The sequence below is a fragment of the Lipophrys pholis genome (assembly GCF_963383615.2).
Source record: "Lipophrys pholis genome assembly, chromosome: 21".
NCBI lineage: Eukaryota > Metazoa > Chordata > Actinopteri > Blenniiformes > Blenniidae > Lipophrys > Lipophrys pholis.
The window spans coordinates 16,096,350-16,240,528 of NC_137649.1; the positions used below are offsets into that span (position 1 = coordinate 16,096,350).

Genomic DNA, 144,179 nt, shown 5'->3' on the forward strand with positions numbered 1-144,179 from the left:
TTCCAGTGGGCAGGAATCACGGCTCGGATCATAGATTGAAATCATAATGGCTGAGGTTGGAGATTTGTAATCGTTGATATGAGTGTGGGTGGAGATTAGTTTTCAACCCTCACAGAGACAATCCATACACCGCCAATTCAGGACGGCTGGGATAAAAATACAGGAGCAGAAAACAGCCAATTCTGAAGAGATAACGAAGTGGTGTCGGGGAAATGTGTCGGAGGAGGATAACAGGGAGAGCCACAGATCTGTGAACCAGGTGCACCGTGTTTGTTACCTGACATCCACTCCATGACCCCCATCTGCCCTGGTACCCACCACTGGATCAGCCAATAACACAAAAACAAACCTCACAAACTACCTGAAATCACCTCTTCTTCTTTTTTTTTTTTTTTTTCATAATTATTGTTTCTTTCCATAGCTGCTAGTGCTACTTAAAACTGTATGAATCATACTTCTGGCCAGTTGGGAACAGTTAATGGGTTGCTGAAATGTGTTTATGTCCACTTGAGACTCAAGATATTCATATTCCATCAGCAGAGAAAAGAAAAGCACCAAAATTACACAAAATATGCCCATAATTTCAGGTAATTGGCACACAATATGGAATGGTATGTGTGTAATAACAAAGAGGGGTATAGAATAATATACACAACATATAAACAATTCAAGACAGCAGATCAAATCTATTTATAAACTTTTGTGAAAAAGCTGTGTTGCCTTCAATATGAGAGTGAACGAAAGAATAAAGCTGGCCCCATCTGTACTGATCCTGATGAATTCAGATCTCTGACAGCAGCGTGGGCAGTAAACACGGGTAAAAACCCACACGAGGTGTCATGACACCCGTCACACCGTGCGACTCCGGCTCATTTAGCTGATTTACAAACCCGATGGTCTGCGCGCTGACTCAGCCTTTTCCTCATTGTTGTGATCTTCTGCGTCTGGATGAGCTCAGCACACGATCCCTCTACCTCTCAGCTCTCGTTCCTAATATCCCAGCATAATCTGGACTTGCATTTAAAGCCAGCGCTGTCATTAACCAACGGCCGTCCATTTATTGGCCTCCACACATTGTCCAGGCTTTTAGCTCGACAATGCCGGACCCGAATCTGAGCAACCAAGTCCCGAAACCTCCTCACAAAGCTCCACCGTCCAAAAAGTGCCCGAAAACACATTTATGTGCCGAATCCTTTCAGTTTGAGTTGAAAAGATGTCAAAGACTAGTGAGTACCAAACACAGACTGATTGTTCCTCATCCAGCTGTGAATATCTAATGATGCGGGAAAGCACTTGTGATCAGTGAGTAGGTGTTGGGAGCCAGGAGCCGGGTTCCGTAATGACTCGAGATGTTTCAGCTGGATGATTGGTTTTGTTTCGCGCGTGTGGCTTTTGATTAACGACGAGTTACCTCTGAATATGAGACCCTCGTCTTATTGGAAACAGTGGGTATTAAAAGGTTAATCAGGCTTCCCTCTGGTGACTCCAGGTTTATCACATATTCACCCCCCCCCCCCGTAAGACTTTACTGCCCCATAACTCACCTCATTAACACTGAGGAGTTACATGTTTCATGCAGCACACACACGCACACACACACACACACACACACACACACACACACACACACACATGCACGCAACTGGGAAATGGGATTGAGGAAAGTCCCATTTCCCAGTTTAGAATTCTAGTGCTGCTGTCAGAAAACCGAAAAAACAAAAGTGACTTCATCAAAAAACGAGAAATGAAGTGATAATCATGGCTCGGTAGTTTTGTAGTTGAGAGTCACCCAGAAAAACAATCCAAATGTGTTGCCTGTCCGTACGAATGTCCCTGTACCCCCACTGTTAATCATCAGAGCTTATGGTTCTCTGCGCGCATGTGTGTGTGGTTTCATAACAAAAACCAGCAACAACACCACCAACTGCTAACTACATCTTTCTGAGCGTTTTTGCTGTTTCCGTGTAAATGGACATTGTTTTCAAAACGTTATCGTGCAAATGCAAAACTTTACAGAAACCAAAACGCTAAAACGATGCGTTTTCACTTGAAACGTTGACGCGTAAACGGGGCCTGAGTTTTGGGTGATTTAGTCATTTTGATTCTTTTTCGCATTTACCTTTTCAACTGTTTTAGTTCTTTTGACTTTTAGCTATGTTGACTGTTTTTTGTGTGTTTTTTTTGTTTGTTTCGTTTTTAGCTCTTCATGCTGGTTGTACTTTGTAGTGGCATTTTACAATTCGAATGGTACTGGTGGGAATCTGTGGCTTCTTTGTGTGTCCACAAAAAATAAAATGGAATTATTCCCAAATCAGTTGAGTCCCCCTCCAATACGGCAGTACATTTTGTTATCGGAATTAGTGGCCCCAAAAGTAAGACTCATTAATGCAGTATTGTTCAGGTCTTCCTCATGACGGAGGACACACGACTGGTTTCAGGTCTTCTGTCTCCACATTTCCCGGAAGATCCGATTCCGGTGAAGTCGAGTGGAAACACGCACAAAGACTTCAGCCGCGTCTTTTCTTGCACAGAGAATACATTAACATGTTAAAAAGCTAAGTTAAGGCAGAGCTGTGCCGTAATGTGATTTATTATAAAGTACCTTGTGGCCTGTGGGAATAAAACAACGCACTCTATAAAGAGGAAATGACGATGATGTCATTTTGCATACAAAGCGGAGCTGCACACAGTGGAGAGGAATAAAGGCTGGAGGATTTTATTCGAACTGGAGATAAATGCTGATAATATCCAAACTGCTGCTGCTGCTGATTAGAGGATGGAAAAGTTCAGAGCTTTTCTGTGTTTTTGATTTAGGACTTCTTGATGTGCAGATATAATCTGAAACAGATGTGTTTATATTTGCGGGTTTTTTTTTTTCATGTTTTTCACAGAGATCTAAAGTCCAGACACAGACAGGATCAAGGAAACCATTTTCTTTTTTTTTCTTTTTTTTTAATCCTATGAGGCCGCTCGTTTCACAGCCAGCAGCAAAACAAAAAAACAAGAAAAATGAAGAGTTACAAACAGGTGAGCTCACATTTCTCTCTTCAAAAGTCTGAAAGCAGCAGGAATAAAAGTGATTTTCTAACCTGTTAGTTTTGCTTCATATCACAAAGCAACATGAACTCCTTTACCAGTGGATCTCAGTGCACCTGAGAAAATTCCTTTCAGCGGCTTTTTTAATTTTTTTTATTTCTTGTATTTTGGGCTGGAAACTGTCAGTCAGATCTGGCAACCCTGCGGGATCTCCCCCGGCAATCTCCGGGAGTCACGACTTCACTTCATCTCAATAAATTGAAATTGAATATGGGTGTGACACTGTGAGCCATGAAGCCGCTCGCTCGTCTCCGCTCGCTCTCAAACACTCGTCGGGGGGGGGGTGTTTGTGCGCTCCTTATTGCCCCGGCCCCACTTTAGCCGCCTATAAATTAGCTCACAATTTCAGTTATCTTTAGCGTTTCATATCATTTGCATAATCTATCTGACAAGGGGCTGATATATGATGTACTGTACAAGGATAAAGTTGCGATTACACACACACACACCCACACACACCGAGAAACCTTCCCTCTACTTGGAAGCACACACTCCAAAAGAGCTGCATTCAAAAATAGATCTCCATAATACGTAAGCATAAACAACTTTGACCCTCTTAATGAATGAGGACATGAAAGCAGGAAGGGAAATGCACCATAACGAAGGAGCCGCTGTGCCTCTACCTTCAGACGCACCCCCTCCGCCTTTGCGGAAATGAATGCTTTCACCCAGTCCTCTCCAAAACAAATATGTTGTCTTGTGCTTCCATTAGACTTAAACAAGACCCTGAAAATGTTTCCAAGAGAAATGTTTTTCTGCTCCCCACCTTTGAATCAGCAATCAGAGCATTCATAAAAGGAGCGCCGCTCTCATGCATTTGGGTTTGTTACCTGAGTACATTTTCTTGTTTTCGGTCCAAAAACGCACACAAGAGCGGAAATCTCTGGAGTGATGCTCCACTGGTTTACTGCCTCTCAAGGAGCTGAATGGAAAGTATTAAAAGCTGTGGAAAGGCCGGAAAGGGGAGAGTTATCTCTTTTTTCCTTTGATCTCATGTTCTTTTTATGCCTGACTTTTATTTACACTGTCCTGAGTAAAATTTATTCCACAACGGAATAAAAAATAAGTCACAAATATGCGTTGAGACACTTTTGGAGGACTGTTGAATTAATGTTTGGCGATATACCTCCACAGTCGCACTGCTTTGATTCCAGCATTTTGGCACTTTTTGTATAGAGTTTGCATGTTCTTTCCATCGGGACCCAGAGTCATGATGCTGGCCAACCACAGGGGTGTCAAACATCTAGTTTTAATCAGTCAAAGGATCCAGTCCAGCCTGGTTGATGAGGTTCTGAATGAGGATTGCATTCTTTTGGTGAAATGAGTGACGGTGACAACAATGAGGATCATCGGAAAAAAAAAAGGTCCTCCATTCTCTATGAATGGAGGACCTTTTATTTTTCCTATGATCCTCTATGAATGGTGCAGAATTGATTTGAATGTAGCTTTTGGGTGATCAACTAAGAACATTCCTATGGGTGATGTCATGCCTTAAAATCAGTATTCCGATGAAGATTTTCTTGTTTGCTTGGGAATTTGAAGTCGTTCAGGCTATGTAAATAATTCTTTCACTAAATGTAAATATTGTCATCATCTTCTCTCGCCTGTTTGTTCATAAACTAATGGAACCATTCAGAGTCGTCATTATTCAAATGATTCCGCCTTCAGTGTACTGAACTGAGAGAAGATGCATGAACTGTTCTCTGTGCTTGTTTATTCAAACATCTGTGCTCAAACATTTCCCCACAAAGAAAACTGGAAGTGGCTGCTTTTAGTTTGCCATCGACATAATTTCATTCATCAGTGAGAATCAGGCGATTTTAAGTATTTTGAACCATTTTAATGCCGCGTAAAGGCAAAGCCGTCTGTTTGAACCACGTGGATTCAATCCAGCCGCCCCGTATCAGTACAAAAGCTAAAGAAAGAGGCTTTTTGTGTCCGTAGCTAACGACTACGAGCAAAATAGATGCGGGCGAGATCCAGCTGGCGTGTACGTTGTGTGGAGTGAATTAATAAAGCCAACGCTGGCGCAAATTAGCACTGGCAGCCATGATGAAGGGCTTTAACGGGGGGCCAACAGTGTCAGGAATGTGAGTGGAGGAGAAGAAAAGCTGGATCCTGGTCTCCACCAAAGCTCTGACTCACTCCATCTCGTCCATTAGTTGTCTGCGCGCTGCTGAAAAGCACAAAGGAGTCTGCGAGCGCACAGATAACCCAGGGGTCTCTCTCTTGTCTCTCGTTCTACCTCACGGTTTTCCCCTCTTTAGCATTCACTCTCCTGTCCTTGTTGCTCTGTTCTCGCCTCCACACTCTCCTCCTCGCGTCACTCACCTCCCGGCGTTTCTCCTCCACCGTTTGCACACAGCTGAGACCTTTTATCTCGCCTGACATATTGCGGCTGCTTCCAGCGTCCCCTCGCTGGTTTGTAGATCTTAACTGGCTTTCATTAAGGCCGAGCCGGGGCCAACGGCCACCAAAGACGGATGGCGCCGAGAAGCGGTCACTTGGTCGGCGGGAACGTTGATTAAAATTCCTGTTCTACCTTTTCCATCTCATGGACCATTAATGGCACTTGATTAATTCTTTATATCCTGAGACTCGTGAGTGTTTTATCACCTCACGCTCTGTAATCGTTTGTGGAAACTGCGTTGATGTGAGATAATGAACCAGTAAAGTGCACTTCAGTGTGCGAACAGAGAGGAGAAAGACAAAGCAGGCCCGGAGATGCTGATTCAGAACGAGAGTTTCTTCGATCCGGTTCTGCTCTGTTGAACAGATAAATGCAGGAGGGCCTACTGTGTTAATCAACACTTTGTTTAGAGTAAGAAATAATCTGACCTGGCACCGGCGCTCAAGAGGGGCATTGATCAAATGCTGTACACCAAAAATCTTACAGAGAGCTCAAAGTCATGCTTGGTTCTGTCCTTCGGTGAATCAAAGACTAAAGTGTTAGGCCGCCGCCTGTAAGGTAAAGACTCTTTCAGGTCAACGAGCTTAAAAGATTTCTGGTGTGGAGCGCACGGTTGTTTGTCTTGTTGATAAGACCAGACAAATCCCAAAAGCATAACAAAGATACTAAACCCGAAGCACCCTGATCAGGATCAGTGCACAATCTTCAGATCAAGTCTTTCTTCATCTACTGTGGAAGACACTGAAACATACGTCACAGTTCATTTCCAGCCATACGGTAAGGTTTTATTTTATTAAAGGCACGTGAAACTTTCTGTCATGGTTTCTCACAAAGTCAACAAGATCCATCTTTTGGTGTGTTCAGTGAGAAATTATGAACCCAGTGGACTTGATGAATCCAATACAAGAGCTTTGTTGTTCGGTATAAGTTGCCTGTTTTGCCTCTGCCTTCAGCGTGTTAACTCGCAAAGATAACTAGTGAGTAACAAGTGACTTTCACACCGAAACGTAGCCGCGGCAATATAAATAGAACAAAAGACTGCACTGTCCATTCATGCTCTGCAATTTATTTCACTTCATTATATCAATATTATATTAAAACTGCTGGTAATAGCAGAGAAGTGTGAAGGAAAAAAAAAATCAAAAACTGCAAAATCACCAAACTGCTCTGCTATGGTGTATTACATTTAAAAAAAGAATTAATAAATAAAACAAGTAAAACAAATGACACACGAGTTGAAGCCAGGTCCAACAAGAGAAAGAAAGAAAAATCCCAGAGCACCATTTGGCATGTTTCACAGTCACGATGACCCGGGTTGTCATGTCATTACATTAGTGCCATCGTGATAATCTTCTGAATCCAATCGCTTTCTCACCAGCCTGTAAATATCCATGTATAAAATCCCTGCAGAGAAATCTCAGACTCTGCATCTTACCAGTTACTGGTTTCTAAGTCCACTCACTCCTTGTGCTGGTGTGCTTTTTTTTTATTTTTTTTTATGAAAAACATTTGAATCAGTTCAACATTTCCTGCATGCAGAATTCGTTATGCTGTGTTAAGATGGGCATGCGGGTCAAAATGGCTAAAGTGGGGAGACAAATTCAAATCACTGAAATCAAGATTCAGATCACTGTGCTGCAGGATTAACAGACTTGAAGTGTTTGTCTTTGTTTCAGCTTTTAGAGTTTTCTGGCTGCTTTCAGAGCGCTGCTGCGGAGAAAAGGTTTGGGAACTGTCGCACTAATGGAAACACTTGGTACATCCAAGCTTCAGTGTCTTGTCCAATGACAGCTCAACGCATAAGCAGGGGATCGAACCGCCAACCCATTCAGCTCACTGAGGTGCTGCCGCCACGTCACAGATCCTCACAGCACAAGTGTCAACACAAGCGTTTTAAAAACCTTGTGGCGCTGCGATTCATCTCATTGCTCGGCCCTCCGAAGCAGTTTGTTTTGAAGCCCCTCTGAGAAAATTAATCGACCACACTTGCATTGGAAGATCTTCAATTATCAAGACTATTTCCTTTATTTCTGAGAACAACACGTTTCCATTTACCTGTTTTTGTCTTCGGGTGAAGGCATTAATTGTAAAGATGGTAATCTCCAATCGTGAGCCTGTTAAATGATCACCAACTGCGTATGGTGACGTGCCATTAAGATCTTTTCGTAAATTGGAGACATATTGCAACTGAAGGTCAATTGCTTATTTGCTCTCGTAAACAGACTAAAATAAAACCTGAATTTAACCAGCAAAAGAGGCAAAATGTTTACGCTGAATATCGTGATACAACACGAGTTATTGTGCTTTGTATATAAGCAAAGCTGTAGATCTATGTTTATAACAAGCACATTTTATTTCAATACAGAGTAAATAAGCACCATGTCCATACTTTTATTGATTTAAACTGTAATATCAACCACAAAATTCACTTCTTTCTACCCCTTTTCAGGCACGCTAATCATGTGTCCGTATGTGTTGGTATACTTAAACACAGATTAGGTATTTTGTATAGATATATTTTCATAAGTTATGATCTAATTATTCATCATCATCAAATGGTGTATATACTTTTGGATATGTATGTGTGTGTGCAGGTGTGTACGTGTATATGGATTATGTGTGTTATTTTACAAAATGTTTGAAATGTGGCCTGTGCCTGAAATAATTTAAAAAAACCAAAAAAAAAACACCAAAACATCCAAAAGCACATAGTTTTGTGGAAAAGAAACCATCTTCTACTAAAACATGTTTAAAATGTCTCTCCTTCTAGAGGGCAGTGTTATGTTCTGTCTTGTTTTTTTTTTTTTTAATGGTTTTTATAGCATTCAAATAATCTTAGTGAAACTTTTTGATCTTTATCATAAAAAACAATCATCTTTTGTGGATCAATATTCAACGTACAAACGTTTCACCTTGTATTTTCTTTTGTTTTAATAGCGGGAAAGCTGCCCTGCCCATTGTGCTGCAGTCCCACATGTGATTGCCACTCGTTCTAATCCCTGACACTCTTGTGCCGGCTTCACTGTCATTTTCTGCTGTGGTGAACATTACTATCAAGTCCTTGCAACATTAAATGCGAGTTCAGCTCCCTGCTTCGTGACTGCTGTCCATCTCCCTCCCTCCCACTCACTGTGGACACTGGGATTATCCTTTGATCCATGCATGGCTGTCCTTAAAACATAATTTAGACATCCCGGCGCTCCTCATGTGTTGACACAAGTAATAACTTCATAGTGGTTGCCTGTCTACACTTAAAATGGCTTCTTTTCTTCTTTTTTTTTTTTTTGACGTCGAAATCAAAAGTGGTACTGCAGATTTGTATTCATTTGCTCTCAGAGAACCCAAAGTTACAGATTATGATTTGATTTGCCTGAACAACAAAAGCAAATAGATGGAAAGAAAGCTGTTTACTGTGGTAGAAAATGAAAAAATAAGGATACAAATCTAAATGTAAAGAGCCAAAAGTAGAAAATGTTTGGTATGATGATTAGTGTCTTATCAAAACTGATGCTGCCCTTCGATCATTTAATCATTCCCGAGGACTGGGTCAACTCCAGGACCCCCCCCCCATAAGGATCACACAATGCCCCTAAAATCAACACCAAATATGGCCGATGTTGTCCTGCAACAATACTGATAACAAGTTACTCTTCCCAAAAACCTTTGAGGATTTACACACACACACACACACACACACACACACACACACACACACACACACACACACACACACACACACACACACACACACACACACACACACACACACACACACACACACACACACACACACACACACACACACACACACACACACACACACACGGGATCACGGGCAGTGTAAATCCAGCCTGTGCAGCCACAGATAACCAGCGAAGCGGCTCGGTGGGAGTTGGTGAGACCAGCAGCTGCGTGAGAAGGCGCGCTGACGCCCGTGGCCTCCCCTCCTGAAATATCTAATCTGAGAGAATGCACCTAATCCAATTTAGGCATTTCTGTCACAGCTGCATCAGATTCGGTATTTGCTCTTATTACCTGGCTCGCTGCTGCACTCACGTCTCGTTATTGCCGGATTGACAGGATATGAGGGGCATCAAGGAGAGGAGGTCAAGACTAAAGTGTGTATGTGTGTGTGTGTGTGTGTGGGGGGGGGGGGGGGGGGGGGGGGGCACCACGACGCTCCACATGCAGCTACATAAAAGCTTATAGTGATGCCATCACATGCAACAGAGATTGTTCCTATCCTTCAACTATTCCTTAGTCCTCGTGTCCGTTGAATATCTCCTGGAGGGATCACTCCTCCCGTTAGATGTGCTTTTATCGTATGTTTCCATTAATTCTTTTAGGAAATCTTATCTCACGTGGACTGCAGAGCACACAAATGGATGGAAAGCAGATAAGCTGGAACACTCATTTCCTTCTTTATATTCTCCACCGACTCCACTAAACACTCATCAAATATTAAGTGGAATTATGAAACTTTCACAATCTCATCCTATCAGATCATTCGAGCGTATCATCGCCGCTGTTTTCATCAATCGTGCCAGCAGGACACAGTCTAATTGGGAGCATATACGTATGCACCTGAGGGTAGGTACTTGATTGGGTGACTTCTCTGCAATCATCCCCAGCATCAGATATGTGTTCGATGGCAGAGAACTCGCACCAATAATCATCTTATCTGGCCCCTGTGAAGCTGAGTTAATAGCCCCTCCCCCCTCCCTTGCCTCCCTGCTAAAACAATATCACCCCAAGTGCAGAGCAAAGCGCAGTGCAGACGCCTGTTTGGCTAATAAACTGTCACAAAGCCCCGAGCTGATGCAGAAACTGGATGCGTGGGAGTCTGTGAGACGGCGAATTCGGACACTTTGTTCCCACGTCTTTCCCGCCGATGTCGCACAAGAGGGAAGCGGAGTTCATTCAAGTGTAAATGTGGAGGAATAAAAATAAATGAATGAATTAAAAGAATCGAGGGCACATTCCAAAAAGTTAATTGAAAATCTCGAAAGGGAACACATGAGCTGAATCAGCTCCAGAAGATTGGAAAATAAAAGGCTTTTTACACAAACGGGGACCATTACATTCTTAATGGCGCGTTCAGCCCAACTGAACGCGCCGCAGCTCAGACTGTGGCTGAAACTCTGCAGACTGTTAGGCTGCTGACGTGGTGTCATCATTGATCCAGTCGCTGTTAAGCTGCGCTGACACCTGAGCGAATCCATTGGACACGGAGCCGGCGGGAAAGCAATCTAGCACGGCGAGACAAGCGCCTTACTTTCATGGCGGCGATGACGGCGGGGAGAAAGTGTCCAACTGCAGAACACTTGAGCGTGGAGGGAAGGGAACGGGGGTTGGCGAGAGCAACAGATGAAGGTACATTCACTTATTCACCCCCCCCCCCCCCCCCGCAGCAGCACACCCTCAGATCACGAAACACTTTGAGAAACATGTGGAGTGGGGCCTTTCAAAATCCCATAAAACAGGGTAATCAGATTTCAGCTTTTAGAGCTGATTACAAAGAGGCCGCTTGCCATGCACTTGAAGGGAAGCCAAATATTTCTTCAACGAGGAATAAATAAATTCAAAGGGAAATTGCGATAGAGCTTAGCATCAGCGTAAGGTCGGAGTAGATTAAACCCGTTTTAGATTCAGAACAAATACGCAATCAGATGTACAAATGCGATTGCTTCGCATACTTTAACTGCTCTGACGTTGAGAATCCCAGGTGCAAAAAACACAGATGTTTATGGAGCACTTTCAGACAATCCTGTTATCTATTCTATAAAATTTTAGATGAGGCAAACAATAGACTTAAAACTACTCAATTTAGGGATATAAACAGTTGATATTAGTCTGATGTTTACTTGTAGAATGGAGCCCATGCTCCGTCCTGCAAACAGTCCACTCTTCATAAAGCATTTCCCCAGCGTGGAGTCATTTATCTGGGAATGGCACATTAACCACCCATTTTCTCCGCGCGTAGCCTCTTCACCGATAATGGGAAAAGATTATGCACATTCATTACCATTATCATTAAAATCATCATTATCGTGCGCTTTAGCATAATAACAGCATTCAGCTGATTCACTTCTGCAGCTTCGAGCCTTTGCGACAGGTTGACACAAGAGAAAGTCCAAACAGAATTATTTATTCTAAACCAAAAAAATAAATAAAAAATGCTAAAAATAAAAATAATTAAGTAGCTTTTAGAGGTCCAAGGATAAGCAGGGACCCTTTCTGGTGACATTTTCCCCAAAATTTTAAAACAATCATGAGTTGAAGAAATGTTTCAGAAGTAGTTTCCTTTTTCATATTAACGCCTTTATGTGATCAGTAATCTGAAAGTGACGCGGCTTCCAGAGTGCACTTGCAATCCAAGCATCCTCGTCGGCGCTGCAGCTGCTCCAGATTAAAGTCAGGTAGCCCAATAACAAAGTGCAGCAGAGTGACTAACTGCTTTCTCAGCACGTTAGGGGACTTTCTCTCCTGTTAATTAAGTAGTAATCAGGTGTGATGTCTGCACTGCTGACGGTGACTATGGCGCCTTTAGAGCCGCGGGGACACAAACAGAGTAATGGAAAAAGAAATAAAAGACCGTTCCAGGTGAGAACAGGTTATTTGCGGAATTAACCCCCAGGGTCAAAACCCCCCCCAAAAAATCACACAATCGGAGAGAGAAATTAACTCAAAAAATAAAAATCACAAGGAGGAGAAAAGAAAAGACAGGGAAATTAAAGAGGGGGAACATTCCTGTTGGATCTTTCGGCAAATGGCCTGTGCATACAGGAGACGGCAAGTCCTTTCTTAATTAACTCTGGTCTCAATTTTAAACAAAAGTCTCTTCTTATCTTTTTCCACTAAAGGCAAACAGTGCAATCTCTCCACACAGGTAAGCGCACACACAGGGGGAAAAAGTCACACTTCCTTACCTGTGTGTGTGATGTGAAGAGACCTCTCAGGAGTCCGTCCTCTTCTTTGGCAACAGGAGAGTTTGGTGGCTCGGCTCGTATCCTTAGGCTAAGGGTTTCAACAACTGAATGCACGCCTCCTCTGAGGCTCCTTATAATGGCACACCCCTTCCCTCCTGGCTCAACCCACCCCCCCACCACCGCCACCACCAGCCACCCACCCACCCACCCACCCGTCACCCTCCTCCTCCTCCTCCTCCTCCTCCTCCTCCCCTGAAACATCACCGTTCACATCATAGAGGAGAGCTTAGAAAGAGAGAGAGAGAGAGGGGTGGATTCCCCGATTCTGTTACGCACAAACCCCCCCCCAACCCCCCCCGGGCACACGCACACACACACACACACACACAGACACACACACACACAGACACACACACACACACACACACACACACACACACACACACACACACACACACACACACACACACACACACACACACACACACACCAACCGTTGGGCCCTGCGCTGACGTAGGAGCTATTGCCTACGCCACCGATTTCGTCCTCGTCGAGCCAGCTAATGGGGCTCTAAAAATACGCATCATCCAACATGAGATTGATCCCGAACTCGGGTGTCTAAGGTGTCCGTAAAAAAAACCAACCCACAACCTCGATGGCAACCCTGCCGGCCAAGGTCAGGGAGACAACGACACGCCGATTCAGTTGTTTGCTCCTGAAATGCAACATTGAGCACAAAGTGAGGAAAAAAAAACCCCGCAGTGTTACGCAGAAGATCAGTAATTAGTTCGGTATTCTATGTGGGGAAGACGGGGGAAGGGATAAGCTTTTTGTTGTTGGCAGCGGTGGCACACCTGAGGAGGAGACTGCGTTTTTCTGTGCGATTGAAACAATGTGGAGCAGAGCAGTCAATGGATGAGGCAGGCAGTCAGTCGGGGGTCCGCAGACGGGTTAGTATGAGTCATGCAGGAGATTTGAGAAAGGAGAGAGCGGCCCGTCCCTATGTCCTCCAGGGGCTTTTCTCTGCAGGATACACCTCCAAAAGTATAGGGTGATGGTGGTCACGTCAGCACAGGGAACAGTGGAGCAAGAAAAGAGGTAAAGAAACAACGGAGAAAATGAAAAGAGGCTGATGAGAAACCGCAATGAAAGGTGAAGCGCGCTGCCATCGGTTCGAGATTGCAAGTGAGAATGTTAGTTTCCAGTAAGTACCAGATGTTTGTACTAATCAAAAACCAAAACACTGCACAAGGACTGGTAATGGGCACCATTTTACAGCTCTGGGAAGTTATCACAAGGGCAAATATTGAGTCTTCTGTTACATCGGTCACTAGGTAAACAGCAGAAGTAGAACCAGGTCAGACATTTCTGCTTTCACCGCACTGTTTTTGCTTTACTTTTCTAATACACGGAGCTTGTAATTGTAACCATGTTTAACATGTGAGTTTAGCACGATAATGAAGGCAGTAAACACAATCACAGCCATGGCGAATGAGGATGTTTCACACATTTGATCATTAACTGGACAATTTACAGTGTTGACTCAATGATAGTGAGGGTAGTACAGTTTGCCATGAGTTACAATAAATGTCAACATCAGTATCGGGTGACAAGATCTTTTTTTTTCTTTTGGACAATCTATCAAATTGTCATCATCCAATAAGGGTAAACTGAGGAAAGCGTTATCTGAGGACATTAATTAAATCTCCCTGGGAGCACCTTTGCAAAAATGTTGAACGTTCAGCAGCTACAAGCACATATTGTTGTGTAAACTACAAAAATGTGACAAAGGTTTTTCGTTTTCACTTTGAAACGTCGTGTGAACTTAGTGTCATCAATTCCACCAGCATCGAATGCAGGATTGTGGACTGAGGGATGTAACTCAAGTACTGAAGAGAAACCGTGCGTACGCGAGGAGAACAAGCAAGAGTGCTAACCACTTTATGGTCCTGACAAGAAGCAAGAAATATTTTTAGGTTAAACTTTAGTACCGTGATGAAGAAAAGTCTGAGGCTCATTAAAGTCCTCGATGGTGGCACAGCTGCTTTGGTCTGCATCCTTAAACTTAGAAGAAACGAAATGCCGAATATGGATAGAAGGCGTCATTCAGTCCTGCATAATTGAGCCTTTGAGGTTTGTCTTTTGGGAAACACAGGGAGGTGTGCCGGGTTGTTGACAACCTGTTGGAATATTCTTGCCTTCTGGGAATGGGAAACATCAACTTTGCCATGATGCTCGGAAATAAAATGCGATGTATGTCAAACCCCATGGATTTGTCTTCTGGAGACCATCGTGAGCATCTGGACCAAAATCATGACTGCAAAGATTTAATCATAGGGGGCTTCTCCCGGAGGGCTGAGGAGTTGTCCTCCGGGAACCATGAACGTGGAGACCAACTATTGATCGTATTGTGTTTGTTCAAATGGTCCATTCAAGGACCAAAACGCTGATGATGTCTCAAGGAACATTCAGTCTGTTGGGATGATTCATTCCTTGGAGGACATCGTCGCATCAAATCGGGCAGATTTCTATCTGAGATATTTACCTTGAATTTCAACGTTTCAGGTTTGACAAGAAGAAAAGTTGATTGGTGTTATGAGGAACTTGATTGTCTGGACTAAAGTGTGAGATTTGTTCCCTCAGGAATATGAACATCGGTCTTAAATCTTTGTGAAAATCTGTTCAACAGCTGTTGAGAGAGTTCAATGAAAAGGTCAAGAATCAGTGTGGCGCTAGAGAAAATGTCCAAATTCTGAAAGATTTTACTCCTGGCATCAACTTAGTGCAAAGTTTTATCGTAGTTTTTGGGATATTTGAACAAATAAAGGGATGTAGAAGTACATGAAAATCCAAGGACCACCACGGTTATGAGGATTGATTGCCTCCAGAACATGAATATCTGTATTAGATGTAGATTGGTTTTCACCTTTGAGGATCAGGGACGCCTCAAACAACTTTCCCTGTGTTGAAATGCTCCTTCAGATAAAGGAAAAGTAGCAGTCATTCTTGAGAGAACATGATGTTTGAGCAAATATGGTATTGATAGAAATCTGGTGGACAATTCACAAGATACTTCATGACAAATTGAAAATGTTGAAAAGTCTGAGCCTGGTTAAACTGTGAAAGACTTGAAATGTCTCGAGGGGAATCAAGGCGGCTCGTTATTTAATTGTCGACTTTTGTAACCACAGTGTGGTCTTTGAATTGTGAATGAAAGACTGTGATAAAGGCCAAGTTTTTTCTTTTCTTTTTTTTTTTTAAAGTACGACGGAAAACGACTATCAACACCCTAATTAACGTCTCCGGTAATAACAAAAGGACGATGATAAACCTACTTTTCAATTCTGGAGTGCAACACTTCCAGTTCAGCTCAGCTGTTTGCCGCGGCTCCCTGCGGAAGTGTGAATGTCGGCCCTGAACCTGTGTGAGGCCTGATAGTGATGGATGAATTGGGACCGTAGACAGAGCCCCTCGGTGAGGCTGAGATAAGGAGCCCAGAAGAACAAGCAGCCGTTGCGAGGCCTGTCTGTCATTGATATCGCTGCTATCCACCGCCTGTCCAGTGTACATAAACGCCTCCCCTGGTGGCCGAAAGGCAGCGATTACCTTGATGACGGAGAAGGTCACGCTTAACTCGCCGCCGCGTCTCATTAAAACCGTGCACGCTCAGTTTTCATGTTGATGTTTGTTTGTTTGTTTGTTCTGAACACGAAGCCAATAGCATCAATTAAGTAAAACCTATGTAGGAGCGTTTCAGCACCGAATAGAGACAAAATGATGTTCTGGGTCATGGGTGAGTTCGTTTTTGGGTTTTTTAAATCCCCTGATCTTAAAATCAAACCTTGTATCAAGAAGACACATTATTTCCTTGAAATAATGCTTGCAGATGAATATACATAAACATCCTGTCTGCACTGGAATGGAGCCAAACTGGTTCTGAATAATTTGTGCTTTCAATAGTCAAGCACAAACAAGGATTAGAGGCAAAAATAACCCGCGGAGGAATTACGCACATGGTTCGTTCAAAAGACAAACAGCCATGACACAATATCAAAGCTATAAATGGTTTCAATATGAAGTCGAGGTTTTTTTTCATTCTGATGAAAACATGTATTGATCTGCATCAATGGAGACACTGAAGGCCGGTTCCCCTCAACACTTTATCATATATGTATTATGAGTTCTCGCAGCTCCTGCAATCTTTTCTGAATCTCTTGATGCTCTTTCAGCTTTGACTTTGTGACAGATCATCTCCTGGAAAGCGATTTTCTTCGCAGTGACTCTCCGATACGTTCAAATAAGTTCCTCGTCCATCCTGTCCGACCCCATGGCTAAGCAATTCTTGGGAGATCACACACAAACCGAAAGTGGATTCTATTTCTGTAAGCATGTATAACAGGATCGCGGTAAATCACGCCCTGTGCTGAATAAAACGTCTTTAAAGGAAATAAATAACTTTTTTTTTCCTCTGGATGTTTTATCCGATCTGTTCTAAAAATTGGGGGAAACAAATTTATGACTGATATAAAGACAAAGCTATTGTTTGCATTATCTGTCCCAAAAGACTTCTGTATATAAAACCTTGTTCCGATAATAAGACATCAGCATTTGGCAATACTTTCCCCACGTCTCAAAATGGCTAAATCTGCATATAAAGTACATCACTTTTTGATTTATTGGCTGTGACACCCACTTATAGTTTCACTTCATGCATTAATGCCGAGATTTAGTAGGTTTTTGTTCCTGCCTCCGGTGGCTTTACGGGATGTAAAAACTGTGTCTGATGAGTGGGAGGGGGGGAAATTAAAAAAAAAAAAAAAAAGGAGTTTGCCCAACTTTCACAGTGAAATGCGAGCAAAACTGACCAGCGCTCGCTTTGCATTCCCATCCCCTCTCCGTCTTACCCAGCCGCTGGAGTGTTTTACCGTCCTCCTCTGATCCATGAAAGCCAACGATGTGTAACAGGGGTGGGGAGGAAGTGGTGCTGGTGGTGCTGGTGGTGGTAGTGGGGGGGGTTGCGGTCTCTGTGGTGGTTTATGGCGGTGCACAGTTGTCATCTGTCAAGACAAAAGTGATTGTTATTAACGGCGGGTTGCAGAATGAATTTCATTTCTCTCCCCCAAAAAAGCAGCCTTTGATTTTGCTCGACAGAAGAATTACAGCCCGGCTCGGAATATCTGCAGTGTCAACCGGCAGGATCACTCAGGGAAACTTGTGTTCTGGAGTTTAGGATCTCAGCGAGACCCACTCAAGTCTATTTTTTTTTTTTTTACATTGCAGCTGTCATACACTTTTGTTTCTATGATCTCAAGCAATTCAATCATTATAAAGTTGTAGTTGGTGCTTGAGTTTACAATTAGACGGATGTTACATTAATTTGTCCTGTAGAAAACGTTTTCAATCTGGACCCATTGCATTCACGCAGGTACATGAGGATAGTTTTGAGGGGTATGTATGAAATGTGTATTCAGAACAAACACCAGCACAATATATATTCATCGTGTCTATTTCACATGAAAAATTGAAAGAAAATGACCTTGATGTGAAATAATTGTTATTTTTTGACCTATTTGGATCAAACATATCAAAATCTTCTCTCTCTATAAAAAGTGCTTGTTCATAAATGTGGCATTTTCAAAGATATAACACACATATAACACGTACTTGCATTTGAAATGAATTGGTGACACTGGATTGGTGAGAATGTGTATGATATATATCAAGTCCCAAACAACTGTTTGGATTAAAGACGCATTCATTTTACTTCCTCTTCTTTATCATTTTCCTGAAAGATTCCTGGCAGGAAGCTCATGTTGCCTCTCTCACCCGGTGATGGGAAACAAAGCGCGAGGCGACGAGGGTTGTTTACTGATGTTTACGCTTTGTGTTCGAGAGGAAGCTCAGGATAGACCTCCCGAATAAATGCGAAGGTCCTGACCTCAATCAGGGAAATAATTACTGTTGCCCCTCCTGTTGGTGGACTCTTTAATTAGCAACGCAAAGCCCCCGCGAACACCATTAGGCTAAGAAGAGAGGTGATTAAACTGTAATTCCTGTTGGAGTGATTAACATATTTTTTGGTTGTTGGTGAAGCTTTATTGAATTTATTAGAGAATTCAGTCCTAATTTGTCCATGTGCCGCCCCCCCCAGTTCCTTAAGCAGAAGGGACTCTACCTTGTACATCCAAAAATCTGTCAAAGAAAGTGAGATATGATAATAGAATAAAGGGCATTTGCTTCAAGATAAAAACAAGTGAAGTGTGACTGACTCCATCTTCCCCGAGTAATGAAGAGTTCTCATGATTGGCATCGCTGACAAAAGCTATGGATCACACGCACACACGCACACACGCACACACGCACACACGCACACGCACACACACACACACACACACACACACACACACACACACACACACACACACACACACACACACACACACACACATACACACACACACACACACACACACACTTCAGAGCTGCTTTTTCTTTCCCAGTGAATCACCGTGTTTTCTATTATATTCCTTCCGAAGAAAAAACACACGCAGAGACCCCCCCCCAACACACACACACACACACACACACACACACACACACACACACACACACACACACACACACACACACACACACACACACACACTTATCCGTCATCACTTGGTTTACTGTTCCTCCACCAAAAAGCAGACGATACTAATGCAACACCCACTCGTTGTGTGTGTGTGTGTGTGTGTGTGCCTTTGTGTATCTTTCATGGAGAATAAATGGAAGTGCATCAGAAAAGTAAAGTTTGGTGTTTTCTTTCTTTCCACATTCTATTTTTTTGGGAGTGGCGGGGGGGGGGGGGGGGAGGTTAAATATTTGTCTTTGCGAGTCTTTGCATTTGTAGCATCTTTATCCTGTTTTTAAAGAAAACGTTCACAAGAAGTGAAAAGTAAGGAGTTGTTTCATGTGATGAATAGAAAGTAGAAAAACCATCAAGTCCTTACCCTGATCATCCATAACATTATGACCGCTGACAGATTAAGTGAAAAACACTGTGGATAGGATAAATTAGGCAGTAAGTGAACATTCTGTCCACAAAGTCGATATGATAGAAGTAGGAAAAATAGACAAGTGTAAAAATTTGACTTGATCTGAACTGTAATGAAGCTCAAAGCTTGATCAGGGAAATCGGTGCATCCCGTCGCTGCAGTCCGTAAGACGTTACGCGTTTTAGCTACTGTCAGTTTAATCATCGCCACTCATCAATCCAGTGATCTTTCTGTCCATGTCCTTTAAAATTCAACGTCGCTTTTCAGTCTAACCTTTCACAAAGCCCATTTTACATCCTCGACCTAATCACTTCATTCATGATTCCACCAGTGACCTCATGAATAAATCCAACAATTATTCTCAATTTTCCTCCTCCATTGCCACAGAAAAAAAGAATCCCATGACACGAATTGGTTTATCCACGTCTTTATGTACCACGGTAAGCTTGAAATCTTAAGTTATCTAGAATGACAGCGTAGATCATGGGTAGGTAAATTGCAAAAGTGCCAAGTCTTCAACCTGCTGGTGCGCGTGATGCTCGAAGGACCCTGTCGTCAAGGGCGGGCTCATCACCATGTGTCAATGTTTGCGCTGAGCTTGTTGTAAATCTCACAGTTCAAATTCAAAAGCAATGCAGGACTTGTTTGCTTTTCTCAACAGCAACGAATCAGAGACACGACAAACCTCACAGCAGCGTTAAACATGAAAAAGTACTGCATTCCCCAGATGACTACTTTGCACCTGAAATTGATCAAAATGCTTCATGAAGAGGAAAATAAATGTATTGTGACTGAGACACATTGATTCTTCCAAGTCCAGATATTTGCTGTGTCCAAACTGAAAGGAAGGTTTGTCAGATGCACAAAGACACACTGAGTGTTTGGATTGTACCAATAAATATCTCGATTCGGTACTTTACGATTATTCTTTTTGTGTAATTATTGAATTGATGCATTGAAGTCTGAGGTGAGATCCCTCTTTTGCTTCACAAATAACAATAGGAAATGCGTCTATTGTATATTGATCACAAGTCTTTCCCTGCAACTTGACGTGACCTGTGAATATTAGACTATTGAAACGTTCTGAGTGGATTTGATTGAAGAAACAAACAGTTAAAGGGAGTTATTACCATGCTTGGGGATCTGCTCACTCTTTATTGAAGAACGAACTCCCAGCAAGGAGAACTTCTGAACTTCCTGTTCTTGATCAGCGTAGGTGGAGGCCAGACCGAGCCGAACTTCTCCTCCATCTGAAAGTCCTTCATGACCCGGGACGTGTTCGGCGGCCTGAAGCGCAACGCCCAGGTCATCTTCTCCCTGGCCGTGGTCTTGTTGGGCCATCGTGGAGAGAATCACCTTTCTGGGAGAAGTGGAGCACAGCAGGAGAGACGGGTTAGGAACGTCACAGGCGGCGATAACCTGATGCTTCCTTCTCCCGCCGATGGGCTGGAGAGGTCGAGTGTGCGGTCAGGCAGAGTGATGACGCACCACGCTGGATCCAGTTTGACTAAATTAACGGGCACATATTAAAAATGTCACATACTATACATCATATATTCATCAGCCATGAGAGGTACAATCATCGCTCTAAATGGCAAATGATGATTTGTGTAATGCACGTGTTGATTTAAATTATGGGACATCCGATGTTTCTAATTTAAAGTGACAGTATGTGATTCAGCCTTTCATTCTCCTAAAGTACTGTGCAGAAATGTCTTCACAATAATCCAGCTATTTTGTGTATTAATAACAGTTTTAGTCAATACTCGACAACCTTAAGGAGCCCATCTGTAGATTTGTTTTAATAGTTTATCAGGTGATGCCTTTCGACAAACGTGTTTAACCAAATACCACATAAATTGTTAATTCTTCATGTTTTCATTGATAATTATGTTGATCAGTTAAACATTCATAGGGCTGGTGGAAAGAATAAGTGAGTTCTTCCATTTGATAACTGCTTGAACTCTCGATTCTCTTGAAGTTCTTTCTCAGTATCTTTGTTGGATTCATGTCTGGACGGATCCACATTTTTTAAAGCATTTCTGATTAACTTGGGAACGAGTTCTCCTCTCAATAATGACAATCTGTCCAGGCAGCGAAGCAGCCCCACTGCCCCATGATGCTCCCTCCACCGTGGTTTATTGGTGGGATGATGGTTTTATGTTGGTGTGTGGTATTGTGGCGCTGAATGAGGAAGAAATGAGGTCTGTTCAGATCACATTTTAAAACCAGGAAATTTGAAAGGTGTCTTTCTTCATAATACAGGTCTGCTCGGCTTAGGGACATAAGAAATGTCTCCATGTCTGCAGAAGATGGTGTAGGACATGTTGGACACTTAATTATGTGACATTAATCTCATCGTTTTGAGGATTTTTTTGTTTCATACTTCTGCCTTGTTTCCACCAGCTGTAGAAATTTATACTTTTCTTTTGAGTTAGTCAATCACGCTTGTTTTGCAAAATGATTGCATTTTTATTTTTAAGGTTAAAACATCTGCCTTTTTTAATTTGAAGGCCATGAATGCCCGGTGCATGGAAACATCATTCATCAGTCTTTTCTGATGATGACACATTTTACATCAAGCTCAAACTGTTTCAGTGGTTCATTGTTGTCATAATAAAGAAAAAGAGTCAGAATTCAGTTTGTTGCGTTTGAGACAGCAAAAGATGAAAAATCATAACGTCATGGCCAATTAGTGTATATCTTGAGTTACTTTGATATTGAAGCTTCACATTATCTGTCAAATTGTGCAAGAAAAAAGTTTTTATTTATGTTCCAGACAGTGTTTTGTGGCAGGTTGTTGAAAATAGGGCAAAGCCTTGTTTACACATGTGAAATCTGATTTCACATTTTGTCCTGGTAAAAATGACAGACAATGTGATTTGCATCTTGTATAGAAAAAAAAAAGAAGTTCTTTTGTATAGTAATTCCAGAATAAAAAATGAATGAGGGAACGCCATCCATATATCTTACTATTTGAGCCGTTTTATAGAAGTGTAACACACACATTAGAAGCAGAACATGTCCAAAACTCTTTCTATAATGAGAAAAGTTCTGTGGGTCCTTTTTTTTGCCTTGTCAGGAGCCCATGTGGCTGCTGGACGATGACAAATGTCTTAATGTGTAGGAGTGCAGGGCCGCCGTCACACAGTAATGAAACGGCTGTAATACAAACGTCTCATCTTATTCCCAGAGACTGAATGCCTGCGCTCCAGGATATGAACCATTATCCTCCAGTTATCCTCCGTTACTGATACTTCATTTGGCTGAGAGTGGTCAGTGGTGCAACGAGAGGGGGGGGCAAAAAATGGAGGAATGGAATTTAGACACCTCCTCCAGAATCCACTTTGTGGGTGAGAAAGTGGGAGAGAGGATGAAACAATCCATTATTTCACTTCAGCCTCTCTCAAGATGCACAGAGCTGTGTGTGTGTGTGCGTGTGTGTGTGTAAAGAAGATATGATGGAAATCAAACCACTCAAATCTTCTGTTGCATTTCAAAAACCTTCAAGGAGTTTGATGCTTTTTCAGAATAGAGCTGATTTTTTTTTATTTTGCATTCATCACTCTCCCAAAGTTTTCACAATTAATCATGTCGCGGCAGCGTCAGGTGATGACGAACGACCAATTCAAGCTCCTGCAGCCCAAAGTTTGATCTTCTCAGATCTTTGGGGGTTTTTTTGGCTGTTAATCAGAATAATGAAGTACTTTTTTTTTTTTTTATCTTCTTGTGTTTAAAGATGTAGAGTGAACTCAACTTGACACTTTTCTGGCTTTCTGGGGTCTGATCAGGCTGATTACGCTTCATCAGCAAGATTAGATTGAGTTTAATTTGCTTAAAACTGTAAAAGTTTGCAGTGAAATAGAGTCAAACAATTGAGTTCAGAGTTTGTATTTTCTTGGATATTTCCTAATAGGATTTTTTTTTTATGAAATCCTAAAGAGTAGTGTCTCTGTCTGCTGCCTTTCTGTTTGAAAAACAGCTGTTATTCTTCTTCTTGTGGTTTTTACTGTATTCTGAGTTCCAAAGAGGCACTGCAGCTGTTCGGATGAGTTTAAGAGTCTTTTTAGTTTGTCTGTTTATGAACAGTTTTCAAGCTGCAGCGCTCTAGTGATACTGTATGTTACAAAATACTTTTGATCCCTGGTTGAATCTCATATATGATCAGTCCTGTTTTTAATTCTGAAGGCTGATCAGAATTAAAAGCATCTGTACAAGCAGCTCGTCGTTGTCACATTTATAATAGTATGACTTCGTGTATTTCAATAGTTTATGGTCCTGTGTGAGAACGCAGACCTGCAGCAGGGCATCCCCATGAAGCTGAAGCGAACGCCCCCCCCGCTGTTCGCGCCTCCCGGCCCCGCCATCCACACGCTGCTCTCAGAAATGCTGGCCCTCAAACACCAGATGCCCACCCCCATCCCCTCCGGCCCCCCCACGGAGAAGCTGGAGGCCGGAGTGTGCCTGGCTCTGGAAGAGGACCCCCCCACTGACAAGAGAGCCCACTTAACGGACTGACGGCTGCAGAACAACTGCATTTCTCCCCGTGCGAGTAAACAAAAGCCATTTTACCCGCGGGGCCAGAGGCACGCATGGTTAAAAAGGGAGGAAGGTGCTACTTTTGTCACTGGAAAGTGTGGAGCGCCTCATGCAGAGAGATGAGGAGTGAAGTCGAAGCGCTTCATTTGAGCCTGGATCCTTCTGGAAGCTGCTCCACAGACCTTGAACCCCCTCCGACTGAATGTATATCCCGATCCAGAGGGGGGCTGCGGCGTTTCCTGTTGCTCCGGCCTCCGAACGCTCGACATAGAAAGTCAATTTGAGGCTGAAACGAGATGCAGGGCAGTGATGCTGCTGGTGGTCGAATGGACCTGTTGGCAGCACATTAATGCAGCATATAGCAAACAAACGTTTCTCAGGGCCCGAACATCGCTTTCACAACAAAAGTGAAATTGGAAAACTTTCATTGCGTTTTGGGTTTTCCTTACGTGACAACAGTGCTCGGAGTCTAGAGTTAAGGGTCACCCACAATCAATCAAATCATGAAAAAACACAACACAGAGTTATTTTTTTTACTGACGACTTATGCGTTCACATTAAATTATGATCATACTGAACATGTGACAGTACTTTTATTTTCTTATGTTCAATTTCCTTGTCACATTTAAAGTGTTGTGTTTATTAATAACTATGTTATATGACAGTATTACTCAGAGACATAAAGCATCTGGCAACAAGTTTAGATAAAACTGTTTCAAGAAATCTGGTGAGAAACGCATTTATATGAAATTTGCAAGAAGCTCAGTGCATTAAAAATGTGTCCCAGCAGTTTTAACCTATAGCAGCTTAACTAGATAATGGTCCAGGTTGGACTGAACCAGCCCCCAACTGTTAGCGATATTAAATAAGAACTTCTTAAGCTTAACCAGGATTGTTTCCATCTCTAACTGAACTTGAAACTGGTTGAACAAAATGAACAAAACTTGTGTGTTTTGCCCAGAAAACACATCAACATTGCAAGATGTGAAATCAAACCACCAACATTGAGACTGGAAGTCGAGCTGCTCTCCCAGCTGAGCCACAGCCGCCATGGTCACATAGATCGCTTGTAAGTGTAAAAGTAGAGTTCGGTTTGAGGAGTGGAGTCAAACTGGATGTGAGCCATGTGCGGTAGGTGAAGGCAAGCGCCGGCAAGGCTCTGCCGTGACTAACGATCGCTAATGTATCGGCGCCTCGTGAACAGGAAATTAAAGCCAGGCATTAGTGTTGTTGCTGATCATATCCACGCTGCATCCACAGCCTTTATTACTGACCATCACTCTTAGTCACACACTCCGACGCGTCTAAAAGAGCGGGAAGTGTTATGCCGTGGATTGTGAACACACACCTTTCTTTTCTTACGTGATCTCAATGACGGAAGTGTCGCCTCTTTAATTACCGTTACTCGTGTAAAGAGACCCGTGGGGGGAGAAAAAAAGAGCATAATTCAGTTTATGAGCAATTCTTTGGGGAAATAAAAGAATGTTGTCTTGACAAACCAGATTTGGCTTAATATTTACACAGAAAATTAAAACAAGTCAGTATGTAGGCTGTGTCACCAGAAAAAACAAACAAAACTGGCATATAATCAGTCCACTGAAGCAATGAGGCTTTTCGGGTTTGGCAAACAGAAAAGTTGCTGCATAATACAATTTTCTTGGAATTCTAAGAGATTCTGAACCGCTCATTCACGTCTCACCCCGTCAAACCTGACTTTTTACACATTTGGCATTCAACAAGTACTCTGGATCCTTGCTGACATTCAGTGGAGCTGAAAGGCTTCAAGATTGTTTCGTAAAGAGCATTACTATAATATCCCACCAAATACACCCTGCAAACATCCACTCCTTGTTAGCTGATGCTTTTGAGAATCCTATTCTTTTCACGCTAAACTTCTTTTTCCCTCCGTATCCTGCTGCACAGAGGCAAAACAACACTGGAGGGAAATTAGAAGGTACACACTAGATTCTGTTAACTCCAATATGCCAGAGGCGCGCATCCCCCATTACTCCAAAATTGAAATGGCATTAGGGCGGGATCAATTTACAGAAAGCTGCGGACGGCATGAAGGATCACCCAAGTTTCAACCTGTCTTTTTAAAAGCTTCCGAGAGGCTGCAATTTCCGAAGCTTCCGGACACGTTTGATGCCTCGGAAAAGAAAAAAATAAACGCGATAAATTTCTCAAACATGATCAACCTGAGTCAAGAAGCGAAATCGACCTTTTTAGTCAGGAAGGAGGCTCATCGTAATGTAATGTTGAATAAACTGTTTATTACTGCGTTAATACACAAATTTAAAATGGAAACTATCAAATATGTAGTTATTTTCTTGAAACTGGTTCACAATTAGTTAAAGGACTCAGTCATTGCGAGGGGTTCTTTTTAGTGGGACCGCACCGTGATGCAGTGGTTAGAACTGCTCCTTCATAGCGAGAAAATCCTTGTTTGCGCCTTTCTGTGTTGACGTTGCTCAACTTCCCCGCGCATAGTTTTCGTTTTCCCGTTTTTCCTCACACAGTCCGAAAACCGGAACGTGAGGTTCGTAGCACCACTTTATGTAATATTGTAATACATTTTCCAACTCATGTAATAACGCCACATTTTGTAATAAGTAATTTCAGATTGCAACAGTTCTCGCCCAACTGAATCTTTGTTTCCCCCCCTTATTTAACATAGAACCACGTATACAGATAAAGGACAACATTTATTACATAATGCACCAAATTATTACTTTGTGGAACACCCACATTTTGTAATAACTGTTGCAATATGTAATAAGTTACTACAAAATGTAACATTGTTAAATGATGAGAAAATGTATTACATTAGCTGCAACATCTGTGAGCACAAACAGATGTTGTTGATATGAAGAATCTATTGATAAGTAAGTATGTAAGAAATTGCAGGATTGGATATTTGTGATTTGCAATTGATCGTCAAAGTGATTCATTTCCGGTTGGCGACAAACAATTCATTGAATCAACAAATACTTTTAAAGACAGGCGCTGTAACCTTCAGCTCAGCTCAGCTCATCACTTCTGCTCTTGTTGCAGTGAAGATTAAAGCAAACTCTGCTACAGAAAGAAATCCGCTCAGCAAAGATTCAGGAGCAGGAGGAGGAGGAGGAGGAGGGGGAGGAGGAGGAGAGGGAGAAAAGGGGGGGAGTCCTTTCAGATTTCACAGCTGATAGCAGGAGTGAGCAGGCGTGGAGAGAAAACCCGAATATGGCCCATTCATTCCTCACTGCGTCAAGACTGCAACACCAACATATACAGCACATCGCAGTCACGACACCAGTGTGTGTGTGTGTGTGTGTGTGTGTGTGTGTGTGTGTGTGTGTGTGTGTGTGTGTGTGTGTGTGTAGGGGGGGAGAAGCTTCCAGGAAATGACGCAGGGGCCGTTCGGCTCCATCGGCATGAGACTGCAGGTCAGCGACAGAGTCCTCGATGACAAACTCTTCTTCCAGTAACAGAGCCACAGTGCAGCTTCCAGTCACTGCAGGACGGTCGGCCACCTGAGAAGAGACCAAATTAAAAAAAAGACTCAATGAGCCAAAGCAGCTCTCGGGGGGGGGGGGTCCCTGCGAGGGCGGGACCCCCTGACACGAGGCGACATTTTCTTTGGATACACAGCCCGATACTCCGACACACCGAAGACAGTAACTCCAAAAATGCTTCGGTATTTTAGCAAAAAAATCCTCAACATTCACCAGCATACATGAAAACAAAAGAATGCGTGACAGAGAGACAACAAACAGGATTAACTGGAGGAGCTTTAAAAAAAAAAAACAATTTATGTAACACTAATAGTCAATTTCCTGCCCTATAAATCAAAATCGTGCAATTATCCGATGGCTGCCCGGCGAGGAAGCTTCCCCACTGTTCATTCATCCGCCGCCAGCCGTTAACCGACGCTCCGCTCCTAATGGCTTCTCTCTTTAACCGCAGCACAAACATGATTAGATCTAACCGTGATGCTAAGCCGGCCTTTCACGCCCGACCAACACTCGACGCCTGTTTGCACCCGACAGATTACCTGGACGTCCTGGTTCCTCCTCACCGCGCCGAGGTTCCACTTCAAAAAGAGGAAGAGTCTATTAGTGAATCTTTGGTGCGTTAAGGAAGACGTGAAGGCTGACATGTCGGCCGTCTGTAAAGATGGTCGACAATGCAGCAAACGTGAAGCTCCAACTCTTATCTGCCCAAGTTGCTCCGCGAAAATGTCTTTAGTTTCACAAAGTCAAACAGTTAGTACTGCAAATGAGTACAATCTCCAAAATAAAGGAAATTTTAATGAAAACTTCTGGTGCAGTACAAAGAAAACGTCTCCTATAGATGTTGCATTATGCACGTTTTTACAAACATAGCTTTGAGGCTACTTTTCTAGCAACGAGGCAGCCATGTTTCATGGCCGTATCATCGATATCTCAGCTCAGGTCTCAGTGCTGCATCCGCTATTCTTAGAAACTTTAAAAAATGACATTTATCATCCCTTTTACTTAGTTCATAGTACAATGTTTCTTTTAAAAACCATCAGGTAGAAGGAATAGTGGGACCCGTGAGGGGTCAAACCACCATCACTGGGGCTCAGGTGATTATTGGTTCGATCCTCTTCTCAATCTGAATGTCATCATGTAAAGTATCTTTTCCCGTGTTTTTCTTGCAACTTGTCAGACGTCTTCACACTCACGTCCAGTAAAGGGTCTCAAACAAAAGTGGATGTTTGTGATTAAAACTTTTAATCTGCCGCTCGTCTCGTCTCATCTACATAAATCTGGAGATGGTCGATAAAAGAAAAACAGAGGAACCAAACTCTGATCTCAAACAAACAAACAAAAAAAAAAAGCTGTTTGACAGCAAACAGGCGTAGGTAACATGTCCTGGATGGTGTTGATAAATAATTTGTGTGTGAATCTGGATTCACTGTCCACAAATAATAAAAAGCTTCAGTCCATGTCAGAACCATACAGGCTCTTCACCATATACGGCCCCTCCAACTCGTAGCCCATCTTCCTGTAGTAGTTCCTGGTTCCTACACCTGCACAGCAAACAGACACAAGACGGGACTTCAGCACACGCGCTTGTAAACAAATGAAGCTGTGACGTTTATTTGGCTGAAACAACACTGAATAGAAAACAACAACAACCCCTGAGCAAACATGAAAATCGATGACGCTGCATTGTGCTGCTCTGAGGGGCCCACCTGAGATAACGGCCAGTTTTCCAGACCCGTGTTCATCTCTGGCGATTCGCTCCGCCTCCTCCATCAGCATCATGCCGAATCCCTGCGCGGCAGAGACGACAGAAAGACGTTTACTCTCTCACATTTGTTCCAGTTCTACTCTCGGCGTTGAAGTTGCATGACAGACGCCGTAGCCACCTGGTGCTGGAACTTGCTGGGGTCTCGGCTGCTCACGGGGACCACGCTGCCGTACACGTGCAGCTCGCGCACGATGGACACGCCCCCTTTCAGCTCCGGTCGGAAGGACTGCGGAGAGCAGCGACGCAGCCGCAGGAGGCCAATCAGGATGTCCTGCTCCGGATCCTCGTAGGACAGGAACGTCTCCCAGCCGCCGTTGGCCACGTAGTCCCTCCTGATCAGCTCCACCTGAACACGGGCGCGACAATCAACACTGACCACCTGATAAACAAGACTCCACGCGCTGCGAAACACAAAGATTACCTGGTAAGGCCGCACTTTGTGGTGGATCTCCTGGATGCCGACCTCTCGAGTTCTCACATCGCGACACTGCGCACACACACATTCATCCAAATCAGACAAAAGCTAATTCAATCTCTAAATGTTGTTTCAGGGTTTAGTAATTAGGGCTGTCAAACGATTCAAATCTTTTCGTTAATTGCATGATTTTTGTGAACTGATCCCAATAAATTCTATTTTGCTGAACCTAGAATCTGATCTATTTTCTCTTGTGACGTCGACGTATATTGTACATTTTAATATTGCAATAACAATATTTTTTTTCCAATATATTGCGTTGCCCAAACAACCAGCTCAAACGGTTTACTGATATCTGATGATCCACATGAACCGAGAAGGAAATGGAGGAACGCGACACGTTCGGCCGACAGGAGAGTAGCATTGCATGATTTCATCGTTTTGAGTCGCTGTCTCTCTTTGCAAAGTACAGACACGGAATGACTTTATTTTTGATTTGAGTAAAAAGAAAAAAAAGAAAAAACTTGGGAGAAATGTGTGGCGAGACGGTAAACTTTGAGCAGAAGTCGCCGATCTCATTGAGTTGGTCTCATTGGCGGTGCTGCTGCGGAGTGAGACTTATCTCACCGAGTGTGCTGCAGCATTAAATCACATCCAAGCATGATGGGAAATGACTTGCCGGTTTCCAAACGATTGAAAATGGCAGCGTGTCCGGCTGGCCGGCAGATACACCCCCCCCCTTCTCCGTAAGCTGGAACCGTCCAAGCAGAGTTTTCTGTGAGCTATTAAAGAGCACTTGCTGTTACCACGGTAACCAAAAGCCTGAAAATATTAAGGGTAACAACTTTACAGGCTTTCAGTTTCAAGGATGCACAATTATCTCTTAAAAAGTAAAGACGTGGAAATGGGCAGTCGAGAGTTTGTGTTTATGAAGACGTCTTTACAGCGAACCTCGTCACAAGGTAACTTCCAGGGAGGAAATCACAGACGGTCAGTCTGAACTTTGCGCGACAGCAGCACAAGGCGATCGTGGAAATGCGATTCACGAGGATGTTTCGATGAATCTGTGATTTAAGTACAACTTTCATAATTTTTCTTGTTAATGCCTTCTGTTTGGAGGCGCTCTACGGCTACAAGCTTTGTAGGCCTTCTCTTGTGCGCCGTGACTACTTCTAAACCTAAATGAATGTAACACACCTGATCTCGCAGTGTTCTGCACTTCAAGACAGCAGTGCAGCTGGTTAAAAGAAGCACATCTTTCTTACTTACGACAAATAGAAACACCGAATACAAGTGGTTTTGTTAGTTGTATTTGTCAAAGAGGCTTTTATTCCCACTTTCTTGTACGTCATAGAAACTTTTAAAAGAAGGCTCAAAAGATAAGGGGACTCACTATTTTTATAATTCAACAACAGTGTCATATTTTTTCTTTTTTTTTTCTATTAGAAGGAGGGACACCGGCGTTTTTCTGATTACTCTTCAGTGACGCTGAGCTGCGTCGTGCCTTCAGCTGCATCTTCTCACACTGACTCACCCTCCATGTAATCCTACGCTCCGACAGTCCTCAACTACACCTGAGAGCTTTCCTAATCAGTCATTGTACCTTCTCGCAGCCATACAGGCAAATTATTCTGAGCGTCAGCGTTTGGCTGTTGGCAGGTCTGCCGTTACCTTTCTTCTGGGCCGCATCCCAGCTGGAAAAAGTCCATTAGCTTTCCAACTCTAAATAAGCTGACGGAGTCTTTTAGGCTAATATGAAAGGCCTCCGAGTCTCACCTCAGTGCCCATGTCCTTCATCCGGGCCAGGGCCAGCTCCCTCAGGTTCCCGTGTTCCACTCCAGAGCTCACCAGTGGCATGGGGATGTCCCTGGTGGGAGGAGGGAGACAGGAAGGTAGCTTTACATACGGATTAGAGAAGATCACAGGAAGTTGAAAACTTAAAACAGAAGGTCTGCAGATGAAACTTTCGCTTCTAGAATACTCACAGAAACTCTGTTCCTGTTCAGTAATTCTTCTATCGTTTCAGTTTGTCTCATTCTCTACTGACTTTTTCCTTCACTCTCCTCTGAATTAACCAAGACCATCATGGTCCTACCCAGCAGCGGCTTTCAGATGACCCAACAGAAATACATTTTATGGACAAACTTTTGAATTAAAGTGCTTCGAGTTCTGGACCACAGAAAGCGCCACAAGGCGAGTTCACCAAGAGCAGAAATCTCACTTTTAGCACAAGTTTTGGAGAAGCAGAGGCTCAAACCAGCATGTATCTACATGCAGAAGTACAATCTGGCGGCATGAAGCTCGTTAACCCGTAAAAATACATAAATTTATAGGCCTTCGCTCACCTCTGTACCCGGTACACTCGCGTCCACGGCGGCACCAGTGCCAGGATCCGGGCCACCAGGTCCACCAGGGAGCTGGGCGAGTAGCTCTTGTAGCGACCCGTCTTCCACAGCTCGTACAGCCCCGTTCCTCGGATCACCAGTGTCGGGTAAAGCTTCAAACCGTCGGGCCTGAAGGCCGGGTTCTCGAAGAACTCCTGCAACCAGCACAGAGATGCCCGTCACACGTTAAGCTGCTCAAGGGGAACGTAAATGTCAAAGTTGAATGACAGTGAACCATTTCACAAAGTCACAGCCGCCATCGCAGTTTGTTTCCGATTCGTCTTGGGAGATTGAATTTCTGACAGAAAGTGAGGTGATTGTAGCGCGACATGACATTATCTCCTTCACCCCAAGTTGCTATATAATAACCCTGGTAAAGCCTAAGAAATGTGGATCTACACAAACACCCACTGGGTGTATTTCATTCATATTTCTCTTCTCTGGGGAGCAATAGAAAGGAGTCGATAAAAACATGTCTATTTTCAAAAGTATTAACTCCTTAACCTAAAACTCGTACAACCATTGATCTTTTGCAAAGCAGAGGACAAGCCAACAAAGTTAAGTTATTCAGTAGAAGGAAACAAATGATGCTGTCTGGCTTTGTGCGCTGAGGGGAATCCGTGTGATTTCCAGTCATTCTCCTCCCCTCCGCGCCGACGACTGCGATCAGTACCGTGAAGATCTGAAATCCAGGAGCGTTTGCACAAATAGGCCACATTACCGCTATCTCATCATCGCTCTCTCTCTCGTCACAGCTCATAATCACACGAGGACATGTCCCACATAGTGCTGCAGTAAACCTACAGGGAGGGAGGGGGAAGCCAATCTGACACCGGAGCTTTGATAGCGAGAGAAAACAGTGCAGAGACGATTTTGTGGAATCAGCACCTGCAACCACTTTGGATCACTGCTCTGTTGGTTGGTGAAGGGGAACCCTGTTAAGGATTGCCTCCTCTGGGAATGGGAGCGTCTGTACACGAGAGATAAGTACGAGAGGATCTCGGGCCGGGAGGAAGTTGAAATCGAATTTTATTATCAGGGCAACCATGATGGACACGTGGGGGAGGGCGAGGTTCTCCTGCCGCCGCCGCCGCCCCCGATGGGCCCCAAACTGCTCTGCAGTCCAGGCAGACGGCGGGGACTCACTGGGATCATGACAAAGTGGAAAAGACACAGATAATCACTAACAAGGCAGTGTGTTTGATTAAAAGGGATTAAAGCAAAAAAGGAAAATGCTTCCTTGAGATGGCAAACGTCCCTGAAGAGCTCTGAGCTCAGGCCTGAAAGGGAATCCTTATTAGCAATTTTCATGGATGGTGCTTCCTATTCAACATTCCTCTGCTGAAATCACAGCAACGTTTTGCATCACACTAGCAACAAATTGGATATTGTGTTCCTGGTTCATACCCAGTATCTTTTCCTGTGTAATCCTTTTAAGGGTCACTGATATCTGAAGCTGCAATGACCAAATATGGAGGCACGGTCCAACATCTGACTTGGCACAAAGAAAATAAATGTCCACCAAGAGCTTCATCTTTCCAATTAAATCATTTTTTTTCCTTCTTTTTAAACTCTAACATATGGAATAGTAAAAGTTCCTCTAAACAAAGGTTCTTCTTAAAAGTCATCTTTTAGGTGTATAAAAAAACATTTCACTATCACAGATTATTCTTGTTTTTAGAAAACATTTGTCTGTTTTTCACCTCCTTTCAATTATCTGCTGTCCAGAGTCATAAGTTTAGGAAAAACAATATGCAACATCTTTATGTGTATGGCCTCATTAACACGACCACGTTTCAAGAGAGATCGCATCATTTTTGTGTTTCTACAGCAACATTTTGAAACTGATGTCCGTTCACATGGTGACAGCAGAAACGCCGGGTGACTCAACTATAAAACTACCAAGTCCCAGGAGAATATGGACTGGGAGTCATTGTCCATCTACTGAGCATGTGCAGAAGTTTACTACAGCTGTGGTCCGTTAAAATGTTGCACTGTAAACGGGGCTTAAAAGTCATCCTTTCTTACGGTATGAATCAGAATGAGCGGAAAAACATACTCAGTGATGACTGTAGTCTTAATTCACAACTCTACATTGCACATTATATACATCAATATGCCTCTTCAAGCACTATAGCGGTTTGATTTTCCATGACTGTTAACTGTGTGACTTTATACGTTTAAATATGACATAATTAAAATATGTACTAGTATGATAAGAGAGCAAACCGAGCTTTCTATTCTCAGGTTTCAACCTACACTATGATCTCTACTCCATTTCTGATTTTACCGTTCTCCTCCCGATATCTCTCACTTACAATACTTGGCTTTCTTCTTTCAAAATGGACTATTTCTGGATGCTGCCTGCGTAAGAGCTGTAGCTATAAATTTGACAAACTCTACAAAAAGAAAAGGAAAAAAACAAAAAAAAACACTTGATGCTTAGTTGGACTCCTGGAGTGAAAATATTTAAGAAGCCGCATTTTCTCTCAACCCACTCCCCCACTTTTTCAAGAAATGTGTCATGGAAGATTAGATAGAGCAAAGGGGAGTCTCACAGTAGTTGTATAATCTAAGTGTCAGTGTGAGAAGAGAGGAGGGGAGCGAGGCGGAGAAGGAGACGGCGTGACTGAAAGAGGACAGAGCAGGGAGATGAAGTGTCGAGAGGAAAAGTTACGACTGGGCAGAAGAGTGAGAGACAATGGGAAGGAGAGAAATGTACAAGGAAGCGAAGGCGAGAGCCGGAGGGAGAAAATATTGGGACAGCATGCTGGCAAGAAAAAGAGACGGAGAGAGAACATTTGTCTGGGGAGAGTACAAGTGACGGAGGAAATGCTGCACTTATTTAAAGATAGTGGCTGAGGGTACCACTCTGGCAATGCTTCTTCTGTGATTTGCCCTCATGGTGTCGGCCTGCTGCTGCCCTCCGTATTGCCGACGCAGTCGGAGGCACGAGCGGCTCACTAAGCACCAACACATATCCGTGGGAAGACACGTGATTTGATAACAAGAAAGCCTCCAGATCAGGAAAGTATATTAACTTGCATATCATAAATCAACAACGAGTCTGTTGATGTGAATTTCTTTAAAGAATCTAGCCACAAAATTCAGAAATGACCGCACCGACTGGTGGGCTGGCATGACAACGACATCGTTTTCGGCTTTTCATTGCTGCGTAAACACAAACGAAAACGCAATAAAAGGGTGCGTTTTCTCTTGAAATGTTGACGTGTAAATGGGGCCATAGCTTTACTGTCTAGGATCCAGTGTTGAGTAGAAGTCTGCTTCTCACTCATAGCATCGTAAAGTTTAAGGACAGAGGGAGCCACACCTTCCAAAGGGAAACCAACTTCAAGAAGAAACTGGGCGAATAAAGTCAGGTAAATTAAGAACAAAACAGAATTTAATTACGCTCGATTTTTGGAGCGGAAAGCCGTCATTTATTCAAACTTTGACCAAGTCCATCCTGATTGCCTTAATCACCTTTGACAAATGTCAACATCTGGTGTCAGGAACCTCAAACCTGCTCAAATAACCTGATTTAGGGAAGTAATTCCTCATCAAGCTCTGCAGAGACCTCATCAGGACTTAACAGTTTCTATCAGGTGTGCTGGAGGACGGAAACATGCAGGGCGGTGCAGAATTTGATGAGTCCACTTTGGAGAAAACTTAGATAAGAAAGATATTTAAAAAAAAAAGAAAAAAAAGAAAGTGGAACAAATGTGTTTGAAAGTATCAATTTCACCAGGGATATGTTTACTAGGGGACCAACCACAACTGAATGATCCATCAAAAAAAAGCCAGAATAACACTCAGATTGTGAAAAAGTAGATCCTCCCCAGACAATAAAACGATAATCTAAACAGTGTCATATGAACAAATGCTGGCACGGATAAATGATGACATGGAGACATTCAGGCGAACGATACCCTGTTTTCACAAACTATATGTCTGGGATACTGTGAAGATTTATTTAGCAAATAAATGGCTTTCCAAACGAAGAATTTATGCAATAAAATAAAACACACAGAGCACAAATGATGGTCAAACAAAAAGATGTATTCACAGCTAATCCCCGTTAAAAGTCCACTTACATTGACCTTTGAGCGGAATTAAGGCAACCGTAGAAAGTACATTTTTCTATGTTGTCTTTTCTCAATTTGTCGCTCATTACAAAAGGGAACACTGAGGTTTCTAACCTTTCCACCTCCGACTGAGTCCCATTGTTTTGTAATGCAAAACCCAGCGAGTCAACGTGCCGCATGTAATCAGACCCCGGAGAAAGAAAGCCAAGTCAGATTCATTAACGGGCAAGAGAGAGAGAGAGAGAGAGAGAGAAAGTGATATTATTGTTTAGAGCAGGTATTTGTTAAAGATCGTCATCTCCACCAATTAGCAGCCCACCCCCCCACACTCATTTGATTTTTATCAGTAAAAATAAACCAAATGAGCTGAAATTGCACACAGCTACAGACCGAGCGCTCATTTACATCCAACAGTCAGGCGGCGTGTTGGGAACAAGCACCTTCACATTAAGTCTGTCTCCAATCAGCGCTGTGGAGTGAGCCTGCTGTTGAGCGACATCTGACAGGATTTTCTATGGAGTCACATCACAGCTGGGACCGCGGGCGGCTGCCGCAGCTTTTCCGGAGCTATTTTAAGGCGCAAACATGTGAGTCTTACTTGTTACTACACTACTGTGAGAAAAGTAGTGATGACGCACGTTGATGCTCAAGCAAAAGAGGACGGTATGATTACTAATGTCACAAACAATGAACTCTAATGCCTGAATAACAGATGTTTATCACCACTACTATCCACCTACTTTAAGTTTTATTCGTTTAATTGTTCGGGTGACGCATATTTAGTCAACATGGAACCATCTAGTTTATTGAACCAACATTCTTTATTGAAAGTGCACTGCAAGATAGAACACAACTCTTCGCTTTGAGCTCTTCCCAGTGGGTGGCCACTATAAGGAAGCAAGTCAAAAAGTTGGTTTTCAAAGTTTTAGAAGTGGAAAAACACAGCAAACATAAGCGAGAACAACTTTGTGAGGGGTTAAAGGGACGTCCAGTCATCACAGGGAGCTGAAACCTAACATAAAGAGACAGACCACACCATGGGTCTCGCTGTGGAGACATACACGAGTAGATGGACAATGACAACAATGGATCCTAGCTCATACTCTCCTGAGACTTGGTAGCTTTACTGTCGAGAGTCACCCGTGATATCACTGCAACTTGGTCGTCTGTCCATACGGATACACATGTTCTCACCATTGTTAATGTTAACTCACAACCTGGCATGCCAACTACATTGTTTACAGCATTTCCGCCATTTCCATGGAAATTTACATCATTTTCAAAACGTTACTGTGTAAACGGGGACTAAATGGGACAGCTGGTTCCATCTGTGTTGCTTAATTTGAGAAGAAATAGCAACAGAGTGCATTTTGTGGAAAAAGAAAACAGTTTGAAGTGCTGAACAATGTTTCACGAAGAACCTTTGAGTCCTGTATAAACGATGTACTGGACCACAAATGCCTTCTCAATTCCTACCCAAATTGATGAGGAGTCCAACGTGTTTCTTTCCCTTATCTCTATCCAGTCCAACATTCTTAATTGTTGGGATGCGTTGAGCCAACACATCCTGACAAATAAGGGTATTATTTGATGAAGTGTAGGAGACACTCAGAAAGCCTGAGAGGTCATGTCTGAGGCTTTGTAGGGGTACAATCTCATCTTTTTTTGATTACAACATTCTTATTTCTAATCACTGCACTACCTTGATTCTTGTTTCAAGTACAGGTTTTATCACCAACTGCTATTTGTCTCTATGATCCGATCATGTTCTCCAGGCTCTTTACTCAACATGGACCATTGAAGGATGGATAGATGGAGACAGAGAAGTTGCAAAAAGGAAGGCAAGGTAAGATATAGCTTTGGACACTGAACTGTAAGGTCTGCAGAGAGGGCCGATATTTGTCTATCAATCAAGGCAGTATGTCCGGAATCTCCCTGCGTGTTATCGCCGCGAAGCGGCGAGGAGAGAGACTATTTCAGCTTTAAAAGGCGATAAAAACCTGCTCCAGGTCAGACGTGTGAAGGGAGGCTCACAAGACTGGTTTCTACTTCACAAGTGTGACGTTTCAATGTCTGTAGACATGGAAGAGCCAAAGTGACTCCTGCCTGTGGACGTGGAATGTCTCGGAACAATAAGTCACGGCTGCACGGACAGAAGATCTGATGAATGGATGGAAGCATGATTGGCTGGAATCGATGAATGGTTAAGATCACTGATTTATTGGACGGATGGCCAGATTGATTGATAATTCAATTAACAGATTGGATGGTGGGACGGATAGTTGAACGATTGAAGGAATATATGATTGTGTGGATGGACTGATGGATCACGAGTTGATTGGACTGCAGTGATGGAAAACTTGGACCCTCGTGTGGTTTGTTCAGATTTCCTCTCTATTACCAGAGAGCCCAAATGGAATCGAGCTCTTCGACCTCCAAGATTTGTATCTGCATACATCAATCAACATGTATTCATTAGACATTATGACTTTGAAATGAAATTAGTACTACAACAATTATAGAACTCAAAAACTTGTAGACATTTTCTCACCTGGCTTCTTCTTTTTTGGATTAATCCAAATTGATACCAAGTTCAAATGTGCTTGAAATGCCTCGAAACCCAAAGTGTATTCACTTTTGAAAATTGGCTTGAGAATGTGGCCGTGCTGCCTTTGCCTGATCTATTAGATGTATGCTTGGATGATTGCAAGGATTGACGGACGGCTGAAAAAAAAATAAAAAAAGAAGGGTTTAATGCTTACAATAAACTGCTCCACGTCCCTCTCCATGCCCACGTTCGGCAGGTCCGGCATCATGTGGGCGACCACTTTGAAGCCGGCGTCTTTGGCCAGGTGGAACGACTCGCACACCGCTCGCACCGTGTGACCCCTGGAGAGAAACAACGGGGAGGGTCAGGGAGCCCTCGCTGCCGTCAGACACTCTCTACGTCCCTTATCCACCGAACCTGTTGGTATCGCGGGCCACGTCCTCGTAAACGCTCTGCACTCCGATCTCCAGCCGCGTGCAGCCGTAGCCCAGCATGTCGCTGAGGTGTCGCTTCAGGCAGTAGTCGGGCCGCGTCTCGATGGTGATACCGACACATTTGGTATTGCTGCGCTCCGAATACCTGCAGGAGGAAACCACCGCCGTCAACTTCTGATACCGTTTCTGCTCATTAGACATTTGTACCATACAGGAAGATATTGTTTCTGCGCTCACATGCTAATGTCTTTTTAATTTTACTATTTCGTCTCATATAGACTAAATGTTTGAAGGGTCTGTGTGAATGAGGCATATTACTAGGATCATTTAGCAACATCAATTTACATGCTGCGAGTGTGCATGCTTCATTATCCACACAGAGACAATACTAACCTCACATTAAGGACACACTAATGCAATCCTCCAAAAAAAAAAAAAAAAAAAAAAAAAGATGATTGCAAAGAAATGCTTGGAATGCATAAAAGAAATGTTAAATGAGACATTAACAAGTGTTTGTTTTTTTACGTCAAAACAAGTTGAATACAAAATGATCCGTTTCAATCAGAAATCCTGACTGTGAGGAGACAGTTTAAAGGTTATTTTAGCTTTCTGCTGATCAAAAAGGCAGAATACATATTTTTACAACAACAACAGATCAAATGATTGTATGTAACGTGGATATCTCTTTTCGCGCCCCTCTTCCGCCTTTCAGGGTATTTTAGTATAATAGTACACACATGAAATATCCGTAATAAAACTGAACCAAATATAAAAAAATAAAGCTACAAATATGCCACTTAGTTTACCAGTTTGAAATAAAATGGATAGTTTCACTTGAGTTACAAATAAACAGGTTGTTGTTGCTGTCGGTCACAAAGAGTGGAAAGGAATTTAAAGCACCGTAAAATGTGTTTAGATCTTCAAATTCAGGAATAAAGCTGTGTCACTACGAGCTCTGATGGATCTGCCGAGGTGTGTATATATTATCCATTCGGTTATGTGAACTTCAAGTGAAAAGGCATCGTTTTTGCGTTTTAGTTTTAGAAAGTAGCTAAAGGTTAGTACTCATACTTGTTCTTAAAAAAAAAAACAATGAAAAAGAGACGACAGTTTAGGAAAGCACATCACGAATATGTAAATCACCTCAAACACGTCATAGCAGGCACAAAACAATAAAGCGAGGCTGCTGTCAAATTACAAGCATGTATTAAGTGTGAAACTTGAGTTTTCCTGAAAGAGGCACATTTTGAAATGACATTTGCTGCCACAACAGTTTGACGAGTAAAAAGTGACGGGCTGCAGGATGGAGCAATAATAGAGAAATAAAGACACTACTGAATTGTGAAGCACAAAAAAAGCTGAGTCGTGGATCTCCAACATTAAAGGGACAGAAGTTTCAAATTAAACTTTTGAAACTAATCGTCTAATGTAGATTTGTTCCATGCCGTTCCATCCAGTCGAACAAACGGCAATAAACCAAAACCACATGTATATAATCATAAGACAGACACATTATATAGTATTAGACACGAAAGACGCCTTAACCCAGGAAATAAACCCGTGAAAACTAAACTACTGCACCGACTAGAAACACAAGAGAAGAAAACCAACAGGTAACTCAGTGAGGTCACGCAACACGATCACTCCCCAGATCTTTTCTACCCACTTGTTAGAGAAGAGCAAGTTGTGCAAAAAGTACTGAAACACTGAAGAGTTGGCCACATTAAGTTGAACAGTAAACCTCTTTGCTTTTTGGGTGAAATATGAACCTAAAATGTACAAACATCCCTACCTTTCTGTGAGCAGCGTATTCTCAATCTAGTCCAGAAACAAAGAAAATATCAAAGCAACTGAATCAGTTCAGTCTTGGAAGATCTTTTCTTCTCCTTATAAAAGGAGGCCGATCAGTCAAGAGATCTAGTTGAAGCGATGAAGCCACTTCTCGGACCTACGAGCAAGTCCATTTTCTTTACATTTTCACACTCGTGTGCTTCGTTTTCCACTGCCAATTCATTTTCAGCCTCTGATCGACATCAAAAAAAGAAAAAAGAAAAGCAAATAGACATATTTGATCTCAGCTCGGTGGCCAGCTGTCATTTTCTCCCCTCCAGCTGCTCCAGTGACCATCAACTCCTCCATCCTCCTCGTGACTCCGTATCTGCCAGCAATAAACGTCCATCTTTTACAGTCTGATGCCTGATTTACACCAATTACAACAGTTGACGCTCGAGAGAAGACGATCAGATTGTGCGAGATGAATCAATAAAAAGTCTATTATCTCAGGCGATTATCTCGCAGGTATCGAATCGGGCGACGGGGAGCCTTGCGGTGAGAAGGCGAGACGTGAGCCTCGTGCGCGCGCTTTTGGGAATGCACAAACATGTGCTGCGAAGAAAATAAAGAAATGAAAATCACACCCTGGCAGTGATCGGGGTTGTCCCCCGAACCAAACCAAGTTGTTCCCCGTCTCGGCTGCGCTGAGCGGCGGCAGCTGTAATTACCGTAATCACAGCATCTTAACAAAGCACTCCGATAGCAGAGCACACACACATTCATGCCCGCACAGGGATGAACAAATGCAGAGCTCGACACACACTCGCACAAACAGAGCCTCTTGGGTCTTATCGGACTTTGAGAAAAGAGAAAGCTCCTGCTGACAAACAAGCCGGCGGAGGTCATTTCACACCACCGAAAAGCCATTATTTGGTCCAATCATCTGCGTGATGTCTTAAACTACGCCAAAACAACAACATCAACTGAAAACACACCCCCGCCTCGGGAAACTGGCGCATTGTTACTTTGACTTTCAATCTTCTTCAAGTCGCCTGAGAAGTTGCCACTCATCCATACTGAGCAGCCACGCGCTCGTCTCATTCAAAGCAGGACCGACTTGCCGAGAAGTGAGAAATCGATGGGACTCAGTGAGAAAGACTTTTGAAGAGTGGCCTCACTTATTTTCCTCTTGAATTCTGAAGGAGTTTATTCAACAGCTCGATGCGTGGAGTCAGAGATCTGGTCTCGGCTTCCTCTGGATAGTTAATGGGAAGAAGGAGTCGGGTCAAGTACTTCGTAGAGGCCAGATTACTTCTCCTATTCATCCATACGTTTATCTGTTATACATCCCGTTTCCACATTACAGGAAGAGTCGTACAGAGAGGAAAGGAGGGGGAACAACAACTGCAGGTGGATTTCGTAGCTCGACTAATCAAGGTTCTTGCAAATCAAAGAAACTTCCTCCTCATCCAGAGTCTGAGCAGGAGAAGGATGCGTGTTCTGAATCAACGGTGCGTCACAGACGTGCACAGTCAGGAAGACTTGACCCCAACTGTGGAAGCACGATCTGAGGGAGTGTGTACGAGCACTGCGTTCGGAATGAGGACCGACATGACCCACCTGTCTGGCTCAGAGAGACATTTCATTTCTGAAGGTTCTCCGTCTGGTCAAATCTTTTTCTGGTTTTTTTGTGGAGCATTTTCATCCAGATGCCATTATTTGTAACCGTGTTTACATGTCCGATGACATTTGATTTGGGCGAGCTTGTCCGAGTTGAGATCATCTGATAGTCTCTCTCTGTGGGATTAAATCCCTTGGGGGGGGGGGTGGGGGGGGTCATTTTGTTCCCACAGCAGCTTCTCAGAAACGGAGGCTCTGTTGACTGATTGGCGTGAATATTTGATTTTATATTCTTACCCCAAACCAAAATGGCTTCTCAAGGCTAAACCTAAACAATCCAACTACAAAGGGACGAAGTATCAGCCAAAAGTAGGGCAGATCCCGCCCCCCCCCCTGCATTAAAGGACATTATCTGCCAACATAAGGGGGACGAGGATTCTGACTCAGCTGCCAAGGGGTCCATCGGCACAAAAATATTTTTTTAGGAGATTTTCTGTAAACAGACATGACTCATCTTAATTCTTATGTTTAACATTTGAACAGATGAAAGTGGAAACTAAATATAGAGCAAACGGTTTTGTTTTGGGTCAAGGGTTCGAGGAAAGAAATTAAATGATGCTGAAGTTTTTTGAGCGAACCCCCCCCCAATCGAGAAAACGGATCACAATTGAACAAATATGGAAATAAATTCTAATAAACAAATGGACAAAGCATTAAACCTCTCTATTCACATTTTATTAATTAGTTGTTTTTTTATTCACAACCTAATTTCTCTGGATGGTTCATGATGGTGAAAAACAAGAAACACATGGTGTTGACTTCTTTTCCAACACAGAATAATACTTTCCCTGTTGAATAATGGCGACAGATGAACAGTGACTTTGAGGTGGGTGGCAGGCCTTTTACAAATAAACTGGATTTAATATTCACACATGATACTCAAACTGATTTGTTTTGGTTAATTCGGTCTCAAAAACACGATCGAAGTAGTGGAAACTGGTCGGGGAATAGTTATAAATGCAATCATTCTCTGGTTGCAGCTACTTAAATCTGAAGCTTTCCAGCTTGTTTTCTGTTTATTTGCACTGCAACCTTGATATCCTTCAGATGTTGACAAGTAAAGGAGGAACAATAACACTAATAGGTATTTTTGATGCTTATTAATGCAACATTTTTACAGAGAACCATAGAAAATAAAGGAAATGAAGATGAATTAGGTGCATTAAAAAGGGAAAACTATCCTCGCATTCCCTTCCTTATCATGTTTAATACTTCATTCTGACAGGCACTATTATGAAGACAATGCTGGATGGTGTCTTAAAGGCTCTGCACTCGACTGTAAGGCCCAGCACAGCTCATAAACTAGGAGGGAAATACTGCGTGATAGCATAGCTCCCTCTAGTGGTCAGAGCTGTTACATCATCTCAAATATGTGTAACCCGTGAACGCAGCTGTTCCCAAACTCAACTTAAAAAATCCTAAAATCCTCCGAGGCATAGAGGTTAGAGAAGCTTGGGATCGGAGACTCACAGGTTCAAATCCCACAATTTAATTGAATCAATATGGGCCCCTGAGCAAGACACCACACCCAGAAAAGGTCGGTCAGAGGTCAGAAAAAGAAAACTCCCTTTTTAGCATCTCTACGAAGGCTGTCTATTTCAAAACGTTTGGAAAATCACTTTAGAAACAATTCAGACATTTCTGGCTGCAGGACAGGAAGAAGTTACCACCTGCACTTTAAAACCAGCTAATGCTGCTTTTATTAAATGTAGCTGTCATCAAACACAGAGAGTGAACCCGCTTCCGTTTCTAGTGACATTTTACCATCAGCTTTACCAGCTTTATAAAGCAACTTAAAACCTTTTTATTTGGATGAGCATTCTATTAAACAACTTTATCGTGACATTAGTTAATCAACTTTTTATATTATTTTATTTTAGGCTCGACTTTTAATTGTGATCCTTTATTGTGGCGTTCTCTTCATGTCATTGTCCTTTTATATTGAACTGATTTTACAAAATCTTAATTTGTGAAGCTTTTTGAGCGGCATTTTATGTATGAAAAAGGCTATAAATACCCTGTTATTTAACTGATACCATTAGTTTCTACTTTACAGCAAATCGATGATGTGAGCAGATGGATCCAGAAGAGCAGATCTGATCATTGTAACTCAGTTTTTAGCGCCACCTTAAGGTACTTAAGAGTTTAACAGCTTGAGCTTTCAGCGTTTGAACACCGTGACATTTCTCATAAGTTCGAAAAATGAAATATAACACAAGAGTTGTGCACTTTTCTTTTGTTTCACTTGAAACTTGTCTCACTCTGTAAAGTTTTCAAGTGAAGGAGTGACCATTACATCTTTTCATTGGTCTGCGGTTGCTGTTGGAGGACGCCAGTGATCGGAGAAGGACGACAGACTGGGAAACTGGGACTACCTGACGGCCTCGGCCACGTTGTTGGAGGTGTGTCCCGAGAGGGCGTCGTGCAGGTTCCTGATGAAGTGGTCTCTGTACTCCTCGGCCAGGGCCATGAAGGTCCCGCCCATCACGATGAACTCCACCTTGTCCACGCTGTGGCCCAGCTGCTTGAGCTGCGAGACGAGCACAGTTCGATCAAACCCGGCCGCTTAAGTGCAAATACATCCGAATACAGCTGGAACGAAACGAATTAGAATCGACGTCGTCATTTGTCTAAATAAGAATTTCACTTGGCGCCTTCTGACCCATTAAAACAAGACAAAAGGAGCAGCAATGGAAGATTAAAGGAGGGCAAAGTTCTACATTAACTGTTTAAATGAATGACTTTGCCCTGCTGCATTAGGCTAATGTGGCCAGAAATTTAAATAACAGCATAATGAGGGTCAGGACTGATGAAAAGGGCTGAAAGCTTCGGCTGCACACCATCCGATTCAAATAAAAAGAAGAAGTCTGTTTAAAAACACCATTTCCAGCTACTGTCTCGCGCCTCCATCAAATCTGCGGTGAGTGTCTGTCACCTGAACCCTCAAACGGTGCAACAGAAAGCCTCCATCCCTCAATCTGGAGCTTCTCAACATACGCATGTTCAATATATTTCTCCATGAAACGCTGTGATACAGACATGATTGGACAGACATGAAGCGGTTGGGGCTGCTGACCTGCTCCACTCGGTGTCTGGTCTGAAGGTACGGGTCGTACCGGGCCCGGATCGCTCTCATGGACGTCGGCTTCCGGTGAGATGGGGAAACAGCAGAGATCAGAGACGGAAAGGATGCTACTTTCAAACCATATCATAATATAGTTGAGGATAATCCGGTAAAAATTAAACAATATTTTAGTCGGATTCTAATATTTTCAAGCAGCATTGGTGGAAACAAAAGGAGAATTTTACCTCGTAGCCGGTGTAAGACTGTGTGGAGTATTCAAAGTCAGAGTCGGGTCCTCCTGGACAGTAGCTGCCGGAGTAAAAATAAAAGATCATTTAACTGAATTCAGATTTCAAGTGGGAACACAAAGAATCAAAAAGAAGAAATCGAAGTGGAGACGAGTTAATATTTACTGGCCTGCAGATATTAATGTCAAAAATGTAACAACACAAAGGAAGAAGGTTTTTTTTTTTTTAACATACATTTTAGTCCTAAAAAATTAAAGTGCGGAAAGAAATTAACAAAAAAAAATTGTATATTTCTCCAAAGAAACCTTGAGAGATATTGAACTTGGCAGCAGCAGGAAAACGTGACTTAGAGACACCGCTAAAATCTGATTTTATTCACTTACTTCAAATTGTTATGTGCATTTTGTCCGTTTAAAATCTGCATTTTTGATGAGCTGAAACTTTTCTTAAAATCTGATATTTCCTCTACTTTGTGATGTAGAAATCTTTAAAAAAAAAATAAGCCAAGCTTGTATTACCTCAAAAAGTCATTTCAATCATTGGATCTGTATTTTTATATTAAACAGTGAAGGAGTGGGAGGACAGAAAAATGAATGAATACTTACACACAGATGTTTCCTGTGAAGCTGATGTGGGGACATCGGTGAGGTTTACACATCACAGCCACAACTGCAATCTGCCACGCAAACACAAAGAGATATTCATAGATTTCATTTGGCCTTGATTTACACTCCTTTATGAGCGTAATGACATCTTTAAATCCCAAATTCACTCTTTTTGTAGGTTCAGAACTGTTTGGCTCACAGTCTTTTAACAGGTTATATTTTAGCGTGATGGGAGAATTGGGTCGACATACCCCACTGGCGGTGCGGATGGGTTTGGCTTTGAGCTTGGGCACCAGCGCACGGCGGTACTGAGGCGGAACGGCGGCGATGATATCCACCAGGCGAGGCTGAGCTTCGAGTCCGTACTTCGCCGAGGTCTTCGTCTTCACTCTGTCAAAACACAATAGGTTGGTGACGTGTGGCACAAAAACAAAAACCACAATCTCCAAAAGGAAAAAGATAACTTTTAAAATGGTTGAAAAATGACAAAAACCAAGATATAAACAACGTAAAATAGTTACCCTTTAAGACAAATCCCATGGAGACATGGCCACAAAGTTTCAGAGTGACAACATTAATGCTTAAAACAAAAATCAAATCTTCATAGAGAACCGAAACAACACTTGGATATAAAAAATAAATAAATAAATAAACCACAAACTGACCCAAAGCACCAATAAACCAAACCACAAATAATATATATATATAACCTTTAAGGTTACCAGAATAAAAGTTGATTATGCAGGAAAAAAATAAATACATGCATCATAAAAAGGTCAAAAGCACAAACAAAACCCAACAAAACATTAAAACACAAATTGCAAGCTATTTACAAAAGTTAACAAAATCAATTTTGAAAAAAAATGCCACCAGTGAAAACACACAATGTAGAATTAAATAAGAAATCCCCCCAAAAATTTCATCTGAATAACCTTCAAACTAACTACAAAAGAAATCACAAACCAATCTAAAAGCTGTGAAAACTACCACAACAAAATGCATAAAAACCACAATGAAAACCAAAAAAAACCAACAATACAATTTATTCAATGATGTAATGTTCATCTTTCAGTTTGCCTCCTCCACTCTCATCCAAGTCATCTCCCTGTGCTCCTTCACCACCTCCACTCATTTTTTGAGGCCTGTCACTTCTCTTACCGCCTGGCAGCGCCACCTTCACTATGTGTCTCTCCTCAGCACCAGTCTAAACCATCTCAACCTGCCTCTCTGGCTTTATCTGAAAGTGTGGCGTCTGTACTTCCAATCAATAAATGCATCAGAGATCCACAACATTAGATGATACATCAGTGGGTTCAGTCAGTGAAAAGCTGCCTGCAGCATGAGGGACTCACTTGTTCAGGTTGATGTCTTTTCCTTCCTCGTGGGCTTCAACCAGCTGCTTGATGACATCAGCGATGGTCATCATCATCAGCTCAGCTCGACTGAGTTCACCTGACAGACACACACACACACACACACACACACACACACACACACACACACACACACACACACACACACACACACACACACACACACACACACACACACACACACACACACGCACACACCAATTCTTGAAACGTTTCAATTAAATTGTTTTTCAAGCAACCATTAAGCATTATTAAGCTTGTCACACACTCAGTTATAGCTGGTAATTGTTTATAGGAAGAAGAACTTGTGATTTAGTTTTAATTTGAATGAATCCTGACCTGTGTTATGCTCATAAATGTTTGCTACTAGTGTCTAGTTAACTAGTATCTCTATGAAGCTGCTTTTTTTATTTACATTACCACAAGTGGGAAGGTAATTCAGAACAGCATTTTAATATTTTGATCATGTTTGCTATGGCATTTACTATCAACACAGAGAAGGAATACAATGAATATCTTTGCGTAAACGTCCAGTAATATCAAAGCAGTATTACCATATATGTGAGGCGGAGGATGAATTTAACACCAAATCATGATTGTTGATTAGCATAATAAAGGTTTAACCAACGGTGTAACTGAAGACAGAAGGTCTAAGCTTTACATAAACCGTATTAAAAGGATTTGATGATAATTCTTACTCATACAAGTCTCGACCAGCAGTTAGCAATAGCAGCCGAGCTGCTCAAGCAAAAGCCATTTGCAGTCATTTTAAACACTGTCAAACACTCACTCTTTTTCTTTGGCTTCCCCATGTCTTCCTCCAGGCACACGATCACGTTTTAAACCGATAAAAGCTTGTTCTAGTGTCTAAATAAGACTTTTAAACACTCTGATGTTAGCAGAGGAGGTAAACAACTCCACGTTGCGACGAACGTCTGCCGTACGGCAACTGAAACTGGCGTAAAATGACGTGAACGGCTGTCACAAAAATACAACAATATTTAAAGTGTTTTACTGATGTTTGTCTATTTGAAACGTGGTTTTGACTGCGTTCTGTTCATGTAATTATCCCCTCTTGCGTACATCTGTGTTGAAACGCTTCTGGTTGCTTTAAAGCTTCCGGGTGACCGCACGGCGGCGCTGCCGTCGCCCCCAGGGTTGCCAGACATGCGATCAATTTCCAGCCTAAACACTCGCAAAAAAACTCATGAAAAATGCAGCCATGTAACAAAATAGGCACCCTTAATCGTTCCCCCTTATAAATAATACACAATTTGATAAATGGACGTCACAAATGACAAAGGTCTTCAAAATCGCCTTCTAATTTGAATATATTTCTCCCTGAATTTGAAATCTCTAAAACTTATAAATAAATATCGACAAACCACAAATTAGATTTAATAATGAATACGATGTGAATGTCAATGTGTCATTCTGTTAATTTTGCCATTTCTCTTTTCATTACCAGTTCTATGCTATTTCCTTGTGAGGAGGATTAAAACAACTTTCATTCGGATGTGTGTCACAGAACTGTCCCGTTTTCTTTTCTTTATTTAATAATTCCTTCTGGGGTTAATACAGCCTTTTCTATTCTATTCTATTTACCCCATAGTCATTTAATTGAAAATAAAAATTTATTGTGAGTTTTTCATCTTTAATATATATATTTTTTAAGGCTGCCACTTGGTTAACGTGTGACTATCACTGTCAATGACATATAATCTGCACATTTTACCGTCTTATCTATATTTTCTCTCTAGTATTTTGAAAAAACACATAATGTTGCAAATGTGTGCCCAACCTTCCCAACCTGGCAACGCCAGTCCCAGTTAAAGCGACGGGACAAGCGCGTGCGTGTGAACTTGAGTCAGTGTGTGAGCGCGTGCCACAGCAGGAAGCTCGCGGCACTAAATCTGAGAGTAAATCCGCTGAGCTGCGGGTCAACATGTCTGCGTGACGGAAGCTCTGCGGGAACTTTCAGGACACGCAACAGGTGGAGGAGCCGCACGATGAGGAGCGCGCGGCCGTGCGGGTATCCAGAGCGGTCTTTTCCAGGCGCACGCGGAGGGGGGGGGTCACATTTATCTGCGGTCACTGAACATATCTTAACCCGCCTGTGTGTGTGTGTGTGTGTGTGTGTGTGTGTGTGTGTGTGTGTGTGTGTGTGTGTGTGTGTGTGTGTGTGTGTGTGTGTGTGTGTGTGTGTGTGTGTGTGTGTGTGTGTGTGTGTGTGTGTGTGTGTGTGTGTGTGTGTGTGTGTGTGTGTGTGTGTGTGTTTCCAGCTCTCGGTAGCTTTCTGCTGCTGCATGTTGAAGGTGTCTTCGGGAATCGGACGTGGAGACATTTACACACCTTTTCCCCCCTCACGGTAAGTTCTCTTCTCTGACCAATGGACTCTGACACTGAGCCTCACACAGGCAGTTGTTTCTACCGAAAAGTATTTTTCAAAAGTTTTGTGAAATCGTGTTTTTTAAAGGATAATTTTAGACCACTGACTTCCGACGGGACACCTCTCATGGTGCGTTCAGGGACGGCTGGGCGATACCAAGGATATATCGGCGCTTTATCGCGACATGTGTCTCTAGATGGTTTATTTTTTTATGATATTTTATATTAGAAATGTTGCTTTAAATGTACGTTTTAGCTTTTTATTTAAAAAATCCTTATTTATCTCTCTCTCTCTCTCTCTCTCTCTCTCTCTCTCTCTCTCTCTCTCTCTCTCTCTCTCTCTCTCTCTCTCTCTCTCTCTCTCTCTCTCTCTCTCACACCATATGAATGTCCACTATTGTTCTTACATAATGACAGAATTTAACTATGAAGCATAACTTCTGCATGTGCTTGAGTAGATGGACAATAACAACAATGGCGGCCTCCAGAGTGTCATGACTCCCGGTCCATATTCTCCTAGGGCTTATTAATTTTAGAGTTGAGAGTCACCCATAATAGCAATCCAACTTTGTCGTCTGCCCATATGAATGTCGTGTACTCACCGTTGTTTTCAAAACGTTGCCATGTAAACACGAAACCTTTCCTAAACAAAAACGCTAAAACAATGGGGTTGCACTTGAACCGGTGTTCAATAAATGGGGATTGAATCTGCTTTAGTTTTTAAATTATTATTATAACCTCTTAAAATCATCTATTTTGAGTTGCTTTTCTGTGATTAGATATATACAAATGCCAAAACAATAGGGGTTAAGGGGTTAATTGTTTCTTCTCACCAATAAACGGATAGGAATTCTCCTTTCACACTATCTGATCTATTCAACATGAGATTAGACGTTTCACACAATTAAACACAATGGCAACCTGTCAGCATTGGGATGCCAACCTGTGAACAACACATTGAATTTATATTACAAATATAATAGAGGGGTGTGCACGAGTCTGCTATAAATATTTCCCTTCACGCTGTTCAGAACTCACTGTGTGTTTGAGGAAATGACAGAAACATGATGCCACCCTACTGCTGAACAACAAAATTTCCAATGCAAACGGCTATGAACAGGAAGGTTTACGTGCAGCGTTTTTAAAACACACATTTCCACCAGTACACTGGGCAGAATCAGAAATTTTGTATTGCGATAGTTGTGACTATCATGACATGAACATCGTGCATTGGTGCTCTCCAAAGTGGAACTAGCGTGATTTTAAATGTGAACGAAAAGTGATAATCTGATCAATATAAAAACTCAATTACCTGGTTTAAGAATCTCTTGAACCTGCAGATCACCATGTGATAGAGAGGCTATAGCAACCAATAATTTGATAAAATAGTAAAAGATTTTTTACAACCATAATTGAAAGTGTATATAGTTTGTATCATTAATGAATGAATGAATGTATTACATCAACCTTTCATATTGTACTAGGTAAACTGCACAAATTGTGCAAATAAAGGCTTTTATTTTAAGAAATGCCGTTTTATTGATGTATTATTATATTATTGTCTGCAGGTATTACATTTTGAAAATATATTTTTAATGTTTCTTCAATAATGCAATAAGTTATTAATATGTTAATGGTTCAAATGTCAAATTATTGGTTTTATCACATTTAAAAAGGGACAGAATTCTGACATTATTGGCAGGTATTATGCTTTTGGACTATTACTACATTATTGGTTTGGTATGAATTGATACAAGAGAAAGATCACTGTTATGTACGTGAACATTTAGATGCTCTAGTGGCCTGTATTTACCTCAAATCTTATCTCCATGCCATGTTTCCCCTGACACGGTGCAGTCCTTGTTTTAATCGTGTCCTTTGGTTTATCCAGCGGAGGTCTGGCGCCGCCATGGACGACACGAGCCTGAGCGACTCCAACGTGAAGGTCGCCGTGCGCGTGCGGCCCATGAACAGGAGAGGTGAGTGCCGTGACTGGGGGTAAAAAAAAAAAAAAGGGCTTCACTCGGAGCATCGTTGCTAATCCACACAGCTTTATCTGCGTTTCATTTCTCGCCCGACTACTATCAGCTTTTCCAGGCAGCGTATCTCTGTTGACGTTGGCTTTCTGTGTTTGTTTCAGAGTTAGAGGCCTTGTTTTCCCTCAGTCGTTGAAAGTTCAGGAGGTTAAGGAAGCCTGAGAGAAAACGTGTGTGGCGTTTGAAGATAGCGCGCCGCTTTATTTGCGTTTAACGGGAACAAGAAGAAACAAAACAGTGCAATTCACATTATTAGAAACGCCAAAAAGTCTTTAGTGGTACAAATCACACAGGAGCTTCCCAATGGTTTCCATGGTAAGACCCAATAAAATCTCATTAGCTTTCAGCCAGGGGCCCCTCACAGGCATGCTGCGGTCTTAAAAAGGTCACAATACAACCGTAAATGTGCTTTTGTTTGTTGCGATGTTGCAGTTAAAACCGATAGATCTTGAGCTGGACGTGGAATTTGTTGGTTTTCGTCCAGATTCTTGAAGAAAACATTGAGTCCAAGCTTTGTGACTATAAATTTTCTAGAATGTTTTTCCACACTGGGACTTTTTCTTACTTTGTCAGGTTTCTTTCTTTCTTGTTTTTGCACAGTTTTGTTCTGGTGCAATGGCTCGTTGGATATTTAGAAAAGGTTGTCGGGATTCAAACAAATCACTGCAAGTTCTTTTTACTTAGGCACCGTTTTCACGAAAACGAGTGTGTCCGCAAATCTTTCTTCACTATTCGGGGGGTGCGTTAACACGACATCGATGCTCGGATCCACGTTTATAGCGTATTGTTTTATTACAACAACAGTGCCCTCCTGTGGCCCCGCATACTAACTACATCATTGTCAGTGTGTCAGCTTTATGAAAGCGACTGCCAAGGGGGAAAGTTTTGAAAATGCTCCGCCTCCGGGCGGAGTCCAGAGTGTCATGACTCCCAGTCCATACTCTCCTGGAACTTGGGAGTTTAATAGTTGAGAGTCACCGGAAAATAGTAATCCAACTTCGTTATCTGTCTATGTGAATCGCCATGTACTCGCCATTGTTAGTGTTTATAGCGTATTGTTCTCTGTGTGTGTGTGTGTGTGTGTGTGTGTGTGTGTGTGTGTGTGTGTGTGTGTGTGTGTGTGTGTGTGTGTGTGTGTGTGTGTGTGTGTGTGTGTGTGTGTGTGTGTGTGTGTGTGTGTGTGTGTGTGTGTGTGTGTGTGTGTGTGTGTGTGTGTGTGTGTGTGTGTGTGTGTGTGTGTGTGTGTGTGTGTGTGTGTGTGTGTGTGTGTGTGTGTGTGTGTGTGTGTGTGTGTGTGTGTGTGTGTGTGTGTGTGTGTGTGTGTGTGTGGTTTCATCACAAAAAAAACCAATGGCGCCAGCTCGTGGCCTGGCATGAACACTGCATTGTTTTCGGTGTTTCTGCCTTTTCTGTGTAAATGGACATTTAGCCCCCACTGTGAGAGGAAGGAGCCCTTCACGGTACGCCCAGGCGGCCCCTGGTGGCATCGGTCTTTATGATAGGAGTCAAGTAGTAGTGGCAAGTAGTTTTTAATCTTTTATTGCAGTTTATTTCAAACATGGACAAAAATACAAAGAAATATAATATAATTTTTAACATAGTCAACACAAGCAGGGGATCAAAGTACCGCTGTTGTGCTTCTTTGATCCTGTCTGGGCTCCGCAGCCTCGAGCATTTATTTTCCAATAAAAAAAGTCTCAGCGTTGTGCTCTCTACTACTACAACAGTACGATCAACTCTGGGTAAATAAGAATCCGCATTACATTTTATAAAGATTCTGTAGTTTTTACACAATGAGAGGCCATGTTTGAGAACCCTATGGCACGGTGGAGGAATGTCCTGTATGTAGGACATTAACATGTCCCCCCTGACACAGTAACATGTTTAATCTGCCATCTGCCGCCTCTGAAGTCTCAAATCATTAATTAGACTGTGTGCATCACCTTCCACTCACTCTCCCTCGCAAGAGCCTCACCCACCAAACTCGCCCTGCATGTCTTCCCCCGGGCAGATTCCTGCTCCAGCAGGGACCTTTTCTCCGTCTGTCTCCGCCTTCATAACCTTCGCCGCAGGTAGGAATGAGGAAGGGAAGCTGTGACCCTGGTTCTCCCTGGCTGGCTGTAAACCGGTCGTAATGTTTGCTCAGGCAGGTCCTGGATGATTCACCATCAATAAACCTTCATCCGGCCTGTTTATGCTGTGATTCTGTCAGCGTGGAGAAAGTTATGGCCAGTCCACAGGGTGTCGTAGTGTCCGCGCTGTGTACTACTCTACATCTTTTGTCATCTAATCATCACTTTTATTTCCAGAGAAAGACCTAAAGACAAAATGTGTGGTGGAGATGGAGGGAAACCAGACGGTCCTGAATCCAGCCGTCGCCAACACAAACAAAGGAGACCCCCGGTAACATGCGCACATCTTTACAGTTATTCATTAACTCATATATCAGAGTCTTAAAAATAAACTAAAACTAATCATCAACCATTCCACCCTCACAGTGAGAATCCAACTCATTGTTTAGAACACTGATGTTCTATTCAGCCATATTTTTTTTTTACAAATGCCCCAAAACTTTTAACGAACCATGAACTCTATATTCATTCTTCGCTCTCCAAATAAAACTATGACTTTGTACTTCAGAACACAAAGATTTGTACAGGAAACACTGTGGCAGCGCTGCTTTTACAGAGGGCTGCATAAACAATAAAACACTTAAAATCACATGTGCAACTGCGGTTTCAGAGTTCAAACTACTCATTCCATTGAAAACTTGAGCCTCAAAACAATTTATTTTGCCCAGCTCACATAACTAATCTCAATCTTCACTTCCTCGGACAACTTAGAAACACGGTGAAGCCTGATCCAAGAGTTGTTAAAATAGAGTTTAATCAATAAAGAGCACTTCTTTTAATGAAAACTGCATATTTTTATGTTTATACAGAGAGTTACTCATCCACTAGCGTCACTACCGGAGCCACATGATATCAGGGGAACATGCAGTATTGTTCTTGACTATCAATATAATGTGCAGTAAATACAAACAAGTACATGTTGTTGATGTTCTTCCTCTACATCAGTTGTAACACACTTTGAGACCACAAACAGTCACATCTGACACGGTACGGCTCCACCTGAGTGGCCAAATATGTTGCTATTGCTATTTATTGTACAGCCCCAATTACTACTGTATCAAAATACTCCAGACATCATAGTCGTGCGTTCCACCATACGATCACATTCGCATTACATTGTGCAGCCGTATTCAATAGATCAGACATTATTCAAAGTCCTCTTGTGTCCGAGTCCCTCTGCAGCACGTTACTGAGGACTGGAGACGGCAGCGTTTCCCTCTACAGTAAAACAACATTCCCATTATTTTAAATGTCAAGTTGTCATTTCCTCATACAACTGGAAAAGTCACTTTTTCAGTGGATAAGTGCCGCCTGAGGTGAATCCACTTCTGTGCCGTGTCTGTACCCTTATTTATAGTTGCTGGCTCCAGCCTTTCCACGGCCCTCGGCGGGATTGCTTGGTGACAATCAAGAGGTCATAATTTGTCAAATGATCAGGTCTTTATTGTGCTAAAGACCGAGATAAACATGTTTTCATTGATTAATTCTTCAGTTAGCTCTTTTTTTTTTTTTTTTTTCTCCATTTCATTGTTTTTTTGAGAGGCTTGCAGCATGCCTGGAGCGCATACAGTATTTCCAGTATTTCCCGGGTTAATCCCCTCAAGGCTCCTGACTGGAAGGTTTCTCCACTCTAACCAGTTTTTTAGGGACAGGTTAAGATCGAACCCACACTCCACCCTTCCTCCTCCTCCTCCTCCTCCCTCTTCCTTCTCACTCTCTTTACAAAGGGTGTGTCTGTCCCAGCTCGCTCAGGTACTCACTCCCACGTCGATCTAATACATCATGCTCCTAACCCATGACCTGGGATTTTGTGGAATCCAGTGAATCACTCTATAAAGTTAACGTTAAGACGCTTCGGTGGTTAAAAAAACGTGTCCCAGTTGTGGTAAATTGACGATATCTTGTAGATTTCTCCCTTTCCGCTGCTGGCAGCGCTGGTGTGAGGCTCGTCTCTCCTCCTCCAGCTGATCAGTGAGTCAAAGTAGTGCGGAGATGGTCCCTGGAGGTCCGGGCCACGGCTCAGGTTTCTCCGCTCAGTAATAACCCCCGAGGGCAATCCCCCGGCAGACATGACAGAATGAATCCCCGTCTTTGTCCAAACATACCACGCTCGCATTTCAGAGTTGTTTGATGCATTTCTGTGTGTTGGGGTGTGTGTGCGTGTGTGTGTGTATCATCTGTCCTGACATGCTTCAGCAGTGTGTTCCACCTTTAGGGCTCGAACAGGTTTTACAGGCTCGGAGCAGCACAGACAAGATAAACCTTTTTTTTGTGTGTGTAATTTGTAAGCTCCTGTTTCTGTGCCGAGGCTCTCACTTCCCCAGCACACCGTATTGTTTTACGAGCTAAATGTGTTTGTTGTGCCGAGTCAGCGGGCTGCCTGACGGGTTTAACAGAGTCGCCGCCTGTCCTCGGGGGGTGTTAATATGTTACTGCGCCCCCGGTAGCTGCCTGCAGGACTGCAGCAGAGGCTGTCAGAGCTTCAAGATGGTCAAAATTAATGACGCCCTTTCCGTACTTCCATAACTTTGCAGGACTGCAAGAACAAACAGGCTCTGATCTTAGTTTGCGTATGTTTTAAGAAGAGCACTGCTCGCTAACTAATACCAGAAGTGGGCTTGTGGGTATGAAATTCTGTGATTAACAGTAAATGTTCCACAGTGGTGCATTGAATTAATCTTGACCATGATGTTGTGAAGGACCTAGGTTGTGGCAGGAAGTTTATCCAATGTCAAAAGTTGCCAAGTTTAGGTGATTAGTTGCAAACATTTACTGTACAGCAGTCACTTCTACTATACTATATGCTAACATCTCATCAAAATAGAAACACCTGAATAATGATATATATGTTAGTATTGATTGAATAAATATGCTTTTTTTGTTGTTGTTTGTCAGATTTCACCATGTAGTTGATCTTTCAGTTTGAGTCGTTAGTTCAATTTGCCAAAACATAAAGTGCGGCTTGACACAAATGGCTTGTTTCACTTTATTTAGTTGTTTTTTTCTATTATGTCAGATGGTTTATTTTAAGTGCCAATGCACAAAGAAGTGAGGCGGAAATTGTGACATTTTCCAAAAGTCATCTCAGACTTGGTGGTGACAACGACGTCTGCTGACTCCTCCTGTATCTCCTCTTGTGACTCTTTGGAGGCTCTGCCACTTATCTGAGGAATGTCCTGTCCAGCCCAGGAGAGGACAGGACTTCTCTTTCACGGACTGGACGAGCCTCACATAGGGAGGCCTTGTTCCATTAGAGTTTGTGTGGGTGTGTGTGCCGGTGTGTGACACTCACACATTTGATATGTTTCGGAATGACTTTTATCACAGACATTTTTTACTGATTGGTGTTGACATGTATGCAGTCATTAGTGTCTAGTTTTGAAAGACATTTTTGAAATGCTTTTGAAAATGCAGTGCCATATTTACCGTATTTCCCAAACCATAAGTCTCATTTATCAACTTATGATTCATGAAAAGGGAAAAATAAATAAATCACATGTATTGTCCAGATGTAACTGCCCAGTTGTTAATCCTGGTCCAGCAGCCGCTTCTAACTGGTGTCACAGAGGGAAATCACACCTTTCTATCACCACTCCATCACTGGTGTCCGAGGCCAGCATAATAAACACCAGATTGCCAACTCAGATGTTGTTTTCATGTCGATAGTGTGAGGCTGAACTCTGTGGCACTCAGAATTACTCCTGTCACGTGGTGGCGTAGTGGTTTGCGCTCTTGCCTCACAGCAGGAAAACCATGGTTTGATTCTGAGCTGTAGCGCCTTTTCTGTGCAGTTTGCATTGTGTTCCAGGTGCATCCTTCTTCTTCACATACTGCAAAAACAGAACATTGGACACAGCCACTGTATCAATGGTGTCAATCATGGCCCGAGCATTAAAACTGGCCCGTCGGAGCGTCCACTGTGGCCTTCGCTATGTCTTTCATTGCAAATTGTAGAAATCGGTGAAAAGATCCATTCAACTGTCTGTCTTCTGAGTTTAGCACAATGTTAAAGTCATGAGTTTTTGGTTGCAAGAAAATTCAAAGAGGAAAATATACTCATCAATAGAATATATGTTGTACATTTCACTGTATTGTGCACCCGTTTCCCCCTCTGGTGGCAAATCTTGACCTTGAGATCCAATTCTAAAATATTCATCAAAGGTAAACTGTGACTAAACTTAAAAAAATACTGCACTGGGAGTCAAGTTGTAATTAAATTTGACGTCCACTGCCTGGAATGCAGCGATGTGTTCGGTTGGCCAATGCAATGCGAGTGTGTTTTAAAGCAGTCTGCTAAGAATGCAGATATTTGGGCCGTGCCAGGGTCTCGGGGAAACACCAGGAGGCTCTTAATGCCACTCAAGGTCACATTCCCCACTCGATTCAAAAGGAGCCAAAGAGGATTAGTCACCTTGACAGTTTTGTAAGCTTTGCCCTGATTTAAACACCTCCGACTCCGTATCCTTGAAGCCCCTCCTGACTTTGACCGGGGGCCCTGTCAGGCTGCGCTGGCTCTGCAGATGGGTTTGTGTCTGAGGTTTCTACAGAACAATTACTGAACATTAAGTGTCTGTGCAGAGGCGGCAGGTCACAGCTCCTACACCTCACTTTTCATGCATTTTAATCAGTCGGCTCTTATCCAGCGAGATATGCGGCCTTGTAATACTACAGTCAGCCTTCTAGCAAAGTGTGGACAGATAATAGATGAGACGTGGGAATGGCAGCAGCCTTTAGTAGGAAACTGCAAGGAGCTTCTATTTCTGAGGAAAATACACACATGAACTACCTCATTGATTCTCAAACTGTGGTGCACGTACCAACTGAATTACCATACTGTCTGGACTATAAGTTGCTCCCGAGTAGAAGTAATCTTCAGTTTAAGTTCTGCAGAGTAGATTTTTTTTTCTTGGCAACATTCAGTTTGTACTATCAGTCAAATAAGTTTACATTGTTTTCTTTCTCTGTTGTTATATTTTCATTTCCGGTGGTACTGTAGCATCATTCTGTTGTCATACAGTGACATCTAGTGGTCCTAGATGTACCAATATGTTTTAGATAGGATTTGCTTCCTAATAATGGTCACATGAAGAGCCAAACACAATATATATAATACAGGCATTTGTATTTTATACAGTAAGCATTATCTTTTATCTGATGAGAAAATTGTTTTGAATATTGTCACTTGCTGGGATGTAACTGTAATTATATGTGACTTTTATCATATTTTCTGCACGATAAGCCACACTTTTTTTTAGCCATGCTTTTTTTTTTTCAGTTGTTTAAGCTTCAGAAGCATCTAATATATATGGTACATACATCTGTGACCACTAGATGTCACTGTACGACAACAGAAAGCTGCTACAGTATCACAGAAAAAACTCCATTACTGCTGTATCTGACTGACAAAGCAAGAAAAATATCCCCTTATCTACAGAGCAGATTTTAAACTACAAAATTATAAAATGTGCATCAGACACAACTAACCTTGGTAAATGTGAAACACTTAATCCCACTGATGAAGTGTCGCCACTGTGGGTCCCTGAGCGAGACCTTCTAATGCACAGGTTGTGTTAGAAATGCATAAAACTTCCACCACGCACACGCACACACCCGTGGTGGATCTAAAGTCTTGTGACTGAAGGGTCAGTGGGTGGAAACGCGTCACGCTGACATGTAGAGGAAAAAAGCAAGAGTAATAACCATGGCTTCCTGTCTCTAACAGCTGGACATGTTCCAGGTGTGAGAGTGTCCACTGTGTGGACGTGAGGTGACAGCTCTGCTGACTCAGCTCTCCGCTGACGTCGTGTGAATAATAAAAAGGCGACACCGTGACCTTATGTCTCTGCTGTCACTACCAAAAAAAAAAAAAGAAAAAAGTCTTGGCTTTGTTCTGAATTCTTGAAAAGTGCCTCACTGCAAATGTCAGGAGAGTTAATGTAAACTAGAAATCACACGAGGATGTTGATTTAAAGACTAATGCTGATCTTTTGACTTCTTCTTTCTTCTGTCCCCAGGAATCAGCCCAAGGTGAGCAAAACATCCATGTTTGACATCGTTTCACTGGTTTGTGGCTCATGAAGACGTATTTGTGGCCTTTCTGAGTAAACGCTCTCGTCTTGTTTGTCCTCCTCAGGTTTTTGCTTACGACTACTGTTTCTGGTCTATAGACGACTCGGAGAAAGACAAGTTTGCAGGTCCGTCTCCCCTTTCTTTTTTTCCTCTGGGGTGTCGTAGCTCTGCTTCTAGCGCGGTGTAACTTCATCAGCCGCTGAGTCATTTTGTTAAACTTATCCCCTGACACAGTGTTTCCTCATATTGGGAACTATTTATGGAGTCGAAGAAAGGGGCTTTTGAGGCGAGCTGCACATTGTTTACCTCTAAAGTTGCTCTGCGGTTCACATTATTACTGAAATAAGGAGCTAAGCCATCCGACTGCAGGCTCCTGAACAGTGGGTGCAGATTTATGTTTCACTACTCTTGTCAGGAATGTCTGAATAAATGAAATTAAATGGATTTTATAGCAATTTAATTCACCAAGATGTCATTTTCCAACTTGATAGATTGATAGGTGTTCCTGTTCGTGTAGCATAAGCAATGAAAGCGTAACATGTTACGACTATAACAAGTCATTGCTCAGAAATATTAAGAAAAATGTTACAAGGAATTATCACATAATATGAAAAAAAAAAAAAAAGAAAATGTTTCCATGAATCACGTTCCATCAAACCTTAATATTTGACCCTTGAATTATTTCTGTGGTGGCAAAAATGTACCCTGGGAAGTTCATATTGTAATATGATTGTTTCATTTCATGCTTTATGCAGCACAATGAACAAAACACTGCTCTCAGTAATCAAAGAAATTACGTAGTTTTTAAATAATAAAAAAAATAAATTCCATCAACGGCTGATTGTGAGATCTTTAGATAATGGTCCTTGACATTGTAATTTATGGTGAGAGTAGTGGAGAAGAAGGAAAAGGAGGAAGGAAGGTCTGCAGAGACCAGACGGAGCACATGAGTGTAACGTCGAGGGAAAGAGGAAGATGAAGGGAGTGAAGGTGGATGAGGTGAAGTAGCTCCGGGTCAAGCATCCAGAACAAGGAGCAGAAGAGGTGCAGTGATTTGTGACGGGAGGAGAGTAGCTGGAGAGAAGGTGGGTGGAATGGTCGCGAGGATGTTTGGTTTGGGGACCGTCTGAAGTGACGAAGGCTGAGATGGAGATGATGATGATTTTCGTGTGGCGCTGCCAGGCAGGGAGCAGAAGAGGAAGACCTCAGAGGAGAATCATGGCTGAAACACAGTAGAGGAGAAAATGAAGGAAAATGGTCGACTCAAGTCATTCTTGACATGCAGATTGTTTCCTCTCCCTTTCTTTTTGTTGCATGAGTAAGTTTGTTTCCTTTCAGCTTTGTCACAAAGTGTTTCTCAGCCTGTCACAGTTTGAACTTTGTGATCTTGCGCAGGTCAGGATGTGGTGTTCCAGTGCCTCGGGGAGAGTCTGCTGGATAACGCCTTCCTGGGCTACAACGCCTGCATCTTCGCCTACGGACAGACGGGTAACATGAAAATGACAATACAGCCTTGAGGCTTTAACTGCACAGTGTTTATGAAGCCTTTTTATTTAGCTGTCTGATTACGGTTTCTCTCCCACTCATTCATGTTGTTGCCTATAGAGTTGAAGGATGAAACTTTTACAGTCACAAAGAGAGATAAATAGTAATTTCTTTGTACAGTATGCCAATATACATCCACAATAATGAAACACTGGCAGCTTGTCTGGATATACAGTGGTTTTAAAATATTCATCAGAAAATATGCAGCCAAACAAGAAATCAACAAGTCATGGATGAATCTATGGGAAGTAACTAAATACACAGACATCATACAAAATACACAAATTTGATGACCTTGATGGAGACACACATGCTCCTATGTTAGCTCCACAGACTGATTCATATCTCAGCCACAGACTCCTGCTGTTGATTCCCATATAGCTTAGGTCCCGCCCTTCGGATCAGCTTTAAGCTGGGTATTTTTATTAATTTTTTTGTTCTAGCAGGAAATAGCATGTTGAAATTATGACGAACCTTAAACTGACTCATGCCTGACAGTGTGACAGTGATCATATCCAGATCCCCTGAATCTAAATGATCTGTTTTTTCTTTTTAATAATTTAAGTGACGCATCAGGACGTTTTCTGTATCAAGAGTTCTTATCATATTTTGTCCTCGTTTCACCCGAGTCACCTCGACACTGTAACAAAATCTGCTCACATCTTTAGACTTCAAACACGTGTCTCCACATTTAATTAACTTTTTTTCCTTTTTTTTTTTTCTTTGCATCCTGTGTGGCTAATTCACCAACGTCTCATCTTCCCATCTCGTTGTGGCAGGTTAATTCAGCTGTAATGAATGTGCCCAAAAGCTTTGCAGATATATCTGTTTGTTTACTATTTATTTATTAATTAATTTTTTTCTCATCCTAAACAATTAGCAGCACTCTCCAGACCCGGATTATTTTCCTTTTCACAAACTATCAGAGCATAGAAAGCAGCATGTTATTAGTTTATCCATTTTTTAAAGTTGATTTACAAACAATTAAACCCTCCCCGAGCCGCTCCATTGAGATGTGTGTCTTCCTGTGACGAACGTGCAGGTTCTGGGAAGTCGTACACCATGATGGGCTCAGCCGAGCAGCCCGGGCTGATCCCTCGCCTCTGCAGCTCTCTCTTCGGCCGGGCGGTGCAGGAGGCCCGCGAGGGCGAGAGCTTCACCGTGGAGGTCTCCTACATGGAGATTTACAACGAGAAAGTCCGAGATCTGCTCGACCCCAAAGGGTGAGGAACGGGAGCCACACGCACTGGATTCTTTATCAGCAGGGCCTCCGCCTTCCACCATGATTGAACCTCTCTTTACATATTCATATTCGTCTGAAAGTTCTTCTTGGCTCACTAACAAGTGATTGTAAAGCATCACAACTGAGAACTTTACAGGTTGTGATCACGCTTCATTCGCCACCAAAAGTCATTGATTGAAATGGATTTTTCTTATTTTATTGGTGCATAAACTGTGTACAGTCTCGGGCATGGTTCCAAGGGGTTTTCATCACATCCTGCCTTTTTTGTTTTTAGATCACCTGTCATCTGAGATTATAGATTGTGAGATTACAGAAGCGGAGGGCTTTTCTCATTGTGAGAGGATGAGCCCCCAGTCTCGTACTGCAAATACTTAATTTCACAATAAGTCATTTGTGGCTCAAAACCTGACTTCATTGGGTTGTTTAATGTCATAGGATATCGTTGGGATTCATCTGCAAAAAGTATCAGTCTTCCTGTGCTGAGTTCATGTATTCACATATATTTATATATCTATCACACCAAGTTCATGGTTGATTTCCCGATTTCCAAATCTTTTCCCAATAATATATCATTTTTAAATACGTAATTTTCCATTCACATACAGGAAAAACTGAAATGTTAATACTGATAAAAACGATTTCATCTACAAAAATAGAACATTTGGTGTCATTTGTTAAATGTAGAAAAATTTAACGTAAAGACGGCGAGTTCAATTTATGTTTGCAGCAGTCCTAGTTTATTTTCTGTTTTAACTCCTCACCATCACACTCTCAATCAAGTCTGTAATAAAATGTGTGTTTCAGTGAAATAATTAACAGTTTTACTTTCCATTTTTTTCAAATCACTGTAGATAAAGATACCCCAGAACTCCCAGACACCCCACTACACCAATTTGCAACCGAGTTTATTTTATCATTTTGTTTTTACATGAAGAAACTAGTCCGGCTGGTTATTACGTTACTGAAATAGCATTAGAAATATCAAAAAAAGATTAAAATGTGAAAATGACATGATTAATTGGCAGTTTTTGAGCGATTTGTTCATGAATTTGCTTTTTATACTTTTGTTAATATATTTCTTACAGATATTATTATCACTGGTTTTTACAACTTAAGAGAAAGTTATTCTTAAAATGTGTTTGAAAAAACTATCTGGTACTACCCAGTACTTATTTATTTTTCATATCATTTTTTTCTCAAAAATTAAAAGGAAAAGCCTCCAGATTTTTGCTGCTGCTGCTCTTTAGCGCCCCCTCCCAGGGAAGACCTATCGTGCACTTTAAAATAAACAGGAATCGCATTTATACTGTGCTTTTACACTGAGATGAGGCGACACACCTCCGGCATGGTGAATGGACGAGTTTGGAATGAGGGACGTTTGTTTGATTCGTGGAGGAAACGGGGAGCACGTTGTGGAATAACCTCTTGTTTCTTTCCCCGCAGAAGTCGACAGGCGCTCCGAGTGAGGGAGCACAAAGTCTTCGGGCCTTACGTGGACGGTCTGTCCCGCCTGGCTGTGGCCAGCTACAAGGTAACACAAACACCACGGCCACAAAGTGTGTCTCTGCCTCTTTATTGCCTTGTGCTGCCGGGAGGGAGTGATAGAAAATGTAATAAAGATGGATATGGACTGTGTGTGTGTGTGTGTGTGTGTGCGCTCACGACAGGACATTGAGTCTCTGATGTCGGAGGGGAATAAATCTCGGACGGTTGCAGCCACCAACATGAACGAGGAGAGCAGCAGATCGCACGCCGTGTTCAACGTCATTCTCACACACACACTCATGGACCTGCAGTCTGGGGTACCACTGTTTCCTCCTCTGCTTTATGAAGTAATAAACCCAGATTCCGACAACGGAGCATATAAACCACTTATGTCTTCATTTAAAGAAACGGTGTAACATCATCAGTCACTGTGAAATTGTGCCATTAATATCTTGAATTTTGGTCCATGTCATCTATTTATACATCCAAAATATCAAGGCTATGAGGTACAGTCATGTACAGATGGGGACTTTTTTTCTCGCAAGACATATTATTTTCTGCAATAATAGAAACACAAATATTCAACTATGAATACACGGGGACAAAGCTATATGAGATCAACGGATCAATTTGTTTTTAAATTGAAATGTTGCCGCCAGAGAATTTAATCAATAACTTGCCAACAAGCACACGTAACACACTAGAATTAATATAATTTAATCTTCCATTTGAAATCACTTGTAAAGCCTGATTAAAACTGGGACAAAACTACTTGGTCATTTCTTGGTTTATGCTAAAGCCTGAGTAACTACTGTATCTTGCCTGATGTTGCCAGAGACGGATTAACAGTCAGATAACTATCTTGCCCGATGTTGGTCTTTGCTGGAAACTGATTAAAACTGTTAGATATAATAGCTTTGATCTCGCCTGATTGGATGCTCCTGCAAAGATAAGATGTAAAAGGGGAAATCATAGCATCTGATCTGGTCTAAAATCTGATAGCAAGATAGAACGTTTGTTATCCTAAATGATGATATCGTGTGAAAAATTGTTCACAAAACTTCTTCACTGTAAAAACAATGCTGTCAGATATGATGGTGAGTAAAAAGTTGCATTAGGAGCAAATGCCAGCGTACGGAATGTTCTTGTTATATCTGTGAAGGCAGAGCTCATGTGTTGATGTGTTTGGATCCTGTGTGTGCTCCAGACGAGCGGGGAGAAGGTGAGCAAACTGAGCCTGGTGGATCTCGCTGGGAGTGAGCGGGCGGCGAAGACCGGAGCCGCCGGGGAGAGGCTGAAGGAAGGCAGCAACATCAACAAGTCAGTTAATGGAAGAAGAAAAAAAGCCCTCACAGCATGCCAATAAAGTCCTGTGACACTGTGTGTTTGTTTCCAGGTCCTAAATGAAGCGAGTCAATAGTCGTCCTCAAAGGAAATCTCATTCTCACTGCCTACTGAAGCCTGCACACTTGTTTGCGGTCACGGGAAGCTTTTCAACTGGACTTATTTTCTCCTTCCCTCCCCTCAGGTCGCTCAGCACTCTGGGTTTAGTTATTTCAGCCTTGGCTGACCAGGGAGCAGGAAAGAACAAGAGCAAGTTTGTTCCCTACAGAGACTCTGTGCTCACCTGGCTGCTCAAGGTACCAAGGAAAACACACCGACATGGCACAAAAGTGTGGAAATGTGGCATTTTCTGGATTATTTCTGGTTTAATACCCTTGACACTTGTTGTAAATTAGCATGAAACGAGCAGAGGTGGAGTATATATTCCCACTACTGCACATACAATGATAATGTTAGAAGCGCTTTGTCAAGTGAAAAAATTTGAATAATATTCTAATGTGTGTTAAAATGGTGTCATATTTGCAAGCAACATGCATTTGCGGGATGGGCAGCAGGAAACAGATTTATCTGCCAATAACAGTCTTTTCTGCTCATTCTACAAATGCATGCGTGAGAACAGTTCTAAGGACCAGTATCAGACTTATTATTATTGTTTGTGTTTCCTCTCTGTGGCTTCTGTGTTTCTGCACTGTGAACTTCGTGTCGCAGTGTCATCACAGTAAAATGAATAAATTTCTGTTTCTGCGCTTTTCATTTTTAAGGCTTGGCCGATCATTTCCATTAGTTCTGCTCAGTTAGAAAAAAAAAAAAAAGACTCTTTCCACCAGCTTGAGGTGTCTTTTTTTTTTTTTTTTCATTCGTGGTGTTTAAATTAGTATTTATTTCAGCTGCAAATCGCAATTTAATCATGTGGATATTTTCTGTCCTCCTCGTAAATCCTCCTGTCAGGCATTTAGTGTTTCTGTTTTGAAAGAAAACTGGTTCCCATGACCTCCTGCAGGACAGCCTCGGAGGGAACAGCCGCACCGCCATGATCGCCACCGTCAGCCCGGCCGCCGACAACTACGACGAGACGCTGTCCACGCTGCGCTACGCCGACCGGGCCAAGAGCATCGTCAACCACGCCGTGGTGAACGAAGACCCCAATGCCAGGATCATCCGCGAGCTGCGGGAGGAGGTGGAGAAGCTGAGGGAGCAGCTGAACGAGGCCGAGGTCAGGATCCCTGTGTGTGTGTGTGAGTTTATGTTTGTTTATGTGTGTGTGAGAGTGTGTAACACAGCTGCCGCTGCTCTCAGTCTATGAAGGGCAACGAGCTGAAGGAGCGGCTGGAGGAGTCGGAGAAACTGATCCAAGAGATGACCGTCACCTGGGAGGAGAAGCTGAGGAAGACGGAGGCCGTCGCACAGGTAACACTCGAGCTGTTTTCACACTGATCCTCGCCTCACTCGGCGGGTTCAGAGTCGGCGTGAACGCAGTGAATCGGCATTAATTAATTAACGCGGTACAACATATATACACAAATACACTGTGTCCTCCATCGCTCCAGCTTTCATTCAGGCTTCTTCCACAAAATGATATGCAGGACTGCGGGTTACCGTATTTCCCAGACTATAAGTCACTCTTTTTCTCTTATTTTTTTTAGTTGCTTGCCTCTTCCAACTTAGATTTATATGTATTATATTATATAAACTCCTACATAATTCTCTATCTCACGTGTTTCATTCAATGTGACGTATGGAGGTTTTACTTACTCTTTTCTCAGCTTGTTTTTTTTTTTTAGGTTTTACTGAAAGCTACAGGACCGAATAAGACGCACTGATGTGCTTGTGTTGTTCTTTTCAGGAGCGTCAGAGGCAGCTGGAGAGTTTGGGAATTTCCCTGCAGTCGTCTGGCATCCGAGTGGTGGACGACAAGTGTTTCCTGGTCAACCTGAACGCCGACCCCGCCCTCAACGAGCTGCTGGTCTACTACCTGAAGGTAAGCGCGTGCTCATCAGAGGGACGATGGCGTCGCAGCCGACGGGAGCGCTCATGCACAGACCTTCACTGTCCCTTCCAGGATCACACGCGCGTCGGCTCGGCCAAGTCTCAGGACATCCAGCTGTGTGGCATGGCCATCCAGGCCGAGCACTGCGTCATCGACATCACGGAGAACAGCGGCGTGGTGCTCACGCCTCACCGCAACGCTCGGTACGAATCCATCCTCAGACTATACACAAGTACAAAACAAAAAATTGTCCTCCCTTACAACTTACACTCATCAGCCAGAACACAGGAAGTGAATAACACAGCAGACAGAAACTAGGAATCCTACAAAGAGGCGAAGCCATAACGGTAACTCAGTTCTGCGTAAATCTCCACCTTCAAGTACCATGTACAATGGAGTGAAAGTGTTTTATGCAACCTGTGCACAAAGAGTGTGAAACCCTGTACCAAAGCCGTTGTTGTTTTTTCTCAGTCATGCAGTGTAATTTATGGTATTTGCTGCATAGTGAATGTTGACTTTTGCATTGAAGGTTTAGCAGTTTTTCCTTTTTGTTTTCTTGTCTGTTTATTATTGTTGCTTGTCTTCATCGCCCTCGCAGGACGTGTGTGAACGGCTCCACAGTGACCAGCCCGGTGCAGCTGCATCACGGTGACCGGATCCTTTGGGGAAACAACCACTTCTTCAGGTCTGATCGTTGGTTTGATTCCTCCCAGCATCACTTCTTCTTCTCTCTGGCATTTGTTCACGCCTCTTCCTATTTTCCTCTTCCGCTTCCTCTCGCTCGCTCGCCTCCTCTCCAGGATCAGCCTGCCCAGGCATATGGCCCAGGAGGAGGGCGGGGCAGTGATGAAGACGTGCCTGAGCAGCGACCGGCTGGAGGTGGACCTGGACGCCTTAAGCGACGTGTCCAGCGAGCTGAGCTTCGGCTACGAGTTCGCTCAGGAGGAGGTGATGATGAAAGGCATGGGCACCAACGGTGAGTTTACTGACATTCTTCAATCTGCACAAACAATACAAACAACCGGCATCAAGAAGGTACAACCTGCCCTGATAGGGGGTCTGCATGTTCTCCCTGTGGGATCGACTCCAGCCGGGGACTCCAGTCTGGGTCCAGAGGACTGAAAAAGGCAGCATTCAAACTCAGTGATCTTATCTTCTTTTTTTTTTTAAAGAAAAGCAAACCGATCTCGATCAGTCACAGTGAGATCACCCAGCCTGCCTTATGTGAGTTTATCATGGAAATAATGTTTAGATTTCAGTCAGCATAATCTAAAAATACCAGGCAGAAGGGAGTGGAAAATCTGCAGACACAGTGGGAGAGCTTTACTTTTCTCTTCAGGCTGCGGCATCACGCCGGACATGAACGAGAGTGGAGGAAAAGATCCAGCAGCATTTCTATTAATGATTCCAGGGGAAATAAGTGGTATCAATGAGGAAGGTGACATTCTGGACATTTAGTAATTGAGCTTACATGCACCTCTAAACCGGGGTCAAATAGTTCCAGACACGCCCAGGGACAACATGCAAACTCCGGACAGCAAGACCCAGATTCAAATCAGAAAAAGTTATATCTGATAAAACTTCACTACCGTGCAGTTTTCTGGATAAATAAGCTGCGTCAAGGTTAATTTACACATCACCTCTCGGTTTTGAAATTTAGATAGAATTTTTTGTGAGATGACAGATTTATCAGGAGCTCAAGTGATCCATCACGTTCTTCTAAACAGGTTGCCCAAATATTTAAAGCCCAAATGATCCCACTGTGTGTCCACACTTTCAGTATTTACAATATATGTGTGAGGATTAGCGTGCAGCATGCCGACTCTGCCAGAATGGAAATGCTGTGGCAAATATTGGACGGCGAGTGTTTCCAGCGTCTCCGTGGCTCTGAGGGATGCTGTGATGAGAAGTCCCGATCAGCTGATCCGAGCCACCCTCTCCCCTCTGGCAGACCCCCTGCAGTCGGTGCTGCAGACCCTGGAGAGGCAGTACGAGGAGGAGAAGCGCTGCGCCCTGGAGCGCCAGCGGCAGATGTACGAGCAGGAGCTGCAGCAGCTCCGCCAGCGGCTCACCCCCGAGAAGCCCTCCTCTGCAGCCGTTCCCCACAAACCCATGCGGCGGTGGAGCGAGGACAGGTGAGGGCACCTCCCGCCCCAGTGATGGGGAAGCCTCCGTTTCTGAGCTCCGGGACATTTTAGTGAATTGTTGTGTGCTTGTGCTACAGGGAGGCCATGATCACACGCAGCCTGCTGCGCCTCAGGGAGCAGATCCTGAAGGCCCAACTGTGGGCAAGCGAGGCCAGCTTCATCGCAGAGTCGCTCAGCAAGAGGACCGAGTACCTGGTCACTCTGCAGATACCGGCCGCTAACCTGGACGCCAACAGGAAGGTAGAGTGTGCCAAGGATGTGCTGCTTTAAACAAAAAAACTCAATAAATCCAAGTGGAGTCGTCTCAAATGTAGTTCAGAAACCTTCTGGACACAATCCCATAACCCAGACGTTTAGAGTTGACATGTACAAGTTCTTCATGTGATGGTGCTTTGATAGCAATGTGTGTGTGTAGTTGATAGCTCTGATGACATTAAAAATAACGGCTCTCGCTGTAAATTGCACTTTTATGTTGACCAGTGCATCACATTTAATTATGACAGTCTCCCAACATCACCTCTGTTTTCTCCAAAGCGCCAACCGCTGTAGAAACCTGTGTACGCCAGCCAAGTTATGGCGTGTGGCACTGCACACTTCCATGGTCATTTCACTCCTGATGCTTCTGAATTTTGCCATGTTCTTGTGCCCTTTGTACAAGAGGCCCCTGGTCCGTTCACATTAAGAGGATTGTTAAATTTCACCGCCCACGTAGCGTCTGTGCCCCATTTGAAAAGATTTCCTTCAAAACGACAGCATTGTCTTTCCACAGCGCGACGCAGTGCTGAGCGAGCCGGCCATCCAGGTGCGTCGAAAAGGGAAAGGGAAGCAGATCTGGGCTCTGGAGAAGATGGAGAACAGGCTGGTGGACATGAGGGAGCTGTACCAGGAGTGGGGTGACTACGATGATGATAATCCAGTGAGTGCAGAGCGAATACGGCCTGTAACATCCCAAAGACACACCTGATGGAGGATCCATAATCCCTGTTTACATAATCGCCGATAGATGAGGTTCATAGCAGGCAGATAACCTTTAATGACATGCTGTTTATGCAGAAAGGATTAAAGATCTCTGGTGATAAAAAATATGTAATTGCGCCACAAATCGATGTTAGATCAGTTAACCCTTTATAGGCCTTAAAACAGAGGTTTTGTGTAAAGATATTCTTAAAACAATACTTCCAATAACAAAAAAAAACCCTGACTTTTTTTTAATGCAATGCGTTACTTTTAAAAGCCTGTCTTTGTATAAAAGAGCAAACATTTTGTAGTTGCAGCTTACTTTGCTCTTATTTGCTTTAAAATACTGAAAAATGCAAACGGCAAAACAACAGTGATTGAGAAGTGTTCAAAGCAGAAACTGTCCTAATATTCATATTACTTATGCAATAAAACTTTAGTAGTTGTTCGAATTTCTGGACGAGAAGTCACATCTGTCTAAAAAATGTGTCATCGAGGAATAAAAGATACATACAGTAAGTCACAGAGGTGTATCGGGTACATATATTTAACTGCGCCGTTCAAACAGAAAAGAAAAAGTGGCCTATAGTCCAGGAAATACGGTACTGTTGTTAGTTTTATATGTACAAATGCAACATTGTAATTGTGTTGTGTATATAATACAAATGAAATTAAGAACTGACCAGATATGGTGACTTGTCAGACAAAATGTTAAACCCTGTCGTTCGCTCACTGTGCTTTCTGGGTTTTCTCGATCCGATTCAGGTGATGAGGTCGTACTTCAAAAGGGCCGACCCGTTCTTCGACGAGCAGGAGAACCACAGTCTGATTGGCGTCGCCAATGTCTTCCTGGCCTGCCTCTTCTACGATGTCAAGCTGCAGTACGCAGTGCCCATCATCAACCAGAAGGGGGAGGTAGGAGTGCTCGCACATATCTTTATGTAGCTCTGTTCGCTGTGCAAGACCTGCACGATGTTGGGGAAATGTCTTCATGATATTGGCAAAATATTTGCACCATATCTGGAAATATATCAGCAAAATTGTTTATGCATTTGAATTTCTGACTCTTGTCCTGCTGCCATCAGAGCTAAACCAATGTTGATATAATGAAGTGGAATATATTCAGTTTTCAACACGATCTGGCGCAGAAAATCAGTCTTTCTCCATATGCTGATAATGAATATGGATTTTATTGTGTGAGAGCACATCGGAGCATTTAGGTCAGACCTGGGCGACCGGTGGCCCGCAAGGCCAAATGCGGCCCTCAAGATATTTTCCACAAATTGTGAAGCAAAGAAAAATGATTAATTAACCACATTGGTACCCAAAATCAACTGTAATTTTCATTCAAAAACTAAATGCATTTTAAAGGGGACATATCATGCTAAATCCACTTTTTTAGCCCTTAAATGCATTTTGTTGTATATTTAGAGTGTTTACAAGTACAGAAAAGTTCAAAGTAGTCTCTTCAGGTGCTCCGTTGATATCTTTATATTCAGTTTTGGTCATATTTTGCGATCGGTTTCGATTTTTCTATTCTCTATTACGTTTTTTGAACAATGACGTCACAGTATTCTCAGCGGAACTGCCAAATTAGGACATCGACATTTCGAGCAATCCGCCATTTTTGTTTCTCGCTGCGATTTTGTAGTCCAACCGAAGTTACGAGAGGATAAGTCGAAATGTTCGGTTGTTGGATGTAGTAACCCACAAGCTTCGTTACACCGTCTCCCAGCATCAGAACCTTTTCGAAGTGCCTGGTTGAGTTTTATTTTTCACAGAAATGTACCCACATCTGTGGGTAAGGTCATTTTTGTGTGCGCGAATCACTTTAAGGACGACTGCTTCAGCAACCTCCGCCAGTATAAAGAAGGATTTGCCGAAAGACTTCGTCTGATTGAGCGGTCAGTTCCTTCTATCTATGGAGACGACGAACAGAGCACTTCGGTAAGCTGTATATAACGCTAAAAAGTGTGATGATAAGACGTCCCTGTCATTGTTTTGTTAGCATTAGCAGTTGCACCGTCTTCATATGTTAGCGCTGTGTGCTCGTTTTAGATTATAATGTAACTTCTGTGTTAAATAGTCGTTGTAATACAGGCAGTATTGTAGTAGTGGGCATGGATGGAGAAGTTAGTGTAAATATAGTAACACACCATTGCGTTACATCCATATGAAGACGTTGTTCTGAAGGTGCATCATCGTCATTTTCATCTCGCTCCGCCGGGTCCGACTCTGGCTCCAACATGTATGGCTGGATGGACAAATCTTCCGTTGTTGACATTTTGTAAATAATGTGTGAATATAAAGTTTCTGCGCCGCTAGATAATTGTATCTGTTCTATCAAACTACAAAGATGGCCGAACAGGGTGACGTTGAACCGAGTGTCACCTCTGCAACCTGGAGAGGAGGAGGGGTATGAAGTGTCTCATTTGCATTTGAAGAGACCGCCCCAAAACGAGTTGCTCTCAGAAGCGCATCAGAAAAGGGGTTGAAAAGGGGCCTGTGGAGCTATAATAATGAGGAATTCAGACCCAAGCATTGCAGTTTCGCGTTGTATAGACCACAACTGTATGATTTATATGTAAAAAGGAAGGATTTAAAAGCATGATATGTCTCCTTTAAGGAGGAAATGCGCAAATGCAGGTATATTAAGTCGGTGAGTGTCATTTTTCAGCCTTTACATTAAATCAGTAGCTCTAGTTCTCATTGTTAAATAGTTGATTACAATTTGGCCCTCTGGTAAGCAGGATCACATTTTTGTGGCCTTCCTTGTATGAATTGCCCATTGTTGTTGGGTTCAAACCAAGTTGGAGCAAAAAGGAGTCTTTCATGATCGCAGACAAGACTTTAAAACAGTGACATTATCCATTTGTGTCTGATTTCACAGTTTCAGCTCAGACTGGTCTGAATTTTATTTTCTGAAAATTCCTCAACACAAAAAATACATTCCAGGCTCAAAGGGTTTTTCCAAAGTGGCCCCGTTTGGAAAACAAAGACAAGTTGAGTTTTGTGTCTTAACAACGAGTTAAATTACATAATCAGCAGATCTGTGGTCCAAGAACCACTGAGTTTGAACAAAAGCCTTCAGTGTCTGGAGAACAGAGATATCCGATGAAAGCTGCTGGCTCCCCGCCATGCGTTTGCACTGAGATTGAGCCGGCTGCTGTTTGTGCGTCAGGTGGCCGGCCGGCTGCACGTGGAGGTGTGGCGGGGCACGGAGAGCTCCGAGGAGGAGGGCGGCGCAGGAGACGCTCCGCTCGGCAGCGCAGACGCCGAGCAGCAGGAGCGCAAGCTGGACTGTGTGGTGAGAAGACTCGACTGGTTTCTGCTGTTCCCACAGCACACGCACTAATACACCCTCTGGGAATCGGAGCAATGGAAGGGAAAAAGTCAGATTGTTATTAGGATTGTTTGTTTTTCATCGTACTTTGAAATGTGACAAGTTTGATTAACTGAGAGCCAGTTATACATTGTATTGATCTCTCAGGATAGATGGATGGATGGTAGATACAGGTAGCTAAATATAGGGAGATATACACAGATGTAGATAGATGCAGCATAGCCAGCAGAAAGAGAATAATGAACGTACAAACATGTATATTAATTACTAGTAATAACAGTAATTGCTGTATAATACCAATAAGGCAAAGCAAGTAAGAATATTTTGTCATATTATATATGATTTATAATATTTAAAACAACCATACTATGGGATCTAGTATCTTAATATTGTTCTGTATATAGAAAGCAACTATTCAGCTGGCGTAATGAAGGTATTACCGTATACAGGATATTTGTAATGCATTTATTTAAGATTTCTAAACCAAAAGCAGCTTTACTGAGAAAGTGGTTCAGTGTGACATTTCAGTTTTTAAGGGTCTATGTCTTCTCTCAGGTGAAACTCCTCCAGGCCACCGGTCTCCCCCGCCACCTGTCCAACTTCGTCTTCTGTCAGTACCACTTCTGGGGGCAGCAGGAGCCGGTGTTCACCGCCCCGGAGATGACCCCGGCTGGATCGTCCTCCTTCAAAGACCCCCAGTGCACGGTGGTCTTCGACAGCGCCAAGGTGAAGTCTCTTGTCATGCGAGGACAGAAGTGGCTGTCACCACACAGACTAATCTGACCGTCCCCGCCTGGTTCCTCTGCAGGAGCTGTCCGTGCCGGTCTCCGAGGACTTTGTGGAGTTTCTGGCCGAGGGGGCGGTAGCCATCGAGGTGTACGGACACAAGCAGGCCAACCACCGCAGGAACCTGGCTCTGTGGGACCTGGGAGTGATCCAGGCCAAGACCAGATCCCTGAGAGAGAGGTCCAGCAACACAGACACTCCCAATACAGCTCACTTTAATAACAGAACACATACACTCATACAAGGAGATCAAAGAGTGGGCAGATGGTGTTCCCAGCACCCCAGATCTTTTAGAATTTTCACTGTCTGAGAGCCAGAAACATTTTAACTAGTCCGTCTGCTGCTATTGTCCACATTTAGTCCTCGGAGTACACTTGAAAATACTTGAAAGTGACACTTAAACTACAATATACATCTAGGAAGATTCACACCAAGACACAGCGGGGGATCATTTTATTCACTCAGTACAAGTTTAAAATGCAGTACAATGTGTAAGCAAAGTCATATATTCAAGAAAAAAAATCATCAATATTGAAAGGATAAAAATGTTGATGTTTTAGGGAGGTTGTGATAAAACTGTCAAATCCTGCTTGCAGCACTTCTCTTGTTAATCTGCAGTGGCAGCGTGGTAATCTATCCTACAACCATTCAGTCAGTGAGACAGGAAGACGAACCAACTGAAATGCAAAGCATTGACTTAAGACAAAACTAAACGTTTTTGTGATATACAGACAACCCAGAAAAGAATATTTAATTTGTGTGCCTTAAAATGATGAGATGAGTCGCAGGCCTACTGTAATGCCCCATTTTAATATATAGCTTGTTGATATTGGGTAGTACCACTCCTGCTCTCCAGGTGGCAGCAGAGTCACTATCCCACTGAGTTTCTGTTGTTTGTTGTTCCTGCTTGTGGTATTTCTTGTTGTTTTTAGTGTCGGAATCTGCTGCTGCTTCCATTTCAGAACAGGAGAGTGACTCACTACACCATCATGTGGTGCAATGTAGTATTACACAGCGGTGGTTAGCTTGTTACCGGGTAGATTTTGCTGCAAAATTCTAATACTTACTTTCAGTACTTAATACTGAGTTTTTTAAGATTTTAGATTAAAAAAACAACATATTTTGCACCTTAAGGACCTAAACTATTACAAACAGGGCTTTTCAATCAAACGCTACGTGACACCACAACAACACAGCCAATTATTGGAATAAGTCGTGAAGAAATCTCCACGCAATGTAGATCCATGTCAGTCTGATGTTTCAGCCTCCCGTCGTCTGTCCTGCAGGTGGAGCGAGGTGACCCGGCGGCTGGAGATGTGGGTGCAGCTGATGGAGCTGAGTGAGGCCGGAGACTTCACGCCCGTGGAGGTCCTTCCTGCCAGAGACGTCCGCACGGGGGGGATCTTCCAGCTCAGACAGGTGTGCCGAGACGTTCGCGCACTGCGCTCGCTGCCATCCTGTCTATGTCCGTGTTCCCTCTGATGAAGACCTGCTCCTCCAGGGTCAGTCCCATCGCATCCTGGTGGAGATACGTCCGGTGCAGGATTCGGGCACCATGCCGCTCATAGCAGCTTCCATCCTGTCTGTGTCCATCGGAGACGTGAGGGTGCAACAGCTACGTCCCACACAAAGGGTGAGGAGGAGGAGGAGAGGAAAAAAATAAACCGATCAATGTCTGTCTTACATTTTGATTTTATAACCATTTCTCTTTAAAACGACATTTCAGAGTGGAGATGAAGACATGGACAGCTATCAGGTGAGTAGGTCACCTATAGAGCTGCTTGAAGGTTTAATGGGAGCAGAAAGGACATTGTTTCTGCGTGTTTGTGTGCAGGAGGTGGACCTGGAGAGGATGAGGGAGCAGTGGCTGGTCACTCTCACTCAGAGGCAGGAGTATCTGGACCAGCAGCTGCAGAAGATCGTCTCCAAAATAGGTACACAAACCTGACAATCGAAGGATTCATGTAAAAGCTCCAAACAGAGACAACTAAGATCAAAATGAGCTGCAGTTTCACTTTGAAAGCTCCTCTGGGACCCGATTTACATTTCCTTCCTATAGAGTTATGTTATTGTGTGTTTTGAGGCCTTGACGTGTGTCTGTGTGCAGATAAGTCAGAGGACGACCTGGAGAGAGAATCCCAGCTGCTGGAGTGTCGTCTCACCCTCACTGAAGAACGTAACGCTGTTCTGGTGCCGTCGACGGGCAGCGGCATCCCAGGAGCTCCAGTGGAGAGGTGTGTGTGTGTGTGTGTGGGGGGGGGGCGTCACAATAAGGCCTCACACTGGTTTACTTCTATTTGACAGTACCGGTGTGTTTTTTTCCGTGAACTTTTACATTGACCATTTAAGATTAAATTCTTTGTTTTTCTCTCTGGTTGGTCATATGTGTTTTCTGCAGCGATCCTCCTGATTCGGATCTCTCACTGTGTGATAACGGTGCTGTCGCGATGTCCTACCCCTCAGTATCGTGCACTCTGTGTTTAACCAGTGTCTCTCTGCAGGGTTCCCGTCCCTGGAATGGAGACACACATTCCCGTCCTCTTCCTGGATCTCAGCGGTATGTTGTTCACTTTTGTAGTCGAAATCTGGCAAAGATGCTGCATTCCTTTAATAACCCGCCCCCACCAGCACCACCACCACCACCACTCTCTCCCTGTTTGTTCTCCCTCCAGCCGATGATTTCCAGTCCAGTCTTTCGGCCCCTCTGGCCGGGGGTCTGGACGCGCTGCTACCCGGGGAGGACGAGGACGAATTCTTTGATCTACATATCTTGAAACACTACGATTCAGAGGTGAGGGGCTGTGGAGTGGAGCGGATCTGGTTCTAACAGTAAAGTAAAGAACCGGTTCAGCTGTGAAAGCCTGATGGTTGTGGTCCAGGTGAAGGCGGAGGCGTCCTGGGACTCCACGGTCCACCAGTGTCCCCAGCTGAGCCGGGCAGCCTCCGCAGACCAGAGGGTGTACCTGACGGTGCGCGCCGCGGTGCAGCTCAGCCACCCGGCACACATGCAGCTGGTCATCAGGAAACGCATTTGCGTCAACGTCACCGGGAGGCAGGTGGGTGGCCCCAAGGCATGATGGGTAGCAGCTACTCCTCCAATCACAGCAGGACTGTGTTCAGCTGATGTCATAAAATCACCTGATCACCACTCGTGAGGCGATGAAGCTCCAGTGGGAGTTGCAGTTCAGGTCATTGAGTCTGGATGGAAGATCAACCAGAAACTGTGAAATACCAGAGCAGCTCCAGGAGGGACACCGACTCACAAAACACTAATGGCTAATGTGAAGGTGCTGCAGCAAATCTAGAGTATAAGAGTCTGGTTGGTCACATTTTCCTAATCACTGTATGTTGAAGAGTGAAAGAAGATGTTGCACCAATGTTTTCAAACGAAACGGGCAAAAGTGTGTGTTGGTCCAACAACAGCGTCACGAATCATTGAATTATTACACAAAGTGCCACTTTTTCATCCGTCTGAAACGGGGAAAAATGTTTTCTGTCTATATTTATAAACAGCAAATCTGCAACCAACATAAAATAGTTGTGCTTTAGTGATATGAATTTTTTAATGAACTTTTCCAGTGTTTATACCAAAATGCAAGTCTTCTGTTTACCTTCTTGTACAGTTTGTGATCTCTTCTCATTTTATTGCTTAACTTTTGCTTGAATCGGAACTGATATTTCGCAGGGTTTCGCCCAGAGTCTCCTGAAGAGGATGTCCCAGCGCAGCACCATCCCCGGCTGCGGGATCACGTTTGAGGTGGTTTCCAACATCCCTGGGGTGAGTGCCTCATGCTGTCTACCAGGACAAACTGAGCTTTTCACAGTGCTCCTGCTTGACTTTCTACCTTAATGCTAAAGAAAACGACATCGCAATTGTGGGTTCGAAGTTATTGCATAGTTATCAGCCTTTGTAATATACACATGTAGGAATCTGAAACCTTGTTTGCTTTACACAAATGCTTTGGATTCAACAAACGAGAAATATCAGAAAACTATCATTCACACTGTAAACCTGCGTTTATTATGTCAATTGTCATGTTTTATAGGGCATAAAGGATTTTTAACAGACGTTTAATTGGAAATTTGAAGGAATCTTGAAGCCATAAAATTGGGAAATAAGTGTGAATTTGGTCGTTTTATTTATTAATTTAAAAAATGTTTTTTAATAAAAGTGTTTACCGCTACAGTCTTTGCAAAGTCACAACAATTAGACAAAAATGAAATCGCTTTTTATGACATACTTGAATAGGAAATTGCAAAAGTTCCGGTCAAGTTCTGGTATTTCTTTGCATGCTCTCATCTGTTATTGAAGTATGTACACAGAAACGGCTGCTTTTACACATATTTTTTACCACTACCCGTCGTCTCCAGAGTCCCACAACCCTTTTCTGGTTCGCCTCTGTAAAATAGGTGAATATGAGAGAAGCAGTCTGCTGCTCTGATTATCTGTGTGACTGCTATTTATTGTGCTATAATTACATTTCTGCTGCAGTGCAGCTCACAGATTTAATCGGCAGTCATCCTTTCCTGAACCGCAGGCTTCGACATCACTTCAGCTTTGTATTATTAGACCTGGTGTGCGGTGCTACACAGGCAGGTCAAACAGTGTCAGGACGTGTGCGGATGCTGTGTGGACTGTCCCTCACTGTGAACCTGCTCTGGCTCAGGACATCCACGGTCCGGAGGACAGAGAGATGCTGGCCAGGCTGGCCGCCAGCGCGGAGGACGACCAGTCGGCCGACAGCGAGGCGGCCATAGAGAAATACCTGCGCAGCGTCCTGGCCGTGGAGAACATCCTCACTCTGGACCGGCTCAGACAGGTCGGCTTGGAATCCCCCTCTAGAATACAGTCTGATCACATTTAACCCCAATCTGCATGATCACAGCAGACTTACCTCAATACGCCAACAAATTCAAAGTTTTCTCTGATCTCTTCTATCTGCTGTTCAGTTTTGGGTCTTTATCTTATATTAAGGTCTTTACTCTTACCAAATTAGTGCAACTCCCCGTGGAGAAATGGTCCCGTCCTGCATGTTTTAACAATAAATCTAAATATCGTCTGTGGCAATCATTAAGAGATTTATTTATTTTAACGAATTGCCTGTTTTTATGAAGAAATGCCAAGTTTAAAAAAAAAAAAAAAAAACGGGAAAATGTATCACAAAAACCCTCCAGGACTAGGATTAAACACCACAATGTCTCCAACTGTCACCGTCACACTTATAGTTCCAGTTACAACCAAATCCGGTCGTCGACGACGGGGCGGCGTAGAAACGGAGTTAAAAGACAAAGAAATGCGAGGCGTTTCGTTTGTCATCTCCGGGAGCAGTCACTCATTAAACGGCGGCCCCTCTGAGTGATGTTTCCATTGAAGCACGAGCATAATTAAATCCTCATCGCCTTCTTCTGTCTTTGTGTAATTTTGGAAACTGTCATCCAGAACCTAAATGGGAACACGTCTCCCTCCATCCTGCCAGGAAAAGAAACGGATCGGGCTAATTAATCAGTAATCCACAGAGCATCAAAACAGAGACGCACAACTCACGCTGTTTTTACTGTGTGTGTGTGTGTGTGTGTGTGTGTGTGTGTGTGTGTGTGTGTGTGTGTGTGTGTGTGTGTGTGTGTGTGTGTGTGTGTGTGTGTGTGTGTGTGTGTGTGTGTGTGTGTGTGTGTGTGTGTGTGTGTGTGTGTGTGTGTGTGTGTGTGTGTGTGTGTGTGTGTGTGTGTGTGTGTGTGTGTGTGTGTGTGTGTGTGTGTGTGTGTGTGTATCTGTGTGTGTGTGTAGGAGGTGGCTGTGAGGGAACAGCTGGCAGTCAGAGGGAAAGTGAGCAGACGCTGCCTGAGCTCTCCCAACGTCAACCTGGTAAGAAGATTCAACTCTTCTTTTTAGGTTTTCGTCTGTCACAGGTGGAAATATACAGAGCTTTGGGATTGTTTTTTTTTTTTTTTTTTTACTTTCTACATTGTGAAAGTTCTTTGTACAACCTCACCTTATACACCTTTTCTTGTACTGTCTCCCTGTAAAAATTAAACGGTACCGTTTTTGTATGCAGGTTAAATCTATAGCTCTCGAGTTTAATCCAAGAACAAAAAGGTATTTAAAGCGGTGGTTGGTGTATTCTACCCTCGGGAGATATACTCCTAATAATAGCAGATCTGGCTGATCAAATGGTTAAATCAGAAAAAAACCTCATTACACCATCTGGTGGTAACAACTGGTATTACAAAAACGGGAAAGCTGGGACCAGTTAGCTAGCTTTAGTAGATCATCTGAATTGACACTTAGGTTTCTGCTAACCACCTTAGAAACTAACTAACTGATCTTTGTGTTGTGTTCTTAGTTCATCCTGTTGTAACCTCTGTTATTAACCCTCCTGACTAACTCCTAACCACTCGACCCTCTAACCTTTTTAACCAGCTGTCAGCCAGCAGTTTGGATCTGTGCTCCTCCACTCATAGACTCAATGACTTCAAGGTGAGACTAACCTCCTTTTTCCTGATGTGGGTGTGAAATCAGCTGCTTCACAATAACATATAACTTAATTATCCTTTTTTTAGATCATTTCTGGTGATTTTAAAATCTGCTTTTCATGACACAATTGTATCAGTAATTTAGCACGAATGATTTGAAAGATGTTTTCTAATGTAGAAAAAGCAAAAGATATAAAAGATAAATTACTTTTTTTTATTTCTCCTACTTTACATTTATTTTATTATTCACAATCTGATTCTCGGACTCCTTTTTTACGTTATTAACCGATTAACCTTTTCCACACTAACAGAGTGTCCTGTGTTTGTTTTGGGTCAGACTTCATACACAGTTCAGTTGAATTGATTCCCAGTGTTTCTCAACTGGTGGGTCGCGGCCTAAACGTGGGTCCACCTTCAGGCTTTGTCTTAACTGAGGCGAAACATGTACAACGAAGTATATAAGTCATGAATTTTACTTGTGTGGAGGACAAAAACATCAGTTTTGTTTGTACCTTCAAAACTGAAGCGGTTCACTAAAGTTAGTGAAATGACGAGGCGGAGTGTTTCATTAGAATTTAGCTGATAAACGAGGGGAAAAGAGTAGTGGTGAAGTTAATTAAGCAAAGAAGTGTGTGTGATTTTCTATTTAGATATCTCGGGTTTAAAACTGAACTTTGTGTGTTCAGGGCTGGGAGAGCCAGCAGGACCTTTCTACAGCTCCTCCGCCGTCCAGACGCACACTGCCCGGCTCCTTCTCCCACAACGTGGGCCCAGAAACAGGTGAAGAGTGATCACTTTATCTCCAGATGCTTTGAGGAGGCTTCTTCTTCTTCTGCTTCTTCTTCTTCTTCTTCTTCTTCTTCTTCTTTCATGTCCTCTGCTGCACCCGCTGGCAGACTGCATCTCTCCCTTCAATTGCTCTGAACCTCTCACCACTTGTTTTCCCTCTTTTCCACTACATTTCTGAGTTTCCTTATCTGTCCCCCTGCTGCCTCCTCCCTCTTGTTTTCTCCCTCCTCCTCCCTCCCCCCTCCGTCAGTGCATTCAGGCTTTGCGTGGTCTTATCTCCCCTCAGTGAAGGCCGTCCCGCGGCTGCTGAAGTCCCTGCTTCCCGGTGGGCGGGAGGACGTTCGCGAGGAGACGGCTGTCCATCAGCAGGTACGCGCCGGTTTAAGCTCCTGTTCTCCGCTCGGCGCCGTCTTATCGCGGCTTTTAAAGTTTCTGTGCATCACTGCGTCCTCAATCTAAATATCCCCCTCCGCTCATCAGCAGCCTGCGCCACTTCTCCCCCGTTACCATGGGAACAGGGCTTATGAAGATGGAAACACAAATAATAGAGAGATAAAGAGTATAAATGCCTCAGTGCCCTCAGATGGCTGCTTTCCACAAGTAAATAAACAACGAGAAGAAAAAGACGGCACCTTTGTGTCGTATCTGTTGGTTTTAAGCTTCAACAGAAAGAAACCCTGTAAACTAAAGGAGGATGTTGGCATGCGATGCAGGAATCTACTTCCTTCCTCAAAATTGTATTTTGTGTTTTTTTTTTAAGATACCTTTTCTTAAAACAGGGGTGTCAAACATGTGGTTTGACTCTGGCCCGTCAGATGGAAATGTGAAAGTGTTCCATAAAAAGTGACTTTATTGTATATGACACTGAGTGGACAGGGTGGAGACGCAGCGTCCGGCCTGTTTAAACCCTCACACTTTACTGATGAGTAATTCTATGGAAAAGAGTCTGGATGTGATCGTGAACAGGACGTTCATTCTGATTGTACGTTTCATTCTCTTTGTCCAAAATGTTGTGAATAGTACGTATTAAATGCTGTTTTCGGAGAAAGTTACTTGGTAAAACTTTGAGGACTTGGAAAAAAACGTTTATAAATAATATAATTAAAACAGAAAAATATCCTTTGAGTGGAGGAACTTTCCAGCTTTATCAATGATGTAATAGTGATTAAAGTGAAGGTAAAATAATTCATCATAATGTTGCAGTCTTAAGCACTGAAGTGATTATATATTTGGTATGCTAATGCTAAATGCGAACGCTACACCAGCATGTCCCGCCAAGAAAACGTGTGGATTATTTCCATGAAATGACCTTTTGTGTCAGTGAGCACTAAATGAGTCAGACTGGATTTATTTTCATCTTAGGAGCAAATCACTTGAGTCATATGATACTGTAAAGGTAGCTTTAAGCTCGAGAGTTCACTACGAGTGCTAAAGTGACTCACTGCTGCCACCCGCAGCATAAAAGTGGCATTACATTAATGTCACGTGTTGTACTTCTTCTCTGTTTTTGGTGTATTTCTGTGCCACAGCGCCACCACAGACATTTCTCCGTGCAGGTTAAAACTTTTTCTTTTGGGAGTTTGTTCGGGTGCGGATGAGTCGTGCTCCGCGGTGACACGTGGCTGACAGACAGTGTTAATGTTTGCGATCAGAGCAACGCCAACAGCCCCCGCAGAGGTGGGAGCACACTGCAGAGCAGGTGAACCTCCGCCCCCTCCTTCACCACCGCCTCCTCCTCGTCCTCCCACTGATCTCCAATCACGCGTGGAGACGCAGGAGTCTGCAGCTCGTCTCTCTTCCCCCCGCGGAAGCTCGCGATCGGGCTGATTAGCGCTCCGAGCTGAGGAAAGCTAATCAGAGGACTCGCGTGTCGCTGTTGTTTTGGTCGGAGTGGAAACCCGGCGCGCCTCTCAGCGCTTTGTTCCAGGCGGTCGGCCTCATTATCGCTTTTTCCACCTCTGTGTTTACAAGGGTCAACACAAAAACAAAAGCCTGGAGGACTGTAAACACAGCTAACCATCAGGGTCTAATTTGATAAGTGATCACAGCACCTGTTAATAACGCGACTCTGTTAAATTAGACTCGTGTTTTGTCTCCACGCCTCAAAGCAAACGCGTGTGCTGCTCACTTTGCATCCCCCAGAGAATTGAAAATGAATGCAACCATTTCAATGTTTTTGTTACTGCACTTTTTTAATGCGCCTTTAGTTTTCATGGACGTCATGTTGAACCTCCACTGGGGGGCAGCTCTGAGTCAAACAGCTTCTACGTCAAACAGCTCGGTTTGTAAATCAGGCTCTGTGACTGTGCAAGGCGAGTTGGTTTCTTCTTCATGTCTCAGTCACTTTCACTCAGCAGCCACATTTTACTGCTTGAACTTTACATTTAGTGGGGGTTTTATCATATATTTCATATTTTTTTTTAAAGTGCATTATAACTGTAACCACGCTAACCCGTCTAGTCTACTAGCTTCTCCTCTACTGCACATCAAGTGCAAATAAATGCATTAAAATATGAGGACGTCTATTAATTTTGTAAAAACACATTTATACAACTTAATTTGCTGCAATTGTAACGTTGGGGGAGGGGAAAAGATTTATCGACAAACCAGAAATAGAACATAAGATTTTTTTCTACATATAAAACAAAACTCACATATATTCTTCCTTTGGATCCAACAGGCGTTAACCACAATAATTTCTAATGTGAAAAGCATAAGTGAACCCGTCAGTCACCACGAAGAGCTCTGGTCTACGTCATCGGTTTGAATAAATCAACATTTCTGAAAGGTGGACTTGTGTTGACCTGCAGGTCGTCTGTAACGATCCCCAGAGCTGCAGGATCGACGTGTTCGACCTGCTTTCTCGCCTCACGCCTGCCGACCACGTAGGTTCAAGAAAAGAAAAGGAAAAAGTCACAAATCAAATGTGTTTGAGGGAAAAAAAAACAATCACCCTGATTAAAATCCCACGACTGCGTCTGCAGAGCAATTGTCCCAATTTAGAAGACGCCGTTTGAACGTCTCCGAGACGTTTCTCGACAGATCCTCTTCACAAGCCAAGAAACTGCCAAGAAGCAAATGAGCGAACATTTAATCAGCTGATGCATCATATTGAGCTTTAAAGAGCCAACTTGAATACTGAATAGGGATAAATGATTTTGGGTGCAATTATAATTAAGGTGCAATTATCCTGATTGTTTTACCCGTTTATGGTGATTATCTGTCTGTGCGATCTGATGAACAAATATTTTTATTGCACTTTCTGCATCCCGTGTCAACATCTCCACTGCTGATTAGCACAATAAATAAAATGTTTGATTCCCTTTTCACCACACTAACGTGCTAAACCGATGATGTTGGACTCTAAAGGAAGCCGTAATACACTGAACTGAACACGTTTGGAAGTATTTGGACGAACGATGGTGACTTGACGATAACTTTTCACCCACGTTGAAGCTTTAAAATCACCACATCACAATAAGTGGAATGAAGTGAGCGTCCCGGTCACGTCGGCTTTATTCCGTCTTTCTCAGGGTGTCCCGCAGATCATGGTGCAGTCGGCCAGCGTGGAGGACGGCATGAGCCGGCATCAGCAGCTGGTAAGTTCCCCGAAGGCGACTCGTGGTCCATTTATCTCGGCGGAACAGGAGCGAAAGACCCGAACCTGTGTGACGCGTCTTCAGTGATTCATCAAAGCTTTTTCGTCATCTCGGGCCACTTCTGAAGACGAACAACTGCATTTTAAATGATTGAAATCTTTTAGGTATCTTCACTGTCACTTGCTCTTTTAAGTTATCGTGTCCTTAAATATCAACGAGATCCTGCAGTTTTGGTGAAGAGGGAGTGGAAACAAACGCAGTTTGACGCCTTTACACTGAGATAAGATGTGAAGATTGTGTACGTTTAAACACCTTAGAGTATAAACCCTTGACACTTTAAGGCAAACCATTCCCTTCTGGACCTGGTTAAGTTTTTAACATCAGACCAGAAGATGTTTGTTCTGTGATACATTACAGCCTTTTCCACTGAGGGACCACGCGAACATATCAGTTTCCTTCAGACTCATTTCTGAACCATCGGGAAAAAGTTGGACTCTACAATAGTTTAACATTTCAGCTCATTTTGTCGTTATCGTGATTTTTCCATCAGATTCCCATCGCGGAAATCATTCCTACTGCCGTCCAAACAGAAATACCCAAATCTGTACCCATCCCGCCCCCCAGCCCGGTGAGCGAGGTCTCCAGCGGATACATGTCGACGAGCATCTCCACCGCAACGCTGTCCGACGTCTACACTCTGAGCTGGGACCTTCCTCCGTCATGCAGCGGCAGAATCGATCCTTTTGAGGATGTACCAGATGAGGAGGAGGAAGACGAGGGGACACAGGAAGTCCCGCCTCTCTCTGTCCCCATGCAGTCCAACAACAGCCTCAAAGATTTTCTTCCTGCCACATCAGAGCCACAGAACTCATCTCCGGGCTTTAACGGGAGAGCGCCTGAAAAGATCGTCCTGATACCAGACGACTTGAGTCAACAAGAACCAAGTCAGTCTTCCTCTGTCGAGTTGGGAAAAGAAGAACCAGAACAACATGTGGATGTGGAATTTCCAGGAACGACCAAACAGAATGACTCCTCACCTGAGCAGACCGGATCAGAACAGTCAAACAATCCAGGCTCAGTAGAAGAACATCTAACGGAAGAGAGCGACTTACCACAAACACACCAATCTGAACCCGAAAGCCCTTCAATAGATCACGAGGTGATCGACACGGACGAAACAGAATGGAATCAGTCCACTCACCAGGAAACACAACCATCCACCGAAGAAGCCAAACGTCACTCTGATGTTCCAGGGTCGCAGCAGCACAAAGCCGACTTTACAACTTCTGAACGTACGTCAGAACCAGCAGCAAACCTCAACACAGCCTGGTCTGAAGGTCCTCCTCCAGAATCACCTGGAGACTCAGGTGTTCCAGCTTCATCCAGGGAACCATCGATTTTTGATGACACTAAAGAACTTGAGCAAGCTCCAACTGAACCGTCTGAAGGTCAAGTATCCTCTAACAAACAATCAAGTTTCGATGGCGTTGGAGAACTTGAGACAAAACTATTCTCACCTTCAACTGAACCGTCTGAAGGTCAAGTATCCTCCAAGGAACAATCCACTTCGGACACTACGGAATATCTTGACTCCAGCCTGATCCCAGCTTCTCCTAAAGCCTCCAGTCCCACTTCAGAACCACCTGGAGAGCTGGAAAACCAATTACCATCTGAAGAACGATCACCTTCAAACAGCACCCCCATTCAGGCTTCAACCTCAACCTCCAGTGAGATCCAACAAGCCCCTCCTTCCAAACCTGCCCCCTCTGGGGAAAACCCCTTCAAGATCCGTAAAGTCAAATCCTCAGACCTCAGGTCCTTCCCGCAGATTGTGGACGAAGAGGAGGGAACCAGCAGCCTCGGAGCCGGACTGAACCTGTCGATCCCAATGGAGACGCTGGAAATCATCTCCGATTCTGAGGAAGGAGAAGCAGCCGCTTCTACCGTGCTTCCCGATTGGTTGATAGAGGGAGAGTTTGTCACTGTGGGGACCAATAAGAGCGGTACGGTGCGATACGTGGGGCCCACAGACTTCGCAAAGGGTACCTGGGTTGGAGTGGAGCTGGAGGTCCCGGCAGGTACGTAGAACATCCGAACTGTATTCTTGATAAACGTGTTTACTTTATACTGCCAGATAAAAAAAATGTCCTATAAACTTCTGGTGACGGTCTCTTCAGGGAAGAATGACGGCTCAGTGGGCGGGAAGCACTATTTCCACTGTAACCCTGGATACGGGGTGCTGGTGAGACCCGACCGGGTCACCCGCGGTGGTACGAAACGCCGCCGCCAGCAGCACAAGCGTCGGAGTGCCAACCTGTCTGGATCCAGCCCCAACCTGGCCGCCCTCACCGCTCTGGCCAAAGGCGAAGGCAGCGGGCCGGCAGCTGGACGCAGCCGAGGAGAAAACCGCAAGTCCTGGAACACCTGAGGAATCTGAAGTGCCCAACCGGGAGGCGATCACACGGTTCAAGACACAGACGCTGTGCAGCGGTTTGTCCTGGCAGATTTGAAACTGGTTTCTACATCTGAACCGTCACTGGAAGTCGGAGGAAACTCATGACGGTGTTCCCCACCGACGTCCCTGAAACTGCTGTTTTATGAGAAAATCTGAATGTTTCAGGCAGGTACATAGAAACATTTGTTTTCTTTAATTTCATATTTATTCCAGCTAATAGAAGCACTGCCTCACAATCAGTACAGGCTCATCTGTAGATGAGCCTGTACTGATTTCACACCGGGAGTCACAAAACTGAAATGACTGGACGACACTGTAAAGCATTTTATTGCTCTTGTTTATACGGTATGAGAAACACTGCATAAGGATACCCGACTCAGCTTTTATGGAGAAAAAAACAACCTGCTGCTGTTTAAAAGTTTTGCCTTAAAAGTGGAAGGTGCCTTTAATGATACGCAACCAAATTTACTTTTGTTTATGGGCTGAAGACAATTCAGGAACTGTTAAATGGCCTCTTGAATGTGGATTTCTACTGTTTGACTCACTTGCACTCTTTTAAAGATGCATTCTGCTGCCAGGCTGAAAAGAAAACGGCCTCACGTTTTTTTTTTTAACCAATGAGTTGCCTGATCAAGGTTTAACTGTCCAGCATGGATTTGTGTCAGGTTTTTTAGAAATGTGCCCAACAAATGGAATGCAACTTTTTAAGGTTTTAAAGTACAACGAATATGGACTTAAAAAGGGGGGTGGGGTCGACAACAAAAGCTTATTTTTTTCAGCTAATTCTTGCGATCTATGTTGGTTTTCAGTGTAGTTCAGTTTGAAGCTAAAAAAAAAAAAACACAAAACTTATTCGCACAATATTTGGCAAGCCAGAATTTCTTCACCGTGCTACTACAAAAGGTTTTGTATCTTTGTCGCTTTTGAACCACTCTCCTAATTTGATAAAGCCTTTCTTTTTGATATTTAAAGAACATTGTGTTTTTGATGCTGAAATTAAAGCTTTCATTTTGCAAAATCGTTTGTTCCCAGTTTCTCTACTGGAAAGCTGCTTAAATCTTCCGCCTGCAGTGGTCAACAGGTAGAAATACTTGAATAGTAATGAGGTGTTTGTTTTTTTTACTTAAGATTTTATTTTTTTTGTTTCACATCAATAATTTGCTGACTTTAATGTATAATTTTTTTTTAAATGTACGCAGAGACGGAGATTCACAAATGCATTCCTACAAAATTCTCACAATGCAATAAAACCTTCTGGATGTTCGCACCTTTTAGCAGGTTTTGGACCATAGCTACCTGATGGACACATTGCCTGGTAATTGATGTCAACATTAGAATTTTTCAGCACATTTTTCACCCGTGACGTCTTGAATGCTTATTTATTGAACAGTGAAGATTTTATATGAATAAATGTTAAACATGACCCAGAGAGAGAGGGGAGTCATCGATATAGCTTTATTCTCTTGTACATTTTATATATATCATACTAAAATAAACACAAGTTAAAAAAATGAACAAAGAAACTGTACAAAAAAATGTATATATACTACATCTTAATTACAGAACAGTCTACTGTCCAAAAAAGGCACTAAATTCTGAAATGGGCAATACAGTAAATTTTGAACAGAACTAGATTTGCGATTGATACGACAGCATTCAGTCCTCTTTATCTGAGATATACTTGGATGAGGTGAACGGGGTTTCACTGGGGGGTGGGGGGAACGAGGGGAGGGGTCTGCGTCAGGTTTGACAAGTAAAGAGCACCTGAGGGTTCGTTCTTCCACCTCATGAACGTTAAACACTGGAAGGCAGTTTCAAAGTGTCTGAAAGTGAGAGAGAGTAATCTCTTCTTCCCCCGAAACCACTAAAACGTCACGTCCAACTCCAAAGAGAAACCCGAGCCGACAGGAAGCGCACTGACTGAACTGTGCATCGACAGGTTTGTCGCCTCACTTAGGTAGGCGTCGCATAAATTAGGGGCAAGAGAAACACCACTGTTAAGAAAGACGCTCAAGGCACAAACACTAACAGTGTAAAATTTGCATTATCAGGATGACTTGAAGAATTTCACCTTATCGTTAAAGTTTCCAGAGTTTGTTTTTTTCCCCCCACAACTTTGAAGTGGTTTTAAAGATTAAAGTAATTTTATTTTTGATTAAACGTTAGCTCGTGATCAGAAACATTTGGATTGCCTTGAACAAAGCGGTAGTTTTGACGATAACAAACAAACGTATTTATCAAGTCTCTGATAGCTAAGCTTGCGGAAGTATAGGCTCTGTTGGGAAAAGTTTGGTTGAATTTAACGACTTCTTCACCCGTTAAATAGTCGAGTTTCACTCTGGAGTTTAACGTGACGTCCCTCTACTAAAAGACTTCCACGTACGTCGCTTTCATTCAGGCGAGTGTTAAAACAGCTGTGCTTCACCCCGCAATACCTATAAATATAATGATCAAGAGGAAATTGTCACAATTTCAGTGGAAGATTTTTTTTGGGGTGGGGGGTGGGGGGGGACATTTTTTCAAGCTTCACCAACACAGATTCTTAATTTTCATAAGGTGCATCATTGTTTCTTTCTTAAATTAGCTCACACACATGGGGGGGGGAGACTGCTGTTCAGCCAAATAAAGCATGACACTAAAGGGAACAAAAACTAGTGGAAATTATTACAAATTAAAAAGAAAATCTGGAGAAAAACAAAAGATTAATTTAACAATAAAGCATGTTTCATTTTAAAACATATGTCATTCTTTTTTTTTTGTACATTACCATAAAAAATGAGTATAAATACATATTGTGTTTATCTTTCAACCCTTCTTTTGGAAACAGGTCCCAGAGCGGATCTCTGGATCGCAGCTTCACACAGTAAAATTAGCTTCACTAGACTAAAACTCGGACTGGGAGGCGACGACGACGACACGTCGGCCGCGGGATGGAAACACTTTGAGTGTTGGAACGGTAGGAGGGGGGAGTCGCGGGCCTTGGTTCAATCCCGCCACGTTAAATACTTTCCCAGCTCTCCAAAACAATCATAAAGGCAGGAATTCCTTTTAAAAGGTACCAACGAGTTTGGGGGGGATGTGCTCGTTCACTTTGTTTGCTTGACGATCGTTAGCGCTCTCAAGGCTGTACGCTAAATATGACGCTAAAGGAAGCATGCTATCGCTTAGCGTCCAAAGACGAGGTACAGTTCCAACTTGGCTAAGAAACACTAAAGTTCACGTCAATTGTTTTGCCTCTTGTTTGTCGTTGAGCTCATTTGAGTCATAAGCTGCTAGTGCTAAGCTAAAGCTAGTGTCGATGAGTTATAACCCATAAAAGTGAGACTCAAAATTTGCGGCCTCATGGCTAAACTTTATACATTAAGACTTTTCTTCTTAAATATTTGACAAAGCTAACCTTGTTATTGACATTTGATTTACGTACGAAGCTCAGCAAACAGTAATAATTAGTATATTACTGTTTACTTAATTTAAAACTAAAGATTATGAGTAAACTTGAGATGCTAATTCCACATTTCAAGTTTTGCAAATAAATATGCTAAGCTAATGTTAGCTTGATACTTAGCATATTAAAGAGTTGTTTTAGGACTTATAAAATTTTCACTAACTCTTGTGGGGAAACTATTAAAAACACTCAAGTATATCTATTTGAAGAAATGTACGGCAGCCATTTCAATGTTATTTGATGACAATGCTATGCTAATACAGTTCTTAACTCTAGCTTCATATTTAGCGTACAGGCGTAAAAGCTCTCATTGGCAAAAGAAGTGGTTGTTTTCCCATAAAACTCTTAATTCATTCAAATTTCAGTTCTCGTTCAAACATTACGATTTACTCAAGAAATGCAAATACTTGGGTTTAAATTTTCCCACCAAGACAGGTCCAGAAATGGGTTTGGAGGTGATTTGTTCAGAGCACAAACACAAAGATCATTTCAAATATCACCACTTCAAGCGACTTCGAGTCCCAGATTCCCTTCCCGGTGGTGAGTTTACCTTTGAGGCTAATACAGTCATTTCGTTAAAAAAAAAAAAATGCCTCGAAAGCTTTTGATATAGTTTTCTTTCTTTTTTTTTTTTTTTTAACTATTTCCAGTGTGGATTTAGTCTGATTTCATATCTCTGATATTACAAAAAGCACATTACTTAGGCTAATATAAAGAGGCAGCGTCACAGAAGTAGTAAATAGCTTCGGGGTATTACTTTATATGTCTGGCTTGCTAATACCTAGCTGTACTGACACAGGCCTGCTGCAGTATCGAGCGGCCGTCGGCTCGAGTTGCTTCGCTGAACATGAGCAAAGACTTCCGTACGCCAAAGGAGTGAGTAGAAATCGCTTTGGATTACTCAGTTTTCAGATAAGTCTTAGCTTAGCATCTTTTCCTTTGGCATGGACGACATTTTAAACAAAGCAAAGTTTCCCCTTAATAGATTAGCTTACAAAGTTAGCTAACAAAGTTAGCTAGCACATTGACCCTAAATTGATCCTCTTAGCCTCGAGTACTTTAATAGTATCACTGGGGACATAAAGACAAAGGCCAGATGATGGCGTGAGGCTGAAACGAGGAGGAAGAGCAAAGTGAAGGAACTCAAACCGCTGCTGAAGTTGGATAGAAACCTTCATTCTGGCGGGATGGTGAGGTTTTCGTTGTGCACGGAGTAACTTCTCTGAGGTGCATGTTGTCCGGAGAGCCTGCGTAAACTGCGGAAAAGAAAAGAAACGGCTGAAATTAAGGCTACTTTCCTTTCAGCAGAGACTTTCGAGGGATGTTCGGTTTTTATCCAAAATAGCAGCTCGGCTGTAAAAAGAACAAAAAAAAAAGAAAAGAAAAAAAAGAAGAGGAACAAAAAGCCGTCTGGTGACGAAGACCGTGGAGGAGACAGTAACAGTTCGGTCTGTTGGGTAAGGAGGGGACGTGGCTCTGTTCCCAAGGGGATCGTTCCCAAGGGATGTAGCTGTGTTCCCCAAGAGGACTGTTCCCCCAAGAGAACTGTTCCCCCAAGAGGACTGTTCCCCCAAGAGGACTGTTCCCCCAAGAGGACGGTTCTCCAGGGGAACTGTTTCCCCAAGAATACTGTTCCCCCAAGGGGACACAGCTCGTGCCCGAGGGGACTTTTTGCCCTAAGGGGGTGTAGCTCTGTTCCCCAAGGGACTGTTCCCGTTGGGACATGGCTCTGTCCCCGGGGGGGGGGGGGGGGTGATGTCTCCCTCTCCTGATGAATTGCACAATGACGTGGCGACTTTGAGGAAGGTCAGGAGGTGGATGGACACCATGAGCTGAGTGTGACAGAGAACCATAAGAACCATATATATCCATTATATATATACAGTACACGTTATTTTTCTGAGGTTGACGTTGAGGTGAGATAGACTGAGGAGCGGCTCGGACCACCAGGGGGTCGGGGGAGGAGAGGGAGGAGGTATCCTGTGAGTGTACAAAGATCCAACTGTTCAGATCACAGCCACTTGTTTCACCTGCTGTGAGTCCACACTGAGGAGGGTAACGGGGGTATTTACTGATTACATGGACGACGCTGGAGGAGGGGCAACGAGGAGGGAACCAACCCACTAAAGGCTGGTTTACTAAGTAGCTTCATGTTGGTCTTTTTCTTTTGTGCCCCCGCTCTCCACTCTGGCACCCTCCCTCCGACGCGCCTCATTCGTCCTCCAGGGACTCCGTCTTGATGTCGTTGGGGACGCCGCCGGTCCGGGACAGGGCCAGGATGGTGTGGTTGACGGCAGCCATCTCCACAGCCAGAGAGATGGGGTCCTGGTGCTCGCTGTGCGCCGCACTGTCGTCCTGCGGGAAGAAGAAAGACAAAGAGTGGCACAGGAGTCCACCTCCAGTTTCCCATTGAACTCTACGACCGTTTGTTCATATTCCTCTATTCTTTGAAAGGTTTCATTTCTCTTCAAAAGTGCCTCAGACACCTATTAATCCAGAACATATTAATCGCCCTCTGGTGGCTAGTTACGGTCAACAAATCAACAAAATCGACTGTGAGAAATGAGGACAGAATGTGCAGGTTTTAACAGTGAGAACATATCTTCTACCTTCGTGTGGCACCATGAAGCCGTCATATTGAATCCTCTCAAGTTCATCTGCATACTAAAGCAGGTGAGTGAATACTTTTGGGAACATAGTGTACGTCATGGACAACACATTGAACACATTCAACTATGCATTTTGTGAAATTGTGACGGTGTTTTCCTTTTGTTTTGTAGTATAGCTGCTCTGCAGCTTTACAATGGCTGTGACTATCCCAAAAAATTATACTGTTGTCCAACACAGTGGAAATTCATATAAGAGGACAACTATAGGCTATTAAGACCCACAGGTTTATACAGTCAGTGTTAACCAGTGGTGTAAACAGGAACCTTCAGAGCGTTTTCGTTCAGTGTACCTGTGTGGGCGAGGTGGGCTCCAGTCTGTAAAGGCCAAACGGTCGGCTGAGGGGTCTCTTGTCAAAATAAGGCAGGTCACAGGCCTGGAGGTGGTTCAAACAGAAACGCTCTGTTAGTTTGTTGCGTGGCAGACAAAATTTCCTTTTGACCCCCGTCTTCAGTCCATCCACCTCGAAAGGAGGCCCGCAGGTCGTTTCATTTAAATCAGATCTCATCATCTGCAGCTAAATAGCAGCCTGCAATAACTCGCAGCCAGACCATTTTCCTCTGTTTTTATTGGTTACTGGAGGAAGGAAAGAGACATTTGTTGATTAAGCAACGATCCCTGACAAAATAAAGAACTGTATGTCCTTTCTATATTTAGGAACGGATGCATTCGGGAGGAGAAACACTCTCTCTCACACAAAATAATTAGCTTCGTCAACTCAGGGCTTGTTTGTTGGAATGGACGATTTAGGATGCATCAATGCAGACTGCTGACAGCTGAGGAAGCTCTCTGTGAGCCTGAGTTCTTTCTAAACACACCGGTTGTAATAAATGCAAGGAGATGGACAGCAATGAAGGATTCAAAGTGTTTGTGCTTCTCCAACAAAAGGCACAATGGTTAACATCTACTACAACATCATCTGCATACGTGGAGATTCAGTTCTCACATACAGCGAATACTGAGCGGAACAATAGGATGAACAAAGAGTTTAAAAGAGAATGCATGTTTATATTGGATTGTTCTCTGCATGTGGGGTCGTATCACAAAAACACAGCACTGATTAGTAGCCGGGTAAGAAAACTACTGTGTCGATCAGTAATCCCGGTCCGTACCTGCTCTGAGAAATCGTTCCCGTCGATGTCGTCGCTGTTGGAGTGTCCGCCCGGACTCTGCACGTCGATCCCGTGACTCTCCAGGATTGTGGCTTCTTGGAGGAAGAGCAGATTGTTAAAGTTTACCATGAATCCACCTGATTATCTCACAACATACTGACATACCAGCGGTAAACAAAGGCCGGAATTCTGGTTTTCAACAATAAATATCCATCAACAGTAAAGCTGGAAAACAACTTAAGATCTAATGTCTGAACTGTGACTCCTTGTTGGAGTACGATTTCAATGTCGCCCCAACATTTCTGGTTGGTTCATTTTGCTATTAAACAAAGAAAAGCAGAAAATACATTACAGGAAACATTTTTCTGAAAATGATTCAAGATTAATGGAATGTTGCCACTCTGGATCGAACACATCTGTCTTTCTGCCGTCCAGTGTGAGACTGGCTTCGTGGGGGAGCGAGAAGCTGAACAGGAACCGGCTTCAAGCCACAAGACAAGAAGACTTCAATCATCTTCTCTACTGAGCTGCTTGATTCCAGCTGATGGAGAGGTGCTTCAGTTTCATGAGAGTTGTGATTAATCTGCTCAAGGACATCTCTGATATTAAAAGAAAAAAAAAAAAAGAGGGTAATGACGGTGAAAAGCCGCTGATCATCCACATTACCAATGTTGGCCCGCCTCTTGATCTCTTTGCGACGATTGGCGAACCAGTTATAAACTTTGAGGGAGGTGACTCTCTCCAGGTCCGACAGCTTCTTCCCTGCAGATTAAAAAAAACAACAAAAAAAAAACAATCTTCCTCACAATCTTATTTTTTTTCATTTATTGTTTTGTGACTTATAGCCCTGATAATACAGCATCTCCGTAAGAGAATCCGGGTTTTGCTCCACTCAAGTGTTTTACCTGGTTTCTGAATGACGGCATTGCAGGCGTTTGCGATCTCCTCCCGCTTGGCCTCGTCCGGGTACTGGTTGTCGTTGAAGTAGCTATAAATAGCAGCCGCGATTAAATTAATTTGCCCGCACAAGGACAGTGTCAACAAAGCGGCGCTGCCGCTCGGCCCTGCGTGCCGTGATAGGAGATCTATGGAAGCGCGCTCACCTCTCCATCACGGCCAGGCACTCTTTCCTCCAGGTGAAGCGGCTTCCCCGGCGCAGGCGGAAGGTGCCGGGGGCCGTGGTGAGCGGGGGCGGGGTCTGCCTCCACTCCATGTCCTCCAGGGGCAACGGGGCGGGCCGCATGTTGAGGGTGGCACCTGGACGAGGACGGGTTAAGATTTCAGCTGGGGACGCATTAAAGGAAAAAAAAAAAAAACACACCGGCGGGTGTGTTTGTGGTCTGCAGGAACCGTGAGAACTGTCTGGAAGCAGCGCGTTGGCTCAGGCTATTTCCTCGCCACGATTCGACGTGTGACGTGATCCACCGGATTGTAATTCGTAGTTGCTTGCAGTTCTGTCGGTCTTCAAATAAACAGTAAACTAGTGATATATATTCTGCAACCTCGCACTAGTCTGGCCAAGTACTGTGATTTTACAGTATAATACAATTTTACTACATCATCTCTGCGGCTGCTCAAGGTCAAGGGACTCCAGCTGAAGAGACTTTACAAGAAAACCGGTCTCAGTATTGATAAAGAAATGTACGAGAACCACATTCTTCTCTACAAGGACTCTATCTACAGTTAAATCACAGTTTTGTTCAGTAAGAATTATTCAGTCCTGCCAACAGGAACACACCTATATATATATATATTCTCACACCCGGCGACCTCCAGTTTCTTTCTCCCCATTTTTTCCTCAACTGACAACTGCACCTCACTGAGGAGATTTTTCACTCGGAAAAAATAAGAGCGGCTCCACCAGCAGCTCCACCACTTCCAAATTTCCACCTCCCTTCTTTTGCCCACATGTCGGATCTCATTCAGAAATGTAAATCATTTAAATGCCATCTTGACCCGGTCGTGCGTTCCTCCCTCTCACCCCTGATCACTGCCATCATCTGCTCCTCCCTCACCTCTGGTTTTGTTCCTTCATCCCTCCGATCTGCTGCCGTGACCCCCCGTTCTAAGGAAACCCGGCTCAGACCTCAACAACTTCAATCAACATCCATCTCATTTCTGATTTGCCATTTCTGCCTCAGATTCTGGAGGAAAAACAACAAAAAAAACTGTTGCATTCCAACAACCTCCATGAACAGCTTCCTGGTTAAATGTGAAGGACCCGTGTGTGACAGGGACCCGTCCTGCGTTTCAGTGGTGACTTGTACTCTTGTTGAAGAGGGTTTAGTGGGTCACCCTGCCACGGCCCAGGTTATCAGGGCGGGCATCAGCTTTCTCCGCAGCAGTGATGGAGGGGTGTGTGTGTGTGTGTGTGTGTGTGTGTGTGTGTGTGTGTGTGTGTGTGTGTGTGTGTGTGTGTTGGGGCTGGGCTGGGTCCGGCCATAAATAGCATGGAGCAGTTTCTAGTGCTGACGGTGTTGGCAGGGCTCCACTGAGGAACATGCCGCAGAGGACGAGGCGTGGGATGTCTGCCGCCCGGCTATAGGTTGAAGTGGCGCGCACGTCCACGTGCACGGTCTGGATCTGAAGGAGGCCTGCCGTTCCTGCCGTTGACCGCTGACACTGCAGTAAGGAAGTCTTCATTCGGATATAGGATGAATGAAGTCTGAATCGAATTTTAAAGGAAAACAAATGAGACGACTAAGCTTTGCCTTTTTTTTTCTAACCTCCAACGAGAACAGCAACTCAAACACCATCTGACTTTATTGAAGAGAATATATATAAATCAGCAGCACAACTTGCTGGTCACAAACCGAGCTCTTCTTTCTTTTTTTTTTAACTGTACAAACAGGATGTTGTGTAACAACTACAAATGTTTCCATTTTCTACTTGGTGGTAAACTTTTAAACTTGAGATGCACTCCTCTGTCTTGATGTTACTGATTATCCAACAGTGGCAAAAACTTACTGTAAATCAGCAAGCGTCTACTTGGAGTTCATCAACTTTGAAATGACAGAAGAACTAATCAGAAGCTTATAGCAGAATCGACTAAATCCTCTGAAAATAACAAGGATTCCACGTTTGCGACGGACAAACGTCGCCTTCGCTTCCCTTCATTTACACTTGGTCATAAAATTTCATTACATCCACAGAATTTTTTTTTTCGAGATTTGACTTGAATTTCACGTTTTAATTTCTAAACTAGAAAAACAGCCCCGACCATCCCCGTACATTTTAAAATGACAAGAACCAAAAAGTCGCTAATGTCGTGAATATTGTCCAGAGAAGAGTTTAAACAAGCCAAACGTTCAAGGTCAGTGAATGCAAATCATTTTCCCGGAAAAAAAAAAAAAAACTAGTTTTCAAGAACTGCCCTTGAGAATATTACTGATTACCAGAATATATGTGAAGTGAACATTCGACCACTCGAACAACTCAAGTGTGAAACTACACGCCACACAGAACGATGTTGCACAATATTTCAACCGACACGGTGAGGTTGTGATTTACCACATGGCTTTGATTTATAATACTTTCATCAACTTTCTATCAGTTTTAATGTAAACACGATTTAATGAGGTTCAGTCGGTCCTTTATCGTGTGCAAATACGCTGAAACTGCCATTTTACAAACCTCTTTACGATTCGTATTGTAATTAAAATGAGGAATTCTGTCATATCAAGACTTGCAGGTCCATGTAATCAGAAGACAAGAGTGAGAAAGCGAGGCCGCCGCTCCTCGTACACCACGAGGTGCTGACGACTCCAACTCGTCTCATTAAGAGTGTAAAAGGAAACGGCAGGCGGCACAGTCTCATCCTACTGTGCTACCTTTTCCTGAAGCCTTCCTCGTCGCGATGAGAAACAAGCTCCCAGCTTCCTCTGCCTCCGAAACCCCATCCGTGTGTGTAATCACGTCGTCTCACAACGTCGGCATAATGAAGCCTCAATAAAAGATTTCCGCCTCGACTCTCACACTCGGTGGTGATCGTTGGTCAAATACCAGATGCCCTCCCGTTTTTCACATCGGAGGATAATTTTCACAGGTTTTTGTTAAGTTTTCTGAAACGGAAAACCTTTTCCAAACAAATGAGACAAATTCGAGAACATAAGATCCGTACCGTCATGCCGTGTTCATCCGAAATATGCACATTGTTTGCACAGTTTGGGCCCTCGCAATACGAAACCTGGAGCCTCGGACTGAACTCCGCAAAAAAAAAAAAAAATCAACACTGAAAGAAAAAAAAAAAAAAAGAGAGGCGCTTGTACCTGGCGTGGTTTTCTCCAGCGTGTACCAGCGGTAGAAGGCTCTCTTCTTCTGCTCGCTCAGGTCGGAGCCGTGCTGCAGCAGCCAGTGGGAGATCCTGCTCTGGCTGATGCCTGGAAAGCAGCCACACATCCAATTACGAGCTGCAGACGGTCCCCCGGAAAGGTTTTTTTTTTTTTTTTTTTTTTTAACAGCCGCGGGAGGAGAACACCGGCGTTTTTCCTCTCCCTTCAGCTCGGGAATTTATTCCCTGTCCAAAACTTTGTTCTCCTTGTTTTCCTGCTTATCTATTAATCTGCTCACTGTGAAGGTCGGTGTGAGCTTTTTCTGCTTAGATTTGACAGATTTTGACCTTGGAGAAAAAAAAAAAAAAAATATATATATATATATACATCACATCATTACTCAGTTTCTTTGGTGACAAAAATGTTTTGGACATTTTTAGTTTCTGCACGACAGATTGAAAACAAATACGATATGATGGAAACTTGGATTTCATCAACTTTGAAATGACAGACGAACTAATCAAAAGCTGATTGATACTTCTTTTTTTTCACTTTTCTGCACCATTTTTATTTATTTTTTTTTAAATCAAATAAGAAATCGTTGAAAACTGAATGCATGACAGATTTTCACATCTGTCATGCATTCTAACAATTCATGGTTTTCAAGCTGTCTTCAAGCTATAGAATCACCTTCAAGGTGCAGAACTTTGAACTTGGAGGTTAATCTGTGACTTTCGCACCCCTGCTTCATTTTGCACCGTGTGCTTTTCAATGGGAGTGTTGATTTTTGCCCGTTTGTGCTTTATACATACGCGATAGTTCTGTTGCGCTGGTTGTGTTCTTACTTCGTGTTCTACTTCTTTTGACAGTTTTCATGTTCACAGAGCCTGCTGGACAGTCTGCATTTCGCCGCCATACTTGCGCGCCTAGGTGACAAATACAAAATCTAATCTAATCTAATCTCAACTGCCCGTAGCTGTAAATGTGTGTATGTGATTGTGTATGTTTGCCCTCATGGTCAGCGAGAATCAGCTCCAGCAAACCCGAGTTGGATAAAGGGTATTAAAAAAAATGACAGGACGGACAGGTGAGGAGAAAACAAAAGTTCGCTGATAATTGGCTGCTTTCATTCTGTCAGATAAATGGTGTGGAGGTCAACTTTAGCGTGCTGTGGAATATGGCGTGGTTAAATATTAATACGAGGTCCAAAGAGCTGACATGATGTGTCAAAACAAACCCGTTGGAGACATGAGAAGAACATGAGATGATCAGCAATTTGTATGTCAAATATTAATGGAGCGTGTACACATCTTTAAGTTACTGTGCAATCGGGTCATCATCAAGCCCTCCTTTAAGGCACACTATTTCACTGTGGCCATTTCTAAGAAGAAATAATTCATTACAGTACACGGTACAGTGGAATTCGACACAGACTGCGGAAAAGACAAAAAAAAAGAAAGTAACCTGAATTCTTTTGTGTTTGGCAAAGCTGCAGTGAAATGCAACGGCCCACTTGAAATCTATGTTTAAATCCGAATCACTAATTCAATCAGCTGAATAAAAATCTAAATTATCAACAGGTTAAAGTGAGAGAAACTAGCCACCAGGGGGCAACGAAGCTATTATCCCATGTCTTTTATTAAAGTTGCTGATTCAGACATCTTTGGTCCAAATTAAATCGCCCCCTTGTTGGTAAGGTAGTGTGCTGGGAGCAGATCCTCGGTCTTACTCTGCTTGTTTGGGAGCTAACCAGCATTTGAAAATGAACATTTAACACTTCCACATACGGGTTTTAGGTTCATGATATTCTCTCTTGGTGGTAAATAGCGTTAATATTAATCGTTGCAGCTTATCAGTGGATTAACTCTCAACTGAACTTCATACATACACAAGCTGTGTATCTGCCTCTGCAGTCACCACAGGTCAACTCACATCACTGGAAGTTTCATTGTGATCAGAACAAGTGTGCGTGAAACTGTTAAAATGAGATGCCACATCAGGAGCAAAGCAATGTGTGTGTGTGTGTGTGTGTGTATGTGTGTGTATGAGAGTAAGAGTGCTACTAACCGGTAACTTGTGCCACCACTGCCTGAGAGATCCTCCTGTTCCCCAGGAAGGCTTTGATCTCCTCTTTCACCAGACTGCTGTCCCTCCTGCACAGAGAACCCAGACACACGGCTGAATACAGCATCGGCAGGAAGCAAACAGGAAGCAAACACACGAGGCAGCAGCTCAAGGACGAGCATCGTTTTTAAAGAGTGCGTAAGATGAGCAGAATGAGGTGTTTAACAGTGGCTGGAAAGATCTTGTTGAACTTCGTTCATGTTTACAGCATGTCGTTCTCTGCCCGCGTCTGTGTGTGTGTGTGTGTGTGTGGTTTCAAAACCAAAACGAACATCAGTACCCACTAGTGGCCCGACAGCAAAACTACATCATTTTCAATATTTCTGACGGTTCCAGGGAAATGGGCATTATTTTCAAAGCGTTTTTTCCACACACTTTGAACCCTGCAGCTTAAATAATGATGCTAATTTATGGATTAACGAGCTTCGTGCCTCTGATACATGAGTGATGCGTTCAGTTGCATCACGTAACTCCGAACTTTTTCTTTTCTTTTGAAAATTTGGTGGGTGCAGCTTATATTCAGGTGCGCTCGATAGTCCGGAAATTACGGTAACTGAAAGCATCTTCCACACTGCAACGTTTTAAATACACACTGGTCTCTGCCATTGTTATCAAAACGTTTCCGTGTGAATGTGAATCTGTTCTGAAACGAATTTGCAAAACACTATCGCTTTTCAAATAAATTGTTATGCACAAAAGGCTGTTCAGCCCAACTGCTACAGAATAACGGCACCAAACTGAGGGTCAATCAGCAGTTTGCCGCCACATTTAAATCTCAGGCGAAAGAACAAATCTTAAAAAACTCTGACTTCTTTCCTCTGGACTTCTTAAGTCAAACAATACCACAAATGGCAGCACATCGACGATCAAACAGCCGCAGTAATGAAAGGTGCACGGTTCATTGAAACATAATTTCCAATATGTAAATCGCAATACCAATATATTCGGTGCATTGTTCAACCCTAATATGGAGTCAATTCAACAGAAGTACTCATGAAGCGAAATCAAGAGATCTTTAATAAAATGAGCCGTTTATAGTTTTTTGAGAACCAAAGTTTAAACCAAAACCATGGGTTAGTTAAGACTTTTAAACCACTGATATTTACACTAATTCTACCATGTCTAACATATTAAATCAATGCACAAAGAAGGTAAAAATACTTCTGCAGAAAGGCTCGGCCTGATCGGGCGAACTTATATTTGTGGCTGTGTTGCATTTATTCAGTGCTTTTGTGTTCCAGATGAACAAATCTGCAGAGGAAAAACCCATAAAACCACTGCTTCTTTTTTAGTCTGGTCTGCATTCTGACTGCATTATCAGTGCATTGTACTTTCCGTTTTTTTTTTTTTCTTCTTCATGATTGCTTTCACACAATCAGCGCTGCCTTTCAGACGAACACAAAAGGCGGCGACTCTGCGAGCCGAGCCACAATCAATGATCTATATTTTCAAAATGTATTTAATGTGCGTGTTTCCACTGTCTCAGCCGTCGGCTGGGAGAAGAAAGGGAAAAAAAAAAAAAAAGCACATGCACAGACTTGCAGGAACAGAGGATGTGCAGTCACACAATGTACCCACCCTGCTTTCTGGCGGCGAGCCCAATCCCCTCCCCTATATATACACATTACACACACACACACACACACACACGCATGCCAACGAGCTTATGACAGTCTTGGCCTGATTCCTTCTTGGTGCAGCTTGTGAATATTTCTCAGATGTGTAAACTGGTTGGTGCATTTCTCCATTCTGAACGTATATTTTCTGCCCCCACCACCACCGCATGCCCAACTTTTAGCGGCTCTGGTGTTCAGGCCGCACGACGGACGGCAGCCTTTGAATCAAGTCGGCGCGGGAGAGATTCGCGCTGTCAAACGGAGGAGGCATCAAAAGGTCCTGAGTGCTCTGTTGGCATATTTCTGCAAATGAAAATGCGTCACGACTCTTTTGACATCCAGCATCAATATCCTCCACGCCAGCCTCTCTCGCGGCACGGCTAAAATTAGAGCTAAAAAAAAAAAAAAAGGAAAAAAAACCTGCTGCTTGTATCGACACCGGTGAATCAATGTAGCACGGGGCTGCTGTACAAGACTGAGAGGAGGGTGAGTGAGGAGGGGTGACGAGGGGAATGTTGGGTGCCAACTGGAAAGGGCCGAACCCCCGCCGAGACGGAAATGTGCACTTGAAAGTGAGTTGGGGGGGGGGGGGGGGGGGGGGGGATCGGAAAGACGCCCGTGGGATTGTTGACAAGCGGCAGGCTGGTGTCGCGCCCCCGCAGCCCCGCCGAGCGAGACGCTGGAGAGTCCTTAACAGGCGGCGAGGACAAGGGGGCTTTTGAGCGCTACTTAACTCTCGGGGGCTGTCGAAAGAGGACGTGTAATTTAGACGCAGAGGCAGTGCCAACGAGCCAAACGGGACGCTGAGGCCCGGGCCCGAAACGCCTATCCTTCCTGCCGCCGCTGGCACAAGAGCAGCTGGGAGGCAGAGGGAGGAGACGGCAAAGTGCTGGGGAGAAGAGAGACGGTGGCGAACATGAGGAGTGTGACAGATCCTCAAAGTGGCGGCGTAATGAGCCCTAGCGCGTGATCCCAAACCTGTCCCCGGATGTTCTTGATTCTCATTTTATGCAATGTTTCCCAAAGCCGGTTTTTTTTTTCCTTTTACCCCTTTCCCTCTTTAAACATGCCATCTTTGGCCCTGAAGGCTTTTTTTAACGCCTCCAACAGAACACTTCTCTATTTATGCAACCGTCTTTTATAGACTCGGAGCGTACTCTCAACAAGAACGCCTCTATGCCCGTCTTTCTTTTTTTCCCCTTTTTAATTCATTTTTATTAATGCTCCCATCACAGGATGTACATCTTCATGTGGTACATTGTGTACAAGACAAACGTACTCGTCACAAGTGTCATGTGGTCCGACGCTATAAAAGAAAAGCCTCGCCAGCAATCAAAGCAGTGAAGACGTCTCTGCCAGCCTTCCCACTTTTGTCTTTATGCGCTCCCGTCTTTGATGACGGAACTGAACGTCTGCGATTTTGCACCGTGTGGAGGCTTCTCAAACTAGAGGAAAGACCCACCTCCACAAACCCGAGCTTGGATAAAACAAGTGTAGAGGACAATTGATGACCCGCACTAAACTGATTGACTGCTTGGACCGTCTGACCTTTTTGACTTTGGTGATCTTGCAATACTCTCTCAACACTCTTCGTACGATTCAAACGATGTAAAAGAGTATATTCTATGCGTCCAAATTCCAAGAAGATAAGAAGGCCAAAGAGAAAAGAGGAAGGTCAAGGGTAATCACGATGGTGACGGCAGGAGGTCGCACTACTGTCGGTATTGACTGAGGCAAAATCGGAGGTGGCCTTCACGGCAGCGGTGGCAAACATCTCGAGACATCACACGGTCACTTTTCGAACACTTAAAACATTGATTCTAATCTGAGACTGCCCCCACAAACACCGGTGGCACGTCTACATCTGTCAGAACCGTGAGCTACAAGTAACCTGACAGAAGTACGAACGTAAAGGACGCAAAATATAGATGGAACACAGTTGAGCCTCGACACTCCCCGAGACCTTTTGTAACGTCCGTGAACATGATCTCCCCAGAGGAAAACGTTTCAAACTAAAAGCATCAATCATGTGTACTGAACCGCAGTTTTTTTTTTTACAAACTATGTTTATGGCATTTGAGGAGATTCTTTAGGTTTCCATTATCGGGTTTACTGTGCTGCGACAAATTCCACAACGGCAGGCTCACTCTTAAATTAAAAAAAACACAAAACAATGCAAGTTGTGTTATTTGTGTTTTCCTGCCGTTGCACCTACATACAGCTAAAATTTAGCTCAATGTATTTTGCCTCTCGTCTTACTACTACATCACAGAAACTTTAAAGAACCATGAGATCAACATGTGCCAGTACACTTTAAGACCAAAATTCACCCAACAAGGACTAAATATCAATTCTTTCTTTCTTTTTTTTTTCTTTGTTTTTCTTTGTTATTGGAAGGTGTTTGCCGTGGAGGTGGTCACACACTTTGGAATAAATACTGAAACCGGCAGCCAAGTGAAAAAAGAAACGACTGGACTGTCAACAAAACAAGCTGAAGAAATCAACCTTTACCTTTCCACTGTTTGAGTCAATACGGCTTTCAACAAAACCATTGATCAAATATGTTGGTTCGTCCAGTCAAAGAGTTTCAAATGTCACTGGAGAACCTCGTTCTCGCAGAAAGACATGACATCGGTCTGCCCACCAATGTAAAAGAAGTCCAAAGCTACATGCAACAATGACGAAAAATATAACTTTATCGAAATGTGGGGAAACAACAGTCATTTGTAGCAAGCTGACAAACCGAACTACACTTTGCACCACACTCTTGGTTCAACAGTGGCAGATCAAACAGGTATTGAAATATTTATGCACACATGTACAAAAAAAAAATAAAAAATAGCATTTACATCTTGCATACTTTTCCTTGTAGTATAGAAACTAAGAAGCATCACAACATCACCACACATCCAAATAAGAATACAGTATATAAACATTCTTCCTTTCAAGGTTGAAATATAGTTTAGATTTTTTTTTCTTATTAAAAAAATCCACAAAAGATTTGCTTCAAATAATCATCTGCTTTTGGAAAAAAAAAAAAAAAAAAAGTCACATGCTTCTACTTCGTCACTTTGCGATGGGACTGTTAGTCTTATAACCAAGGTCAGGAATGAACTCCGAGGCCTCGTTTCTAAAAACATGGCCGTGTTCCAGCAGCAGCTGCACACAATGGAGCTTCAGTTGCGTTCGCAGTTGGTGCTATTTAATTACCCTTGACATAAACTGTATTTCTAGATTTTATTTATTTATTTTTTTTATTACGAGCGCCGATGCCAATGAAGTCGGCCCCACTCGCTCTCCAAACTCCAATCCTGGTGACCGACGGATTACACCCGCTCACATCGAACTGCTAATGCACCTAAAAGCCTTCAAGGTGTTGTATGGTCACACTCCAGTGGAGGACATCAGAGCTGCACAATTTCTCATCATTGCGGCATCAATGGGTGCAATAGGGTTACGCAGATTTCTGATCCGATCATAAACAGAATGAGCCAATCAGATGGGAGTCCTGCCACTGGGTGGATGCGAGTGTGTGAAGCCACAAAAGCGTAGCGAGCGTTGTGATGGTGAAGCAAATGGCCTGTGGTAAATGGCTTCCAGAGTTCCACGTTTTCGATACATTAAAGTTTTCCGAAACCCGTAGCGCTGCACACGAACAATCACGGCTGCGGTGGAATTTTCTGCACATGTGCGAGTCGATCGAACATTAACCTTGTTGGGTTTCAGAATGAATTTAACAGCGCTTCCTCAACATAGTTTAACCATTAGAACTGGGTTCAAATCACATCGGATGCACTCAGGTCTGAGATCAATGGAGACCACGCTCATGTTCCGCTCCGTGAACCATTGTCTTGACTGTTCACCGAAGTTACTGTACATCTAGATGAAAATCACACAATCGAGCCACACAGCAGGTAAACCTTTGTGATGAAACCGATTGGATTCCACGTCATTATTGAAACATTATTTCACGTCTGGTTCTACAGGACAGACGCACAAAAATCAAGGATGTTTAACTAAAAACAAAGTCAAACTATTTGCAATCAAGACAAACGTGGGGACGATTTTAATGTATTTGTATATTGAGATTTGTTTTTTGAAATAACAGTACTCTTTCTCTTGGCCCTAAATATGTCAGTTCTTCCCATCAGCGAGACACAATGTTTATTATCTTTGATGATTTTTTATTATATTTTTTTTGTGATTCTGACTTCTGCCCCGTTGTTAGGGCCGTCAATCACAGAGTCCCATGCTTTTGAATTTGTGCAACAGGAGTGCACGGTACATGGCGACATAACTAATCACAGATCAGTTTTTATGGATCTTGATATCGTAAGAACGATAAATTTGCAAATAATTATCGTAACACTGGACAATATTAGCACATGCCCACCATTTGTCTATCTTATGGCTCACTAACAGTAAATGGAGACATTTCTCAAGGTTATAAGTTTAAAAATGCTAAAAAAAAATTTAAAAGTTTGCCACATAAAGCGTTCCTTCAGATTAGTCACTACTGACCTCATCAGCTCCTCCACTTTATCGTCGATGTCCAGATCTTCCTCCGTGGCCTCGAACCCGAACGCCCGTGCCGCCGCCGCGCTGTTCACCGGGTACCGTGGAGGAGACAGCTTTCCGTTGGGGGTTGCAGCGAGGCTGTCGCGCCCGTTCTGCGACAGCGCCACCAGCGACACGGGCGACGGCAGGATGGCGGACGGCGGCGGCGGCCCCGGTGGAGGGGAGGTATCGTAGCTGTTGCTGGGGGAGAGCCCGCCACCGACCCCGCCGCTGCTACTGTTGAACTGCGTCTGCGTGGATGTGGAGATCTTGGAAGAGGACGAGGCGGCGGAGGGGTCGCCGGCGCCGCCTTCGCCGCTGTTGCCGTTGCAGGAGACGGCGGAAGAGGTGGTTGTTGCCGAGGCAGTGTTGTTATTGATGAATGACGTGGCGGCGGCGGCGTTGGAGGCAGAGTTGTTGGTACAGCTGTTGACCCCGCCTACTCCGTAAGAGGAGGAGGAGGAGGAAGAGGTGCGGCGGCCGAACTTGTCGCCATGCTCCCGGTCCAGCCGGTCCAGCGTTTCCAGCGCGTGCAGGATCTCCTGCTTGGTCATGCCGGTGCGACGCAGCCGCTGCAGCAGATCTATCTGCTCGATGGTGAAGCGCGGCTCCTCGCTGAACTCAGACATCCTGCTGCCCGAGGAGAGAGCAGACAAAGAAGTTCAGGAAGCCTGAAGAAAGTGTGGAGGTTACAGAGATGGAGGAAAGTCGAGCATGAATAAGGCAGATGAAGAGACGGCAGAAGAAATGAGGGAATTAAGTAGTAAAGAATGAAAAAAAAAAAAGAACGTGGCTGCAGAGGGGGAGGAAAAGGAATCAGAGGAGAGTTGGAGGGAGAAAGTGGGGAAAAAGGAGAGGAAGAAAACAAAAAGGCAGCAAATAGGAAAAAGGAAGACAAGAGCGAGAGACAGAAGTGTGAAAGAAAAAGAAGGCAGGGGAGGGGCTGGGCACAAGAAAATCTGCTATTTTTGGGAAGCAGCAGGCAACACGCGCACAGTGCCGGAGTCACCTTGACAGCTGATGCTATCTTAACGTTCTGACTGTCGTTCTTTAGGAGCTACAATACGTCCCCACCGCTCTGCGCACCACCCACGCCGTATGTTTTTCATAAGCAATTTGCAGCGCTCAAAATCAATGCAACTGGAATCAGACTGCGGCAGATTGTTTTTCTTTTTTTCTCTCTCTCTCCCCCCCTCTTTTTTTCTTCTCCATTTTCCGTGCCGGCCCGACCTCTGCTGATATGATAAATGGTTTAAAAGGGGTCACTGGCATTTCTCTACATCTGTGTTAAAGTATGCAGAGCACAAGGAGGGAGAGAAAGAAAGGGGGGGGGGGGGGGGGTACTTCAGAGCACATGCAGGATTTTCACATCATCTCCATCAAAGAAACTAACATGACCGAGGCAGGGGGGCTTTCAGCAGGAGGTGTGTGAGGGGAGTCACTTTGGGTCAGCACTGAAATGCATTACTTCTGAGGCAGGACTGGTCTGGGCACACTGGTGAACATTAACCAGTCCGCTGAAAGTCATCCTTACGAATTCATGAGGCGAAACTGTAAATCATTACCGGGCACACCGTTCAGGCTGCAGAACGCATCCCATCCCAGAGAGATGAAGGGAGGAAAGGACAACTGTAACACGGGTTACTGTAAAAGGATTCTCACACAACAGCCACGAGAGACCGGCGCTCAGGGATCGACCATGATCTGATCTGTTCACAGTGAAAACACAAGCTTCATGCATTCATCCACATTCTCCACAAGCCTGGATGTCAGTCACTTTTGTTTTTTAAAAACACAAACAAAATGTTATAAAAAGCTGGAATTTTTTGATTTCAATCTAACCTGTCGTGTCTTTAAAACAGTGCACTTTCTTAATGATCCAGGTGGTTTAAAAAAAAAAAAAAAAAAAGAAAAAGTGGCCGGGGTTGGTGGTGTGTCCTCTCCCACCATGTGTTTTTGTTTTGCTGACTCTGGCCCGCAGTGAGAGCTCAGATCTGCCCTGCTGCAGGCGAGCTGCTGCCTGATGCCCGATGCCAGCTTTCACGCCCTTTTTTTTAACCTAAAAGCTAACGTTAGCGAATGTTTTCTGTGGCAGGCGGACAATGCCCGTGTCTTTTAACACCACGCAGCCCGCCGACGCCAAAAAGCCCTTTTTCTGTCATTTCCTCCCCCCAAACCAACCTTGTTCCGCCTGATCATTCGCCCTGAAAACATCCGCTTCGGCACCGCGGAGGACGGCTAGCAACTTCACGAGAGCGTCTGGGAAGTGATTAGCATAACATGCTAGCCGTGCCAACGCTGATCCGAGCTGACGATCGCCGCCGTTTCATATTAATAACATCACTTTTCTGGGTTAAAGTACACCGCTCACCTCGCTTCAGATCGTCCGCTTCACCATCTAACTTCGGAACCGGAGCAGAGAGCCGCTTGTGTGGTTTTGGCTGCAGCCGCGACACAGCGGTGTGATAACAGTGCCCCGTCCGACCCTTTTCCAAGGATTTCTAATCAGAGGCGAATTATTTGCCTCTCCGCTTTGTCTGTCTGACAACAGCCATATTGACAACTAACACCTCCGAGGGGCACGGAGGGAGTTGTAGTCCTGACGCGGCGCGCGGCTCGGACCGCACGGCGGCGTGCTCCTTCCAAAAGGACTACAAATCCCTGGATGGAGCGCGAGCGGGGCCGCCGGCCCGCTGAGCTACAGTTGTCACTAAAAAGGCGATGCAGTTTTTAATGTGGCCACAGCGGCTCAGGGAGCCTGCAGCTGTGAACCTGTCAGAGTGCCCGGGAGCTGAAGAACAAGCAGTCTTCGTCAAAACACCAACGCCAACGCTTCTTATCAACTTATATTTACCAAAACACCAAACCAACGCTTATTTTCAAGTTATATTTACCAAAAACATGAGGCTAACAATTCTTGTCAAGCTATATTCACTGAAGACACCATCCCAACACTTCATATAATGATAATAATAATAAGAAGAAGAAGAAGAAGAAGAAGAAGAAGAAGAATGCATGGGTTTTACATAGTGCTTTTTTTTTCTAGGAGACTCAAAATGCTTTAAATTGCATTTTTCATTCACTCCATGGATGTAAACTCCATCTGTAGTTACAGCTGCCCTGGGGCAGACTGATGGAAGTGAGGCTGCCAATCTGCACCATCAGCACCCCCCGACCACCACCAACCACTCACTCTGCATTCACCCAGGCAGTTTGGGGTTCAGTGTCTTGCCCAAAGATGCTTTGGTATGTAAGACAGGCAGAGATGGGAGTCGAACCTGCAACCCTCCAATTGGGAGACGAGTTATATTTACTAAAAACACCCCAACACTGCTCTTAAAGGAGACATATCATGCTTTTAAATCCTTCCTTTTTACATATAAATCATACAGTTGTGGTCTATATAAAGCGGAACTGCAATGCTTGGGTCTGAATTCCTCATTATTAGAGCTCCACAGGCCCCTTTTCTACCCCTTTTCTGATGTGCTTCTGAGAGCAACTCGTTTTGGGGCGGTCTCTTCATACCCCGCCTCCTCTCCAGGTTGCAGAGGTGACACTCGGTTCAACTCCACCCTGTTCGGCCATCTTTGTAGTTTGATAGAACAGATACAATTATCTAGCGGCGCAGAAACTTTATATTCACACATTATTTACAAAATGTCAACAAGGGAAGATTTGTCCATCCAGCCATACATGTTGGAGCCAGAGTCGGACCCGGCGGAGCCAGATGAAAATGACCATGATGCACCTGAAGAACAACGTCTTCATATGGATGTAACGCAATGGTGTGTTACTATATTTACACTAACTTCTCCATCCATGCCCACTACTACAATACTGCCTGTATTACAACGACTATTTAACACAGAAGTTACATTATAATCTAAAACGAGCACACAGCGCTAACATATGAAGACGGTGCAACTGCTAATGCTAACAAAACAATGACAGGGACGTCTTATCATCACACTTTTTAGCGTTATATACAGCTTACCGAAGTGCTCTGTTCGTCGTCTCCATAGATAGAAGGAACTGACCGCTCAATCAGACCAAGTCTTTCGTTAAATCCTTCTTTATACTGGCGGAGGTTGCTGAAGCAGTCGTCCTTAAAGTGATTCGCGCACACAAAAATGACCTTACCCACAGATGTGGGTACATTTCTGTGAAAAATAAAACTCAACCAGGCACTTGGAAAAGGTTCTGATGCTGGGAGACGGTGTAACGAAGCTTGTGGGTTACTACATCCAACAACCGAACATTTCCACTTATCCTCTCGTAACTTCGGTTGGACTACAAAATCGCAGCGAGAAACAAAAATGGCGGATTGCTCGAAGTGTCGATGTCCTAATTTGGCAGTTCCGCTGAGAATACTGTGACGTCATTGTTCAAAAAACGTAATAGAGAATAGAAAAATCGCAACCGATCGCAAAATATGACCAAAACAGAATATAAAGATATCAACGGAGCACCTGAAGAGACTACTTTGAACTTTTCTGTACTTCTAAACACTCTAAATATACAACAAAATGCATTTAAGGGCTAAAAAAGTGGATTTAGCATGATATGTCCCCTTTAAAGTCATATTTACCAAAACTGTAGCTCATGTTGAATTTATGAAGTGTAAGAACTATAACAATGGGTGATACTTCATTACAGATTTTACTGATTTGGCAAATACAGACATTTTCACAACATTTGCCTGATTAAGTAATTTTTTGCGATTTCTGCCATTGTAGCTATTTCTCTTATTTAGGCCGTATTTTTCAGAATATTTTTTTGGGGGTAAATTCGATAAGTTTTAACTTTAAGCAGTCTATGCGATTTTTGACGATTTTGCCATTTTAATAGTTTTAGCTTCTTAGGTTCGCCTAGCAGTTTAATGCTCTTGAAGCAGTTTCACAGTTTTTTGCTATTTTAACCATTTTCAAGTATTTGACCATCTTCTGTCATGTTGTGTTTTTATATGTTTTGACAGTTCAGGCTGCTTTATTTTATTTTTTGTATCCCCCCCCCCCCCCATTTTTCTGTAACATTTGTTGCTGTTTCACATTTTGAAAACCATGTTTATTAACATAAAAAAAAAGCAGCAAATGCTGGAAATGATGTCGTTAGCATTTTGGGCAACTAATCAACGCTGTTGCTTGTTATTATTGTAATGAAACCACACACACGTGCGCACGTAGGACAATATGATGGAGCACATATTTCCCCCACATTCATTACATCCATTATCATGCACTAAGTTTATGATACATTCAGAATGATTGTTAATCAGATTTACCTCAGTAAAAACATGGGACACGAGGTGCGTTTTTGAGATGATGCATTCATGATCTGATACTGTCCCTTCACTACACGATACACATCTAGTGCACATATAAAACACACTCACAAAAATGTATATATCAATCAATTACACCTCAATCATATAATTAGAAACACCTGTTGCATTTATGAATAAATTCTAGAAAATAGCTTGTAATTTTTACTGCGGAGCCCCAAGTTTTGGCCCACATACCATATGTTTGAGACCCTGATGTTCATAGAAAACATGCTCACCGAACAACGCCACATGGACTTCCAGGCCTGGAATGAAACTATAGAGCCTTGTGACTGTGAGCTGACAGTGTTGGAGTATAAAAAAGAGCATTTTAGAGAGGCAGAGACGACTGGATGTTCGATGGGAGACTTGATCGGTGAGTTGTGTTCTTTAACATTGGAAACAGGGGCCGTAAGTTAAACGTAGCAGGAAATATGCTTTAATGTTCCGAATGTGCGCGGCACAGGCCTTTGTTGACTCGGCTGCTTTAGGAAGAAGAAGGTCAGCAAAACGAGGAAATGAAAAGAGGGGGGAAATGGATGCAGGTGGCGAACTTAGCACGCGCCTCAATTAGACATTTCAAGTTAAACATGATTTCTTTTGCAAGTGCACCTGCGCTGCCTCTGCAGTATTGCTGCAGTCAAACTCTACGTATCATTCCGTTCACCCTCCAGAAAAAGAGTTTTCGTGACACTTTTACTGTATCATGTTGGCTTTGCTCGATAAGTCGATGCTACAAGTTTTAATCAACGGCTTAACTCGAGCATCCGCGTAGGTAAAACTCAGAGAGTGATGATCTTATAGTGCAGGGTTTGATGTGGAGGTTGTGTGGGGAAAGCCAATGACAAGTGCTGCACTCCCTTTTTTTTTCTTTTTTTTTTAACAAAGTGCTCTTCAAGCAGACAGTTAAAGCTAATCTGCCACAGTGGAGGTGTTAAGTAGTCTGATGCAATTTGAAGCGTTTGTGTTGCACAATAGAAGGTGATGAATATTAATGCTGTTAAAGCAGTTTGTCTGTGACTTAACGATCATGAATAATGCAGGACGGGCTGGCGGCGCTCGAATAAGGTGCTTATGGCACCATATTTACAGCGAGCTGCATGTGATGCACTACAGCGCTCAGTGGGGACGCAGAAACACACATTGTGTAAATGAGGTGCCAATGCTGCTCTGCAGGATCTGTACAGTTTATACTCATACTGCCCCCAAGTGACGGCTACGATACAGAAAAGGTAGCGAGGAACAAGCCAGTGGGGACTTTTCATGCTGTACCGTGTCAGTATGAAGAGAAAAAGATTTCAAACCGGGCTATCAAGTTACGGGTTTCCATATTGTCGGTTTCGTTTATCGAGTGATGCTATTGTTTGTGTCCATCAAACATGACCAAAGTGTCTCAAAATGAGGCCACTTGGGGCTCATTTACATTAATATGTATTTCACATGATCAGATCACACGTGTCGACATTTGTCCGTGTCATGTGTTTGGGGCTGACAACAAGGCGTTATGAGTTTGATGGAAAACAATGGTGGATTGGCACAGCTGGGAACTTCAAGGGTCACCAGGTGGGAAATTCCCAGTTAGAGGTGTTTATTTTTATGATGACAACAAGTTTTTCAAACAAAACAACAAAATCTACAGTGTTTCTCATAAAGTCATTATCACCTAGAGACGTCTCTTTTCGTAATAGAATAATCTAGAAAATATCAAAGCTTTTTTAGCATTAAAACATGTCTGAAACTGTAATAACTACAGTTATTTTCTGTAGTTATTTTCTGTGGTTTTTTTTGTAGTTTTCTTATCAAAAATAAGTATCATGAATGGTATGGTTGTCATATTCATTTATTGAGGATATATCATTTTTAGCACTCTCAACTATTGTTGTATTTTGATTTTACCATTTTATTTACATTATGGGATTTCTACTATTAAAATGGCAGAATAGTCCAACAATATCATCTCAATATCTGTTATTAGCTTTTAGTATATCATTGAAAACATGGACATTTGTTTTCCAGGTTTTATAAGTCAAATGTATTTATTTATATATTATTTCTGTACGTAGGAGATTTTGGGGCCCAAAGCAGGATCAGTTTCAGGAGCCCTAATAAATAGATTATTAGAATTATGCTTCTGCTTGTGAAAATATTACCCATATAATTTATTTAACTCTATCTGCACGAAGCCCTGGTGTGCTTATAGGGAGTGCTGCCTTTAGTTATATGGTATGAAGATCCCTCCTTACAATCAGACATATGTGCCTCTGTGTGCTTTGTATGCCGCAGTGGTGTTATAGACTTTTGTAATAATGGTGCTCCATATCCTCCTTTATCATTTTCACTTAAACCTCCAGAGTCTGAGTCGATGTGTGACCTTGCATGACGACACTGTTATGAGTGAGACTCAGCTGAGAAACAAAGGGAGAACAGAGCATCGAGAGGTGGGACGGGTTTAATTGCATGGAGGTCAAGAGCATGAAGCAAAGTGAGAGAGTGAAAGGTGTTTATGAACAGACCCTGACGTGCCGTCATGTGATGCTCTCTTCACAGGAAGGAAGAAACAGGCCTTTTAAACGACTCTACTGTCTCTAAGTACTCAGCTCTTCACAATTCCCTTCACAATAAGGTTTTGTTCGCCGCTATAAGCTGCACGTTACAGGAGGTTAAAGACCTCAGCAGGCACGTTGGTAAAAAGGCTTGGTTATTCATATATTATTTCTAAGTTTTGCAGTTTAGCACCTTCAGCACCGGGACTCTAATAATGACTCCTACATTTCCTTCAAATTCCATTACACATTACCCATGATTCCGTGCAACAACACTTCATTATTTATGTGACTGTAATATTAAAGCTGCTATGAGAATTGCTGCCAAACCAAACTTTTTTTATACCTATATATTAACAATAAAACTTCTTCTTCTTCTTCTGCAAGCAGTTCTAGTTTTTGTTTATGAGGCCATAATTCTTAAAATACCTGCAGAATTGAGATTTGCTGTGTTTTACTCAAATAAGTCATTCATTTTTGGATAATATGTGGGCTGAAAGGAGTTATATGTGGGTTTAGATCCTGAAAATATTTTCCAACATTATTAGAGGAAAAAGACAAATAATCTGTCCTGTTCAATATCATTAATAAAACTGGATGTTATGCCTGAAAGCAGTTGGACTCCTCAGCACAGGGACTATTTCACTAACTGGATGGAGAATGCAGGTTTTACATCACATTTCTGAGATCTGAGATCGATTGGCCATTTCCCTTTGAGTTTTTGGATTAATTAGTTGGAAACACATGGAAACACAATTCGTTGCATTTCAGTCATTCCAATAACAATACATTTGCAATACTGTATGTGTATATTGTGCAGCCCTGGTATGAATGGTAGCATATGATGCTCTAACAGCTTGAAATACGGTACAACACAAACGTAGCCATCAGGTCCATCCATACATACATCACAGATACTGGTGCTAATAAAGTGTTGGAAGTTCCTTCTTTTGTGTCGGGGTTGCTTTTTTGAAACCCAGAGTTTTTCACTATGTAGACCTTATGTTTGAAACTATCCAGAGTGCGGCTTTATATTCAGGCTGTAATTTTAGTGGCAGCATATGTTGTTCCCAAACCTGTGAATGTTAAGTGTAGATGAGTCCTTCACGTGTGTGGCTATGTTCACTAACACCCCCCCTATACATCGCAGCTCTTTCACTGCCTACTGAAAACAACAACTTAGAGCACCCATCATATATCATCATATCCAAAGGAGACTATGACATGTTAGCATGTTGCTGGGTATATATAGATATGGAGGGTATGATTTGCCTTTTTTTTTTTAGAAGGGGATCAACCTGCTCTGATGCATCTAACCTTCTGCTGGAGTATTTTTGGTGGGGATTATGAAGGAGTGCCCAAGTGTATGTAAAGGTCCAGTTCCTAAATGTTTTTCTAAAATCATAATATAAAACAATACGAGAAAAAAGAAAAGATGACTTTTGATACCACGAACCTTCCAGAGTACAACCTGATCGGGGACAGATGATGGACAGGGCCCTTCCAGCATTATTATCAGATCCTGAGGCAACTAAAAGTGTCGAGTGCCATTCAGATTTGAAGCCTGATTGGTGGGTTCTGCTCCAAGAGATCTAGTAATATTGGAGCCTTTTTGATGTTCCACAGCTGACTGAAAACGAGACATTTCACAAGCACATAGCTTGCGTTCAGATGTTGCTTTCTTGGCTGACATCTTACATTGGATACAGTACAACCAGCATTAACAGGTCACATTTTAATAAAACCGCAGAATAATTTAGTTCTATCATTATGATAGGCTCTGTTGAAGTGGGTCATTTCAGCAGACACAAGAAGTTCTCGTCCCTGGGTGGGCTCGAACCACCATCCTTTCGGTTAACAGCAGAACGCGCTGGCCAATTGTGCCACAGAGACAGTGATGATGTATTGTGGGCGTGTCTTCAAGTTTGAATTAACATTTTCAACGAGCGATAGCAGCAAATCAGTTGTTAAGTAGCTACAGTTTATCTTTTAGAGATGCTTCTTTTCCAGTGGATCCATGATGGCCAATACTTATAACTCAATAATTTTAGGAGCACAAGTGATCTCAAAAATCCCAATAGTTTTCATTGGGTTCGACAAAAAATAGGCCACACCCCCTGAGAGAGACGACTCCCACACCTACTCTCAGATGTCTCTGTGGTGTTATTTCCTTTCAGAGTAAGTTACTGTGGGCCAGGTAGGTACACACAAGAAGTTCTCGTCCCTGGGTGGGCTCGATCCACCATCCTTTCGGTTAACAGCCGAACGCGCTGGCCAATTGCGCCACAGAGACAGTGATACTGTATTGTGGGCGTGTCTTCAAGTTTCAATCAATATTTTCAACGCGCGATGGCAGGAAATCAGTTGTTAAGTAGCTACAGTTTATCTTTTGGAGATGCTTTTTTCCAGTGGATCCATGATGGCCAATACTTATAACTCAATAATTTTAGGAGCACAAGTGATCTCAAAAATCCCATCAGTTTTCATTGGGTTCGTTGTGTTGGACAAAACATGGGCCACACCCTGTGAAAGAGACCACTCCCACACCTACTGTCAGACATCTCTGTGGTGTTATTTCCTTTCAGAGTAAGTTACTGTGGGCCAGGTAGGTACACACAAGAAGTTCCCGTCCCTGGGTGGGCTCGATCCACCATCCTTTCGGTTAACAGCCGAACGCGCTGGCCAATTGCGCCACAGAGACAGTGATACTGTATTGTGGGCGTGTCTTCAAGTTTCAATCAACATTTTCAACGAGCGATAGCAGCAAATCAGTTGTTAAGTAGCTACAGTTTATCTTTTAGAGATGCTTCTTTTCCAGTGGATCCATGATGGCCAATACTTATAACTCAATAATTTTAGGAGGAAAAGTGATCTCAATAATCCCATCAGTTTTCATTGGGTTCGTTGTGTTGGACAAAACATAGCCCACGCCACCTGAAAGAGACCACTCCCACACGTCTCTGTGGTGTTATTTCCTTTTAGATTAAGTTACTGTGGGCCAGGTATCCACACACAAGTAGTTCTCGTCCCTGGGTGGGCTCGATCCACCATCCTTTCGGTTAACAGCCGAACGCGCTGGCCAATTGCGCCACAGAGACAGTGATACTGTATTGTGGTGTGGGCGTGTATTCAAGTTTCAATCAACATTTTCAAAGAGCGATAGCAGCATATCAGTTGTTAAGTAGCTACAGTTTATCTTTTAGAGATGCTTCTTTTCCAGTGGATCCATGATGGCCAATACTTATAACTCAATAATTTTAGGAGCACAAGTGATCTCAAAAATCCCAATAGTTTTCATTGGGTTCGACCAAACATAATCCACGCCTCCTGAGAGAGACCACTCCCACACCTACTGTCAGATGTCTCTGTGGTGTTATTTCCTTTCAGAGTAAGTTACTGTGGGCAAAGTAGGTACACACAAGAAGTTCTCGTCCCTGGGTGGGCTCGAACCACCACCCTTTCGGTTAACAGCCGAAAGCGCTGGCCAATTGCGCCACAGAGACAGTGATAATGTATTGTGGGCGTGTCTTCAAGTTTCAATCAACATTTTCAACGAGCGACAGCAGCAAATCAGTTGTTAAGTAGCTACAGTTTATCTTTTAGAGATGCTTCTTTTCCAGTGGATCCATGATGGCCAATACTTATAACTCAATAATTTTAGGAGCACAAGTGATCTCAAAAATCCCAATAGTTTTCATTGGGTTCGTTGTGTTGGACAAAACATAGGCCACGCCCCCTGAAAGAGACCACTCCCACACCTCCTATCAGATGTCTCTGTGGTGTTATTTCCTTTCAGAGTGAGTTACTGTGGGCAAAGTAGGTACACACAAGAACTTCTCGTCCCTGGGTGGGCTCGAACCACCATCCTTTCGGTTAACAGCCGAATGCGCTGGCCAATTGCGCCACAGAGACAGTGATACTGTATTGTGGGCGTGTCTTCAAGTTTCAATCAACATTTTCAACTAGCGATAGCAGGAAATCAGTTGTTAAGTAGCTTCAGTTTATCTTTTAGAGATGATTCTTTTCCAGTGGATCCATGATGGCCAATACTTATAACTCAATAATTTTAGGAGCACAAGTGATCTCAAAAATCCCAATAGTTTTCATTGGGTTCGTTGTGTTGGACCAAACATAGGTGACGCCCCCTGAAAGAGACCACTCCCACACGTCTCTGTGGTGTTATTTCCTTTTAGATTAAGTTACTGTGGGCCAGGTATTCACATACAAGAATTTCTCGTCCCTGGGTGAGCTCGATCCACCATCCTTTTGGTTAACAGCCGAACGCGCTGGCCAATTGCGCCACAGAGACAGTGATAATGTATTGTGGGCGTGTCTTCAAGTTTCAATCAACATTTTCAACGAGCGATAGCAGCAAATCAGTTGTTAAGTAGCTACAGTTTATCTTTTACAGATGCTTCTTTTCCAATGGATCCATGACGGCCAATACTTATAACTCAATAATTTTAGGAGCACAAGTGATCTCAAAAATCCCAATAGTTTTCATTGGGTTCTACAAAACATAGGCCACACCCTCTGAGAGAGACCACTCCCACTGTCAGATGTCTCTGTGGTGTTATTTCCTTTCAGAGTAAGTTACTGTGGGCCAGGTAGGTACACACAAGATGTTCTCGTCCCTGGGTGGGCTCGAACCACCATCCTTTCGGTTAACAGCCGAACGCGCTGGCCAATTGCGCCACAGAGACAGTGATAATGTACTGTGGGCGTGTCTTCAAGTTTCAATCAATATTTTCAATGAGCGATGGCAGGAAATCAGTTGTTAAGTAGCTACAGTTTATCTTTTGGAGATGCTTTTTTCCAGTGGATCCATGATGGCCAATACTTATAACTCAATAATTTTAGGAGCACAAGTGATCTCAAACATCCCAATAGTTTTCATTGGGTTCGTTGTGTTGGACAAAACATAGGCCACGCCCTGTGAAAGAGACCACTCCCACACCTACTGTCAGATGTCTCTGTGGTGTTATTTCCTTTCAGATTAAGTTACTGTGGGCCAGGTAGGCACACACAAGAAGTTCTCGTCCCTGGGTGGGCTCGAACCACCATCCTTTCGGTTAATTGCCGAACGCGCTGGCCAATTTCGCCACAGAGACAGTGATCCTGTATTGTGGGCGTGTCTTCAAGTTTCAATCAACATTTTCAACGAGCGATAGCAGCAAATCAGTTGTTAAGTAGCTACAGTTTATCTTTTAGAGATGCTTCTTTTCCAGTGGATCAATGATGGCCAATACTTATAACTCAATAATTTTAGGAGCACAAGTGATCTCAAAAATCCCAATAGTTTTCATTGGGTTCGTTGTGTTGGACAAAACATAGGCCACACCCCCTGAAAGAGACCACTCCCACACCTCCTATCAGATGTCTCTGTGGTGTTATTTCCTTTCAGAGTAAGTGGGCAAAGTAGGTACACACAAGAAGTTCTCGTCCCTGGGTGGGCTCGAACCACCATCCTTTCGGTTAACAGCCGAACGCGCTGGCCAATTGCGCTACAGAGACAGTGATAATGTATTGTGGGCGTGTCTTCAAGTTTCAATCAACATTTTCAACGAGCGACAGCAGGAAATCAGTTGTTAAGTAGCTACAGTTTATCTTTTAGAGATGCTTCTTTTCCAGTGGATCCATGATGGCCAATACTTATAACTCAATAATTTTAGGAGCACAAGTGATCTCAAAAATCCCAATAGTTTTCATTGGGTTCGTTGTGTTGGACAAAACATAGGCCACGCCCCCAGAAAGAGAACACTCCCACACCTCCTATCAGATGTCTCTGTGGTGTTATTTCCTTTTAGATTAAGTTACTGTGGGCCAGGTATTCACATACAAGAAGTTCTCGTCCCTGGGTGAGCTCGATCCACCATCCTTTTGGTTAACAGCCGAACGCGCTGGCCAATTGCGCCACAGAGACAGTGATACTGTATTGTGGGCGTGTCTTCAAGTTTCAATCAACATTTTCAACGAGCGATAGCAGCAAATCAGTTGTTAAGTAGCTACAGTTTATCTTTTAGAGATGATTCTTTTCCAGTGGATCCATGATGGCCAATACTTATAACTCAATAATTTTAGGAGCACAAGTGATCTCAAAAATCCCAATAGTTTTCATTGGGTTCGTTGTGTTGGACAAAACATAGGCCACGCCCCCTGAAAGAGACCACTCCCACACCTCCTATCAGATGTCTCTGTGGTGTTATTTCCTTTCAGAGTAAGTTACTGTGGGCAAAGTAGGTACACACAAGAAGTTCTCGTCCCTGGGTGGGCTCGAACCACCATCCTTTCGGTTAACAGCCGAATGCGCTGGCCAATTGCGCCACAGAGACAGTGATACTGTATTGTGGGCGTGTCTTCAAGTTTCAATCAACATTTTCAACTAGCGATAGCAGGAAATCAGTTGTTAAGTAGCTTCAGTTTATCTTTTAGAGATGCTTCTTTTCCAGTGGATCCATGATGGCCAATACTTATAACTCAATAATTTTAGGAGCACAAGTGATCTCAAAAATCCCAATAGTTTTCATTGGGTTCGTTGTGTTGGACCAAACATAGGCCACGCCCCCTGAAAGAGACCACTCCCACACGTCTCTGTGGTGTTATTTCCTTTTAGATTAAGTTACTGTGGGCCAGGTATTCACATACAAGAAGTTCTCGTCCCTGTGTGAGCTCGATCCACCATCCTTTTGGTTAACAGCCGAACACGCTGGCCAATTGCGCCACAGAGACAGTGATACTGTATTGTGGGCGTGTCTTCAAGTTTCAATCAACATTTTCAACGAGCGATAGCAGCAAATCAGTTGTTAAGTAGCTACAGTTTATCTTTTAGAGATGATTCTTTTCCAATGGATCCATGACGGCCAATACTTATAACTCAATAATTTTAGGAGCACAAGTGATCTCAAAAATCCCAATAGTTTTCATTGGGTTCGTTGTGTTGGACAAAACATAGGCCACGCCCCCTGAAAGAGAACACTCCCTATCAGATGTCTCTGTGGTGTTATTTCCTTTCAGAGTGAATTCATGTGGGCCAGGTAGGCACACATACGAAGTTCTCGTCCCTGGGTGGGCTCGAACCACCATCCTTTCGGTTAACAGCCGAACGCGCTGGCCAATTGCGCCACAGAGACAGTGATAATATATTGTTGGCGTGTCTTCAAGTTTCAATCAACATTTTCAACGAGCGATAGCAGCAAATCAGTTGTTAAGTAGCTACAGTTTATCTTTTAGAGATGCTTCTTTTCCAGTGGATCCATGATGGCCAATACTTATAACTCAATAATTTTAGGAGCACAAGTGATCTCAAAAATCCCATCAGTTTTCATTGGGTTCGTTGTGTTGGACAAAACATAGGCCACGCCCCATGAAAGAGACCACTCCCACACCTACTGTCAGACGTCTCTGTGGTGTTATTTCCTTTTAGAATAAGTTACTGTGGGCCAGGTAGGCACACACAAGAAGTTCTCGTCCCTGGGTGGGCTCGAACCACCATCCTTTCGGTTAACAGCCGAATGCGCTAGCCAATTGCGCCACAGAGACAGTAATACTGTATTGTGGGCGTGTCTTCAAGTTTCAATCAACATTTTCAACTAGCGATAGCAGGAAATCAGTTGTTAAGTAGCTACAGTTTATCTTTTAGAGATGCTTCTTTTCCAGTGGATCCATGATGGCCAATACTTATAACTCAATAATTTTAGGAGCACAAGTGATCTCAAAAATCCCAATAGTTTTCATTGGGTTCGACAAAACATAGGCCACGCCCCCACCTACTATCAGATGTCTCTGTGGTGTTATTTCCTTTCAGATTAAGTTACTGTGGGCCAGGTAGGCACACACAAGAAGTTCTCGTCCCTGGGTGGGCTCGAACCACCATCCTTTCGGTTAACAGCCGAACGCCCTGGCCAATTTCGCCACAGAGACAGTGATAATGTATTGTGGGCGTGTCTTCAAGTTTCAATCAACATTTTCAACAAGCGATAGCAGCAAATCAGTTGTTAAGTAGCTTCAGTTTATCTTTTAGAGATGCTTTTTTCCAGTGGATCCATGATGGCCAATACTTATAACTCAATAATTTTAGGAGCACAAGTGATCTCAAAAATCCCAATAGTTTTCATTGGGTTCGACAAAACTTAGGCCACACCCCCGGAGAGAGATCACTCCCACACCTACTGTCAGATGTCTCTGTGGTGTTATTTCCTTTCAGAGTAAGTTACTGTGGGCAAAGTAGGTACACACAAGAAGTTCTCGTCCCTGGGTGGGCTCGAACCACCATCCTTTCGGTTAACAGCCGAACGCGCTGGCCAATTGCACCACAGAGACAGTGATAATGTATTGTGGGCGTGTCTTCAAGTTTCAATCAACATTTTCAACGAGCGACAGCAGGAAATCAGTTGTTAAGTAGCTACAGTTTATCTTTTAGAGATGCTTCTTTTCCAGTGGATCCATGATGGCCAATACTTATAACTCAATAATTTTAGGAGCACAAGTGATCTCAAAAATCCCAATAGTTTTCATTGGGTTCGTTGTGTTGGACAAAACATAGGCCACGCCCCCTGAAAGAGAACACTCCCACACCTCCTATCAGATGTCTCTGTGGTGTTATTTCCTTTCAGAGTGAATTCATGTGGGCCAGGTAGGCACACATACGAAGTTCTCGTCCCTGGGTGGGCTCGAACCACCATCCTTTCGGTTAACAGCCGAACGTGCTGGCCAATTGCGCCACAGAGACAGTGATAATATATTGTTGGCGTGTCTTCAAGTTTCAATCAACATTTTCAACGAGCGATAGCAGCAAATCAGTTGTTAAGTAGCTACAGTTTATCTTTTAGAGATGCTTCTTTTCCAGTGGATCCATGATGGCCAATACTTATAACTCAATAATTTTAGGAGCACAAGTGATCTCAAAAATCCCAATAGTTTTCATTGGGTTCGTTGTGTTGGACAAAACATAGGCCACACCCCCTGAAAGAGACCACTCCCACACCTCCTGTCAGATGTCTCTGTCGTGTTATTTCTTTTCAGAGTGAATTCATTTGGGCCAGGTAGGCACCCACAAGAAGATCTCGTCCCTGGGTGGGCTCGAACCACCATCCTTTCGGTTAACAGCTGAACGCGCTGGCCAATTGCACCACAGAGGCAGTGATAATGTATTGTGGGCGTGTCTTCAAGTTTCAATCAACATTTTCAACGAGCGACAGCAGCAAATCAGTTGTTAAGTAGCTACAGTTTATCTTTTAGAGATGCTTCTTTTCCAGTGGATCCATGATGGCCAATACTTATAACTCAATAATTTTAGGAGCACAAGTGATCTCAAAAATCCCAATAGTTTTCATTGGGTTCGTTGTGTTGGACAAAACATAGGCCACGCCCCCTGAAAGAGAACACTCCCACACCTCCTATCAGATGTCTCTGTGGTGTTATTTCCTTTCAGAGATAATTCATGTGGGCCAGGTAGGCACACATACGAAGTTCTCGTCCCTGGGTGGGCTCGAACCACCATCCTTTCGGTTAACAGCCGAACGCGCTGGCCAATTGCGCCACAGAGACAGTGATAATATATTGTTGGCGTGTCTTCAAGTTTCAATCAACATTTTCAACGAGCGATAGCAGCAAATCAGTTGTTAAGTAGCTACAGTTTATCTTTTAGAGATGCTTCTTTTCCAGTGGATCCATGATGGCCAATACTTATAACTCAATAATTTTAGGAGCACAAGTGATCTCAAAAATCCCATCAGTTTTCATTGGGTTCGTTGTGTTGGACAAAACATAGGCCACGCCCCATGAAAGAGACCACTCCCACACCTACTGTCAGACGTCTCTGTGGTGTTATTTCCTTTTAGAATAAGTTACTGTGGGCCAGGTAGGCACACACAAGAAGTTCTCGTCCCTGGGTGGGCTCGAACCACCATCCTTTCGGTTAACAGCCGAATGCGCTAGCCAATTGCGCCACAGAGACAGTAATACTGTATTGTGGGCGTGTCTTCAAGTTTCAATCAACATTTTCAACTAGCGATAGCAGGAAATCAGTTGTTAAGTAGCTACAGTTTATCTTTTAGAGATGCTTCTTTTCCAGTGGATCCATGATGGCCAATACTTATAACTCAATAATTTTAGGAGCACAAGTGATCTCAAAAATCCCAATAGTTTTCATTGGGTTCGACAAAACATAGGCCACGCCCCCACCTACTATCAGATGTCTCTGTGGTGTTATTTCCTTTCAGATTAAGTTACTGTGGGCCAGGTAGGCACACACAAGAAGTTCTCGTCCCTGGGTGGGCTCGAACCACCATCCTTTCGGTTAACAGCCGAACGCCCTGGCCAATTTCGCCACAGAGACAGTGATAATGTATTGTGGGCGTGTCTTCAAGTTTCAATCAACATTTTCAACAAGCGATAGCAGCAAATCAGTTGTTAAGTAGCTTCAGTTTATCTTTTAGAGATGCTTTTTTCCAGTGGATCCATGATGGCCAATACTTATAACTCAATAATTTTAGGAGCACAAGTGATCTCAAAAATCCCAATAGTTTTCATTGGGTTCGACAAAACTTAGGCCACACCCCCTGAGAGAGATCACTCCCACACCTACTGTCAGATGTCTCTGTGGTGTTATTTCCTTTCAGAGTAAGTTACTGTGGGCAAAGTAGGTACACACAAGAAGTTCTCGTCCCTGGGTGGGCTCGAACCACCATCCTTTCGGTTAACAGCCGAACGCGCTGGCCAATTGCGCCACAGAGACAGTGATAATGTATTGTGGGCGTGTCTTCAAGTTTCAATCAACATTTTCAACGAGCGACAGCAGGAAATCAGTTGTTAAGTAGCTACAGTTTATCTTTTAGAGATGCTTCTTTTCCAGTGGATCCATGATGGCCAATACTTATAACTCAATAATTTTAGGAGCACAAGTGATCTCAAAAATCCCAATAGTTTTCATTGGGTTCGTTGTGTTGGACAAAACATAGGCCACGCCCCCTGAAAGAGAACACTCCCACACCTCCTATCAGATGTCTCTGTGGTGTTATTTCCTTTCAGAGTGAATTCATGTGGGCCAGGTAGGCACACATACGAAGTTCTCGTCCCTGGGTGGGCTCGAACCACCATCCTTTTGGTTAACAGCCGAACGTGCTGGCCAATTGCGCCACAGAGACAGTGATAATATATTGTTGGCGTGTCTTCAAGTTTCAATCAACATTTTCAACGAGCGATAGCAGCAAATCAGTTGTTAAGTAGCTACAGTTTATCTTTTAGAGATGCTTCTTTTCCAGTGGATCCATGATGGCCAATACTTATAACTCAATAATTTTAGGAGCACAAGTGATCTCAAAAATCCCAATAGTTTTCATTGGGTTGGACAAAACATAGGCCACACCTCCTGAGAGAGACCACTCCCACACCTACTGTCAGATGTCTCTGTGGTGTTATTTCTTTTCAGACTGAGTTCATGTGGGACAGGTAGGCACCCACAAGAAGTTCTCGTCCCTGGGTGGGCTTGAACCACCATCCTTTCGGTTAACAGCCGAACGCGCTGGCCAATTGCGCCACAGAGACAGTGATCCTGTAATGTGGGCGTGTCTTCAAGTTTCAATCAACATTTTCAACGAGCGATAGCAGCAAATCAGTTGTTAAGTAGCTTCAGTTTATCTTTTAGAGATGCTTCTTTTCCAGTGGATCCATGATGGCCAATACTTATAACTCAATAATTTTAGGAGCACAAGTGATCTCAAAAATCCCAATAGTTTTCATTGGGTTCGACAAAACATAGGCCACACCCCCACCTACCATCAGATGTCTCTGTGGTGTTATTTCCTTTCAGATTAAGTTACTGTGGGCCAGGTAGGCACACACAAGAAGTTCTCGTCCCTGGGTGGGCTCGAACCACCATCCTTTCGGTTAACAGCCGAACGCGCTGGCCAATTGCGCCACAGAGACAGTGATAATGCATTGTGGGCGTGTCTTCAAGTTTCAATCAACATTTTCAACAAGCGATAGCAGCAAATCAGTTGTTAAGTAGCTACAGTTTATCTTTTAGAGATGCTTCTTTTCCAGTGGATCCATGATGGCCAATACTTATAACTCAATAATTTTAGGAGCACAAGTGATCTCAAAAATCCCAATAGTTTTCATTGGGTTCGTTGTGTTGGACAAAACATAGGCCACGCCCCCTGAAAGAGAACACTCCCACACCTCCTATCAGATGTCTCTGTGGTGTTATTTCCTTTCAGAGTGAATTCATGTGGGCCAGGTAGGCACACATACGAAGTTCTCGTCCCTGGGTGGGCTCGAACCACCATCCTTTCGGTTAACAGCCGAACGTGCTGGCCAATTGCGCCACAGAGACAGTGATAATATGTTGTTGGCGTGTCTTCAAGTTTCAATCAACATTTTCAACAAGCGATAGCAGCAAATCAGTTGTTAAGTAGCTTCAGTTTATCTTTTAGAGATGCTTTTTTCCAGTGGATCCATGATGGCCAATACTTATAACTCAATAATTTTAGGAGCACAAGTGATCTCAAAAATCCCAATAGTTTTCATTGGGTTCGACAAAACTTAGGCCACACCCCCTGAGAGAGATCACTCCCACACCTACTGTCAGATGTCTCTGTGGTGTTATTTCCTTTCAGAGTAAGTTACTGTGGGCAAAGTAGGTACACACAAGAAGTTCTCGTCCCTGGGTGGGCTCGAACCACCATCCTTTCGGTTAACAGCTGAACGCGCTGGCCAATTGCACCACAGAGGCAGTGATAATGTATTGTGGGCGTGTCTTCAAGTTTCAATCAACATTTTCAACGAGCGATAGCAGCAAATCAGTTGTTAAGTAGCTACAGTTTATCTTTTAGAGATGCTTCTTTTCCAGTGGATCCATGATGGCCAATACTTATAACTCAATAATTTTAGGAGCACAAGTGATCTCAAAAATCCCAATAGTTTTCATTGGGTTCGTTGTGTTGGACAAAACATAGGCCACGCCCCCTGAAAGAGACCACTCCCACACCTCCTGTCAGATGTCTCTGTCGTGTTATTTCTTTTCAGAGTGAATTCATTTGTGCCAGGTAGGCACCCACAAGAAGATCTCGTCCCTGGGTGGGCTCGAACCACCATCCTTTCGGTTAACAGCTGAACGCGCTGGCCAATTGCACCACAGAGGCAGTGATAATGTATTGTGGGCGTGTCTTCAAGTTTCAATCAACATTTTCAACGAGCGACAGCAGCAAATCAGTTGTTAAGTAGCTACAGTTTATCTTTTAGAGATGCTTCTTTTCCAGTGGATCCATGATGGCCAATACTTATAACTCAATAATTTTAGGAGCACAAGTGATCTCAAAAATCCCAATAGTTTTCATTGGGTTCGTTGTGTTGGACAAAACATAGGCCACGCCCCCTGAAAGAGAACACTCCCACACCTCCTATCAGATGTCTCTGTGGTGTTATTTCCTTTTAGATTAAGTTACTGTGGGCCAGGTATTCACATACAAGAATTTCTCGTCCCTGGGTGAGCTCGATCCACCATCCTTTTGGTTAACAGCCGAACGCGCTGGCCAATTGCGCCACAGAGACAGTGATAATGTATTGTGGGCGTGTCTTCAAGTTTCAATCAACATTTTCAACGAGCGATAGCAGCAAATCAGTTGTTAAGTAGCTACAGTTTATCTTTTACAGATGCTTCTTTTCCAATGGATCCATGACGGCCAATACTTATAACTCAATAATTTTAGGAGCACAAGTGATCTCAAAAATCCCAATAGTTTTCATTGGGTTCTACAAAACATAGGCCACACCCTCTGAGAGAGACCACTCCCACTGTCAGATGTCTCTGTGGTGTTATTTCCTTTCAGAGTAAGTTACTGTGGGCCAGGTAGGTACACACAAGATGTTCTCGTCCCTGGGTGGGCTCGAACCACCATCCTTTCGGTTAACAGCCGAACGCGCTGGCCAATTGCGCCACAGAGACAGTGATAATGTACTGTGGGCGTGTCTTCAAGTTTCAATCAATATTTTCAATGAGCGATGGCAGGAAATCAGTTGTTAAGTAGCTACAGTTTATCTTTTGGAGATGCTTTTTTCCAGTGGATCCATGATGGCCAATACTTATAACTCAATAATTTTAGGAGCACAAGTGATCTCAAACATCCCAATAGTTTTCATTGGGTTCGTTGTGTTGGACAAAACATAGGCCACGCCCTGTGAAAGAGACCACTCCCACACCTACTGTCAGATGTCTCTGTGGTGTTATTTCCTTTCAGATTAAGTTACTGTGGGCCAGGTAGGCACACACAAGAAGTTCTCGTCCCTGGGTGGGCTCGAACCACCATCCTTTCGGTTAATTGCCGAACGCGCTGGCCAATTTCGCCACAGAGACAGTGATCCTGTATTGTGGGCGTGTCTTCAAGTTTCAATCAACATTTTCAACGAGCGATAGCAGCAAATCAGTTGTTAAGTAGCTACAGTTTATCTTTTAGAGATGCTTCTTTTCCAGTGGATCAATGATGGCCAATACTTATAACTCAATAATTTTAGGAGCACAAGTGATCTCAAAAATCCCAATAGTTTTCATTGGGTTCGTTGTGTTGGACAAAACATAGGCCACACCCCCTGAAAGAGACCACTCCCACACCTCCTATCAGATGTCTCTGTGGTGTTATTTCCTTTCAGAGTAAGTGGGCAAAGTAGGTACACACAAGAAGTTCTCGTCCCTGGGTGGGCTCGAACCACCATCCTTTCGGTTAACAGCCGAACGCGCTGGCCAATTGCGCTACAGAGACAGTGATAATGTATTGTGGGCGTGTCTTCAAGTTTCAATCAACATTTTCAACGAGCGACAGCAGGAAATCAGTTGTTAAGTAGCTACAGTTTATCTTTTAGAGATGCTTCTTTTCCAGTGGATCCATGATGGCCAATACTTATAACTCAATAATTTTAGGAGCACAAGTGATCTCAAAAATCCCAATAGTTTTCATTGGGTTCGTTGTGTTGGACAAAACATAGGCCACGCCCCCAGAAAGAGAACACTCCCACACCTCCTATCAGATGTCTCTGTGGTGTTATTTCCTTTTAGATTAAGTTACTGTGGGCCAGGTATTCACATACAAGAAGTTCTCGTCCCTGGGTGAGCTCGATCCACCATCCTTTTGGTTAACAGCCGAACGCGCTGGCCAATTGCGCCACAGAGACAGTGATACTGTATTGTGGGCGTGTCTTCAAGTTTCAATCAACATTTTCAACGAGCGATAGCAGCAAATCAGTTGTTAAGTAGCTACAGTTTATCTTTTAGAGATGATTCTTTTCCAGTGGATCCATGATGGCCAATACTTATAACTCAATAATTTTAGGAGCACAAGTGATCTCAAAAATCCCAATAGTTTTCATTGGGTTCGTTGTGTTGGACAAAACATAGGCCACGCCCCCTGAAAGAGACCACTCCCACACCTCCTATCAGATGTCTCTGTGGTGTTATTTCCTTTCAGAGTAAGTTACTGTGGGCAAAGTAGGTACACACAAGAAGTTCTCGTCCCTGGGTGGGCTCGAACCACCATCCTTTCGGTTAACAGCCGAATGCGCTGGCCAATTGCGCCACAGAGACAGTGATACTGTATTGTGGGCGTGTCTTCAAGTTTCAATCAACATTTTCAACTAGCGATAGCAGGAAATCAGTTGTTAAGTAGCTTCAGTTTATCTTTTAGAGATGCTTCTTTTCCAGTGGATCCATGATGGCCAATACTTATAACTCAATAATTTTAGGAGCACAAGTGATCTCAAAAATCCCAATAGTTTTCATTGGGTTCGTTGTGTTGGACCAAACATAGGCCACGCCCCCTGAAAGAGACCACTCCCACACGTCTCTGTGGTGTTATTTCCTTTTAGATTAAGTTACTGTGGGCCAGGTATTCACATACAAGAAGTTCTCGTCCCTGTGTGAGCTCGATCCACCATCCTTTTGGTTAACAGCCGAACACGCTGGCCAATTGCGCCACAGAGACAGTGATACTGTATTGTGGGCGTGTCTTCAAGTTTCAATCAACATTTTCAACGAGCGATAGCAGCAAATCAGTTGTTAAGTAGCTACAGTTTATCTTTTAGAGATGATTCTTTTCCAATGGATCCATGACGGCCAATACTTATAACTCAATAATTTTAGGAGCACAAGTGATCTCAAAAATCCCAATAGTTTTCATTGGGTTCGTTGTGTTGGACAAAACATAGGCCACGCCCCCTGAAAGAGAACACTCCCTATCAGATGTCTCTGTGGTGTTATTTCCTTTCAGAGTGAATTCATGTGGGCCAGGTAGGCACACATACGAAGTTCTCGTCCCTGGGTGGGCTCGAACCACCATCCTTTCGGTTAACAGCCGAACGCGCTGGCCAATTGCGCCACAGAGACAGTGATAATATATTGTTGGCGTGTCTTCAAGTTTCAATCAACATTTTCAACGAGCGATAGCAGCAAATCAGTTGTTAAGTAGCTACAGTTTATCTTTTAGAGATGCTTCTTTTCCAGTGGATCCATGATGGCCAATACTTATAACTCAATAATTTTAGGAGCACAAGTGATCTCAAAAATCCCATCAGTTTTCATTGGGTTCGTTGTGTTGGACAAAACATAGGCCACGCCCCATGAAAGAGACCACTCCCACACCTACTGTCAGACGTCTCTGTGGTGTTATTTCCTTTTAGAATAAGTTACTGTGGGCCAGGTAGGCACACACAAGAAGTTCTCGTCCCTGGGTGGGCTCGAACCACCATCCTTTCGGTTAACAGCCGAATGCGCTAGCCAATTGCGCCACAGAGACAGTAATACTGTATTGTGGGCGTGTCTTCAAGTTTCAATCAACATTTTCAACTAGCGATAGCAGGAAATCAGTTGTTAAGTAGCTACAGTTTATCTTTTAGAGATGCTTCTTTTCCAGTGGATCCATGATGGCCAATACTTATAACTCAATAATTTTAGGAGCACAAGTGATCTCAAAAATCCCAATAGTTTTCATTGGGTTCGACAAAACATAGGCCACGCCCCCACCTACTATCAGATGTCTCTGTGGTGTTATTTCCTTTCAGATTAAGTTACTGTGGGCCAGGTAGGCACACACAAGAAGTTCTCGTCCCTGGGTGGGCTCGAACCACCATCCTTTCGGTTAACAGCCGAACGCCCTGGCCAATTTCGCCACAGAGACAGTGATAATGTATTGTGGGCGTGTCTTCAAGTTTCAATCAACATTTTCAACAAGCGATAGCAGCAAATCAGTTGTTAAGTAGCTTCAGTTTATCTTTTAGAGATGCTTTTTTCCAGTGGATCCATGATGGCCAATACTTATAACTCAATAATTTTAGGAGCACAAGTGATCTCAAAAATCCCAATAGTTTTCATTGGGTTCGACAAAACTTAGGCCACACCCCCTGAGAGAGATCACTCCCACACCTACTGTCAGATGTCTCTGTGGTGTTATTTCCTTTCAGAGTAAGTTACTGTGGGCAAAGTAGGTACACACAAGAAGTTCTCGTCCCTGGGTGGGCTCGAACCACCATCCTTTCGGTTAACAGCCGAACGCGCTGGCCAATTGCGCCACAGAGACAGTGATAATGTATTGTGGGCGTGTCTTCAAGTTTCAATCAACATTTTCAACGAGCGACAGCAGGAAATCAGTTGTTAAGTAGCTACAGTTTATCTTTTAGAGATGCTTCTTTTCCAGTGGATCCATGATGGCCAATACTTATAACTCAATAATTTTAGGAGCACAAGTGATCTCAAAAATCCCAATAGTTTTCATTGGGTTCGTTGTGTTGGACAAAACATAGGCCACGCCCCCTGAAAGAGAACACTCCCACACCTCCTATCAGATGTCTCTGTGGTGTTATTTCCTTTCAGAGTGAATTCATGTGGGCCAGGTAGGCACACATACGAAGTTCTCGTCCCTGGGTGGGCTCGAACCACCATCCTTTCGGTTAACAGCCGAACGTGCTGGCCAATTGCGCCACAGAGACAGTGATAATATATTGTTGGCGTGTCTTCAAGTTTCAATCAACATTTTCAACGAGCGATAGCAGCAAATCAGTTGTTAAGTAGCTACAGTTTATCTTTTAGAGATGCTTCTTTTCCAGTGGATCCATGATGGCCAATACTTATAACTCAATAATTTTAGGAGCACAAGTGATCTCAAAAATCCCAATAGTTTTCATTGGGTTCGTTGTGTTGGACAAAACATAGGCCACACCCCCTGAAAGAGACCACTCCCACACCTCCTGTCAGATGTCTCTGTCGTGTTATTTCTTTTCAGAGTGAATTCATTTGGGCCAGGTAGGCACCCACAAGAAGATCTCGTCCCTGGGTGGGCTCGAACCACCATCCTTTCGGTTAACAGCTGAACGCGCTGGCCAATTGCACCACAGAGGCAGTGATAATGTATTGTGGGCGTGTCTTCAAGTTTCAATCAACATTTTCAACGAGCGACAGCAGCAAATCAGTTGTTAAGTAGCTACAGTTTATCTTTTAGAGATGCTTCTTTTCCAGTGGATCCATGATGGCCAATACTTATAACTCAATAATTTTAGGAGCACAAGTGATCTCAAAAATCCCAATAGTTTTCATTGGGTTCGTTGTGTTGGACAAAACATAGGCCACGCCCCCTGAAAGAGAACACTCCCACACCTCCTATCAGATGTCTCTGTGGTGTTATTTCCTTTCAGAGATAATTCATGTGGGCCAGGTAGGCACACATACGAAGTTCTCGTCCCTGGGTGGGCTCGAACCACCATCCTTTCGGTTAACAGCCGAACGCGCTGGCCAATTGCGCCACAGAGACAGTGATAATATATTGTTGGCGTGTCTTCAAGTTTCAATCAACATTTTCAACGAGCGATAGCAGCAAATCAGTTGTTAAGTAGCTACAGTTTATCTTTTAGAGATGCTTCTTTTCCAGTGGATCCATGATGGCCAATACTTATAACTCAATAATTTTAGGAGCACAAGTGATCTCAAAAATCCCATCAGTTTTCATTGGGTTCGTTGTGTTGGACAAAACATAGGCCACGCCCCATGAAAGAGACCACTCCCACACCTACTGTCAGACGTCTCTGTGGTGTTATTTCCTTTTAGAATAAGTTACTGTGGGCCAGGTAGGCACACACAAGAAGTTCTCGTCCCTGGGTGGGCTCGAACCACCATCCTTTCGGTTAACAGCCGAATGCGCTAGCCAATTGCGCCACAGAGACAGTAATACTGTATTGTGGGCGTGTCTTCAAGTTTCAATCAACATTTTCAACTAGCGATAGCAGGAAATCAGTTGTTAAGTAGCTACAGTTTATCTTTTAGAGATGCTTCTTTTCCAGTGGATCCATGATGGCCAATACTTATAACTCAATAATTTTAGGAGCACAAGTGATCTCAAAAATCCCAATAGTTTTCATTGGGTTCGACAAAACATAGGCCACGCCCCCACCTACTATCAGATGTCTCTGTGGTGTTATTTCCTTTCAGATTAAGTTACTGTGGGCCAGGTAGGCACACACAAGAAGTTCTCGTCCCTGGGTGGGCTCGAACCACCATCCTTTCGGTTAACAGCCGAACGCCCTGGCCAATTTCGCCACAGAGACAGTGATAATGTATTGTGGGCGTGTCTTCAATTTTCAATCAACATTTTCAACAAGCGATAGCAGCAAATCAGTTGTTAAGTAGCTTCAGTTTATCTTTTAGAGATGCTTTTTTCCAGTGGATCCATGATGGCCAATACTTATAACTCAATAATTTTAGGAGCACAAGTGATCTCAAAAATCCCAATAGTTTTCATTGGGTTCGACAAAACTTAGGCCACACCCCCTGAGAGAGATCACTCCCACACCTACTGTCAGATGTCTCTGTGGTGTTATTTCCTTTCAGAGTAAGTTACTGTGGGCAAAGTAGGTACACACAAGAAGTTCTCGTCCCTGGGTGGGCTCGAACCACCATCCTTTCGGTTAACAGCCGAACGCGCTGGCCAATTGCGCCACAGAGACAGTGATAATGTATTGTGGGCGTGTCTTCAAGTTTCAATCAACATTTTCAACGAGCGACAGCAGGAAATCAGTTGTTAAGTAGCTACAGTTTATCTTTTAGAGATGCTTCTTTTCCAGTGGATCCATGATGGCCAATACTTATAACTCAATAATTTTAGGAGCACAAGTGATCTCAAAAATCCCAATAGTTTTCATTGGGTTCGTTGTGTTGGACAAAACATAGGCCACGCCCCCTGAAAGAGAACACTCCCACACCTCCTATCAGATGTCTCTGTGGTGTTATTTCCTTTCAGAGTGAATTCATGTGGGCCAGGTAGGCACACATACGAAGTTCTTGTCCCTGGGTGGGCTCGAACCACCATCCTTTTGGTTAACAGCCGAACGTGCTGGCCAATTGCGCCACAGAGACAGTGATAATATATTGTTGGCGTGTCTTCAAGTTTCAATCAACATTTTCAACGAGCGATAGCAGCAAATCAGTTGTTAAGTAGCTACAGTTTATCTTTTAGAGATGCTTCTTTTCCAGTGGATCCATGATGGCCAATACTTATAACTCAATAATTTTAGGAGCACAAGTGATCTCAAAAATCCCAATAGTTTTCATTGGGTTGGACAAAACATAGGCCACACCTCCTGAGAGAGACCACTCCCACACCTACTGTCAGATGTCTCTGTGGTGTTATTTCTTTTCAGACTGAGTTCATGTGGGACAGGTAGGCACCCACAAGAAGTTCTCGTCCCTGGGTGGGCTTGAACCACCATCCTTTCGGTTAACAGCCGAACGCGCTGGCCAATTGCGCCACAGAGACAGTGATCCTGTAATGTGGGCGTGTCTTCAAGTTTCAATCAACATTTTCAACGAGCGATAGCAGCAAATCAGTTGTTAAGTAGCTTCAGTTTATCTTTTAGAGATGCTTCTTTTCCAGTGGATCCATGATGGCCAATACTTATAACTCAATAATTTTAGGAGCACAAGTGATCTCAAAAATCCCAATAGTTTCATTGGGTTCGACAAAACATAGGCCACACCCCCACCTACCATCAGATGTCTCTGTGGTGTTATTTCCTTTCAGATTAAGTTACTGTGGGCCAGGTAGGCACACACAAGAAGTTCTCGTCCCTGGGTGGGCTCGAACCACCATCCTTTCGGTTAACAGCCGAACGCGCTGGCCAATTGCGCCACAGAGACAGTGATAATGTATTGTGGGCGTGTCTTCAAGTTTCAATCAACATTTTCAACAAGCGATAGCAGCAAATCAGTTGTTAAGTAGCTACAGTTTATCTTTTAGAGATGCTTCTTTTCCAGTGGATCCATGATGGCCAATACTTATAACTCAATAATTTTAGGAGCACAAGTGATCTCAAAAATCCCAATAGTTTTCATTGGGTTCGTTGTGTTGGACAAAACATAGGCCACGCCCCCTGAAAGAGAACACTCCCACACCTCCTATCAGATGTCTCTGTGGTGTTATTTCCTTTCAGAGTGAATTCATGTGGGCCAGGTAGGCACACATACGAAGTTCTCGTCCCTGGGTGGGCTCGAACCACCATCCTTTCGGTTAACAGCCGAACGCGCTGGCCAATTGCGCCACAGAGACAGTGATAATATATTGTTGGCGTGTCTTCAAGTTTCAATCAACATTTTCAACGAGCGATAGCAGCAAATCAGTTGTTAAGTAGCTACAGTTTATCTTTTAGAGATGCTTCTTTTCCAGTGGATCCATGATGGCCAATACTTATAACTCAATAATTTTAGGAGCACAAGTGATCTCAAAAATCCCAATAGTTTTCATTGGGTTCGTTGTGTTGGACAAAACATAGGCCACGCCCCCAGAAAGAGAACACTCCCACACCTCCTATCAGATGTCTCTGTGGTGTTATTTCCTTTTAGATTAAGTTACTATGGGCCAGGTATTCACATACAAGAAGTTCTCGTCCCTGGGTGAGCTCGATCCACCATCCTTTTAGTTAACAGCCGAACGCGCTGGCCAATTGCGCCACAGAGACAGTGATACTGTATTGTGGGCGTGTCTTCAAGTTTCAATCAACATTTTCAACGAGCGATAGCAGCAAATCAGTTGTTAAGTAGCTACAGTTTATCTTTTAGAGATGATTCTTTTCCAATGGATCCATGACGGCCAATACTTATAACTCAATAATTTTAGGAGCACAAGTGATCTCAAAAATCCCAATAGTTTTCATTGGGTTGGACAAAACATAGGCCACACCTCCTGAGAGAGACCACTCCCACACCTACTGTCAGATGTCTCTGTGGTGTTATTTCTTTTCAGACTGAGTTCATGTGGGACAGGTAGGCACCCACAAGAAGTTCTCGTCCCTGGGTGGGCTTGAACCACCATCCTTTCGGTTAACAGCCGAACGCGCTGGCCAATTGCGCCACAGAGACAGTGATCCTGTAATGTGGGCGTGTCTTCAAGTTTCAATCAACATTTTCAACGAGCGATAGCAGGAAATCAGTTGTTAAGTAGCTACAGTTTATCTTTTAGAGATGCTTCTTTTCCAGTGGATCCATGATGGCCAATACTTATAACTCAATAATTTTAGGAGCACAAGTGATCTCAAAAATCCCAATAGTTTTCATTGGGTTCGACAAAACATAGGCCACACCCCCACCTACCATCAGATGTCTCTGTGGTGTTATTTCCTTTCAGATTAAGTTACTGTGGGCCAGGTAGGCACACACAAGAAGTTCTCGTCCCTGGGTGGGCTCGAACCACCATCCTTTCGGTTAACAGCCGAACGCGCTGGCCAATTGCGCCACAGAGACAGTGATAATGCATTGTGGGCGTGTCTTCAAGTTTCAATCAACATTTTCAACAAGCGATAGCAGCAAATCAGTTGTTAAGTAGCTACAGTTTATCTTTTAGAGATGCTTCTTTTCCAGTGGATCCATGATGGCCAATACTTATAACTCAATAATTTTAGGAGCACAAGTGATCTCAAAAATCCCAATAGTTTTCATTGGGTTCGTTGTGTTGGACAAAACATAGGCCACGCCCCCTGAAAGAGAACACTCCCACACCTCCTATCAGATGTCTCTGTGGTGTTATTTCCTTTCAGAGTGAATTCATGTGGGCCAGGTAGGCACACATACGAAGTTCTCGTCCCTGGGTGGGCTCGAACCACCATCCTTTCGGTTAACAGCCGAACGTGCTGGCCAATTGCGCCACAGAGACAGTGATAATATGTTGTTGGCGTGTCTTCAAGTTTCAATCAACATTTTCAACAAGCGATAGCAGCAAATCAGTTGTTAAGTAGCTTCAGTTTATCTTTTAGAGATGCTTTTTTCCAGTGGATCCATGATGGCCAATACTTATAACTCAATAATTTTAGGAGCACAAGTGATCTCAAAAATCCCAATAGTTTTCATTGGGTTCGACAAAACTTAGGCCACACCCCCTGAGAGAGATCACTCCCACACCTACTGTCAGATGTCTCTGTGGTGTTATTTCCTTTCAGAGTAAGTTACTGTGGGCAAAGTAGGTACACACAAGAAGTTCTCGTCCCTGGGTGGGCTCGAACCACCATCCTTTCGGTTAACAGCTGAACGCGCTGGCCAATTGCACCACAGAGGCAGTGATAATGTATTGTGGGCGTGTCTTCAAGTTTCAATCAACATTTTCAACGAGCGATAGCAGCAAATCAGTTGTTAAGTAGCTACAGTTTATCTTTTAGAGATGCTTCTTTTCCAGTGGATCCATGATGGCCAATACTTATAACTCAATAATTTTAGGAGCACAAGTGATCTCAAAAATCCCAATAGTTTTCATTGGGTTCGTTGTGTTGGACAAAACATAGGCCACGCCCCCTGAAAGAGACCACTCCCACACCTCCTGTCAGATGTCTCTGTCGTGTTATTTCTTTTCAGAGTGAATTCATTTGTGCCAGGTAGGCACCCACAAGAAGATCTCGTCCCTGGGTGGGCTCGAACCACCATCCTTTCGGTTAACAGCTGAACGCGCTGGCCAATTGCACCACAGAGGCAGTGATAATGTATTGTGGGCGTGTCTTCAAGTTTCAATCAACATTTTCAACGAGCGACAGCAGCAAATCAGTTGTTAAGTAGCTACAGTTTATCTTTTAGAGATGCTTCTTTTCCAGTGGATCCATGATGGCCAATACTTATAACTCAATAATTTTAGGAGCACAAGTGATCTCAAAAATCCCAATAGTTTTCATTGGGTTCGTTGTGTTGGACAAAACATAGGCCACGCCCCCTGAAAGAGAACACTCCCACACCTCCTATCAGATGTCTCTGTGGTGTTATTTCCTTTCAGAGTGAATTCATGTGGGCCAGGTAGGCACACATACGAAGTTCTCGTCCCTGGGTGGGCTCGAACCACCATCCTTTCGGTTAACAGCCGAACGCGCTGGCCAATTGCGCCACAGAGACAGTGATAATATATTGTTGGCGTGTCTTCAAGTTTCAATCAACATTTTCAACGAACGATAGCAGCAAATCAGTTGTTAAGTAGCTACAGTTTATCTTTTAGAGATGCTTCTTTTCCAGTGGATCCATGATGGCCAATACTTATAACTCAATAATTTTAGGAGCACAAGTGATCTCAAAAATCCCATCAGTTTTCATTGGGTTCGTTGTGTTGGACAGAACATAGGCCACGCCCCATGAAAGAGACCACTCCCACACCTACTGTCAGACGTCTCTGTGGTGTTATTTCCTTTTAGAATAAGTTACTGTGGGCCAGGTAGGCACACACAAGAAGTTCTCGTCCCTGGGTGGGCTCGAACCACCATCCTTTCGGTTAACAGCCGAATGCGCTAGCCAATTGCGCCACAGAGACAGTAATACTGTATTGTGGGCGTGTCTTCAAGTTTCAATCAACATTTTCAACTAGCGATAGCAGGAAATCAGTTGTTAAGTAGCTACAGTTTATCTTTTAGAGATGCTTCTTTTCCAGTGGATCCATGATGGCCAATACTTATAACTCAATAATTTTAGGAGCACAAGTGATCTCAAAAATCCCAATAGTTTTCATTGGGTTCGACAAAACATAGGCCACGCCCCCACCTACTATCAGATGTCTCTGTGGTGTTATTTCCTTTCAGATTAAGTTACTGTGGGCCAGGTAGGCACACACAAGAAGTTCTCGTCCCTGGGTGGGCTCGAACCACCATCCTTTCGGTTAACAGCCGAATGCGCTGGCCAATTGCGCCACAGAGACAGTGATACTGTGTTGTGGGCGTGTCTTCAAGTTTCAATCAACATTTTCAACGAGCGATAGCAGCAAATCAGTTGTTAAGTAGCTACAGTTTATCTTTTAGAGATGCTTCTTTTCCAGTGGATCCATGATGGCCAATACTTATAACTCAATAATTTTAGGAGCACAAGTGATCTCAAAAATCCCAATAGTTTTCATTGGGTTGGACAAAACATAGGCCACACCTCCTGAGAGAGACCACTCCCACACCTACTGTCAGATGTCTCTGTGGTGTTATTTCTTTTCAGACTGAGTTCATGTGGGACAGGTAGGCACCCACAAGAAGTTCTCGTCCCTGGGTGGGCTTGAACCACCATCCTTTCGGTTAACATCCGAACGCGCTGGCCAATTGCGCCACAGAGACAGTGATACTGTATTGTGGGCGTGTCTTCAAGTTTCAATCAACATTTTCAACGAGCGATAGCAGCAAATCAGTTGTTAAGTAGCTACAGTTTATCTTTTAGAGATGCTTCTTTTCCAGTGGATCCATGATGGCCAATACTTATAACTCAATAATTTTAGGAGCACAAGTGATCTCAAAAATCCCAATAGTTTTCATTGGGTTCGACAAAACTTAGGCCACACCCCCTGAGAGAGACCACCCCCACACCTACTTTCAGATGTCTTTGTGGTGTTATTTCCTTTCAGAGTAAGTTACTGTGGGCAAAGTAGGTACACACAAGAAGTTCTCGTCCCTGGGTGGGCTCGAACCACCATCCTTTCGGTTAACAGCCGAACGCGCTGGCCAATTGCGCCACAGAGACAGTGATAATGTATTGTGGGCGTGTCTTCAAGTTTCAATCAACATTTTCAACGAGCGACAGCAGGAAATCAGTTGTTAAGTAGCTACAGTTTATCTTTTAGAGATGCTTCTTTTCCAGTGGATCCATGATGGCCAATACTTATAACTCAATAATTTTAGGAGCACAAGTGATCTCAAAAATCCCAATAGTTTTCATTGGGTTCGTTGTGTTGGACAAAATATAGGCCACGCCCCCTGAAAGAGAACACTCCCACACCTCCTATCAGATGTCTCTGTGGTGTTATTTCCTTTCAGAGTGAAATCATGTGGGCCAGGTAGGCACACATACGAAGTTCTCGTCCCTGGGTGGGCTCGAACCACCATCCTTTCGGTTAACAGCCGAACGCGCTGGCCAATTGCGCCACAGAGACAGTGATAATGTACTGTGGGCGTGTCTTCAAGTTTCAATCAACATTTTCAACGAGCGATGGCGGGAAATCAGTTGTTAAGTAGCTACAGTTTATCTTTTGGAGATGCTTTTTTCGAGTGGATCCATGATGGCCAATACTTATAACTCAATAATTTTAGGAGCACAAGTGATCTCAAAAATCCCAATAGTTTTCATTGGGTTCGTTGTGTTGGACAAAACATAGGCCACACCCCCTGAAAGAGACCACTCCCACACCTCCTATCAGATGTCTCTGTGGTGTTATTTCCTTTCAGAGTAAGTTACTGTGGGCAAAGTAGGTACACACAAGAAGTTCTCGTCCCTGGGTGGGCTCGAACCACCATCCTTTCGGTTAACAGCCGAACGCGCTGGCCAATTGCGCCACAGAGACAGTGATAATGTATTGTGGGCGTGTCTTCAAGTTTCAATCAACATTTTCAACGAGCGACAGCAGGAAATCAGTTGTTAAGTAGCTACAGTTTATCTTTTAGAGATGCTTCTTTTCCAGTGGATCCATGATGGCCAATACTTATAACTCAATAATTTTAGGAGCACAAGTGATCTCAAAAATCCCAATAGTTTTCATTGGGTTCGTTGTGTTGGACAAAACATAGGCCACGCCCCCAGAAAGAGAACACTCCCACACCTCCTATCAGATGTCTCTGTGGTGTTATTTCCTTTTAGATTAAGTTACTATGGGCCAGGTATTCACATACAAGAAGTTCTCGTCCCTGGGTGAGCTCGATCCACCATCCTTTTAGTTAACAGCCGAACGCGCTGGCCAATTGCGCCACAGAGACAGTGATACTGTATTGTGGGCGTGTCTTCAAGTTTCAATCAACATTTTCAACGAGCGATAGCAGCAAATCAGTTGTTAAGTAGCTACAGTTTATCTTTTAGAGATGATTCTTTTCCAATGGATCCATGATGGCCAATACTTATAACTGAATAATTTTAGGAGCACAAGTGATCTCAAAAATCCCAATAGTTTTCATTGGGTTGGACAGAACATAGGCCACACCTCCGGAGAGAGACCACTCCCACACCTACTGTCAGATGTCTCTGTGGTGTTATTTCTTTTCAAACTGAGTTCATGTGGGACAGGTAGGCACCCACAAGAAGTTCTCGTCCCTGGGTGGGCTTGAACCACCATCCTTTCGGTTAACAGCCGAACGCGCTGGCCAATTGCGCCACAGAGACAGCGATCCTGTAATGTGGGCGTGTCTTCAAGTTTCAATCAACATTTTCAACGAGCGATAGCAGCAAATCAGTTGTTAAGTAGCTACAGTTTATCTTTTAGAGATGCTTCTTTTCCAGTGGATCCATGATGGCCAATACTTATAACTCAATAATTTTAGGAGCACAAGTGATCTCAAAAATCCCAATAGTTTTCATTGGGTTCGACAAAACATAGGCCACACCCCCACCTACCATCAGATGTCTCTGTGGTGTTATTTCC

General features: G+C 43.3%; 3 protein-coding genes across 7 annotated transcripts; 1 reads left to right on the forward strand and 2 right to left on the reverse strand.

Annotated features, from left to right (window-relative positions):
• Window positions 1-28,261: 28,261 nt before the first annotated feature.
• elp3 (elongator acetyltransferase complex subunit 3) lies at window positions 28,262-49,036 on the reverse strand. Its single transcript, XM_080491290.1, has 15 exons — window positions 48,673-49,036; window positions 47,862-47,961; window positions 46,761-46,899; window positions 46,510-46,580; window positions 45,902-45,965; window positions 45,669-45,737; window positions 44,968-45,122; window positions 39,123-39,284; window positions 38,920-39,046; window positions 32,034-32,227; window positions 31,465-31,555; window positions 29,695-29,760; window positions 29,392-29,619; window positions 29,215-29,296; window positions 28,262-29,049 (listed from the first exon to the last, which is right to left on the reverse strand). Exons 1-15 carry the CDS (start codon window positions 48,692-48,694, stop codon window positions 28,958-28,960), a joined length of 1,662 nt encoding a protein of 553 aa, XP_080347416.1. The 5' UTR covers window positions 48,695-49,036; the 3' UTR covers window positions 28,262-28,957.
• A 783-nt stretch (window positions 49,037-49,819) lies between these two features.
• On the forward strand, window positions 49,820-93,451 carry LOC308126085 (kinesin-like protein KIF13B). 3 transcript variants are annotated; one of them, XM_080490190.1, is made up of 42 exons: window positions 49,820-49,914; window positions 50,165-50,250; window positions 52,162-52,249; window positions 54,616-54,709; window positions 60,453-60,465; window positions 60,572-60,632; window positions 61,903-61,995; window positions 63,095-63,275; window positions 64,739-64,826; window positions 64,963-65,097; window positions 65,988-66,100; window positions 66,309-66,420; window positions 67,125-67,337; window positions 67,421-67,531; window positions 67,968-68,102; window positions 68,184-68,314; window positions 68,710-68,796; window positions 68,912-69,087; window positions 70,063-70,246; window positions 70,336-70,498; window positions 71,028-71,174; window positions 71,981-72,130; window positions 74,397-74,522; window positions 75,114-75,284; window positions 75,367-75,524; window positions 76,631-76,763; window positions 76,846-76,977; window positions 77,071-77,100; window positions 77,179-77,278; window positions 77,452-77,578; window positions 77,846-77,901; window positions 78,017-78,135; window positions 78,224-78,400; window positions 79,030-79,122; window positions 80,012-80,164; window positions 81,130-81,207; window positions 81,763-81,819; window positions 82,502-82,595; window positions 82,891-82,973; window positions 86,138-86,203; window positions 86,754-88,281; window positions 88,381-93,451. In XM_080490190.1, the coding sequence occupies exons 3-42, from the start codon at window positions 52,180-52,182 to the stop codon at window positions 88,629-88,631; spliced, it is 6,189 nt and encodes a 2,062-aa protein (XP_080346316.1). In that variant the 5' UTR covers window positions 49,820-49,914; window positions 50,165-50,250; window positions 52,162-52,179; the 3' UTR covers window positions 88,632-93,451. The 3 variants fall into 3 exon arrangements, with proteins under 3 accessions (XP_080346316.1, XP_080346318.1, XP_080346317.1); XM_080490192.1 differs by lacking the exon at window positions 81,763-81,819; XM_080490191.1 differs by lacking the exon at window positions 49,820-49,914 and having other exon boundaries at window positions 50,159-50,250.
• LOC308126086 (homeobox-containing protein 1-like) lies at window positions 90,098-111,015 on the reverse strand. 3 transcript variants are annotated; one of them, XM_080490195.1, is made up of 10 exons: window positions 110,822-111,015; window positions 108,415-109,083; window positions 102,221-102,306; window positions 100,151-100,261; window positions 96,986-97,139; window positions 96,788-96,870; window positions 96,549-96,644; window positions 95,883-95,974; window positions 95,063-95,146; window positions 90,098-94,458 (listed from the first exon to the last, which is right to left on the reverse strand). In XM_080490195.1, exons 2-10 carry the CDS (start codon window positions 109,077-109,079, stop codon window positions 94,315-94,317), a joined length of 1,515 nt encoding a protein of 504 aa, XP_080346321.1. In that variant the 5' UTR covers window positions 109,080-109,083; window positions 110,822-111,015; the 3' UTR covers window positions 90,098-94,314. The 3 variants fall into 3 exon arrangements, with proteins under 3 accessions (XP_080346321.1, XP_080346319.1, XP_080346320.1); XM_080490193.1 differs by having other exon boundaries at window positions 95,883-95,977; XM_080490194.1 differs by having other exon boundaries at window positions 95,883-95,977; window positions 108,415-109,080; window positions 110,822-110,942.
• Between the last annotated feature and the right edge of the window lie 33,164 nt (window positions 111,016-144,179).

Excerpts from the sequence above, each read along its gene's own strand:
- LOC308126085 (XM_080490190.1), top strand. The coding sequence starts at position 52,180 with ATGGACGACACGAGCCTGAGCGACTCCAACGTGAAGGTCGCCGTGCGC. Across the intron at positions 61,996-63,094 it reads CTTCGCCTACGGACAGACGG|GTTCTGGGAAGTCGTACACC; the intron begins GTAACATGAAAA and ends ACGAACGTGCAG. Across the intron at positions 63,276-64,738 it reads GATCTGCTCGACCCCAAAGG|AAGTCGACAGGCGCTCCGAG; the intron begins GTGAGGAACGGG and ends CTTTCCCCGCAG.
- elp3 (XM_080491290.1), bottom strand. The coding sequence starts at position 48,694 with ATGGGGAAGCCAAAGAAAAAGA. Across the intron at positions 39,285-44,967 it reads AACGTGGCCGAGGCCGTCAG|GTATTCGGAGCGCAGCAATA; the intron begins GTAGTCCCAGTT and ends TTCCTCCTGCAG. Across the intron at positions 29,297-29,391 it reads CCAGCAAGTTCCAGCACCAG|GGATTCGGCATGATGCTGAT; the intron begins GTGGCTACGGCG and ends TCTGCCGCGCAG.
- LOC308126086 (XM_080490193.1), bottom strand. The coding sequence starts at position 109,079 with ATGTCTGAGTTCAGCGAGGAGCCGCGCTTCACCATCGAGCAGATAGAT. Across the intron at positions 100,262-102,220 it reads AGTGGTGGCACAAGTTACCG|GCATCAGCCAGAGCAGGATC; the intron begins GTTAGTAGCACT and ends GCTGCTTTCCAG. Across the intron at positions 95,978-96,548 it reads CAAGAGGCGGGCCAACATTG|AAGCCACAATCCTGGAGAGT; the intron begins GTAATGTGGATG and ends TCTTCCTCCAAG.